Source organism: Coregonus clupeaformis, chromosome 8, assembly GCF_020615455.1.
Source record: "Coregonus clupeaformis isolate EN_2021a chromosome 8, ASM2061545v1, whole genome shotgun sequence".
In the NCBI taxonomy this organism is placed as follows: Eukaryota; Metazoa; Chordata; class Actinopteri; order Salmoniformes; family Salmonidae; genus Coregonus; species Coregonus clupeaformis.
The window spans coordinates 58,189,603-58,333,781 of NC_059199.1; the positions used below are offsets into that span (position 1 = coordinate 58,189,603).

Here is a 144,179-nt window from a genome sequence, read left to right on the forward strand (position 1 = left end):
GGGAGGTGTGTGTCAGGGGCGGGGATGGAAGAGCCTGAGGGTGCCTATTCGGGCTGCAGGGGGCATCCTCGCCTCGCCCACCAGAGGAGATCCCCCCCCCTCCTCCTGATACACACACACACACCACCTCCTTCTGCCAGACTGACTCTACCAGGCTCGTCCCTAGTTACCACAGCCACAAAGTCATAAACTCCGCCTATTTCTACAATTTCTCTTAAATGTCTTATTTTATACTTCACCACACTGCTAACCTTATGCCGAACCCTAGCCTTGAATTAAGACCAAAAAGCTAATTTTTGTTTTCATGCAGTTTTACGATATTCACCGTTTTTACTTTGTGGCTGTGGTAACTATAGTGAAAACCCTCTCCCAGGCCGACCCGCGTCGCCATACGGAACATCAGAGAGCTGAGGGCTGGCGTCTCCTGGTAGTAAATCTATCAGGTCTCGTGCACATAAAGTCCAAAAGAGGGGGACAAAGAGAAAAGTGCCTCCCTCGCAGGAAGGAGTCTCCCATCCTTTTAAACCTGGTTCTATTACCGGAGAGAGGACACGCGAGGGTTTAGCGTTTTACGGAGACGGATTAATAAAACGCCAGACGGATGTTCGGGAGGAGGTGTGGTGCGCTCTGAAGTTGGAAACTACTGCCTACCGAATACCGAGAGAGGAGAGAAGCGCTTTTGTTTCCCCGTGAAGGCTCGCGCCCCCCATCCACAGCATGAAGCTGCCGCCTTGTTTGATGGCGCTCATCGCGGCACTGCTCGCTCACTCCGCGCTGGTAAGGGCACGAGACTGCCGGGTCCTTTGTGTATTCTACTGAGGTATTGTTACATTTATACCAATGAATCACCTCGATGGACTGGGAAAACCGGGATCTAGGGTTCCATAGCATAGGATATTGATAGGCTATGGTTTTGAAATGTGTGTGGTGTTAGTGGTTAATGAGGTAGCTTTGTGTGTGTGTCTGCTGCTCCGTGGTCCGGTAGTAAATGTTGGACTCGACCCACATTTGGTCGCGAGCCGCTCGTGACTCTCGTGTCTATCTCGCGGCCCCAGTCTCCGGGGTAGTTGTGTCTCCGAGACGGCGGGGAGGCTGTACTCCGAGCTGTGTGTAATTAGCGGGTCTGTTCTGATTGAGGTTATTATGGGCTGTTTGGTGAACTGCTCTTGTGACGTCTGTTTCGCTAACTCACATCCGTCCCCCAGTAATTCAGCTCGAGCCTTTTTAGGCTACTGCGGTGGGGTTTCGATTGGCTGCCCTGTGTATATATGCGGGTGTTGGTGTCTTTTTCAGATACTGAGGTGAGGGCCGGCCTGGAGTTAACGGGGTCCTGTCCGTTGAGGATGGGTGAGAGACCCTGGGGCTTCTCCGGTAACCGGAGGGTGTGAAGAAGGGGTGGGGTAGGGGAAACGCCATGCGGTGAGCGATGGATGGGGATGATGTCATCGGGAATCGCGAGGATGCGAACTGTTAGGAATGCGTGAGTCTCCTGGAACCATCCGATGCTTCACGCGCATCCAGAACCCCCTCACCAGCTGGTACCAATGTATCCTCCATACCGGGAGAGATATAGCCCAGTCTAAATATAGCCCACAGTCCATCTTGGATGCAAAAGTGCTATTGTCTTAAAATGGTAAAACACATAATGCCTAAAAATACCCTTGAATAAAATGAGACGTTCGGTAGCTTGACCTATTCACTATGTGGACAGATTTTCTGGAGTATAGAGCTCAAACACAATGTTTAACTTCACTGTTTTGAGAAGGAGAGGGGATGCAGGGAGGATGCAATTGAGATTCTCCCACAGACTGGGTCAGTCGGTGCTGTTGGCCGCCAAAGATCTACCAACCTCTAATCTGACCCTGATGACACACCCACAGAGAAACAGTCATAGTAAAACACACAGATGGAGGCAGGTGTGTGTCCCATGTTGTCACAGGTAACATCATATCATCTCAACAATGCTCAGTAACCCCAGACAGCCCTGCCCTCGGGACAGTGACACACATACACACTTCAAAGGCACTCGCACACAGATGGGCATATTGCTCAGATCTTTTGCTGCCTCCAGTGACTGACTGGTGGTGTGTGTGTCCTGGTTCAGTCCTGGTCTGCGCATGGTCTGCGTTGGTATTTACTTCCTGTGATATGAGGCTGTGATTTAATTTCCTGCCGTGTAAGTTTAGATGAAGCCTGATTTTTCCCACAGACATCTACTGCATCCCACAGACTGTGTGTGTCAGTGTGTGTGTGTGTGTGTGTGTGTGTGTGTCTGCCTGCCTATCTTTTCGTACCAGGGTTGGTGTGCTTTTTTGTGGTGTGTATGAAACGAGAGAGCTTTTATGTAGTGTGTGTGTGAGAGAGAGTAAGAAGTCGGGTGTTTTTGAGGATCATGTTTGGTTCAAGGAATGAATCAGTTTATTTAGCCTGAAATGGTAGACAAAGCCCCCCCATGGAGAGCAAACGAGGGAGGGAGGAGAAAATAGTGAGAGAGGGAGAGCGAGAGAGAGAGGGGGATAGAGAGTGTGGAATGTCAGAGGCAATTTGACACATGAAGTGGGTCCTTCTCACTTCTTTAGAAGTCTCTCTCATTCTATCTGTCTGTCTCTGTGTCTCTCTCTCCTCTCAATTAAATTACATTCAAAGGGCTTTATTGGCATGGGAAACATATTTACATTGTCAAAGGAAGTGAAATAGATAAACAAAAGTGAAATGAATAGGAAACATTACACTCAAAAGTTCCAAAGGAATAGAGACATTTCAAATGCCATATTAAATCAAATTTTATTTGTCACATACACGTGTTTCGAAGATTTTATTTAGGGTGTAGCGAAATGCTTGTGCTTCTAGCTCCGACAGTGCAGTAATATCTAACAAGTAATATCTAACAATTTCACAACATACAGTGGGGGAAAAAAGTATTTAGTCAGCCACCAATTGTGCAAGTTCTCCCACTTAAAAAGATGAGAGAGGCCTGTAATTTTCATCATAGGTACACGTCAACTATGACAGACAAAATGAGAAAAAAATATCCAGAAAATCACATTGTAGGATTTTTAATGAATTTATTTGCAAATTATGGTGGAAAATAAATTTTGGCCCATTCCTCCATGCAGATCTCCTCTAGAGCAGTGATGTTTTGGGGCTGTCGCTGGGCAACACAGACTTTCAACTCCCTCCAAAGATTTTCTATGGGGTTGAGATCTTGAGACTGGCTAGGCCACTCCAGGACCTTGAAATGCTTCTTACGAAGCCACTCCTTCGTTGCCCGGGCGGTGTGTTTGGGATCATTGTCATGCTGAAAGACCCAGCCACGTTTCATCTTCAATGCCCTTGCTGATGGAAGGAGGTTTTCACTCAAAATCTCACGATACATGGCCCCATTCATTCTTTCCTTTACACGGATCAGTCGGCCTGGTCCCTTTGCAGAAAAACAGCCCCAAAGCATGATGTTTCCACCCCCATGCTTCACAGTAGGTATGGTGTTCTTTGGATGCAACTCAGCATTCTTTGTCCTCCAAACACGACGAGTTGAGTTTTTACCAAAAAGTTCTATTTTGGTTTCATCTGACCATATGACATTCTCCCAATCCTCTTCTGGATCATCCAAATGCACTCTAGCAAACTTCAGACGGGCCTGGACATGTACTGGCTTAAGCAGGGGGACACATCTTGCACTGCAGGATTTGAGTCCCTGGCGGCGTAGTGTGTTACTGATGGTAAGCTTTGTTACTTTGGTCCCAGCTCTCTGCAGGTCATTCACTAGGTCCCCCCGTGTGGTTCTGGGATTTTTGCTCACCGTTCTTGTGATCATTTTGACCCCACGGGGTGAGATCTTGCGTGGAGCCCCAGATCGAGGGAGATTATCAGTGGTCTTGTATGTCTTCCATTTCCTAATAATTGCTCCCACAGTTGATTTCTTCAAACCAAGCTGCTTACCTATTGCAGATTCAGTCTTCCCAGCCTGGTGCAAGTCTACAATTTTGTTTCTGGTGTCCTTTGACAGCTCTTTGGTCTTGGCCATAGTGGAGTTTGGAGTGTGACTGTTTGAGGTTGTGGACAGGTGTCTTTTATACTGATAACAAGTTCAAACAGGTGCCATTAATACAGGTAACGAGTGGAGGACAGAGGAGCCTCTTAAAGAAAAAGTTACAGGTCTGTGAGAGCCAGAAATCTTGCTTGTTTGTAGGTGACCAAATACTTATTTTCCACCATAATTTGCAAATAAATTCATTAAAAATCCTACAATGTGATTTTCTGGATTTTTTTTCCCTCAATTTGTCTGTCATAGTTGACGTGTACCTATGATGAAAATTACAGGCCTCTCTCATCTTTTTAAGTGGGAGAACTTGCACAATTGGTGGCTGACTAAATACTTTTTCCCCCCACTGTATACCCAATACACACAAATCTAAGTAAGGAATGGAATTTAAGAATATATACATATATGGACAAGTAATGACAGAGCAATGACATATTATATAATAGAATACAGTATATACATATGAGATGAGTAGTGCAAGATATGTAAACATTATTAAAGTGACTAGTGTTCCATTTCTTAAAGTGGCCAGTGATTTCAATAGGCAGCAGCAGCCTCTAATGTGCTAGTGATGGCTATTTAACAGTCTGATGGCCTTGAGATAGAAGCTGTTTTTCATTCTCTCTGTCCCAGCTTTGATGCACCTGTACTGAGCTCGCCTTCTGGATGATAGCGGGGTGAACAGGCAGTGGCTCGGGTGGTTGATGTCCTTGATGATCTTTTTGGCCTTCTTGTGACATCGGGTGCTGTAGGTGTCCTGGAGGGCGGGTCGTTTGCCCCCGGTAATGCGTTTGGCAGACCACACCACCCTCTAGAGAGCCCTGCGGTTGCGGGCGGTGCAGTTGCCGTACCAGGCGGTGATACAGCCCGACAGGATGCTCTCAATTGTGCATCTGTAAAAGTTTGTGAGAGTTTTAGGTGCCAAGCCAAATTTCTTCAGCCTCCTGAGGTTGAAGAGGCTCTGTTGCGCCTTCTTCACCACACTGTCTGCGTGGGTGGACCATTTCAGTTTGTCAGTGATGTGTACGCCAAGGAACTTGAAGCTTTCCACCTTCTCCACTGCGGTCCCGTCGATGTGGATAGGGGGGTGCACCCTCTGCTGTTTCCTGAGGTCAACGATCATCTCCTTTGTTTTGTTGATGTTGAGTGAGAGGTTATTTTCCTGGCAGCACACTCTCAGAGCCCTCACCTCCTCCCTGTAGGCTGTCTCGTCATTGTTGGTAATCAAGCCTACTACTGTTGTGTCGTCTGCAAACTTGATGAATGAGTTGGAGGCGTGCTTGGCCACGAAGTCATGGGTGAACAGGGAGTACAGGAGGGGGCTGAGCACGAACCCTTGTGGGGCCCCAGTGTTGAGGATCAGCGAAGTGGAGATGTTGTTTCCTACCTTCACCACCTGGGGGCGGCCCGTCAGGAAGTCCAGGACCCAGATGCACGGGGCGGGGTTCAGACCCAGGGCCTCAAGCTTAATGATGAGCTTGGAGGGTACTATGGTGTTGAATGTTGAGCTATAGTCAATGAACAGCATTCTTACATAGGTATTCCTCTTGTCCAGATGGCTATATACAGTGTTTGCACGACACACTCACACACACAGATAGGTGTGGACAGAGATCAGAACTCTCATATATAGGTGTATAATAATAATAATAATAACAATAATAATAATAATAATAACACCTATACTGCTAGGGCAGGGATTTTTTCCCCATCACTATACTACACTATGTAGCCTAGGATACATTGTTCAGGGTTGGGGTCAGGTCCACTGCAGTAGTAGGAAATGAAGCAGCTCTCAGTTCATATCCAGAGCTCTGTTACTGTTATACCCTACAGTAGGTCTGAATGTATGTAGGTCTGTATGTATGGAGGTCTGTATGTACAGTGGGGAGAACAAGTATTTGATACACTGCTGATTTTGCAGGTTTTCCTACTTACAAAGCATGTAGAGGTCTGTAATTTTTATCATAGGTACACTTCAACTGTGAGAGACGGAATCTAAAACAAAAATCCAAAAAATCACATTGTATGATTTTTAAGTAATTAATTAGCATTTTATTGCATGACATAAGTATTTGATCACCTACCAACCAGTAAGAATTCCGGCTCTCACAGACCTGTTAGTTTTTCTTTAAGAAGCCCTCCTGTTCTCCACTCATTACCTGTATTAATTGCACCTGTTTGAACTTGTTACCTGTATAAAAGACACCTGTCCACACACTCAATCAAACAGACTCCAACCTCTCCACAATGGCCAAGACCAGAGAGCCGTGTAAGGACATCAGGGATAAAATTGTAGACCTGCACAAGGCTGGGATGGGCTACAGGACAATAGGCAAGCAGCTTGGTGAGATGGAAACAACTGTTGGCGCAATTATTAGAAAATGGAAGAAGTTCAAGATGACGGTCAATCACCCTCGGTCTGGGGCTCCATGCAAGATCTCACCTCGTGGGGCGTCAATGATCATGAGGAAGGTGAGGGATCAGCCCAGAACTACACGGCAGGACCTGGTCAATGACCTGAAGAGAGCTGGGACCACAGTCTCAAAGAAAACCATTAGTAACACACTACGCCGTCATGGATTAAAATCCTGCAGCGCACGCAAGGTCCCCCTGCTCAAGCCAGCGCATGTCCAGGCCCGTCTGAAGTTTCCCAATGACCATCTGGATGATCCAGAGGAGGAATGGGAGAAGGTCATGTGGTCTGATGAGACAAAAATAGAGCTTTTTGGTCTAAACTCCACTCGCCGTGTTTGGAGGAAGAAGAAGTATGAGTACAACCCCAAGAACACCATCCCAACCGTGAAGCATGGAGGTGGAAACATCATTCTTTGGGGATGCTTTTCTGCAAAGGGGACAGGACGACTGCACCGTATTGAGGGGAGGATGGATGGGGCCATGTATCGCGAGATCTTGGCCAACAACCTCCTTCCCTCAGTAAGAGCATTGAAGATGTGTCGTGGCTGGGTCTTCCAGCATGACAACGACCCGAAACACACAGCCAGGGCCACTAAGGAGTGGCTCCGTAAGAAGCATCTCAAGGTCCTGGAGTGGCCTAGCCAGTCTCCAGACCTGAACCCAATAGAAAATCTTTGGAGGGAGCTGAAAGTCCGTATTGCCCAGCGACAGCCCCGAAACCTGAAGGATCTGGAGAAGGTCTGTATGGAGGAGTGGGCCAAAATCCCTGCTGCAGTGTCTGCAAACCTGGTCAAGACCTACAGGAAACGTTTGATCTCTGTAATTGCAAACAAAGGTTTCTGTACCAAATATTAAGTTCTGCTTTTCTGATGTATCAAATACTTATGTCATGCAATAAAATGCAAATTAATTACTTAAAAATCATACAATGTGATTTTCTGGATTTTTGTTTTAGATTCCGTCTCTCACAGTTGAAGTGTACCTATGATAAAAATGACAGACCTCTACATGCTTTGTAAGTAGGAAAACCTGCAAAATCGGCAGTGTATCAAATACGTGTTCTCCCCACTGTATGTAGGTCTGCAGTAGGTCTGTGTGTATGTAGGCCTAAGTCTATTGAGCCTGGCCTGAGAACAAGTAGTGATGATGGCTCCACCCTTCTCTCTAACTGAAAACAACCTCTAGTCTAGCTCCTCCCCCTTGGCTTCCCTTACCTCTGTTGAAGTAGTGTTCAGTGATCGGACATATAACAGCCCTGAATAGGTGGAACCAGTGTTTCCAAACCCCTCCTAAGGGACCACCAGACAGACAGTCCACATCTTTGTTCCATGCCTGCACTGACCTGATTCAACTAACCAAAGGTTTGGTGTTAAAGTGTTTCGTTGAATCAGGTGTGTTAGTGCAGGGCTAGAAAAAAAGGGTGGACTGTCTGGTCTGGTGGTCATCACCTGTAGCTCAATTGGTAGAGCATGGCGCTTGTAACGCCAGGGTAGTGGGTTCGATCCCCGGGACCACCCATACGTAAAAATGTATGCACACATGACTGTAAGTGGCTTTGGATAAAAGCGTCTGCTAAATGGCATATTATTATTATTATATTATCTACACCTTGCCAGTTCTTTCAGACCTAATTAATACTGAAATAGAACGAGCTAGGGGGAGGGGATAGGGTGTGAGGCTAGGGGAAGGGGATAGGGTGTGAGGCTAGGGGGAGGGGATAGGGTGTGAGGCTAGGGGAAGGGGATAGGGTGTGAGACTACGGAGGAGGGGATAGGGTGTGAGACTACGGGGGAGGGGATAGGGTGTGAGACTACGGAGGAGGGATAGGGGTGAGGCTAGGGGGAGGGATAGGGTGTGAGACTACGGGGGAGGGGATAGGGTGTGAGACGAGGGGGAGGGATAGGGTGTGAGGCGAGGGGGAGGGGATAGGGTGTGAGACTACGGAGGAGGGGATAGGGTGTGAGGCTAGGGGGAGGGGATAGGGTGTGAGACTACGGAGGAGGGGATAGGGTGTGAGACTACGGGGGAGGGGATAGGGTGTGAGACTACGGAGGAGGGGATAGGGTGTGAGGCTAGGGGAGGGGAAAGGGTGTGAGACTACGGAGGAGGGATAGGGTGTGAGGCTAGGGGGAGGGGATAGGGTGTGAGACTACGGAGGAGGGGATAGGGTGTGAGACTACGGGGGAGGGATAGGGTGTGAGACTACGGAGGAGGGGATAGGGTGTGAGGCTAGGGGGAGGGGATAGGGTGTGAGACTACGGGGAGGGGATAGGGTGTGAGACGAGGGGGAGGGATAGGGTGTGAGGCGAGGGGGAGGGGATAGGGTGTGAGACGGGAGGGGATAGGGTGTGAGACGAGGGGGAGGGGATAGGGTGTGAGACGAGGGGGAGGGGATAGGGTGTGAGGCTAGGGGAAGGGGATAGGGTGTGAGACTACGGAGGAGGGGATAGGGTGTGAGGTTAGGGGAAGGGGATAGGGTGTGAGACGATGGGGAGGGATAGGGTGTGAGATGAGGGGAGGGGATAGGGTGTGAGACGGGGAGGGGATAGGGTGTGAGACGAGGGGGAGGGGATAGGGTGTGAGACGAGGGGGAGGGGATAGGGTGTGAGACTAGGGGGAGGGGATAGGGTGTGAGACGAGGGAGGGGGATAGGTGAGACGAGGGGGAGGGGATAGGGTGTGAGGCTAGGGGGAGGGGATAGGGTGTGAGGCTAGGGGAGGGGTTAGGGTGTGAGGCTAGGGGGAGGGATAGGGTGTGAGACTACGGAGGAGGGGATAGGGTGTGAGGCTAGGGGGAGGGGATAGGGTGTGAGACTACGGAGGAGGGGATAGGGTGTGAGGCTAGGGGAGGGGATAGGGTGTGAGACTACGGGGGAGGGGATAGGGTGTGAGACGAGGGGGAGGGATAGGGTGTGAGGCGAGGGGGAGGGGATAGGGTGTGAGACGAGGGGGAGGGGATAGGGTGTGAGACGAGGGGAGGGGATAGGGTGTGAGACGAGGGGGAGGGATAGGGTGTGAGGCTAGGGGAAGGGGATAGGGTGTGAGACTACGGAGGAGGGATAGGGTGTGAGGCTAGGGGAAGGGGATAGGGTGTGAGACGATGGGGGAGGGGATAGGGTGTGAGACGATGGGGAGGGGATAGGGTGTGAGACGAGGGGGAGGGATAGGGTGTGAGACGAGGGGGAGGGGATAGGGTGTGAGACGAGGGGGGAGGGATAGGGTGTGAGACTAGGGGGAGGGGATAGGGTGTGAGACGAGGGGAGGGATAGGGTGTGAGACTAGGGGGAGGGGGATAGGGTGTGAGGCTAGGGGGAGGGGATAGGGTGTGAGACGAGGGAGGGGATAGGGTGTGAGACGAGGGGGAGGGATAGGGTGTGAGGCTAGGGGGAGGGGTTAGGGTGTGAGACGAGGGGGAGGGATAGGGTGTGAGACGAGGGGAGGGGGTTAGGGTGTGAGGCTAGGGGAGGGGTTAGGGTGTGAGGCTAGGGGGAGGGGTTAGGGTGTGAGACTAGGGGGAGGGTATAGGGTGTGAGGCTAGGGGGAGGGGATAGGGTGTGAGGCTAGGGGAAAGGGATAGGGTGTGAGACTAGGGGAGGGGTTAGGGTGTGAGACTAGGGGGAGGGGATAGGGTGTGAGACTAGGGGGAGGGGATAGGGTGTGAGGCTAGGGGGAGGGGATAGGGTGTGAGACTAGGGGGAGGGGATAGGGGGAGGGGATAGGGTGTGAGGCTAGGGGAAGGGGTTAGGGTGTGAAGGGAAGGGGATAGGGTGTGAGACTGAGGCTTCTTATCGAACCACACTAACTTTTGTTTTGGAGATGTTCAGAACAAGGTTAAGGGCAGAGAAAGCTTGTTGGAAACTAAGAAAGCTTTGTTGTAGAGCATTTAACACAAAATCCAGGGAGGGGCCAGCTGTGTAGAAGACTGTATCATCTGCATTTAAATGGATGAGAGAGCTTCCTACTGCCTGAGCTATGTTGTTGATGTAAATTGAGAAGAGCGTGGGGCCTAGGATAGAGCCTTGGGGTACTCCCTTGGTGACAGGCAGTGGCTGAGACAGCAGATGTTCTGACTTTATACACTGCAATCTTTGAGAGAGGTAGTTAGCAAACCAGGCCAAAGACCCCTCAGAGACACCAATACTCCTTAGCCAGCCCACAATAATGGATATGGTGTGAGACTAGGGGACGGGGATAGGGTGTGAGACTAGGGGACGGGGATAGGGTGTGAGACTAGGGGGAGGGGATAGGGTGTGAGACTAGGGGAAGGGATAGGGTATGAGACTAGGGGAAGGGATAGGGTATGAGACTAGGGGGAGGGGATAGGGTGTGAGACTAGGGGGAGGGGATAGGGTGTGAGACTAGGGGAAGGGATAGGGTATGAGACTAGGGGAGGGGATAGGGTGTGAGGCTAGGGGGAGGGGATAGGGTGTGAGACTAGGGGAAGGGATAGGGTATGAGACTAGGGGGAGGGATAGGGTGTGAGACTAGGGGGAGGGATAGGGTGTGAGACTAGGGGGAGGGGATAGGGTGTGAGACTAGGGGGAGGGATAGGGTATGAGACTAGGGGGAGGGATAGGAGTATGAGACTAGGGGAGGGGATAGGGTGTGAGACTAGGGGAAGGGATAGGGTGTGAGACTAGGGGAGGGGATAGGGTGTGAGGCTATGGGGAGGGGATAGGGTGTGAGGCTAGGGGGAGGGATAGGGTGTGAGGCTAGGGGAGGGGATAGGGTGTGAGACTAGGGACGGGGATAGGGTGTGAGACTAGGGGGAGGGATAGGGTGTGAGACTAGGGGAAGGGATAGGGTATGAGACTAGGGGGAGGGATAGGGTGTGAGGCTAGGGGGGGAGGGATAGGGTGTGAGACTAGGGGAAGGGATAGGGTATGAGACTAGGGGGAGGGGATAGGGTGTGAGGCTAGGGGACGGGGATAGGGTGTGAGGCTAGGGGAGGGGATAGGGTGTGAGGCTAGGGGGAGGGGATAGGGTATGAGACTAGGGGGAGGGGATAGGGTGTGAGGCTATGGGGAGGGGATAGGGTGTGAGGCTAGGGGGAGGGGATAGGGGGAGGGGATAGGGTGTGAGGCTAGGGGGAGGGATAGGGTGTGAGACGTGGGGGGAGGGGATAGGGTGTGAGACGAGGGGGGGGATAGGGTGTGAAGAGAAGGGGATAGGGTGTGAGGCTAGGGGGAGGGGTTAGGGTGTGAGACTAGGGGGAGGGGATAGGGTGTGAGGCTATGGGGAGGGGATAGGGTGTGAGGCTAGGGGGAGGGGATAGGGGGAGGGGATAGGGGAGGGGATAGGGTGTGAGGCTAGGGGGAGGGGATAGGGTGTGAGACGTGGGGAGGGGATAGGGTGTGAGACGAGGGGGGATAGGGTGTGAGACTAGGGGGAGGGGATAGGGTATGAGACGAGGGAGGGGATAGGGTGTGAGACGAGGGAGGGGATAGGGTGTGAGACGAGGGGGAGGGGATAGGGTGTGAGACGAGGGGGAGGGGATAGGGTGTGAGACGAGGGGATAGGGTGTGAAGCTAGGGGGATGGGGATAGGGTGTGAGGCTAGGGGGAGGGGTTAGGGTGTGAGACTAGGGGGAGGGGATAGGGGGATGGGATAGGGGGAAGGGATAGGGTGTGAGACTAGGGGGAGGGGATAGGATGTGAGGCTAGGGGAAGGGGTTAGGGTGTGAAGGGAAGGGAAGGGGATAGGGTGTGAGACTGAGGCTTCTTATCGAACCACACTAACTTTTGTTTTGGAGATGTTCAGAACAAGGTTAAGGGCAGAGAAAGCTTGTTGGAAACGAAGAAAGCTTTGTTGTAGAGCATTTAACACAAAATCCAGGGAGGGGCCAGCTGTGTAGAAGACTGTATCATCTGCATTTAAATGGATGAGAGAGCTTCCTACTGCCTGAGCTATGTTGTTGATGTAAATTGAGAAGAGCGTGGGGCCTAGGATAGAGCCTTGGGGTACTCCCTTGGTGACAGGCAGTGGCTGAGACAGCAGATGTTCTGACTTTATACACTGCACTCTTTGAGAGAGGTAGTTAGCAAACCAGGCCAAAGACCCCTCAGAGACACCAATACTCCTTAGCTAGCCAACAATAATGGATATGGTGTGAGACTAGGGGAAGGGGATAGGGTGTGAGACTAGGGGGAGGGGATAGGGTGTGAGACTAGGGGAAGGGGATAGGGTGTGAGACTAGGGGACGGGGATAGGGTGTGAGACTAGGGGGAGGGGATAGGGTATGAGACTAGGGGGAGGGGATAGGGTGTGAGACTAGGGGAAGGGATAGGGTATGAGACTAGGGGGAGGGGATAGGGTGTGAGGCTAGGGGGAGGGGAAAGGGTGTGAGACTAGGGGAAGGGGATAGGGTGTGAGACTAGGGGGAGGGGATAGGGTGTGAGGCTAGGGGAAGGGGATAGGGTGTGAGGCTAGGGGAAGGGGATAGGGTGTGAGGCTACTGAGGAGGGGATAGGGTGTGAGACGAGGGGGAGGGGAAAGGGTGTGAGACTAGGGGAAGGGATAGGGTATGAGACTAGGGGGAGGGGATAGGGTGTGAGACTAGGGGGAGGGGATAGGGTGTGAGACTAGGGGAAGGGATAGGGTATGAGACTAGGGGGAGGGGATAGGGTGTGAGGCTAGGGGGAGGGGAAAGGGTGTGAGACTAGGGGAAGGGGGTAGGGTGTGAGGCTAGGGGAAGGGGATAGGGTGTGAGACGAGGGGGAGGATAGGGTGTGAGACGAGGGAGGGGATAGGGGGAGGGGATAGGGTGTGAGGCTAGGGGGAGGGGTTAGGGTGTGAGGCTAGGGGGAGGGGATAGGGTGTGAGACTAGGGGAAGGGATAGGGTATGAGACTAGGGGGAGGGGATAGGGTGTGAGGCTAGGGGGAGGGGATAGGGTGTGAGGCTAGGGGGAGGGGATAGGGTGTGAGGCTAGGGGGAGGGGATAGGGTGTGAGGCTAGGGGAGGGGTTAGGGTGTGAGACTAGGGGGAGGGGATAGGGTGTGAGGCTAGGGGAAGGGGATAGGGTGTGAGGCTAGGGGGAGGGGATAGGGTGTGAGACTAGGGGGGGGGATAGGGTGTGAGGCTAGGGGGAGGGGTTAGGGGTGTGAGACTAGGGAGGGGATAGGGTGTGAGGCTAGGGGGAGGGGATAGGGTGTGAGACTAGGGGGAGGGGATAGGGTGTGAGGCTAGGGGGAGGGGATAGGGTGTGAGACGAGGGGGAGGGGATAGGGTGTGAGACGAGGGGGAGGGGATAGGGTGTGAGGCTAGGGGGATAGGGATAGGGGTGAGGCTAGGGGGAGGGGTTAGGGTGTGAGACGAGGAGGGATAGGGTGTGAGATGAGGGGGAGGGGATAGGGTGTGAGACGAGGGGAGGGGATAGGGTGTGAGACGAGGGGATAGGGTGTGAAGCTATGGGGATGGGGATAGGGTGTGAGGCTAGGGGGAGGGGTTAGGGTGTGAGACGAGGGAGGGGATAGGGTGTGAGATGAGGGGAGGGGATAGGGTGTGAGACGAGGGGGAGGGGATAGGGTGTGAGGCTAGGGGGAGGGGTTAGGGTGTGAGGCTAGGGGGAGGGGATAGGGTGTGAGGCTAGGGGGAGGGGTTAGGGTGTGAGACTAGGGGGAGGGGAAAGGGTGTGAGACTAGGGGAAGGGATAGGGTGTGAGGGTAGGGGGGAGGGGCTAGGGGGAGGGGATAGGGTGTGAGACTAGGGGAAGGGATAGGGTGTGAGGGTAGGGGGAGGGGCTAGGGGGAGGGGATAGGGTGTGAGACTAGGGGAAGGGATAGGGTATGAGACTAGGGGGAGGGGATAGGGTGTGAGGCTAGGGGGAGGGGTTAGGGTGTGAGGCTAGGGGGAGGGGTTAGGGTGTGAGACGGGTTAGGGTGTGAGACTGAGGCTTCTTATCGAACCACACTAACTTTTGTTTTGGAGATGTTCAGAACAACTAGGGGGAGGGGATAGGGTGTGAGGCTAGGGGGAGGGGATAGGGTGTGAGACTAGGGGGAGGGGATAGGGTGTGAGACTAGGGGGAGGGGATAGGGTGTGAGACCAGGGGGAGGGGATAGGGTGTGAGACCAGGGGGAGGGGATAGGGTGGGAGACCAGGGGGAGGGGATAGGGTGGGAGACCAGGGGGAGGGGATAGGGTGGGAGACCAGGGGGAGGGGATAGGGTGTGAGGCTAGGGGGAGGAGATAGGGTGTGAGACCAGGGGGAGGGGATAGGGTGTGAGGCTAGGAGAAGGGGATAGAGATAAATAATAACTGGCATGCAGAACGGTAGAAATTGTCGGACGCTATTGCATTTAGAATTGTTGCGCAATGAATGGTCTTATAAAAGCATATGTTTTCCTCCAGCAGCAACCAGCTGATGAGCAGCAGGAGAAACCCCGCTCAGAATAGGCTCTGGATGCTGTGAGTGTGTGATTAGTTGTGTTGGATATATAAGATACACGATGACTAACGAAAATACACACAGGCCAATTTAATTGCACAAAATTATACAAATGAACCTATAGACCAATAAGCATGACGGTCAAATGTATTGCCATTAGGGCTGTCCCCGACTAAAAAAAAAACTTGGTCGACCAAGAGTTGTCTGTTCTTTCGACCAATCGATTAATTGAAATGTTAAAACGTGTATTTTTCCACATATATACACATCCTATGCCGGCTAAAGGAAACCCTGGTACAGAACACCCCTCAGTAATTCGGCTGCAGACATCCTCACACACTCACATATTTTCAGGAGAAGGGAGTGAGGGATGCAGGGGAAGAAGGGAGTGAGGGATGCAGGGAAAGAAGGGAGTGAGGGATGCAGGGGAAGAAGGGAGTGAGGGATGCAGGGGAAGAAGGGAGTGAGGGATGCAGGGAAAGAAGGGAGTGAGGGATGCAGGGGAAGAAGGGAGTGAGGGATGCAGGGGAAGAAGGGAGTGAGGGATGCAGGGAAAGAAGGGAGTGAGGGATGCAGGGGAAGAAGGGAGTGAGGGATGCAGGGGAAGAAGGGAGTGAGGGATGCAGGGGAAGAAGGGGAGTGAGGGATGCAGGGGAAGAAGGGAGTGAGGGATGCAGGGGAAGAAGGGAGTGAGGGATGCGGGGAAGAAGGAGTGAGGGATGCAGGGGAAGAAGGGAGTGAGGGATGCAGGGGAAGAAGGGAGTGAGGGATGCAGGGGAAGAAGGGAGTGAGGGATGCAGGGGAAGAAGGGAGTGAGGGATGCAGGGGAAGAAGGGAGTGAGGGATGCAGGGGAAGAAGGGAGTGAGGGATGCAGGGGAAGAAGGGAGTGAGGGATGATGGGGAAGAAGGGAAAAATATGAGGGAGACATGAATGGAAGGATAGATTGACTATGTGCATGAATAGAAGTTTAGATTGACTATGTGCATCAATAGAAGGATAGAGTGACGATGTGCATGAATAGAAGGAAAGCGAAGGGAATTTGAGAGAAGGGAGATGGGGAGAGAGGGATGGGGGGAGGGAGGCATGTGTAGCTCATTTCCCAGGAGACACTGCTCTACCTGCTCTTCACGGCCGTCGCTATGACAACCACACTGCTGCAGTCACAGCTTTATCTCTCATCCCTATTTCCCCTTGCGCTCTCTCTCCCTCACTCCTATTTCCCCTCAGTCTCTCTCTCGCTTCTCTTTTCTCTTTTCTCTCTCTCTCGCTTCTCTTTTTTTTCTCTCTCCCCCACTCCTCTTTCCCCTCTCTCTTTTTCGCTCTCTCGCTCCTCTTTCCCCTCTCTCTCTCTCTCTCTCCCCCGCTCCTCTTTCCCCCCTCTCTCCCCCGCTCCTCTTTCCCCCCTCTCTCTCGCTTGCTCATCTTTCCCCTCTCTCTCGCTCCTCTTCCCCCCCCTCTCCCCGCTCCTCTTTCCTCTCTCTCTCTCTCTCGCCCCTTTCTCTCCCCCGCTCCTCTTTCCTCTCTCTCTCTCTCTCTCTCTCTCTCGCCTCTTGCCCCTTTCTCTCCCCCGCTCCTCTTTCCTCTCTCTCACCTCTTGCCCCTTTCTCTCCCCCGCTCCTCTTTCCCCCGCTCCTCTTTCCCCTCTCTCTCTCTCTCCCCACTCCTCTTTCCCCTCTCTCTCCCCGCTCCTCTTTCCTCTCTCTCTCCCCGCTCCTCTTTCCCCTCTCTCTCCGCTCCTCTTTCCCCTCTCTCTCCCCGCTCCTCTTTCCCCTCTCTCTCCCCGCTCCTCTTTCTCCTCTCTCTCCCGCTCCTCTCTCTCCCCGCTCCTCTTTCTCCTCGCTCCTCTTTCTCCTCTCTCTCCCCGCTCCTCTTTCTCCTCGCTCCTCTTTCCCCTTTCTCTCCCCTGCTCCTCTTTCCTCTCTCTCTCGCCTCTTGCCCCTTTCTCTCCCCCGCTCCTCTTTCCCCCGCCTCTCTTTCCCCTCTCTCTCTCTCCCGCTCCTCTTTCTCCTCTCTCTCCCCGCTCCTCTTTCCCCTCTCTCTCCCCGCTCCTCTTTCCCCTCTCTCTCTCGCTCCTCTTTCCCCTCTCTCTCCCCGCTCCTCTTTCCCCTCTCTCTCCCGCTCCTCTTTCCCCTCTCTCCCCGCTCCTCTTTCCCCCCTCTCTCCCCGCTCCTCTTTCCCCTCTCTCTCTCTCGCTCCTCTTTCCCCCCTCTCTCTCTCGCTCCTCTTTCCCCCCTCTCTCTCTCGCTCCTCTTTCCCCCCTCTCTCTCTCGCTCCTCTTTCCCCCTCTCTCTCGCTCCTCTTTCCCCCCTCTCTCTCGCTCCTCTTTCCCCCCTCTCTCTCGCTCCTCTTTCCCCCCCTCTCTCTCGCTCCTCTTTCCCCCCTCTCTCTCTCCTCTTTCCCCCCTCTCTCTCTCTCGCTCCTCTTTCCCCCCTCTCTCTCTCGCTCCTCTTTCCCCCCTCTCTCGCTCCTCTTTCCCCCCGCTCTCGCTCCTCTTTCCCCTCTCTCTCTCCCTCGCTCCTCTTTCCCCTCTCACTCTCCCTCGCTCCTCTTTCCCCTCTCTCTCTCTCTCTCTCCCCCACTCCTCTTTCCCCTCTCTCTTTCTCTCTCCCCCCACTCCTCTTTCCCCACTCTCTCTCTCACCCCCGCTCCTCTTTCCCCCCTCTCTCTCTCGCTTGCTCATCTTTCCCCTCTCTCTCGCTCCTCTTCCCCCCCGCTCCTCTTTCCCCTCTCTCTCTCTCTCCCACTCCTCTTTCCCCTCTCTCTCCGCTCCTCTTTCCCCTCTCTCCCCGCTCCTCTTTCCCCTCTCTCTCCCCACTCCTCTTTCCCCCTCTCTCTCTCGCTTGCTCATCTTTCCCCTCTCTCTCGCTCCTCTTCCCCCCGCTCCTCTTTCCCCTCTCTCTCTCTCTCCCTCCTCTTTCCCCTCTCTCCCCACTCCTCTTTCCCCTCTCTCTCCGCTCCTCTTTCCCCTCTCTCTCTCTCTTCCCCCACTCCTCTTTCCCCTCTCTCTCTCTTCCCCCCACTCCTCTTTCCCCTCTCTCTCTCTCTCTCTTTCCCCCCCTCTCTCTCTCTCTCTTTCCCCCCCCTCTCTCTCTCTCTCTCTCTCTCTCTCTCTCTCTCTCTCTCTCTCTCCTCTTTCCCCTCTCTCTCTTTCTCTCGCTCCTCTTTCCCCCCTCTCTCTCTCTCCTTTCACTCCTCTTGATTATGTGGGGGAGGGGCTCTAGTTTATTGCTGTTTCAACTCTACTACAGAGAGAAACTGTGTGTGTGAGTGTGCGTGCGCACATTCTATTACCAAAATCACAAAGCATTCTGAGTTCTCTGTGTTAGGGCTTCGCTATGAATATAAACCAGAAAGCGGGTGCTCCCTCCAACTAACAAGCCTGTGTGTACATCTTTCCCCTCCATCTTGGTCTTTTGTCTGATTCTCTTCCTTGCATGTGTGTTTGTCATTTGTTTATCCTCTCTCTCGCTCTGTCTGTCTGTCGTTTCCGTAGCAGCCATGGTGATTGGATTAATTAGGAGACTGGATGGGCGTGGTCATGCTACCAAAAATCCGATCCGCCCTGTTGGGAATTCTGGAATTCAGCTACCCAGCAGGGCAGGCCAGAGAGATAACGGCAGACTAACGTTAACAGATAATGGAGTTCAAATGTTTGAAGTGTTTTGGATTTTTTAGTTTGTGACTCTTGGAGACAACTAACAGTCCTCTGACCTCCGTAATCAAATATGGATGTGGATGGATCCGGTGTGTGTGTGTGTGTGTGTGTGTGTGTGTGTGTGTGTTGATATGTCGTGAGGTTATGTGCTGGACACAGGAAGTGTGTATTTATAGATCCGGCCTTGGAGCTTCGTCTGAGGAAGGGGGGACTTCCTGTGCGGAACGCTGTGTGTATGTGTGTGTCGGTATGCGTGTGTGTTTGAATAATTTAGCCAGTGTCCTGACAGAGGAGTGAACGAGGTCAGAAGCACATGCTACAACCGTCTCTTTCATCCACCCCTCTATCTTTCCATCTTTCTATCTCTATTTCCATCTCTCCCTCTCAAATCTAACGCTCCCTCAGTACATATATCTCCCCTCTCACTCCTTCCTTACATCTCTCATCCTGCTTTCCTCCTCCATTACTAGAGAAGGATCAGGTCTCGACGGTCACATCCAGTTTGAACACAGATGACTGTGTGCTTGTAGATGCAGATATTGCCCATTGTGTTGTCGATATGTTACTATATGTAATGTGTGTGTACTGTTATATAGCGTGTTATATACAGTATGCTGTGGGTCACCAGAACCTTCCACTAAAGAGGCGTAATTAGGTGGAACCACTGTCTTATCCTCGTTAAGAACCATCAAATGTCTGATCAGGTGGACCCACTGTCATCCTCATTATGAACCATCAGGTGGACCCACTGTCATCCTCATTATGAACCATCAGGTGGAACCACTGTCTTATCCTCATGAAGAACCATCAGATGGAACCACTGTCTTATCCTCATTAAGAACCATCAGGTGGAACCACTGTCTTATCCTCATAATGAACCATCAGGTGGAACCACTGTCTTATCCTCATTAAGAACCATCAGGTGGAACCACTGTCTTATCCTCATTAAGAACCATCAGGTGGAACCACTGTCTTATCCTCATAATGAACCATCAGGTGGAACCACTGTCTTATCCTCATTAAGAACCATCAGGTGGAACCACTGTCTTATCCTCATTAAGAACCATCAGGTGGAACCACTGTCTTATCCTCATTAAGAACCATCAGGTGGAACCACTGTCTTATCCTCATGAAGAACCATCAGGTGGAACCACTGTCTTATCCTCATAATGAACCATCAGGTGGAACCACTGTCTTATCATCATTAAGAACCATCAGGTGGAACCACTGTCTTATCCTCATTAAGAACCATCAGGTGGAACCACTGTCTTATCCTCATTAAGAACCATCAGGTGGAACCACTGTCTTATCCTCATTAAGAACCATCAGGTGGAACCACTGTCTTATCCTCATGAAGAACCATCAGGTGGGACCACTGTCTTATCCTCATAATGAACCATCAGGTGGAACCACTGTCTTATCCTCATAATGAACCATCAGGTGGAACCACTGTCTTATCCTCATAATGAACCATCAGGTGGAACCACTGTCTTATCCTCATTAAGAACCATCAGGTGGAACCACTGTCTTATCCTCATAATGAACCATCAGGTGGAACCACTGTCTTATCCTCATTAAGAACCATCAGGTGGAACCACTGTCTTATCCTCATTAAGAACCATCAGGTGGAACCACTGTCTTATCCTCATTAAGAACCATCAGGTGGAACCACTGTCTTATCCTCATGAAGAACCATCAGGTGGAACCACTGTCTTATCCTCATTAAGAACCATCAGGTGGAACCACTGTCTTATCCTCATTAAGAACCATCAGGTGGAACCACTGTCTTATCCTCATTAAGAACCATCAGGTGGAACCACTGTCTTATCCTCATTAAGAAACATCAGGTGGAACCACTGTCTTATCCTCATTAAGAACCATCAGGTGGAACCACTGTCTTATCCTCATTAAGAACCATCAGGTGGAACCACTGTCTTATCCTCATAATGAACCATCAGGTGGAACCACTGTCTTATCCTCATTAAGAACCATCAGGTGGAACCACTGTCTTATCCTCATTAAGAAACATCAGGTGGAACCACTGTCTTATCCTCATTAAGAACCATCAGGTGGAACCACTGTCTTATCCTCATTAAGAACCATCAGGTGGAACCACTGTCTTATCCTCATAATGAACCATCAGGTGGAACCACTGTCTTATCCTCATTAAGAACCATCAGGTGGAACCACTGTCTTATCCTCATTAAGAACCATCAGGTGGAACCACTGTCTTATCCTCATTAAGAACCATCATTAAGAACCATGTTCATCCACTATACTTTTGTCACCATGGAAACCTTAACCTTTAAACAAACAAGAGAAATGTCTAATATTGATTTTAAAACCTAAGTGTACAATATTCAAATTTATACCATAGCATTGTTGAATCCTAGTTTCTGATTGGCTTGAAGAGCATTCTAGAGCGTGCGTTATTTCCCAGTCCGTATTAGATAGACCGTCGCGGCCCTGCCCGCCTGTGGGGAAAACAACCTGTGGTTACCTTTTTTCAAATGCAATTTTCTTGTTGTCTGCTTGTTTTAGTCAATTACAAAACTACATTTAAGAAAAGTACAACATGTCTAAAGATGACTTTTCAACATTGCCTGCTCCCTAGTGTTCTCACTACTTTATATTGTAGGGCTTTCCTCATGCCCCTTTTCATGACGGTGCTAGCAGCCACTTGAGTGAGTGAGTGAGTGAGTGAGTGAGTGAGTGAGTGAGTGAGTGAGTGAGTGAGTGAGTGAGTGCTAGCTAGCTACTGACCAGAACATTAAGCTAACCAAGACCAACAACACAGACAGACTTTTTTTTATTTCTTTTTTTATTTCACCTTTATTTAACCAGGTAAACCAGTTGAGAACAAGTTCTCATTTACAACTGCGACCTGGCCAAGATAAAGCAAAGCAGTGCGATAAAAACAACAACACAGAGTTACATATGGGGTAAAACAAAACAAAGTCAAAAATACAACAGAAATACATATATATACAGTGTGTGCAAATGTAGCAAGTTATGGAGGTAAGGCAATAAAATAGGCTATAGTGCAAAATAATTACAATTTAGTATTAACACTGGAATGATGTGCAAGAGATGATGTGCAAATAGAGATACTGGGGTACAAATGAGCAAAATAAATAACAATATAGGGATGAGGTAGTTGGGCGGGCTAATTTCAGATGGGCTGTGTACAGGTGCAGTGATCGGTAAGGTGCTCTGACAACTGATGCTTAAAGTTAGTGAGGGAGATAAGTGTCTCCAGCTTCAGAGATTTTTGCAATTTGTTCCAGTCATTGGCAGCAGAGAACTGGAAGGAATTGCGGCCAAAGGAGGTGTTGGCTTTGGGGATGACCAGTGAGATATACCCGCTGGAGCGCAGACTACGGGTGGGTGTTGCTATGGTGACCAATGAGCTAAGATAAGGCGGGGATTTGCCTAGCAGTGATTTATAGATGGCCTGGAGCCAGTGGGTTTGGCGACGAATATGTAGTGAGGACCAGCCAACAAGAGCATACAGGTCACAGTGGTGGGTATTATATGGGGACAAAACGGATGGCACTGTGATAGACAACATCCAATTTGCTGAGTAGAGTGTTGGAGGCTATTTTGTAAATGACATCGCCGAAGTCAAGGATCGGTAGGATAGTCAGTTTTACGAGGGCATGTTTGGCAGCATGAGTGAAGGAGGCTTTGTTGCGAAATAGGAAACCGATTCTAGATTTAACTTTGGATTGGAGATTCTTAATGTGAGTCTGGAAGGAGAGTTTACAGTCTAACCAGACACCTAGATATTTGTAGTTGTCCACATACTCTAGGTCAGACCCGTCTAGAGTAGTGATTCTAGTCGGGTGGGCGGGTGCAAGCAGCGTTCGGTTGAAGAGCATGCATTTAGTTTTACTAGTGTTTAAGAGCAGTTGGAGGCTACTGAAGGAGTGTTGTATGGCATTGAAGCTCGTTTGGAGGTTTGTTAACACAGTGTCCAATGAAGGGCCAGATGTATACAAAATGGTGTCGCGTCTGCGTAGAGGTGGATCTGAGAGTCACCAGCAGCAAGAGCGACGTCATTGATATACACAGAGAAAAGAGTTGGCCCAAGAATTGAACCCTGTGGCACCCCCCATAGAGACTGCCATAGGTCCAGACAACAGGCCCTCCGATTTGACACATTGAACTCTATCTGAGAAGTAGTTGGTGAACCAGGCGAGGCAGTCATTTGAGAAACCAAGGCTATTTAGTCTGCCAATAAGAATGCGGTGGTTGACAGAGTCGAAAGCCTTGGCCAGGTCAATGAAAACGGCTGCACAGTACTGTCTATTATCGATCGCGGTTATAATATCGTTTAGGACCTTGAGCGTGGCTGAAGTGCACCCATGACCAGCTCGGAAACCGGATTGCATAGCGGAGAAGGTACGGTGGGATTCGAAATGGTCGGTGATCTGTTTGTTGACTTTCAAAAACTTTTTGAAAGGCAGGGCAGGATGGATATGGGTCTGTAACAGTTTGGATCTAGAGTGTCACCCCCTTTGAAGAGGGGGATGACCGCGGCAGCTTTCCAATCTCTGGGGATCTCAGACGTTACGAAAGAGAGGTTGAACAGGCTAGTAATAGGGGTTGCGACAATTTCGGCGGCTAGTTTTAGAAAAGAAAGGGTCCAGATTGTCTAGCCCAGATGATTTGTAGGGGTCCAGATTTTGCAGCTCTTTTAGAACATCAGCTGTCTGGATTTGTGTGAAGGAGAAGCGGGGGGCATGGGCAAGTTGCAGCGGAGGGTGCAGAGCTGGTGGCCGGGGTAGTGGTAGCCAGGTGGAAAGCATGGCCAGCCGTAGCAAAATGCTTGTTGAAATTCTCGATTATTGTAGATTTATCGGTGGTGATAGTGTTTCCTAGCCTCAGTGCAGTGGGCAGCTGGGAGGAAGTGCTCTTATTTTCCATGGACTTTACAGTGTCCCAAAACTTTTTGGAGTTAGTGCTACAGGATGCAAATTTCTGTTTGAAAAAGTTAGCCTTTGCTTTCCTAACTGCTTGTGTATATTGGTTCCTAACTTCCCTGAAAAGTTGCATATCGCGGGGGCTATTTGATGCTAATGCAGTACGCCACAGGATGTTTTTGTGCTGGTCAAGGGCAGTCAAGTCTGAGGAGAACCAGGGGCTATATCTGTTCTTAGTTCTGTATTTTTTGAATGGGGCATGTCTATTTAAGATTGAGAGGAAATTACTTTTAAAGAACAACCAGGCATCCTCTACTGACGGAATGAGACTATACAGCTACAAGTAGTGAGTGGAGTTACAAGGGAACTGTACTAAACAAGTTTAAATGTCTTACCTGTGATGAAATGTTTTCCACACACATAGCTACATGTAGCCTACTTGGACACTGGGTAGACAATGGGGGTCATTTGGAAAGAATGTTTGTTTTCCCCAATTTGTGGGCGTGGTCGAGGGAAATTCCTTATTATTATGTGAATATCACCTTGGTGTATAACGCACGGTAGAAATCAATGGCTTTAGTTCATTCTTACATGTTTTATGTTTTGAGCTGCTTTTGAAAGCAAAAGTCGAATTGAAAACATTACTGGCATTGTTGAATTCGATTGTCATAATAGCAAGCTAGGACTGGTTTGGTTAGCTAAACTAGCAAGTCTGTTTGTTTCGTTACCAAGGCAACTACTGTAGCTATCTAGTAAACTTGCTAGCTACTTCAGTGGATGTTGAAAACATTTCTACCTGCAAATGAACACATTTCTAGAGGTAAATGTTTTAAATTATAGCCATGGCATAGACAATTGAGACATGGATTGTGTATGTGTGCCATTCAGAGGGGGAATGGGCAAGACAAAAGATTTAAGTGCCTTTGAACAGGGTATGGTGTTAGGTGCCAGGCGCATCGGTTTGTGTCAAGAACTGCAACGTTGCTGTTTTCTTTTTCACGCTCAACAGTTTTCCATGTGTATCAAGAACGGTCCACCACCCAAAGGACATCCAGACAGCTTGACACAACTGTGGGAAGCATTGGAGTCAGCATGGGCCAGCATCCCAGTCCATGCCCCTACGAATTGAGGCTCTTCTGGAGGGGACGGGACAGGACGGGACGGGGGGTGAAGGTGGAACTCAATATTATAAAGATGTCACATTTACATTTATGTCATTTAGCAGACGATCATATCCAGAGCGACTTACAAATTGGTGCATTCACCTTATGATAGCCAGTGGGACAACCTTTTTACAAATTTTTATTTTTTAAAAATATTTTTCTAATTCTTAATTTTTTGAGTATATTTTTAATTTTCATTTGTTTTTCATTTTTATTATTATTAATTTTTTTATTATTATAAAAAATGTTTTTTGTGGGGTGGGGGGTAGAAGGATTACTTTTATAATGTTTGGTATGCTCAGTGTAGATTATGTGCTTTAAAGCAAAGCAAAATGGCATCCGCAGAAGCTTTAATGGTGTGTCTGTTTGGTGAACCCCCTCATGTTAACCGTTGAACCAAAGCTCTTTAAATGGTTCTGTCAAAGGCGTATGCAGGCTGAATGAGCTACTGAAGCTAATGATCGGTGTGTGTGTATTTGTCATCGATGTCTATGTGTTTGAGGAGCCTGAAACTATAGACAAAATGCATGAACACGCACATACTGCGTGCAGTTTGTCAATACTTTCAGGCTCCTCATACACACACAGACATGAATGACACACACACCCTCAATCTAACTCTCTGTCTCAGCAGCAGCAGGTAATTCATTCATAATCTTTCATCCCAACTGTTCTGGATTACCCTAATCTCAACCAGCAAGGGGCCAAGCCACAGAGACGTGTGTATGTGTGATATGGTCTGAGCTGCACTTCCTAACCTCCTGCCAAATGTATGACCATATTAGAGAGACCTATTTCCCTCAGATTACACAGACCCACAAAGAATTCGAAAACCAATCCAAATTGGTTCCAAAAACTACCGTATAGACTCGGAGAGAGGGGAGACGTATAGACTCAGAGAGAGAGGGGGAGAGAGGTATAGACTCGGCGAGAGAGGGGGAGAGAGGGGAGACGTATAGACTCGGAGAGAGGGGAGACGTATAGACTCAGAGAGAGGTATAGACTCGGAGAGAGAGGGGGAGAGGGGGGAGAGGTATAGACTCGGAGAGAGAGGGGGAGAGGGGGGAGAGGTATAGACTCAGAGAGAGAGAGAGAGGGGGGAGAGGTATAGACTCAGAGAGGGGGGAGAGAGGTGAGAGGTATAGACTCAGAGAGGGGAGAGGTATAGACTCAGAGAGAGAGAGGGGGAGAGAGGTATAGACTCGGAGAGAGGGATAGAGGTATAGACGCAGAGGGAGGGGCACATATAGACTCGGAGAGAGAGGGGGCGAGAGGGGAGAGGTATAGACTCAGAGAGAGGGGGAGACGTATAGACTCAGAGGGGGAGACGTATAGACTCGGAGAGAGGGGAGACGTATAGACTCGGAGAGAGGGGGATAGAGGTATAGACTCGGAGAGAGAGGGGAGAGGTATAGACTCGGAGAGAGGGGAGACGTATAGACTCAGAGGGGGAGACGTATAGACTCGGAGAGAGGGGAGACGTATAGACTCGGAGAGAGGGGGATAGAGGTATAGACTCGGAGAGAGAGGGGAGACGTATAGAATCAGAGAGAGAGGGGATAGAGGTATAGACTCGGAGAGAGGGGGAGACGTATAGACTCAGAGGGGGAGATGTGTGTGTATATACTCAGGGGGAGACTTATAGACTCGGAGAGGGGGAAGATGTATAGACTCGGGGAGAGGGGGAGACGTATAGACTCGGGGAGAGGGGGAGATGTATAGACTCGGGGGGGGGAAGAGACTTTAGTTCCATCTTTTATTTTTTACATGCACCAGTACAGTGAAATGCTTAACTTGCATGCCCTACCCAACAGTGCAGAATTTATTTAATATCAAAATAGCCTAAATAAGTTCAGGAGTGAAAATTTGCTAAACAAGTCACATAATAAGTTGCATGGATTCACTCTGTGTGCAATAACAGCATTTCAAACACAGATTCAACCACAAAGACCAGGGAGGTTTTCCAATGCCTCGCAAAGGGCACCTATTGACGGGCTGACCCCAGGTGGTAAGGGTAGGTAACAACACATCCGCCACGTTGATCCTCAACACAGGGGCCCCTTAGGGGTGCGTGCTCAGTCCCCTCCTGTACTCCCTGTTCACTCATGACTGCATGGCCAGGCACGACTCCAACACCATCATTAAGTTTGCAGATGACACAACAGTGGTAGGCCTGATCACAGACAACGATGAGACAGCCTATAGGGAGGAGGTCAGAGACCTGGCCGTGTGGTGCCAGGACAACAACCTCTCCCTCAACGTGATCAAGACAAAGGAGATGATTGTGGACTACAGGAAAAGGAAGAGGACCGAGCATGCCCCCATTCTCATCGACAGAGCAGGTTGAGAGCTTCAAGTTCCTTGGTGTCCACATCACCAACAAACTAACATGGTCCAAGCATAACAAGACAGTCGTTAAGAGGGCACGACAAAACCTAAACCTATTCCCCCTCAGGAGACTGAAAAGATTTGGCATGGGTCCTCAGATCCTCAAAAGGTTCTACAGCTGCACCATCGAGAGCATCCTGACTGGTTGCATCACTGCCTGGTATGGCAGCTGCTCGGCCTCCGACCGCAAGGCACTACAGAGGGTAGTGCGTACGGCCCAGTACATCACTGGGGCCAAGCTTCCTGCCATCCAGGACCTCTATACCAGGCGGTGTCAGAGGAAGGCCCTAAAAATAGTCAAAGACTCCAGCCACCCTCGTCACAGACTGTTCTCTCTGCTACCGCACGGCAAGCGGTACCGGGGCGCCAAGTCTAGGTCCAAGAGGCTTCTTAACAGCTTCTACCCCCAAGCCATAAGACTCCTGAACATCTAATTAAATGGCTACCCAGACTATTTGCATTGCCCCCCCCCTCCCCTTTACGCTGCTGCTACTCTGTTTATTATCTACGCATAGTCACTTTAATAACTCTACCTACATTTTAAATGTTTTAATGTTTAGTCATTTAGCAGACGCTCTTATCCAGAGCGACTTAGTTAGTGAGTGCATAAATTTTTCATACCAACAGTTGAAGTCGGAAGTTTACATACACCTTAGCCAAATACATTTAAACTCAGTTTTTCACAATTCCTGACCTTTAATCCTAGTAAAAATTCCCTGTCTTAGGTCAGTTAGGATCACCACTTTATTTTAAGAATGTGAAATGTCAGAATAATAGTAGAGAGTGATTTATTTCAGCTTTTATTTATTTCATCACATTCCCAGTGGGTCAGAAGTTTACATACACTCAATTAGTATTTGGTAGAATTGCCTTTAAATTGTTTAACTTGGGTCAAACGTTTCGAGGAGCCTTCCACAAGCTTCCCACAATAAGTTGGGTGAATTCTGGCCCATTCCTCCTGACAGAGCTGTTGTAACCTGAGTCAGGTTTGTAAGCCTCCTTGCTCGCACACGCTTTTTCAGTTCTGCCCACACATTTTCTATAGGCTTGAGGTCAGGGCTTTTGATGGCCACTCCAATACCTTGACTTTGTTGTCCTTAAGCCATTTTGCCACAACTTTGGAAGTATGCTTGGGGTCATTGTCCATTTGGAAGACCCATTTGCGACCAAGCTTTAACATCCTGACTGATGTCTTGAGATGCTGCTTCAATATATCCACATAATTTTCCTTCCTCATGATGCCATCTATTTTGTGAAGTGCACCAGGCCCTCCTGCAGCAAAGCACCCCCACAGCATGATAATGCCACCCCCGTGCTTCACGGTTGGGATGGTGTTGTTCGGCTTGCGAGCAACCCCCTTTTTCCTCCAAACATAACGATGGTCATTATGGCCAAACAGTTCTATTTTTGTTTAATCAGCCCAGAGGACATTTCTCCAAAAAGTACGATCTTTGACCCCATGTGCAGTTACAAACCGTAGTCTGGCTTTTTTAAGGCGGTTTTGGAGCAGTGGCTTCTTCCTTGCTGAGCGGCCTTTCAGGTTATGTCGATATAGACTCGTTTACTGTGGATATAGATACTCTTGCACCTGTTTAATCCAGCATCTTCACAAGGTCCTTTGCTGTTGTTCTGGGATTGATTTGCACTTTTCGCACCAAAATACGTTCATCTCTAGGAGACAGAACGCGTCTCCTTCCTGAGCGGTATGACGGCTGCGTAGTCCCATGGTGTTTATACTTGCGTACTATTGTTTGTACAGATTAACGCGGTACCTTCAGGCATTTGGAAATTGCTCTCAAGGATGAACCAAACTTGTGGAGGTCTACAATGTTTTTTCTGAGGTCTTGGCTGATTTCTTTTCATTTTCCCATGATGTCAAGCAAAGAGGCACTGAGTTTGAAGGTAGACACCTCCAATTGTCTCAAATGATGTCAATTAGCCTATCAGAAGCTTCTAAAGCCATGACATCATTTTCTGGAATTTTCCAAGCTGTGTAAAGGCACGGTCAACTTAGTGTATGTAAACTTCTGACCCACTGGAATTGTGGAATAATCTGTCTGTAAACAATTGTTGATAAAATTACATGCACAAAGTAGATGTCCTAACCGACTTGCCAAAACTATAGTTTGTTAACAAGAAATGTGTGGAGTGGTTGAAAAACAAGTTTTAATGACTCCAACCTAAGTGTATGTAAACTTCCGACTTCAACTGTACATGTACATATTACCTCAATTACCTCAACTAACCGGTGCCCCTGCACATTGACTCGGTACCGGACCCCCTGTATATAGCCTCGCTATTGTTATTTTTACTGCTGCTCTTTAATTATTTGTATATTTTATTTTGTATTATTTTATATTGTATTTTTGTGATTTTGTTTGTGTTTGTTATTCTTTCTTGGACTGTAAGGTCACCTGTTGTATTCGGCGCATGTGACAAATACATTTGATTTGATATTGGTAGATGGGTATAAAAACAACAACATTTGAGCATTTTGAAGTTATTAATTACACTTCGGATTCACAGACTTTAATGGCTGTGAAAGGAGAACTGAGGATGGATCAACAATATTGTAGTTACTCCACAATACTAACCTAAATGACAGAGTGAAAAGAAGGAAGCCTGTACAGAATAAAACTATTCAAAAACATGCATCCTGATTGCAATAAAACTGCAAAAAATGTGTCCTGAACACAACACGTAATGTTTGGGGCAAATCCAACACAACACATTACTGAGTACCACTCTTCATATTTTCAAGCACGGTGGTGGCTGCATCATGTATGGGTATTTTTAGGATTAAAAAAAAAAAAATATATATATATATATATATATATATATATTTATATATATATATATATATACACACACACACACACACACAGTGCCTTCGGAAAGTATTCAGACACCTTGACCTTTTCCAAACCAGATGGGGTGGTGTATCGCTGCAGAATGCTATGGTAGCCATGCTGGTTAAGTATGCCTTGATTTCTAAATAAATCACAGACAGTCTCACCAGCAAAGCACCCCCACACCATCACACCTCCTCCTCCATGATTTACGGTGGGAAATACACATGCGGAGATCATCCGTTCACCCTCACCGCGTCTCACAAAGACACGGCGGTTGGAACCAAAAATCACCCATTTGGACAAATTTCCACCAGTCCATTGCGCATGTTTCTTGGCCCGAGCAAGTCTCTTCTTCTTATTGATGTCCTTTAGTAGTGGTTTCTTTGCAGCAATTCGACCATGAAGGCCTGATTCACACAGTCTCCTCTGAACAGTTGATGTTGAGATGTGTCTGTTACTTTATTTGGGCTGCAATTTCTGAGGCTGGTAACTCTAATGAACGTATCCTCTACAGCAGAGGTAACTCTGGGTCTTCCATTCCTGTGGCGGTCCTCATGAGAGCCAGTTTCATCATAGCGCTTGATGGTTTTTGCAACTGCACTTGAAGAAACTTTCAAAGTTATTGAAATGTTCCATATTGACTGACCTTCATGTCTTAAAGTAATGATGGACTGTAGTTTCTCTTTGCTTATTTGAGCTGTTCTTGCCATAATATGGACTTGGTCTTTTACCAAATAGGGCTATCTTCTGTATTTTATTTTTTTATTTTATCTTTATTTAACTAGGCAAGTCAGTTAAGAACAAATTCTTATTTACAATGACGGCCTACACCGGCCAAACCCGGACGACGCTGGGCCAATTGTGCGCCGCCCTATGGGACTCCCAATCACGGCCGGTTGTGATACAGCCTGGAATCGAACCAGGGGGTCTGTAGTGACGCCTCAAGCACTGAGATGCAGTGCCTTAGACCACTGCACCACTCGGGAGCCTGTATACCACCCCTACCTTGTCACAACACAACTGATTGGCTCAAACGCATTAAGAAGGAAAGAAATTCCACAAATTAACTTTTAAGAAGGCACACCTCTTAATTGAAATGCATTCCAGGTGACTACCTCATGAGGCTGGTTGAGAGAATGCCAAGAGTGTGCGAAGCTGTCATCAAGGCAAAGGGTGGCTATTTGAGGAATCGCAAATATAAAATGGATTATGATTTGTTTAACACTTTTTTTGGTTACTACATGATTCCACGTGTTATTTCATAGTTTTGATGTCTTCACTAATATTCTTAAATGTAAAAAATAGTAAAAATAAAGAAAAACCATTGAATGAGTAGGTGTGTCCAAACTTTTGACTGGTAGTGGAGTAATAGTGACCAGTAGCAGGATAAATAGATAGATGGATACTAGTGGTATAGGCAATCAATAATGAACAGCAGTGTAGTGGTAGTAATACATTTAATCAATAATGATTTTAGCAGCAGCGTAGGTGTGTGGGAAAGCAGTAGTTGTGAGCCATTTAACAGTCTTATGGCCAGGGGATAGAAGCTGTTTAGGAGTCTGTTAGTCTGAGCCTTGATGCACCGGTACCGCCTGCCGAATGGGAGCATGGAGAACAGTCCATGTCTCGGATAGCTGGAGTCTAAGGCCATTCTCAAACACCGCCTGGCATGCGTGTACTGAATGGTTGGGAGCTCACCCCCAATGATACGCTGGACACCCTCTCTCTCTCTCCCTCCCTCTCTTTTACCCCTCTACCTCTTTCTTTATCTCACTCTCTCCTCCCTCTCTTTCTCTCTCTCCTCCCTCTCACCCTCCCTCTCTCTCGCTCTACCTCTCTCTCTTTCCCTCCCTCTCTACCTCTCCTCTCTCTCTCTCCCTCTGTACCTCCCTCTTCCTGTCCCTCGTTTGAATCACTTCTGTGATGAATAGATCATGTGATATGTCTCACTTGTGATTCTGATTACTGCGTGTCGGACAAATGTGATTCCCGTCAACATGTGTGATGCCTTCTGGCCGGCCAATCTATTCAAAATTCTGTGTCCTTCACTCTCCCTCCCTACAGTCTCTCTCTCTGTCTCTCTCTCTCTCTCTGTCTCTATCTCTCTCTCTGTCTCTCACTGTCTCTGTCTCTCTCTCTCTCTGTCTCTCTCTCTCTGTCTGTCTATGTCTCTCTCTCTCTGTCTCTCTCTCTGTCTCTCTCTTTGTCTGTCTGTCTCTCACACACACTCAGTATTTTTCTCGTTCACACACACAAAGGCAGCTTGGTCCGTGGGATTCTCTCTCACTCACAGGCCTGGTGAAACAAGCCATTCAGTTAGGCTATAATCACACGCCCCGTATATATCAGGACTGCCCAACCCTGAGAGCAGCTCTGTGTGTGTGTGTGTGTGTGTGTGTGTGTGTGTGTGTGTGTGTGTGTGTGAGAGAGAGACGCGGCCTATAATCCTGTTGGATTGATGGTTTAGTTTAGTGTAACAGCTTGCTCCTACATTAAGATACACTGTACATCTGACTGCTGCTCTCTCCTCTCACCTCCCTCTCACCATCCCTCTCTCCTCTCTCCTCCCTCTCTCCTCTCTCATCTCACCATCCCTCTCTCCTCTCCTCTCACCTCCCTCTCTCCTCTCACCATCCCTCTCTCATCTCACCTCCCTCTCTCCCCTCTCCTCCCTCTCTCCTCTCACCATCCCTCTCTCATCTCACCTCCCTCTCTCCTCTCTCCTCCCTCTCTCCTCTCTCCTCCCTCTCTCCTCTCTCCTCCCTCTCTCCCCTCTCCTCCCTCTCTCCTCTCACCATCCCTCTCTCCTCTCTCCTCCCTCTCTCCTCTCACCATCCCTTTCACCATCCCTCTCTCCTCTCTCCTCCCTCTCTCCTCCCTCTCTCCTCTCACCATCCCTCTCTCCTCTCACCTCCCTCTCTCCCCTCTCCTCCCTCTCTCCTCTCACCATCCCTCTCTCCTCTCACCATCCCTCTCTCCTCTCACCATCCCTCTCTCCTCTCACCATCCCTCTCTCCTCTCACCATCCCTCTCTCCTCTCACCTCCCTCTCTCCTCTCACCATCCCTCTCTCCTCTCACCATCCCTCTCTCCTCTCACCTCCCTCTCTCCTCTCACCATCCCTCTCTCCTCTCACCTCCCTCTCTCCTCTCACCATCCCTCTCTCCTCTCACCTCCCTCTCTCCTCTCTCCTCCCTCTCTCCTCCATCTCTCCTCTCACCATCCCTCTCTCCTCTCACCTCCCTCTCTCCTCTCTCCTCCCTCTCTCCTCTCACCATCCCTCTCTCCTCTCACCATCCCTCTCTCCTCCCTCTCTCCTCTCACCATCTCTCCTCCCTCTCTCCTCCATCTCTCCTCTCACCATCCCTCTCTCCTCCCTCTCTCCAACCATCTCTCCTCTCACCATCCCTCTCTCCTCCCTCTCTCCTCTCACCATCTCTCCTCCCTCTCTCCTCCATCTCTCCTCTCACCATCCCTCTCTCCTCCCTCTCTCCAACCATCTCTCCTCTCACCATCCCTCTCTCCTCCCTCTCTCCTCTCACCATCTCTCCTCCCTCTCTCCTCCATCTCTCCTCTCACCATCCATCTCTCCTCCCTCTCTCCAACCATCTCTCCTCTCACCATCCCTCTCTCCTCCCTCTCTCCTCTCACCATCTCTCCTCCCTCTCTCCTCCATCTCTCCTCTCACCATCCCTCTCTCCTCCCTCTCTCCTCTCAACATCTCTCCTCCCTCTCTCCTCTCACCATCTCTCCTCCCTCTCTCCTCTCACCATCCCTCTCACCATCCTTCTCCTCTTACCATCCTCCCTCCATCTTCCTCCCTCTTTCTCTCCAACCATCTCTCCTCTCACCATATCTCCTCTCACCATCCCTCTCTCCTCTCACCATCCCTCTCACCATCCTTCTCCTCTTACCATCCTCCCTCCATCTTCCTCCCTCTTTCTCTCCAACCATCTCTCCTCTCACCATATCTCCCCTCTCCTCCCTCTCTCCTCTCACCATCCTTCTCCTCTTACCATCCCTCTCTCCTCCCTCTCTCCTCTCACCATATCTCCTCTCACCATATCTCCTCTCACCATCTCTCCTCTCACCATCTCTCCTCTCACCATCCCTCTCTCCTCCCTCTCCCCTCTCACCATCCTTCTCCTCTTACCATCCTCCCTCCATCTTCCTCCCTTTCTCTCCAACCATCTCTCCTCTCACCATATCTCCTCTCACCATCTCTCCTCTCACCATCCTTCTCCTCTTACCATCCTCCCTCCATCTTCCTCCCTCTTTCTCTCCAACCATATCTCCTCTATAGACTAATGTGGTATTCTACACATAAGCAGATATGTTATTGTTTTGTGGCTCAGTTGGTAAGACTGTGGCGCTATCAACGTCAAGGTTGTGGGTTCAATTCCCACAGGGATCACATCCACACACTAAAAATGTATGCACTCACTGTGCTGTAAGTTGCTTTGGTTAAAAGCATCTGCTAAGTGGCATATATAAAAATAAGAGTTCTCTAGCTTCGTGTTTTTAAACCAGACCTTGCCGTTTGGTCTGTTAAATACACTACACGGCCAAAAGTATGTGGACACCTGCTAGTCGAACATCTCGTTCCAAAATCATTAATATGGAGTTGGTCCCCCCTTTGCTGCGATAACAGCCTCCACTCTTCTGGGAAGGCTTTCCACTAGATGATGGAACATTGCTGTGGGGACTTGCTTCCATTCAGCCACAAGAGCATTAGTGAGGTCGGGCACTGATGTTGGGCGAAGTCAGGGCTCTGTGCAGGCCAGTCAAGTTCTTCCACACCGATCTCGACAAACCTTTCTGTATGGACCTCGTTTTGTGCACGGGGGCATTGTCATGCTGAAACAGGGAAGGAAGGGCCTTTCCCAAACTGTTGCCACAAAGTTGGAAGCACAGAATCATCTAGAATGTCATTGTATGCTGTAGCGTTGTGATTTCCCTTCACTGGAACTAAGGGGCCTAGCCCCAACCATGAAAAACAGCCCCAGACCATTATTCCTCCTCCACCAAACTTTACAGTTGGCACTATGTATTGGGGAAGTTAGTGTTCTCCTAGCACCCGCCAAACCCAGATTTGTCCGTCGGACTGCCAGATGGTGAAGCGTGATTCATCACTCTTAGGCTTGTGTGTGGCTGCTCGGCCATGGAAACCCATTTGATGAAGCTGTCCACAGTATGTGGTTGTCCACATACTTTTGTATATATAGTATAGTTTGATGCCTCAGTTTCAGCCAGCATAATTTCTGTTTCAGCCAGCATAATTCCTGTTTCAGCCAGCTCGTTTCTGTTTCAGCCAGCTCGTTTCTGTTTCAGCCAGCTAGTTTCTGTTTCAACCAATTTTTTGTCTTGCCAAACATTTTTGAATGGTTATGACCTAAAGCCTTCCAAAACGTATTGTGACCTTACAAGCCATTGCCAAACCACAATGGCCAGGGGTGCGGCCGACCACTGATTCGTGCTCCTGACCCACCTTTTGTCAGACCGACTAGCGGGCAGCAGTAAGATGTGGCTCATAGCTAACGAGTTAAGCTACCATCACCGTTACAGGATTCTCTCTGTCTCCTAAATCTACTGTTAGTTTACCTTGACAGAGAGAGATACTGGTCCCTCTTAAACTTGGCTTCACTGCGTGCGCGCGTGCATGTGTGTGAAGGGTTTCTGGGTTCATCTCTGCTGAAGGTGGCAGGTGCCTAAACGAGGACATCACCGGGTAGCTGACTCTCTCTGTCAAGGTCCTCACGCACGCACAATACTTCCACCTCTCTTCCTCTCTCTTTCTGCATCGCTCTCTCTCCCCCTCTCCTTCTCTCTCTCTCTCTGCCTTCTCTCTCTCTCTCTCTCTCTCTCTGCCTTCTCTCTCTCTCTGCCTTCTCTCTCTCTCTGCCTTCTCTCTCTCTCTCTCTCTCTCTCTCTCTGCCTTCTCTCTCTCTCTCTCTCTCTCTCTGCCTTCTCTCTCTCTCTCTCTCTCTCTCTCGCTCTCTCTCTCTCTCTCTCCCCCAAGCCTTGCTGCCACTCAAATCAATCAGCTGTCTGAGACAGGAGTGGGGGAGAGATGTGAAGCAGAGAGGGAGGTGGGTCTGGGATGGGCAGAATTACCTTTTTTAGATGTGCTGGTCGCTCTGGGTAGCTCAGTGGGTTAGAGCCTGTAGCTCAGTGGGTTAGAGCCTGTAGCTCAGTGGGTTAGAGCCTGCAGCTCAGTGGGTTAGAGCCTGTAGCTCAGTGGGTTAGAGCCTGTAGCTCAGTGGGTTAGAGCCTGTAGCTCAGTGGGTTAGAGCCTGTAGCTCAGTGGGTTAGAGCCTGTAGCTCAGTGGGTTAGAGCCTGTAGCTCAGTGGGTTAGAGCTTGTAGCTCAGTGGGTTAGAGCCTGTAGCTCAGTGGGTTAGAGCCTGTAGCTCAGTGGGTTAGAGCCTGTAGCTCAGTGGGTTAGAGCCTGTAGCTCAGTGGGTTAGAGCCTGTAGCTCAGTGGGTTAGAGCCTGTAGCTCAGTGGGTTAGAGCCTGTAGCTCAGTGGGTTAGAGCCTGTAGCTCAGTGGGTTAGAGCCAATAATAGTGCTTAACATGATTTTTTAATGACTACCCGATCTCTATACCCTACACATCTGTAAGGTCCCTCAGTCGAGCAGTGAATTTCAAACACAGATTCAACTACAAAGACCAGGGAAGTTTTCCAATGCCTCACAAAGAAGGGCACCTATTGGTAGATGGGTTAAAATAAAAAAAGGCGCTATTGAATATCCCTTTGAGCATGGTGTAGGGCTGGGCGATATGGCCAGAATATCATATCACGGTATTATATAAAAAAATTGGAAGATATGACGGTATTTTATATTTTTGAATAATAAAAGTTCTACATTTGCTCTATGAGTAGTGCGTGACCCTAGGGTGGCAACACATACATTCTAAGTGATTTCAGTGGGTCTTTCTCCATTCTGATTTGTTTTATACTGTTCAATTCAACTAAAAATAATTTTCAGGAGGTTCATACATTTCTGCATTTCCTGCACTCAGTTGAGATCATTTCCACACTGCCACTTAGGGCTCCACGATATGGGCAAACAATTTAGGCCTTATTTTTTACCAAATGTTGCAATGGCGATTTGACTTGCGATTTAGACTGGAAATAGAATGATTATTCTAAATTTTATAGTTAGAATATAATAGTGGCCGCTTTGAATACAGTGTTGTTTGACATGATGATGAATGAAAATGCCAGGGAGGACAGGGTAGGAACCAAAGTGTTGATAAGTATTTCCTAGGGGACCCTATAATCTTTGACTACATTTAATGTTTTCTCTTAGCTACTTCATGTAGCTAACATATTCATGCTTGACGTATTCCTCTTTGATTTAGAAGATACTGTTGCACAAACAACATGCTGATTTAGGGCTACACCATCACTGGTATTACCAGGCTGTATAGCTAGTTACGTTTGCTCTGACTCAGTACATTTATTAGCTAGCTAGCCAGCTAGCGATTAGCATTAGCGGCTAACACGATTTTGGCCCAACTTGCAAAGAAAAGACAAACTAGCTGTTTGCAGATGTAAGAAACACAAACGAATAGTGTAATTACAGAACGCTAGTGGATTTATATTAAGAAGCAAAGTGGAAACAGCATCGTTGTCATCAATATTGTTGCATGTGCTGCATTGACCATGCAGGCTGAACGCAAGTGTCTCGTGATCGAGCAACAACAAATGTGCTCCTTGAGTGCCAGGGGGCGGGGCTAGGTCTGTGTGGAAGGCGGCATGGAGAGAGAGAGCGGAGTAAACTATAAAAATGGACGATACACACGGCGTATCGCATTTAACAAACCAAACATTCAAATACCGTTATAGAAGGTAAAGTAAAAACCCAAACCGGTCCATGCATGAATACCGGTATATCGTAAAATACGGTATACCGCCTAGCCCTAGCATGATGAAGTTATTAATTACACTTTGGATGGTGTATCAATACACCCAGTCACTACAAAGATAGAGAAGAAGGAAGCTGCTCAGGGATTTCACCATGAGGCCAATGGTGACTTTAAAACAGTTAGAGTTTAACGTCTGTGATAGGAGAAAACTGAGGATGGATCAACAACATTCTAGTTACTCCACAATACTAACCTAATTGACAGAGTGAAAAGAAGGAAGCCTGTACAGAATAAATATTCCAAAACATGCATCCTGTTTGTCACAAGGCACTAAAGTAATAATGCAAAACGTGGCAAAGCAATGAACTTTTTGTCCTGAATACAAAGTGTTATGTTTGGGGCAAATCCAATACAACACATTACTGAGTACCACTCTCCATCATTTCAAGCATAGTGGCTAATAATAATAATAAATTAAAATAAATAATAATAAATAAACAATAATAGCTGCATCACACATTTACATTTACATTTTAGTCATTTAGCAGACGCTCTTATCCAGAGTGACTTACAGTTAGTGAGTTCATACATCATTTTTCATACTGTCCCCCCGTGGGAATCGAACCCACAACCCTGCCGTTGCAAACGCCATGCTCTACCAACTGAGCTACATCCCTGCCGGCCATTCCCTCCCCTACCCTGGACGACGCTGGGCCAATTGTGCGCCGCCCCATGGGTCTCCCGGTCGCGGCCGGCAACGACAGTGCCTGGATTCAAACCAGGATCTCTAGTGGCACAGCTAGCACTGCGCCACTCGGGAGGCATCATGTTATGGGTATGGGTATTGTAAAGGACACAGGCAAAATCCTAGAGGATTACCTGTTTGTCTGCTTTCCACCAGACACTGGGAGATGAATTCACCTTTCAGCAGGGCAATAACCTAAAATACAAGGCCAAATCTACACTGGGATTGCTTACCAAGATGAAATGGAATGTTTCTGAGTGGCACGGTTACAGTTTTGACTTAAATTGGCTTGGAAATCTATGGCAAGCAATGATCAACAACCAACTTGACTGAGCTTGAATAATTTTTACAATAATAATGTTCAAATATTGTACAATCCAGGTGTGGAAAGCTCTTAGAGACTTACCCAGAAAGACTCACAGCTGTAATCGCTGCCAAAGGTGATTCTAACATGTATTGACTCAGGGGTGTGAATGCTTATGTAAATTAGATATTTCTGTATCTCATTTTCAATAGATTTGTAAACATTTCTAAAAACATGTTTTCACTTTGTCATTATGGGGTATTGTGATTAGATGGGTGATTAAACAATGTATTTAATCCATTTTGAATTCAGGCTGGAACAACAACATGTGGAATAAGTCAAGGGATATGAATACTTTCTGAAGGCACTGTACACACCATACTACTACACATATAGAGTCCTGAAAAATGCAATGGCTTGAGGAAATCATAACAGCACTAAACCAGAGCATGCAGTTATCAGGAGCACATATCCAAAGTATTGACATAGAAGCAGGCTCTAGTCCAGTGTAGTAGACTGTGTTAGGGACAGGCTCTAGTCCAGTGTAGTGGACTGTGTTAGGGACAGGCTCTAGTCCAGTGTTGTAGACTGTGTTAGGGACAGGCTCTAGTCCAGTGTAGTGGACTGTGTTAGGGACAGGCTATAGTCCAGTGGAGTGGACTGTGTTAGGGACAGGCTCTAGTCCAGTGTAGTGGACTGTGTTAGGGACAGGCTATAGTCCAGTGGAGTGGACTGTGTTAGGGACAGGCTATAGTCCAGTGTAGTGGACTGTGTTAGGGACAGGCTCTAGTCCAGTGTAGTGGACTGTGTTAGGGACAGGCTCTAGTTCAGTGATGTGGACTGTGTTAGGGACAGGCTCTAGTCCAGTGGAGTAGACTGTGTTAGGGACAGGCTCTAGTCCAGTGGAGTGGACTGTGTTAGGGACAGGCTCTAGTCCAGTGGAGTGGACTGTGTTAGGGACAGGCTCTAGTCCAGTGGAGTGGACTGTGTTAGGGACAGGCTCTAGTCCAGTGGAGTGGACTGTGTTAGGGACAGGCTCTAGTCCAGTGGAGTGGACTGTGTTAGGGACAGGCTCTAGTCCAGTGTAGTAGACTGTGTTAGTAGGGACAGGCTCTAGTCCAGTGTTGTGGACTGTGTTAGGGACAGGCTCTAGTCCAGTGTAGTGGACTGTGTTAGGGACAGGCTCTAGTCCAGTGGAGTGGACTGTGTTAGGGACAGGCTCTAGTCCAGTGTAGTGGACTGTGTTAGGGACAGGCTCTAGTCCAGTGTTGTGGACTGTGTTAGGGACAGGCTCTAGTCCAGTGGAGTGGACTGTGTTAGGGACAGGCTCTAGTCCAGTGTAGTGGACTGTGTTAGGGACAGGCTCTAGTCCAGTGTAGTGGACTGTGTTAGGGACAGGCTCTAGTCCAGTGGAGTGGACTGTGTTAGGGACAGGCTCTAGTCCAGTGTAGTAGACTGTGTTAGGGACAGGCTCTAGTCCAGTGTAGTGGACTGTGTTAGGGACAGGCTCTAGTCCAGTGGAGTGGACTGTGTTAGGGACAGGCTCTAGTCCAGTGTAGTGGACTGTGTTAGGGACAGGCTCTAGTCCAGTATAGTAGACTGTGTTAGGGACAGGCTCTAGTCCAGTGTAGTGGACTGTGTTAGGGACAGGCTCTAGTCCAGTGTAGTGGACTGTGTTAGGGACAGGCTCTAGTCCAGTGTAGTGGACTGTGTTAGGGACAGGCTCTAGTCCAGTGATGTAGACTGTGTTAGGGACAGGCTCTAGTCCAGTGGAGTGGACTGTGTTAGGGACAGGCTCTAGTCCAGTGTAGTGGACTGTGTTAGGGACAGGCTCTAGTCCAGTGTAGTGGACTGTGTTAGGGGACAGGCTCTAGTCCAGTGTAGTGGACTGTGTTAGGGGACAGGCTCTAGTCCAGTGTAGTGGACTGTGTTAGGGACAGGCTCTAGTCCAGTGGAGTGGACTGTGTTAGGGACAGGCTCTAGTCCAGTGGAGTGGACTGTGTTAGGGACAGGCTCTAGTCCAGTGGAGTGGACTGTGTTAGGGACAGGCTCTAGTCCAGTGGAGTGGACTGTGTTAGGGACAGGCTCTAGTCCAGTGGAGTGGACTGTGTTAGGGGACAGGCTCTAGTCCAGTGGAGTGGACTGTGTTAGGGACAGGCTCTAGTCCAGTGGAGTGGACTGTGTTAGGGACAGGCTCTAGTTCAGTGATGTGGACTGTGTTAGGGACAGGCTCTAGTCCAGTGGAGTAGACTGTTAGGGACAGGCTCTAGTCCAGTGTAGTGGACTGTGTTAGGGGACAGGCTCTAGTCCAGTGTAGTGGACTGTGTTAGGGACAGGCTCTAGTCCAGTGGAGTAGACTGTGTTAGGGGACAGGCTCTAGTCCAGTGTAGTGGACTGTGTTAGGGACAGGCTCTAGTCCAGTGATGTAGACTGTGTTAGGGACAGGCTCTAGTCCAGTGGAGTGGACTGTGTTAGGGACAGGCTCTAGTCCAGTGTAGTGGACTGTGTTAGGGACAGGCTCTAGTCCAGTGTAGTGGACTGTGTTAGGGACAGGCTCTAGTCCAGTGTAGTGGACTGTGTTAGGGACAGGCTCTAGTCCAGTGTAGTGGACTGTGTTAGGGACAGGCTCTAGTCCAGTGTAGTGGACTGTGTTAGGGACAGGCTCTAGTCCAGTGGAGTGGACTGTGTTAGGGACAGGCTCTAGTCCAGTGGAGTGGACTGTGTTAGGGGACAGGCTCTAGTCCAGTGGAGTGGACTGTGTTAGGGACAGGCTCTAGTCCAGTGGAGTGGACTGTGTTAGGGACAGGCTCTAGTCCAGTGGAGTGGACTGTGTTAGGGACAGGCTCTAGTCCAGTGGAGTGGACTGTGTTAGGGACAGGCTCTAGTCCAGTGGAGTGGACTGTGTTAGGGACAGGCTCTAGTTCAGTGGAGTGGACTGTGTTAGGGACAGGCTCTAGTCCAGTGGAGTAGACTGTTAGGGACAGGCTCTAGTCCAGTGTAGTGGACTGTGTTAGGGACAGGCTCTAGTCCAGTGTAGTGGACTGTGTTAGGGACAGGCTCTAGTCCAGTGGAGTGGACTGTGTTAGGGACAGGCTCTAGTCCAGTGGAGTGGACTGTGTTAGGGACAGGCTCTAGTCCAGTGGAGTGGACTGTGTTAGGGACAGGCTCTAGTCCAGTGGAGTGGACTGTGTTAGGGACAGGCTCTAGTCCAGTGGAGTGGACTGTGTTAGGGACAGGCTCTAGTCCAGTGGAGTGGACTGTGTTAGGGACAGGCTCTAGTCCAGTGGAGTGGACTGTGTTAGGGACAGGCTCTAGTCCAGTGGAGTGGACTGTGTTAGGGACAGGCTCTAGTCCAGTGGAGTGGACTGTGTTAGGGACAGGCTCTAGTTCAGTGATGTGGACTGTGTTAGGGACAGGCTCTAGTCCAGTGGAGTAGACTGTTAGGGACAGGCTCTAGTCCAGTGTAGTGGACTGTGTTAGGGACAGGCTCTAGTCCAGTGTAGTGGACTGTGTTAGGGACAGGCTCTAGTCCAGTGGAGTAGACTGTGTTAGGGACAGGCTCTAGTCCAGTGTAGTGGACTGTGTTAGGGACAGGCTCTAGTCCAGTGATGTAGACTGTGTTAGGGACAGGCTCTAGTCCAGTGGAGTGGACTGTGTTAGGGACAGGCTCTAGTCCAGTGTAGTGGACTGTGTTAGGGACAGGCTCTAGTCCAGTGTAGTGGACTGTGTTAGGGGACAGGCTCTAGTCCAGTGTAGTGGACTGTGTTAGGGACAGGCTCTAGTCCAGTGTAGTGGACTGTGTTAGGGACAGGCTCTAGTCCAGTGTAGTGGACTGTGTTAGGGACAGGCTCTAGTCCAGTGGAGTGGACTGTGTTAGGGACAGACTCTAGTCCAGTGGAGTGGACTGTGTTAGGGACAGGCTCTAGTCCAGTGGAGTGGACTGTGTTAGGGACAGGCTCTAGTCCAGTGGAGTGGACTGTGTTAGGGACAGGCTCTAGTCCAGTGGAGTGGACTGTGTTAGGGACAGGCTCTAGTCCAGTGGAGTGGACTGTGTTAGGGACAGGCTCTAGTCCAGTGGAGTGGACTGTGTTAGGGACAGGCTCTAGTTCAGTGATGTGGACTGTGTTAGGGACAGGCTCTAGTCCAGTGGAGTAGACTGTTAGGGACAGGCTCTAGTCCAGTGTAGTGGACTGTGTTAGGGACAGGCTCTAGTCCAGTGTAGTGGACTGTGTTAGGGACAGGCTCTAGTCCAGTGGAGTGGACTGTGTTAGGGACAGGCTCTAGTCCAGTGGAGTGGACTGTGTTAGGGACAGGCTCTAGTCCAGTGGAGTGGACTGTGTTAGGGACAGGCTCTAGTCCAGTGGAGTAGACTGTGTTAGGGACAGGCTCTAGTCCAGTGTAGTGGACTGTGTTAGGGACAGGCTCTAGTCCAGTGGAGTGGACTGTGTTAGGGACAGGCTCTAGTCCAGTGTAGTGGACTGTGTTAGTAGGGACAGGCTCTAGTCCAGTGTTGTGGACTGTGTTAGGGACAGGCTCTAGTCCAGTGTAGTGGACTGTGTTAGGGACAGGCTCTAGTCCAGTGTAGTGGACTGTGTTAGGGACAGGCTCTAGTCCAGTGTAGTAGACTGTGTTAGGGACAGGCTCTAGTCCAGTGTAGTGGACTGTGTTAGGGACAGGCTCTAGTCCAGTGTAGTGGACTGTGTTAGGGACAGGCTCTAGTCCAGTGTAGTGGACTGTGTTAGGGACAGGCTCTAGTCCAGTGTAGTGGACTGTGTTAGGGACAGGCTCTAGTCCAGTGGAGTGGACTGTGTTAGGGACAGGCTCTAGTCCAGTGGAGTGGACTGTGTTAGGGACAGGCTCTAGTCCAGTGGAGTGGACTGTGTTAGGGGACAGGCTCTAGTCCAGTGGAGTGGACTGTGTTAGGGACAGGCTCTAGTCCAGTGGAGTGGACTGTGTTAGGGACAGGCTCTAGTCCAGTGGAGTGGACTGTGTTAGGGACAGGCTCTAGTCCAGTGGAGTGGACTGTGTTAGGGACAGGCTCTAGTTCAGTGATGTGGACTGTGTTAGGGACAGGCTCTAGTCCAGTGGAGTAGACTGTTAGGGACAGGCTCTAGTCCAGTGTAGTGGACTGTGTTAGGGACAGGCTCTAGTCCAGTGTAGTGGACTGTGTTAGGGACAGGCTCTAGTCCAGTGGAGTGGACTGTGTTAGGGACAGGCTCTAGTCCAGTGGAGTGGACTGTGTTAGGGACAGGCTCTAGTCCAGTGGAGTGGACTGTGTTAGGGACAGGCTCTAGTCCAGTGTAGTAGACTGTGTTAGGGACAGGCTCTAGTCCAGTGTAGTAGACTGTGTTAGGGACAGGCTCTAGTCCAGTGTAGTGGACTGTGTTAGGGACAGGCTCTAGTCCAGTGTTGTAGACTGTGTTAGTAGGGACAGGCTCTAGTCCAGTGTTGTAGACTGTGTTAGGGACAGGCTCTAGTCCAGTGTAGTGGACTGTGTTAGGGACAGGCTCTAGTCCAGTGTAGTGGACTGTGTTAGGGACAGGCTCTAGTCCAGTGTAGTAGACTGTGTTAGGGACAGGCTCTAGTCCAGTGTAGTGGACTGTGTTAGGGACAGGCTCTAGTCCAGTGTAGTGGACTGTGTTAGGGACAGGCTCTAGTCCAGTGTAGTGGACTGTGTTAGGGACAGGCTCTAGTCCAGTGTAGTGGACTGTGTTAGGGACAGGCTCTAGTCCAGTGTAGTGGACTGTGTTAGGGACAGGCTCTAGTCCAGTGTAGTGGACTGTGTTAGGGACAGGCTCTAGTCCAGTGGAGTGGACTGTGTTAGGGACAGGCTCTAGTCCAGTGGAGTGGACTGTGTTAGGGGACAGGCTCTAGTCCAGTGGAGTGGACTGTGTTAGGGACAGGCTCTAGTCCAGTGGAGTGGACTGTGTTAGGGACAGGCTCTAGTCCAGTGGAGTGGACTGTGTTAGGGACAGGCTCTAGTCCAGTGGAGTGGACTGTGTTAGGGGACAGGCTCTAGTCCAGTGGAGTGGACTGTGTTAGGGACAGGCTCTAGTTCAGTGATGTGGACTGTGTTAGGGACAGGCTCTAGTCCAGTGGAGTAGACTGTTAGGGACAGGCTCTAGTCCAGTGTAGTGGACTGTGTTAGGGACAGGCTCTAGTCCAGTGTAGTGGACTGTGTTAGGGGACAGGCTCTAGTCCAGTGGAGTGGACTGTGTTAGGGACAGGCTCTAGTCCAGTGGAGTGGACTGTGTTAGGGACAGGCTCTAGTCCAGTGGAGTGGACTGTGTTAGGGACAGGCTCTAGTCCAGTGTAGTAGACTGTGTTAGGGACAGGCTCTAGTCCAGTGTAGTAGACTGTGTTAGGGACAGGCTCTAGTCCAGTGTAGTAGACTGTGTTAGGGACAGGCTCTAGTCCAGTGTAGTAGACTGTGTTAGTAGGGACAGGCTCTAGTCCAGTGTAGTAGACTGTGTTAGGGACAGGCTCTAGTCCAGTGTAGTGGACTGTGTTAGGGACAGGCTCTAGTCCAGTGTAGTGGACTGTGTTAGGGACAGGCTCTAGTCCAGTGTTGTGGACTGTGTTAGGGACAGGCTCTAAACTCATCTGAGTTGTAAAGCCTGAGTAGTTACGTCTGAGTCGTAAAGCCTGAGTAGTTACGTCTGAGTTGTAAAGCCTGAGTAGTTACGTCTGAGTTGTAAAGCCTGAGTAGTTACGTCTGAGTTGTAAAGCCTGAGTAGTTACGTCTGAGTTGTAAAGCCTGAGTAGTTACGTCTGAGTTGTAAAGCCTGAGTAGTTACGTCTGAGTCGTAAAGCCTGAGTAGTTACGTCTGAGTCGTAAAGCCTGAGTAGTTACGTCTGAGTTGTAAAGCCTGAGTAGTTACGTCTGAGTTGTAAAGCCTGAGTAGTTACGTCTGAGTTGTAAAGCCTGAGTAGTTACGTCTGAGTCGTAAAGCCTGAGTAGTTACGTCTGAGTCGTAAAGCCTGAGTAGTTACGTCTGAGTTGTAAAGCCTGAGTAGTTACGTCTGAGTTGTAAAGCCTGAGTAGTTACGTCTGAGTTGTAAAGCCTGAGTAGTTACGTCTGAGTCGTAAAGCCTGAGTAGTTACGTCTGAGTCGTAAAGCCTGAGTAGTTACGTCTGAGTTGTAAAGCCTGAGTAGTTACGTCTGAGTTGTAAAGCCTGAGTAGTTACGTCTGAGTTGTAAAGCCTGAGTAGTTACGTCTGAGTCGTAAAGCCTGAGTAGTTACGTCTGAGTCGTAAAGCCTGAGTAGTTATGTTGTGTCAAAGTTAGCTGGCTATCTTGGGGAAATATTGTCTGGAAAACAATCAAAGCTAAGACAGGATAAGCCTGGATATACATCATTCATACAGCAACTTACAACAACAGTTAACTACAAAAACAACAGAGGCTTATTCTAGAGGGTGCAACATCATGGAACCAAATGTCCAGATAGAAATGTGGCATGTAGAATAGGGTTGACTGGCATGTAGAATAGGGTTGGCTGGCGTTTAGAATAGGGTTGACTGGCGTGTAGAATAGGGTTGACTGGCGTGTAGAATAGGGTTGACTGGCGTGTAGAATAGGGTTGACTGGCGTGTAGAATAGGGTTGACTGGCATGTAGAATAGGGTTGACTGGCATGTAGAATAGGGTTGGGCGGTATCCAGATTTTCATATCGTCATACCGTCCTTCTCTCACCCCGGGATTTACGGTATTACTGTCTTAGTACTGAAGGGGCCGCCAACAAAATTCAAGAAAGCCCATTTGGCGCCTATTACCAGAATGCTAACAACATTTACACAAGTAATAGAGAATTTCCATGGAGGCTGCTAGCTGAATATGCTAACGAGCGCAAACGAAAATAAACAAATTGCAAAGACCGGCAGTCCAGCTCATAAAGTTATACATATAAAGGTAGGAGCTACCGAAATGTCATTTCTGGTGAGTTTAGACATTTACAAGTGAATGTGAACGAGAGACATTGTGCAAATGAACTAAGTTTTGAGGCATGCTTATCTGCACTAAAGCAGCATGTGTACACAGTCTGTCTGGAGTCGCTAGGGCAACGGGCCCTGCATGCTCTGCTTGGAGAAGATTGGGGAGGAGCAGACAGGCCGAGAACAGAGAGGATGGGGGGGGGGAAGGCAAGGAAGTTAAAAAATGGCAGTGGCAGCTGTACAGATAACTCATGGCTTTGACTTCTCAAACACTGCAGAAAGCCAACACAATATGATGCCACGTCACCTTATTCACAATCAGTAACATAGATAACGCGACCCCGAAGTTTAACTTGCTAGTTAACGCAGAATTCTTCATTTTTCACACAGGGGAAAACAAAGATACAACGCGTAAGAAATCTCTTCCTGTGTTCTGTAAACGCAGATCTAAAACACTTCTTATTGTGCTTTCTGCTCCCCTTAAGGAATCCTGCACAAAATATTTTGTTGATGTCCTGCAGGATATTCCACAGGATTTTCAGGGCCACTTTCCTGTAGGACAATTCCTGCAGGAATACTGCCGGATCCTGTAGGGAATCATTTACATTTGACATTTTAGTAATTTAGCAGATGCTCTTATCCAGAGCGATTTACAGTAAGTGCATTCATCTTAAGCTCGCTAGGTGGGACAACCACATATCGCACTGTTAGGTTCTGAACAAACCAGAGTAAAAACTCAAATGGACGACTATAAAAAGCACAAACCAAGTTTATTCACCCATTGGGTCATACAGCTACAACGGTGAGGGATGATTACACAAGCACATTTAAAACCCTCCTACTAGGAGGAGTCAACTCCTTACACATTTAGACAGCCAATACATCTCTGTTGCTAGGCAGGAACTTAATTGTTTCCTCTCACTGGTGTGGTCATGGCCCTGCCTGATGCTAGAACCTTCGTGGGCGTGTATGCGTGTGAGATAGGACTGTAGTAGGAGGGTCGTTGTGCTGGGCCCCTCTGGCCCCCCTCCCAGAGGTTTCTTCTCACTTTATCTGTTGACATGACCTCGAGACGAATTCCTCGCTCCTCCCTAGTTCCGCAGCTGGCCTGCCTTATCAGGAACTGAAACTAGACTGTTGGACTTTGCCTCCCTCTTTAGGAACATTAATATTCAACAGTAACATGTTTGAACAGAATATGAACTTTCTGCACTTTCCCTTGTCACGGTGACTTTCCATACACCCAAGTTCCTATCCACCCTTCATTGACCCCAACATATACATTCCTTATACATGTAAAGTAATCAATAAGTTGGTATAGTATGGTAACATGAATAAGTATATTTCAAGCTAGAATCCAACAACAGGCATAGAAAGTAAAATGTTCCTCAAAGTAGCTATCAGTAGAGTCTGAGCTAGAAAGTGCAGGTTATGTTGTTGTTGTTTTTTTGGGGGGGAACAAAGTGAGTATTTAAAGTGTGAGTATTTAAGATACTGTTTGAAGAGGTAGGGTTTCAGATGTTTTCGGAAGATGGGCAGAGACTCTGCTGTCCTAGCTTCAGGGGGAAGCTGCTTCCATTGGGGTGCCAGGACAGAGAAGAGCTTTGACTGGGCTGAGCAGGGGCTTCCCTCCTGTAGGGGTGGGAGGGCCAAGAGACCAGAGGTGGCAGAACGGAGTGCTCGGGTTGGGGTGTAGGGTTTGAGCATAGCCTGAAGGTAGGGAGGGGCAGTTCCTCTTGCTGTTCCCTAGGTAAGCACCATGGTATTGTAGTGGATGCGAGCTTCAACTGGAAGCCAGTGGACTGGGCAGAGGAGCGGGGTGACATGGGATAACTTGGAAAGGTTGAAAACCAGGTGGGCTGCAGCGTTCTGGATAAGTTGCAGGGGTTTGATGGCACAAGCGGGGAGCCCAGCCAACAGCGAGTTGCAGTAGTCCAGACGGGAGAGGACAAGTGCCTGGATTAGGACCTGCGCCGCTTCCTGTGTGCGGTAGGGTCATACTCTACGGATGTTGTAGAGCATGAACCTGCAGGAGCGAGTCACTGCTTTGATGTTTGCACAATCCTGCAGGAATCCTGCAGATAGTCCTCAAATAAATCCTGCAGGAATTTTCTTACACCAAAATGGCCCCAGAATCCTGTGGGATATCCTGTAGGTAAGATTCCTGCAGGGAATTCCACAAGATTTCCAGGGCCATTTTGCTGTCGGACAACCTGCTGGATTCCTTCCTCATCCTTCAGAGAATTTCACGTACGACAATCCACATTCTTTCCAAATAATGGACAGAAAGCACAATCTATCAGATTGCATGGCGATGTTATTATACAATGTTTGATTGTCCATTTCACTAGCACTGCATAAAAGATGATTCATAGGAAAAAATAAAATGAGATTTTGAATAAATATGGTAAAAGTATATTTTGTAACAAGAGTGAGCGTAATGGTGACATTACATGAACAGCTTATGTGTATCGGCGTGAAGGGGAACAAATGTCTGCAATGGTGAACTTGGTGATTAGTTGGTTTTAATACGGCTGGTACACCAACAACATCTGTGAGTAGGCTCTGTTTTAAAGGGAGAAATGAGAGGCTTAAACTGTGTGGTGTTACCTTCGCCAGCATGGCTATCCAGTGCTGTCTCTGTGGAGGAGAGGAGAGACATGAGAGGGGCAGAGTTCAGAATATAACTGCAGAACGTGTGTGTGTGTGTGTTACATTAAAAAACAGTGACAAAATAGTGCAAATGATATAGTGTCGTTGTATAAGACAACATAATCACCTTTAACCAGTTCACTACTGGTTAATTACTAATGGAGCTGCAAATGAGACAAAGAATCAGAAACGGATGAATTAGTAAATGTATTGTTTTCTCATGAGCTTTACCAACTCAGTGGTGTGGTAAAGAATTCCAGAAATACTAGGTGTATTCTCTGTGCTCCCTGTAGTCTAAGAAGAGAACTCACATGGTTGAGGTGGGGAAACTGGCCAAACAAGCTAACAGTAAAACAGAGAGAAAGTAATTTCTATTTAAATCAAACTATTTGTATATTCAATTGAGACCTAACATATTTAAGTGAAAATAATGATGTTTCATAGATAAACAATATTTTTAAACCCCTCTTTTACTATTTAAATGGCGTCACTTCCTTATTTACATGACAGGTCATGTGACTTGTTTACCGTTACCAAGTGCTAGCCATTAGCCTAGTCATTCAAAAAAATGGAATCTATCACCATCTGTTTCAAAACACTTAGAAATTATAGCCTACCTTGTGACAACAGAACTAAAGAGATAAAAATATATATATATATACAGTGAGGGAAAAAAGTATTTGATCCCCTGCTGATTTTGTACGTTTGCCCACTGACAAAGACATGATCAGTCTATAATTTTAATGGTAGGTTTATTTGAACAGTGAGAGACAGAATAACAACAAAAAAATCCAGAAAAACGCATGTCAAAAATGTTATAAATTGATTTGCATTTTAATGAGGGAAATAAGTATTTGACCCCTCTGCAAAACATGACTTAGTACTTGGTGGCAAAACCCTTGTTGGCAATCACAGAGGTCAGACGTTTCTTGTAGTTGGCCACCAGGTTTGCACACATCTCAGGAGGGATTTTTGTCCCACTCCTCTTTGCAGATCTTCTCCAAGTCATTAAGGTTTTGAGGCTGACGTTTGGCAACTCGAACCTTCAGCTCCCTCCACAGATTTTCTATAGGATTAAGGTCTGGATACTGGCTAGGCCACTCCAGGACCTTAATGTGCTTCTTCTTGAGCCACTCCTTTGTTGCCTTGGCCGTGTGTTTTGGGTCATTGTCATGCTGGAATACCCATCCACAACCCATTTTCAATGCCCTGGCTGAGGGAAGGAGGTTCACACCCAAGATTTGACGGTACATGGCCCCGTCCATCGTCCCTTTGATGCGGTGAAGTTGTCCTGTCCCCTTAGCAGAAAAACACACCCAAAGCATAATGTTTCCACCTCCATGTTTGACGGTGGGGATGGTGTTCTTGGGGTCATAGGCAGCATTCCTCGTCCTCCAAACATGGCGAGTTGAGTTGATGCCAAAGAGCTCGATTTTGGTCTCATCTGACCACAACACTTTCACCCAGTTCTCCTCTGAATCATTTCAGATGTTCATTGGCAAACTTCAGACAGGCCTGTATATGTGCTTTCTTGAGCAGGGGGACCTTGCGGGCGCTGCAGGATTTCAGTCCTTCACAGCGTAGTGTGTTACCAATTGTTTTCTTGGTGACTATGGTCCCAGCTGCCTTGAGATCATTGACAAGATCCTCCCGTGTAGTTCTGGGCTGATTCCTCACCGTTCTCATGATCATTGCAACTCCACGAGGTGAGATCTTGCATGGCGCCCCAGGCCGAGGGAGATTGACAGTTCTTTTGTGTTTCTTCCATTTGCGAATAATCGCACCAACTGTTGTCACCTTCTCACCAAGCTGCTTGGCGATGGTCTTGTAGCCCATTCCAGCCTTGTGTAGGTCTAAAATCTTGTCCCTGACATCCTTGCAGAGCTCTTTGGTCTTGGCCATGGTGGAGAGTTTGGAATCTGATTGATTGATTGCTTCTGTGGACAGGTGTCTTTTATACAGGTAACAAGCTGAGATTAGGAGCACTCCCTTTAAGAGTATGCTCCTAATCTCAGCTCGTTACCTGTATAAAAGACACTTGGGAGCCAGAAATCTTTGATTGAGAGGGGGTCAAATACTTATTTCCCTCATTAAAATGCAAATCAATTTATAACATTTTTGACATGCGTTTTTCTGGATTTTGTTGTTGTTATTCTGTCTTTCACTGTTCAAATAAACCTACCATTAAAATTATAGACTGATCATTTCTTTGTCAGTGGACAAACGTACAAAATCAGCAGGGGATCAAATACTTTTTTCCCTCACTGTGTATGTATATATATATATATATTAGCAGTAGTTGAACTAGCTAAACTGCCTGGCAGCCATTTCCTCAACTGTCAACCATTGCTATGGTGACCAAGATGTTTGTCTTCTTGTTGTAAATTGTAAAGGACAGTGAAAAACACGTGTTTTTGGGATAAAAAACTAGCTAGCTATATACAAAAGGATGTGCACTCATCTCCACACACACACTAAGGTAACCTGCCTAAATGACACCGACCCGTAGCACTCACATCTGTAGCCATGAAGTGCTTTGAAAGGCTAGTCATGGCTCACATCAACACCATTATCCCAGAAACCCTGGACCCACTCCAATTTGCATACCGCCCCAACAGATCCACAGATGATGCAATCTCTATTGCACTCCACACTGCCCTTTCCCACCTGGACAAGAGGAACACCTATGTGAGAATGCTATTCATTGACTACAGCTCAGCGTTCAACACCATAGTGCCCTCAAAGCTTATCACTATCATTTACATTTTAGTCATTTAGCAGACGCTCGTATCCAGAGCGACTTACAGTTAGTGAGTGCATACATTATTTTAAAAAAATTTCATACTGGCCCCCCCGTGGGAATTGAACCCACGACCCTGGCGTTGCAAACGCCATGCTCTACCAACTGAGCTACATCCCTGCCAGCCATTCCCTCCCCTACCCTGGGCGACACTGGGCCAATTGTGCGCCGCCCCACTAAGCTAAGGATCCTGGGACTAAACACCTCCCACTGCAACTGGATCCTGGACTTCCTGACAGGCCACCCCCAGGTGGTAAGGGTAGGTAACAACACATCTGCCACGCTGATCCTCAACACAAGGGCCCCTCAGGGGTGCGTGCTCAGTCCCCTCCAGTACTCCCTGTTCACCCATGACTGCATGGCCAGGCACGACTCCAACACCATCATTAAGTTTGCCGACGACACAACAGTGGTAGGCCTGATCACCGACAACGATGAGACAGCCTATAGGGAGGAGGTTAGAGACCTGGCCGTGTGGTGCCAGGACAACAACCTCTCCCTCAACGTGACCAAGACAAAGGAGATGATTGTGGACTATAGGAAAAAAAAGAGGACTGAGCACCCCCCCATTCTCATCGACGGGGCTGTAGTGGAACAGGTTGAGAGCTTCAAGTTCCTTGGTGTCCATATCACCAACAAACTTTCATGGTCCAAACACACCAAGACAGTCGTGAAGAGGGCACGACAAAGCCTATTCCCCCTCAAGAGACTGAAAATATTTGGCATGGGTCCTCAGATCCTCAAAAAGTTATACAGATGCACCATCGAGAGCATCCTGACTGGTTGCATCACCGCCTGGTATGGCAAATGCTCAGCCTCCAACTGCAAGGCACTACAGAGGGTAGTGCATACGGCCCAGTACATCATTGGGGCCAAGCTTCCTGCCATCCAGGACCTCTATACCAGGCGGTGTCAGAGGAAGGCCCTCAAAATTGTCAAAGACTTCAGCCACCCTAGTCATAGACTGTTCTCTCTGCTACCGCACGGCAAGCGGTACCGGAGTGCCAAGTCTAGGTCCAAAAGGCTTCTCAACAGCTTCTACCCCCAAGCCATAAGACTCCTGAACAGCTAATCATGGCTACCCAGACTATTTGCACTGCCCCCCCACCCCCACCCCATCTTTTTACGCTGCTGCTAATCTGTTAATTATTTATGCATAGTCACTTTAACTCTACCCACATGTACATATTACTTCAACTATCTCAAGTAGCCGATGCCCCCGCACACTGACTCTGTACCGGTACCCCCCTGTATATATAGCCTCCCTACTGTTATTTTATTTTACTTCTGCTTTTCTTCTCAACACTTTTTTGTTGTTGTTGTTTTATTTGACTTTTTTAAATAAAAAAATTAATGCATTGTTGGTTAAGGGCTGTAAATAAGCATTTCACTGTAATGTCTACACCTGTTGTATTCGGCGCATGTGGCAAATAAAATGTGATTTGATTTGACTTTATCTCCTCCTTCAGCAGTTTGACTGTCCGATAAAATATAAAAATCCTACAGGATTTGTGCTGAAATTGGTCCTGCAGGAATTGTCATATCCTGCAGGAATATCAAAATCCTACAGGTTTTGGTCCTGCAGCATACCTGCAGGAATTGTCACGGTCCTACAGGAATTGCCATGTCCGTGCAGGATTTTCAACATTTCTGCAGGACAAGTCATACTCCTGCAGGAGTCATGCAGGAGCATCAGGGACTTTTCCTCTAGGATTTTGTCAAGCCTACAGGGTTCCTGCAGGACACCTGCACAATTCCTTCACAAAGGGTCGAATTCCTGCAGGATTTCCTGTAGTATTGACAAAATCCTAGCGGAAAAGTCCCTGATGCTCCTGCATGACTTTTTCGTAAGGGTCGGCATCAGACTAATTTTGTGCTTCAGTTGTTCTTCTCAGTTGCACTTCTCCACTCGGATGAGAATAAATGAAAGGGCGTTTTATCAGCAGACAGCGCTCAGACTAATGTGGAGCTTTTTTTTTCTCCAGTATTTTTTTCTTGGTGTAGCTAGCCTACCTTTCTCCAGTAAAATTCAAGATTAATTTTAAGCAAACTATTAGGACATGTAGCTGGCTACATTATTTCTATGATAATCATTAGAAATATGATGGCCATGCATCGTTTTTGCAAAAAATACCTTGCTTTTTCATTGTAAGCTGATTTACTTGTGTGGCTGCCAGCCAAATATCGTTACACTTCAGTTGTCATCGGATGAAAATGAAGCTATTTTCTGCTGAATGTGTTGCACTAATGTGTTTTCTGTGAAGGAAAACTATAGTTGCACATCCCTGATCACTCTTGAAGCAAAATAACACAGTCGACTTTCGGAGAGCATACCATACATTTACACTTAATATGTGCTCATATATTTACCCTCCGGATGGAGATGAGACATTACTGTAGAAGGACATACATAGAATAAACAATATTCATTGAGTACAAAACATTAGCAACATTAGGGGCTCTTTCCATGACATAGACTGACCAGGTGAATCCAGGTGAAAGCTATGATCCCTTATTGATGTCACTTGTTAAATCCACTTTAATCAAATCAAATGTATTTATAAAGCCCTTTTTCACATCAGCAGTTGTCACAAAGTGCTTATACAGAAACCCAGACTAAAACCCCAAATCGCAAGCAATGCAGATGTAGAAGCACGGTGGCTAGGAAAAACTCCCTAGAAAGGCAGAAACCTAGGAAGAAACCTAGAGAGGAACCAGGCTCTGAGGGGTGGCCAGTCCCCTTCTGGCTGTGCTGGGAGGAGATTATAAGAGTACATGGCCGTTAAGGCCAGATTGTTCTTCAAGATGTTAAAGTGTTCATAGATGACCAGCAGGGTCAAATAATAATCACAGTGGTTGTAGAGGGTGCAACAGGTCTGTGTCAAGAACTGCAACGCTGCTGGATTTTCAACGCTGCTGGTCCACCACCCAAAGGACATCCAACCAACTTGACACAACTGTGGGAAGCATTTGAGTCAACATGGGCCAACATCCCTGTGGAACGCTTTCGACACATTGTAGAGTCCATGCCCCGACGAATTAAGGCTGTTCTGAGGGCAAAAGGGGGTGCAACTCAATATTAGGAAGGTGTTCCTAATGTTTTGTACACTCAGTGTATAGACTTCCATCTATCTCTCTCTCTCTCTCTCTCTCTCTCTCTCTCTCTCTCTCTCTCTCTCTCTCTCTCTCTCTCTCTCTCTCTCTCTCTCTCTCTCTCTCTCTCTCTCTCTCTCTCTCTCTCTCTCTCTCTCTCTCTCTCTCTCTCTCTCTCTCTCTCTCTCTCAATTCAATTCAATTCAATTCAATTCAATTAAAGGGCTTTATTGGCATGGGAAACATATGTTTACATTGCCAAAGCAAGTCAAATAGTTAATAAACTGGTGAGAAGAAACAAAGAACTAAAAATGTCCAGTAAACATTACACTCATAAGGGTTCAAAAGGATAAAGACGTTTCAAATGTTATTATCAGCTATGTACAGTGTTTTTATCAATGTGCAAATAGTTGTAGTATGAATAGTAGGGGAAGATAAGTAAACAGATAAATATTGGTAGTATTTACAATGTTGTTTGTGCTCCACTGATTGCCCTGTTTTCATGGCAATGGGCCACAAATCCTGCTGCTGTGATTGCACACTGCGGTATTTTCCCTAACAGAGTTTATCAATGTTGGATTTATTTTCAAAGTCTTTGTGGGTCTGTGTAATCTGAGGGAAATATGTGTCTCTAATATGGTCATACATTTGGCAGGATGTTAGGAAGTGCAGCTCAGTTTCCACCTCATTTTGTGGGCGGTGTGCACATAGCCTATCTTCTCTTGAGAGCCAGGTCTGCCTACGGCGGCCTTTCTCAATAGTAAGGCTATGCTCACTGAGTCTGTACATAGTCAAAGCTTTCCTTAATTTTGAGTCAGTCACAGTGGTCAGGTATTCTGCTACTGTGTACTCTCTGTTTAGTGCCAAATATCATTACAGTTTGCTCAGTTTTTTTGGTTGGTTCTTTCCAGTGTGTCAAATAGTTTTTGTTTTCTCATGATTTGGTTGGTTCTAATTGTGTTGCTGTCCTGGGGAATCTGTGGGGTCTGTTTGTGTTTGTGAACAGAGACTCAGAACTAGCTGGCTCGTCTCTAGGTTCATCTCTCTGTAGGTCAGGGCTTTGTAGTGGAATGTGTGGGCATCACTTCCTTTTAGGTGGTTGTAGAATTAAAAAATATCATTCATGTTCAACCATAGGGTTTTGCGTTGAACATCTTTGCAGAATTCTGCATGCCGTCTCAATTGGGTGTTTGTCTTATTTTGTGAATTCTTGGTTGGTGAGTGGACCCCAGGCCTCACAACCATAAAGGGCAATGGGTTCTATAACTGCTAAAAGTATTTTTAGCCAGATCCTATTTGGGATGTCATGTTTTATGTTCCTTTTGATGGCGCAGAAGGCCCTTCTTGCCTTGTCTCTTAGATATTTATCTCCCCTCTCTCTCTCTCTATCTCCTCTTTCCCTCCTCTCTCGGTCTTTCTCTGTCTCTATCATACACACAGACATGCAATAATCCACATCCATCCACATCATAAACATCCATCCACATCATAAACACACACGGACAACCTACTTACATGCTTAATCAGAATAACCAGACAAACAACAAAGCAGCTGTGAGACACAGTGGGTGGGTAAACTCAGGGTGTAATGTGAGAGGCTGGTTCAGGGGGCAGTCTCCCGGCTAACCTGAGGAGGAGGGGAACGTTGGGGGGATGGAAGGAGAAGGAGAGGAGGGTTGTTGACACAGCTTTAACAACAATCAGAAAAAGATTGGGAGAGAAGGATAAAGGGAGAAAAACTGATGAAAAGAAAGAGAGGAGAGGGAGAGAGAGAGAGATAATGAAATGGAGAGGAGAGGGAGAGAGACTGTTGATCTTGTTTTTGGGTTGTTTATTTGGTCTTACATAACTCCTGCCTATTTGGTTACAGTCGTGTGTGTTCGTATTAATTGTATGGATACAGTGTGTGTGTGTGTGTGTGTGTGTGTGCGTGTGTGTGTGTGTGCACGCGCGTCTGTGTACGTATACCGTTGTGTTAGTGTGTGTGTGTGTGTGTGGTTGCCTCACTGTGGGAGATGGACATTTCTGTAAAAGGCAGAGGTTGCCCCTAGCAACAGGCCTCATTGTAAACAGATCCTTGCTATAGACACACACACACACACACACACACACACACACACACACACACACACACACACACACAGAGTCACCATGCACTATTTGACATTTATTTTTATATTTTCAGTGTTGGCTGATTGTTGTGTTTCTAGTCAAATAAGCTGTGACCGGTTCAGCCTACCCATAGGGCTCAAACAACATTTGTAGTATTTGTTAAATTTCCAAAGAACATTGCAAAAACAACAACAACCTTTTCTCTTTGTCTTTTTAGTTCTCTGAGTAAATATATTCCTAATAGTGCACTAGTAATACAAGTAAACAGTACTGCTCCAAAAGTAGTGCACTACAGAGGGAATAGCACTACTACTGACAAAGTAGTACACTATACAAGGAATAGGGTGCCAGACGTAGTGTACTATAGAGTGAATAGGGTGCCATTTGAGTCTTGGTTCTAGTACAATCCATAGTGAAGCAAGTTAAGGTCAGATTCTGGTCATTCTGGTTTTATTGGATTCCGGTGGCATCAAGTTTCCTTTGTGTTTCCTGACAGAGAGCAGTGGGATTACAGTAGCTACCTGACACTGTGTGTGTGTGTGTGTGTCTTCCTGCCTGCCTGAGAAGCCTCAGGTTGACTTTAAGATTAGATCAAATAAGAGACTGTTTACACAACAGTTTATGCTAAACAGATATTACTATAGCATTTATCCTAAGCCTGCAGTATATACCCTAAACCTGCAGTATATACCCTGCAGTATATACCCTAAACCTGCAGTATATACCCTAAACCTGCAGTATATACCCTGCAGTATATACCCTAAACCTGCAGTATGTACCCTAAACCTGCAGTATATACCCTGCAGTATATACCCTAAACCTGCAGTATGTACCCTAAACCTGCAGTATATACCCTGCAGTATATACCCTAAACCTGCAGTATATACCCTAAACCTGCAGTATATACCCTGCAGTATATACCTTAACCCTACAGTATATACCCTAACCATACAGTATATACCCTAAACCTGCAGTATATACCCTGCAGTATGTACCCTAAACCTGCAGTATATACCCTAAACCTGCAGTATATACCCTACAGTATGTACCCTAACCATACAGTATATACCCTAAACCTGCAGTATATACCATAAACCTGCAGTATATACCCTACAGTATGTACCCTAACCATACAGTATATACCCTAAACCTGCAGTATATACCATAAACCTGCAGTATATACCCTACAGTATGTACCATAAACCTGCAGTATATACCCTGCAGTATATACCCTAAACCAACCCACACCTCTCCAAGTAACCCCATGTGGAACGTCCCTATTCTCAAGCCTTCTTAAGTGTGTGATGTCCTCAGCCGTAAGGGAACCGTCTTGGGGAAAGTCAGAGAGGGTTAAGGTGAGGACATTCAGGCAGGCGGCAGCTCACCCTGATCTTGTCACCTGAGCCTGGGGTCGCCAGGTCGTCACAGCTCCACCACAGGACCAAACAGTAGAGTAAACCACATTTCAAAGTCAATCACAGTGCACAACTCCTTCGTCTGTGGTTGTGTTTCTGATGTCACCTCTGCTGTTATGGTGGCATTTCTATATATGGTTTAAGGCTGGTCTGAAACAGCTCTCTCTTGTTCGCTCTCTGCTACAACTCTCAGGTGAAATACTGGGCTTTCTGGGCTTTACAGGACCATGATCCACATGGTTAGACATCCCACATACGTTTACTGTGATTACCAACAAATGGATCCTCTCATCTCTAAGCCATTTTCGCCTGCCAAACTTTCAGCTTTGGTTTAGACACTACAATATTACCTATACTCACCTCAATAATACTCAGTTATAAAATAGTAGTCTGACTGTCTCTCTGTCTCTCTGTCTCTCTCTCTCTCTCTCTCTCTCTCTCTCTCTCTCTCTCTCTCTCTCTGTCTCTGTCTCTCTCTCTCTCTCTCTCTCTCTGTCTCTCTCTTTCTCTCTCTCTCTCTCTCTGTCTCTCTCTTTCTCTCTCACTCTCTCTCTCTCTCTCTCTCTCTCTCTCTCTCTCTCTCTCTCTCTCTCTCTCTCTCTCTGTCTCTGTCTCTGTCTCTGTCTCTGTCTCTGTCTCTGTCTCTGTCTCTGTCTCTCTCTGTCTCTCTCTGTCTCTCTCTCTGTCTCTCTCTCTGTCTCTCTCTCTGTCTCTCTCTTTCTCTCACTCTCACTCTCACTCTCTCTCTCTCTCTCTCTCTCTCTCTCTCTCTGTCTCTGTCTCTGTCTCTCTCTCTCTCTCTCTCTCTCTCTCTCTCTCTCTCTGTCTCTCTGTCTCTCTCTCTCTCTCTCTGTCTCGCTCTCTCTCTCTCTCTCTCTCTCTCTCTCTCTCTCTCTCTCTCTCTCTCTCTCTCTCTCTCTCTCTCTCTCTCTCTCTCTCTCTCTGTCTCTGTCTCTCTCGCTCTCCTTTTCTCTTATCTAATGGATAGTCCCCCTCTCCTCTCCTTCTCTCTGGCTTTATAATTCTGAAAGTAGAGTCTGTAATCTAACTAAGTGTTCTCTGATAAATTAAATTGACAAATAAATAAGCTATCTTTCTCTCTCTTCCCCCTCTCTCTCTTCCCCCCCCTCTCTCTCTCTATTCCCCCTCTCTCTCTCTCTCTCTTCCCCCTCTCTCTCTTCCCCCTCTCTCTCTCTCTCTCTATTCCCCCTCTCTCTCTAGGGTCAGACCTGGGTTCCGTTAATAGATGAAGAAAGTTCTTCCACAGATGAGTTCTATGATGATGAAGACCTCTTCTCAGGCTCCGGATCTGGCTGTGAGTGTCCAGTGTGTGTGTATAGGCATGTTTCAACAGGTCTATGTTAGAATCTGTGTGTGAGTTCTTCAATCTGCAGCTCCGACTCCAATCTGTGGTCAAACTAAACACAGGGACTACACACACAGGCATGCATACGCACTCACACATGAACCAAAAATGAGAACTCGACACAGAAACTAAAGCAAACACACACACACACACACACACACACACACACACACACACAGATTGAACGCGCACACACCCCCTCCCAGTATCCAGACCTCCACCCAGATTAAGTGATTTTATTTACTGTAATCTGATTACAGACAGCAGACCAGGTGATCACAAGCAGACAAGCCATTGTGAGTTTGTTTGTGTGTGTAGAATTACCTCCATAAGTTTAATCACATACAGTGGGGAGAACAAGTATTTGATACACTGCCGATATTGCAGGTTTTCCTACTTACAAAGCATGTAGAGGTCTGTAATTTTTATCATAGGTACACTTCAACTGTGAGACGGAATCTAAAACAAAAATCCAGAAAATCACATTGTATGATTTTTAAGTAATTAATTTGCATTTTATTGCATGACATAAGTATTTGATCACCTACCAACCAGTAAGAATTCCGGCTCTCACAGACCTGCTAGTTTTTCTTTAAGAAGCCCTCCTGTTCTCCACTCATTACCTGTATTAACTGCACCTGTTTGAACTCGTCACCTGTATAAAAGACACCTGTCCACACACTCAATCAAACAGACTCCAACCTCTCCACAATGGCCAAGACCAGAGAGCTGTGTAAGGACATCAGGGATAATATTGTAGACCTGCACAAGGCTGGGATGGGCTACAGGACAATAGGCAAGCAGCTTGGTGAGAAGGCAACAACTGTTGGCGCAATTATTAGAAAATGGAAGAAGTTCAAGATGACGGTCAATCACCCTCGGTCTGGGGCTCCATGCAAGATCTCACCTCGTGGGGCATCAATGATCATGAGGAAGGTGAGGGATCAGCCCAGAACTACACGGCAGGACCTGGTCAATGACCTGAAGAGAGCTGGGACCACAGTCTCAAAGAAAACCATTAGTAACACACTACGCCGTCATGGATTAAATTCCTGCAGCGCACGCAAGGTCCCCCTGCTCAAGCCAGCGCATGTCCAGGCCCGTCTGACGTTTGCCAATGTCCATCTGGATGATCCAGAGGAGGAATGGGAGAAGGTCATGTGGTCTGATGAGACAAAAATAGAGCTTTTTGGTCTAAACTCCACTCGCCGTGTTTGGAGGAAGAAGAAGGATGAGTACAACCCCAAGAACACCATCCCAACCGTGAAGCATGGAGGTGGAAACATCATTCTTTGGGGATGCTTTTCTGCAAAGGGGACAGGACGACTGCACCGGATTGAGGGGAGGATGGATGGGGCCATGTATCGCGAGATCTTGGCCAACAACCTCCTTCCCTCAGTAAGAGCATTGAAGATGGGTCGTGGCTGGGTCTTCCAGCATGACAACGACCTGAAACACACAGCCAGGGCAACTAAGGAGTGGCTCCGTAAGAAGCATCTCAAGGTCCTGGAGTGGCCTAGCCAGTCTCCAGACCTGAACCCAATAGAAAATCTTTGGAGGGGAGCTGAAAGTCCGTATTGCCCAGCGACAGCCCCAAAACCTGAAGGATCTGGAGAAGGTCTGTATGGAGGAGTGGGCCAAAATCCCTGCTGCAGTGTGTGCAAACCTGGTCAAGACCTACAGGAAACGTATGATCTCTGTAATTGCAAACAAAGGTTTATGTACCAAATATTAAGTTCTGCTTTTCTGATGTATCAAATACTTATGTCATGCAATAAAATGCAAATTAATTACTTAAAAATCATACAATGTGATTTTCTGGATTTTTGTTTTAGATTCCGTCTCTCACAGTTGAAGTGTACCTATGATAAAAAATTACAGACCTCTACATGCTTTGTAAGTAGGAAAACCTGCAAAATCGGCAGTGTATCAAATACTTGTTCTCCCCACTGTATGTCTTATTCATCTTATTTGTTATATTAGAGGTCTTTGTTTGTTTCAGATTAGCTTCCATAACTGTAATTTTCCATTCGCTCTCTGTTTCAGATTAGCTTCTATAACTGTATTTAGCCATGCTGTCTGTTTCAGATTAGTATTTTTTTCTGTGAGCTCAATGCGCAGTTTTACTAGAGATAAATCTGTAGTCCCGTGTAGCTCAGTTGGTAGAGCATGGCGTTAGCAATGCCAGGGTTGTGGGTTCGATTCCCACGGGGGGCCTGTATGATAATGTAGCACTCACTAACTGTAAGTCGCTCTGGATAAGAGCGTCTGCTAAATGACTAAAATGTAAAAAAAATGTAATAAATCAAATCAAGCCCGAACTGTGAGATGTACTAGAGAGTTGTAGTTTCCAATAGGCCAATAATCTACATAGTTTAGTACACAAAACATGGTAATTAACTACAATGACCATAATCCAATGCGCGCCTACTTGTCCGGTCTGTGTGTTTCCTTTACGCCTACTATGTTAGGTTAAAGTGGGGCAGACACTGAGAGAGAGAGAAGAGACCAAAGAATGAGCGATTGAGAGGGATAGAGAGCAGTTACATCATGAGGCATCTCTACCTGGAAATACATGATCTAAGTGATTGATAGTTGGTATTCAGCAGTCATAAAAGTATGCCTTATTTATTTGAAGAACTACTGAAATAGTGATGTAGTCAGACAGCACAGGCAGCAGCTCTATAGAGGTGAGATGATGACTTGGAATTAAATAATAACGAACCGACATCAAAAATCACTATTAGCTTCTATAACTGTATTTATCCATTCTCTCTCTGTTTCAGATTAGCTTCTATAACTGTATTTATCCATTCTCTCTGTTTCAGATTAGCTTCTATAACTGTATTTATCCATTCTCTCTCTGTTTCAGATTAGTTTCTATAACTGTATTTATCCATTCTCTCTCTGTTTCAGATTAGTTTCTATAACTGTATTTATCCATTCTCTCTCTGTTTCAGATTAGTTTCTATAACTGTATTTATCCATTCGATCTCTGTTTCAGATTAGCTTCTATAACTGTATTTATCCATTCGATCTCTGTTTCAGATTAGCTTCTATAACTGTATTTATCCATTCTCTCTCTGTTTCAGATTAGTTTCTATAACTGTATTTATCCATTCGATCTCTGTTTCAGATTAGTTTCTATAACTGTATTTATCCATTCGATCTCTGTTTCAGATTAGCTTCTATAACTGTATTTATCCATTCTCTCTCTGTTTCAGATTAGTTTCTATAACTGTATTTATCCATTCTCTCTCTGTTTCAGATTAGCTTCTATAACTGTATTTATCCATTCTCTCTCTGTTTCAGATCAGCTTCTATAACTATATTTATCCATTCTCTCTCTGTTTCAGATTAGTTTCTATAACTGTATTTATCCATTCTCTCTGATTCAGATTAGCTTCTATAACTGTATTTATCCATTCTCTCTCTGTTTCAGATTCGCTTCTATAACTGTATTTATCCATTCGATCTCTGTTTCAGATTAGCTTCTATAACTGTATTTATCCATTCTCTCTGTTTCAGATTAGCTTCTATAACTGTATTCAACTGTATTTCTCCCTCTTCCTCTCTTTTCCTTCCTTCCCTCATTCTTTCTCTCCATAGTTCCAGAGATGAAGGTCAACCCTACAGAAATGGGCGTATCTTTCACCACAGAAGCACCCCTCCACCTCTCCACCACCCAGGCCACTGGCCCCGCCCCCTCGGCCCCACCTGTAGCCGAGCCCAGCCCCAACCCTGACGTCCTTCCTTCCCCACTACCCACTGAGGGAGAGGGGGAGAGTGGGGTAGTGTGGGAGACAGAGAGGGAGATTGAGAGGGAGAGAGAGAGGGAGAGGGAGAGGGAGAGGGAAAAAGAGAGAGTAAGGGAGAGGGAACAAGAGAGGGAGAGAGAAAAAGAGAGGCAGAGAGAAAAAGAGAGGCAGAGAGAGAGAGAGAGAGAGAGGATACGGGAAATAGAGAGGGAACAAGAAAGAGAACGTGAAAGAGAGAGGGCGAGAGCCGCCCAGACTACCATCTCCCCCCGCGGCCCTGCAGCTCTTCCCATGGCGACCACCAGCTTGGCGACTCCTCCGGCGGAGAGCGCAGCGCCCTCTAGTGGTGTGGAGGACTTCGGCACCACAGAAGAAGAGGACGAGGATGTTTACCTGTCCCCAGACCCCACCACCAGTTTACTTATGGAGACCACCACAGAAGAAGAAGAAGAAGTGACCACTACTGCCACAGAGACAGAGACCGCACCCATCCCAGAGACAACAGCTCCACCCACTATGACTGGCCCAGCCCCAACTGAGAGGTCTAGCTCCGCCCCCTTCAGGCCCAGGGTTCCTGTGACCATGCTTACTAAAGCTGCACCCACAGAGAAGAGCACACGTCCCCAGCCACCCTCTACGACGGTGTGTGTGTATGTGTGTTGTGTGTGTGGCCTGTGTGTATGTATCATCACATGTGGAGTGAGAGACACAGGTGGGCCTTGTTAAGAGAGCGGATCCTCGTTAGTAGCACCGTTAATGATTCATTACATGATTAGAATCCAGATAAATGGACTGAAACCAGTGGAGGCTGGTTGGTAGCACCTTAATTGGGGAGGACGGGCTCATAATAATGTCTGGAATGGAGAATATGGAATGGTATCAAACACCTGGAAACCTTGTGTTTGATGCATTTGATACCATTCCACTGATTCCGCTCCAGCCATTAGCAGGAGCCTGTCCTCCCCAATTAAGGTGCTACCAACCTCCTGTGACTGAAACGCTCCACAGCTTCTGGACATAATGTGACGTTTATTTGGGTTCACTACCTGATGTGTAGAGTGAACTGACATGGTAATTGTATTTCTCTCTCTCTCACTCAGAATAATGAGTTGGGGGTTAACGGACCCAGTGGAGACTTTGAGATCCGTGAGGAAGACCGTCTGCCGGGCAACGAGGTTGTTGGGCATGGCCGTGGTGTGGAGACGGAGGCGGATCTGATTGGCAACACGATCAACACAGGAAGTTCTGCCGCTCAACTTCCTCAGAAGAACATCCTGGAGAGGAAGGAGGTCCTGATAGGTGAGTCTCTCTCACTCCATCTCTCTCTTTCTCTCTTCTAGTCTCTCTCACTCCATCTCTCTCTTTCTCTCTCCTAGTCTCTCTCACTCCATCTCTCTCTTTCTCTCACTCCATCTCTCTCTTTCTCTCTTCTAGTCTCTCTCACTCCATCTCTCTCTTTCTCTCTTTCTCTCTTCTAGTCTCTCTCACTCCATCTCTCTCTTTCTCTCTTTCTCTCTTCTAGTCTCTCTCACTCCATCTCTCTCTTTCTCTCTTTCTCTCTTCTAGTCTCTCTCACTCCATCTCTCTCTTTCTCTCTTCTAGTCTCTCTCACTCCATCTCTCTCTTTCTCTCTTCTAGTCTCTCTCACTCCATCTCTCTCTTTCTCTCTTCTAGTCTCTCTCACTCCATCTCTCTCTTTCTCTCACTCCATCTCTCTCTTTCTCTCTTCTAGTCTCTCTCACTCCATCTCTCTCTTTCTCTCTTCTAGTCTCTCTCACTCCATCTCTCTCTTTCTCTCTTCTAGTCTCTCTCACTCCATCTCTCTCTTTCTCTCTTTCTCTCTTCTAGTCTCTCTCACTCCATCTCTCTCTTTCTCTCTTTCTCTCTTCTAGTCTCTCTCACTCATCTCTCTTTCTCTCTTCTAGTCTCTCTCACTCCATCTCTCTCTTTCTCTCTTCTAGGCTCTCTCACTCCATCTCTCTCTTTCTCTCTTTCTCTCTTCTAGTCTCTCTCACTCCATCTCTCTCTTTCTCTCTTCTAGTCTCTCTCACTCCATCTCTCTCTTTCTCTCTTCTAGTCTCTCTCACTCCATCTCTCTCTTTCTCTCTTTCTCTCTTCTAGTCTCTCTCACTCCATCTCTCTCTTTCTCTCTTCTAGTCTCTCTCACTCCATCTCTCTCTTTCTCTCTTTCTCCTAGTCTCTCTCACTCCATCTCTCTCTTTCTCTCTTTCTCTCTTCTAGTCTCTCTCACTCATCTCTCTCTTTCTCTCTTCTAGTCGCTCTCACTCCATCTCTCTCTTTCTCTCTTCTATTCTCTCTCACTCATCTCTCTCTTTCTCTCTTTCTCCTAGTCTCTCTCACTCCATCACTCTCTTTCTCTCTTTCTCTCTTCTAGTCTCTCTCACTCCATCACTCTCTTTCTCTCTTTGCCTCGTCTAATCTCTCTCACTCCATCTCTCCCTTTCTCTCTTCTAGTCTCTCTCACTCATCTCTCTTTCTCTCTTCTAGTCTCTCTCACTCCATCTCTCTCTTTCTCTCTCTCTTCTATTCTCTCTCACTCATCTCTCTCTTTCTCTCTTTCTCCTAGTCTCTCTCACTCCATCTCTCTCTTTCTCTCTTCTAGTCTCTCTCACTCATCTCTCTTTCTCTCTTTGCCTCGTCTAATCTCTCTCACTCCATCTCTCTCATATTCTCTCTTCTAGTCTCTCTCACTCATCTCTCTTTCTCTCTTTGCCTCGTCTAATCTCTCTCACTCCATCTCTCTCATATTCTCTCTTCTAGTCTCTCTCACTCCATCTCTCTCATTCTCTCTTCTAGTCTCTCTCACTCATCTCTCTTTCTCTCTTTGCCTCGTCTAATCTCTCACTCCATCTCTCTCTTTCTCGCTTCTAGTCTCTCTCACTCCATCTCTCTTTGCCTCTTCTAATCTCTCTCACTCCATCTCTCTCTTTCTCTCCGTATTCTTCTGACGGGACAGAGCCTTTCTGTCTTTATTCTGATTGGCTGTCTGTCTCTCCCCCAGCCATTCTGATTGCTTGCCTGCTGGCAGGGTTTTTTCGCTGACTTCCTGGTGATCGGTAAAGAGCAGGGGTCATAGCGGGCTTAGCGTGTCCTTAGCGTGTCCTTAGCATGCGCTAGCCACGTGTGCTGCTAGTGTGTTTTGTAGGAACAGTAGCCCACACATGATATGAGTGTGTATGTGCTTGTGTGTCTTATTGACACATGATCTTACTAGCATGTAGGAACGGTCGTACTTGGTTTGATTTGATTTGTACTGTGTAACGACACAGCTCTGAGCACGTTAGATGAAAATGGCAGATTATAGTGAGTTGGTATGTTAACATGTCAGGAGGTATGTTAGCATTGTGTGCAGTGCTTGAAGTGGTACTTGAAGATGCTGGTACTTACAGCTGCAATATGTAACTTTTTGGGGGGCAATCTGACCAAATTCACATAGAAATGTGAGTTATAGATCAATGATTCTCATTGAAAGCAAGTCTAAGAAGCGGTAGATCTGTTCTATGTGCATATTTCTAAGCTTCCCGTTCTTAAGTTTCGTTTTTGCGTCTTTTACTTTTGGTTTTGTACACCAGCTTCAAACAAGCTGAAAATACTATATTTTGGTTATTGACAAGAAAGATATTCTGATTCTCTACACTATACATTGCTTGTTTTGTCACATAAACTGAAATTAGGCCAACTATTAGAATTTTAGCAACCAGGAAATGGTGGAGCGATTTCTGCATATTTCACTCAATTTACCATGCCGGGGTGATTTTATTCAATTTGAATCCATTTAGATTGGCTATTTTCCAGTAAGCCAATAGAAGCCATTGGTCAGCACTAGCCCACTTCAGTAAGCCAATATAATACATTGGTCAGCACTAGCCCACTTCAGTAAGCCAATAGAAGCCATTGGTCAGCACTAGCCCACTTCAGTAAGCCAATAGAAGCCATTGGTCAGCACTAGCCCACTTCAGTAAGCCAATAGAAGCCATTGGTCAGCACTAGCCCACTTCAACCACATGGCATCAGTTTGTTTCTGTTGGTTTCTTTACATCTTCTGAATCTTTTGTCCTATTTAGAATAAGTTCTACAATGTTTGACCATATTTCTCTGTCCCGTTTCTCTCTCCCCCTCCCTCCCTCCCTCTCTCTCTCCCCCTCCCTCTCTCTCTCCCCTCTCCCTCCCTCTCTCTCTCCCCTCTCCCTCCCTCTCTCTATCCCTCTCCCTCTCCCTCCCTCCCTCTCTCCCCCCTCCCTCCCTCTCTCACTCCCTCTCCCTCCCTCTCTCCCTCCCTCTCTCCCTCCCCTCTCCCTCTCTCTCTCCCTCTCCCTCCCTCTCTCTCCCCATCCCTGCCTCTCTCCCCCTCCCTCCCTCTCTCCCCCTCCCTCCCCCCTCCCTCCCTCTCTCTCTCCCCCTCCCTCCTCTCTCTCTCTCCCCCTCCTTCCCTCTCTCTCTCCCCCCTCCCTCCCTCTCGCTCTCCCCCTCCCTCCCTCTCCATCCCTCTTCCCCCTCCCTCCCTCTCTCCCTCCCTCTCTCTCCCCCCTCCCTCCCTCTCTCTCCCCCTCCCTCCTTCCTCTCTCTCCTCCTCCTCCCTCTCTCCCCCTCCCTCCCTCTCTCTCTCCCCTCCCTCCCTTCCTCTCTCTCCTCCTCCCTCCCTCTCTCTCCCCCTCCCTCCCTCTCTCTCTCCCCCTCCCTCCCTCTCGCTCTCCCCTCTCCTCTCCCTCCCTCTCTCCCTCTCCCTCCCTCTTCCCCCTCCCTCTCCCTCCTCCCTCTCTCCCTCCCTCTCTCCCCCCTCTCTCTCCCCCTCCCTCCCTCTCTCTCCCCCCTCCCTCTCTCTCCTCCTCCCTCCCTCTCTCCCCCCCTCCCTCCCTCTCTCTCTCCCTCCCTCCCTCCCTCCCTCCCTCTCGCTCTCCTCTCTCCCTCCCTCTCTTCCCCCCTCTATTCCCCCCCCTCCCTTTCTCCCTCCCTCCCTCTCTCCCCCTCCCTCCCCTCTCTCTCCCCCTCCCTTCCTCTCTCTCCTCCTCCCTCCCTCTCTCTCCCCCTCCCTCCCTCTCTCTCTCCCCCCCCCTCCCTCTCGCTCTCCCCTCTCCCTCTCTCCCTCTCCCTCCCTCTTCCCCCCTCCCTCTCCCTCCCTCTCTCCCCCCTCCCTCCCTCTCTCTCCTCCTCCCTCCCTCTCTCCCCCCCCTCCCTCCCTCTCTCTCCCCCCTCCCTCCCTCCCTCCCTCTCGCTCTCCTCTCTCCCTCCCTCTCGTCCCCCCTCTATTTCCCCCTCCCTCCCTCCCCTCCCTTTCTCCCTCCCTCCCTCTCTCTTCCCCCCTCTATTCCCCCTCAATCCCTCCCCCTCCTTTCTCCCTCCCTCCCTCTCTCCCCCCTCCTCCCTCTCTCCCCTCCCTCCCTCTCTCCCTCCCTCTCTCCCCCCCCTCCCTCCCTCCCTCCCTCCCTCTCCCTCCCTCTCTCTCCCCCCCTCCCTCCCTCTCCCTCCCTCTCTCCGCCCTCTTCTTCCCTCTCTCTCTCCCCCCTCCCTCCCTCTCTTTCCCCCTCCCTCCCTCCCCTCTCTCTCCCCCTCCCCCCTCCCTCATCTCTCTCTCCCCCTCCCTCCCTCTCTCTCCCCCTCCCTCCCTCTCTCCCCCTCCCTCCCTCCTCCCTCTCTCTCTCCCCCCTCCCTCTCTCTCCCTCTTTCCCTCTCTCCCCCTCCCTCCCTCTCTCTCTCCCTCCCTCTCTCTCCCCCTCCCTCCCTCTCTCTCCCTCCCTCCTCTCTCTCCCTTCCCTCCCCTCTCTCTCCCTCTTCTTCCCTCTCTCTCCCTTCCCTCCCTCTCTCCCTCTTCTTCCCTCTCTCTCTCCCCCTCCCTCCCTCCCTCCCTCCCGCCCTCCCCCTCCCTCCCTCCCTCTCTCTCTCCCCTCCTCCCTCTCTCTCCCCCCTCCCTCCCTCCCTCTCTCTCTCCCCCTCCCTCTCTCTCCTCCCTCCCTCTCTCTCCCTCTTTCCCTCACTCTCTCTCTCCCCGTCCCTCCCTCTTGCTCTCTCCCCATCCCTCTCTCTCTCCCTCCTTCCTTCCTTCCTTCTTTTCCTTCTGCTCTCTCTCCCGCCTCTCTCCCTCTCTCTCCCTCCCTCCATCTCTCCCTCCACAGCGGTGATAGTGGGAGGCGTAGTGGGGGCTCTGTTCGCAGCGTTCCTTGTCATGCTGCTGGTGTACAGGATGAAGAAGAAGGATGAAGGCAGCTACACGCTGGAGGAACCCAAGCAGGCCACCGTCACCTACCAGAAATCTGACAAACAGGAGGAGTTCTACGCATAACACAGAGAGAGAGAGAGAGAGAGAGAAATGTGTTAGAGGGAAAGGAGTGAGTGTGTGTGTGTTTGTGTGAGAGAGAGAGCGAGAGAGAAGAGAGAAAGCGAGAAGGAGAGAAGGAGAGGGGGAGAGAGAGAGGGAGAGAGATCACTCCACCTCCTGTCTTGTTGCCTCACCTCTCCTTCCCATCTCTTCCTCCCTCTCCTCCATGTCAGTTGTTGTTAAGAGTGCCTGTCTCCATGGACTCAGAACTTTCTTTAAAAAAAAAAAAAAATACATGAACAAAAATAAAAAATATATATAGGCTGAAAAAAATAACCATAAACACATGATACAAACATTTGTTTTTTAAGTAAATGTTATGAATAGTATACGATTATTGTTCTGATGTAATTCATTCATTATTTTGTAAAAACACAAGCTCTTATCCTGTGTTCCAGCACAATACTCCTCTAATGTCTGTTCCACTGAGCGAGCGAGCCAAGAGAAAGAGGGATGGGGGGGAGAAGGAGGTCGGAGGCAGAGACAGAAAGAGGAGGGAGAGAGGTGTCATCTGATTGGCCACACAGATACTGGGGTCAAAGGTTAGAGGAAAGGTCACTATTGTATTGCCTTCCATCGTCCTGGTGCGCACACACACACACACACACACACACACACACACACACACACACACACACTCCTCGCTGGCTACAGTAGTACACACTGAGATGCCTTGTGGTTCAGAGAGAAAAGTCAGTGATGTGTTTGTCCTCTGTTTCACCCTGGGGGCTGTAGTAAGAACGCTGTCGTGTGTTCTGTAGTAGTTCACAAACACACACAGCTTGGACCCCTCTCTCTGTGTTTGGTCAATCGGAGGAGGGGAACCCTCCCACAACGCTCTGACAACCTCAGGCCAACGTTGTGGCAACATTCACTGTTAGTTAGCCAATGATTCTGACCAGGGATGTAGTGGTAAATAAAATGGTGGATAAACACAGCGAGTAACATAAACATTAGCTAATGCTAAGAACGCCACCTGAGCACAGTAGATGTGTTAACACTGTTCACCAAGTAAAGGGGTGTTTAAACAACAGTTAACACTGTTCACCAAGTAAAGGGGTGTTTAAACAACAGGTAACACTGTTCACCAAGTAAAGGGGTGTTTAAACAACAGTTAACACTGTTCACCAAGTAAAGGGGTGTTTAAACAACAGTTAACACTGTTCACCAAGTAAAGGGGTGTTTAAACAACAGTTAACACTGTTCACCAAGTAAAGGGGTGTTTAAACAACAGTTAACACTGTTCACCAAGTAAAGGGGTGTTTAAACAACAGTTAACACTGTTCACCAAGTAAAGGGGTGTTTAAACAACAGTTAACACTGTTCACCAAGTAAAGGGGTGTTTAAACAACAGTTTACGAGCGTTTACCCTCCTACATCCCTGGGTCGTATTCATTAGGCAGCAAATGAAGAAAACTAACTAAAAACGGGGAGAGGGACTACCTGGCCTTTGTTCTATAAGAAATGTTAATTTCCGTTTTCCATTGCAAACATATTCCAACGTTGTCCGTTGCGTGTCTTAATGAATAGGACCCTGGCGCTGTATGCCAACTAGTGGATAGCTGTCTGGTCTGCTCCTTTATGCTGTACAAAGGTGATTAGTTATATGGATAGTGATAATGATCATCAATAATATATCAATGTTCCAGGCTGGTTGGTAAATAATAATAATGATAATACTCGAACGGGAGGATATGTATTTAGCATTTTCTAAAGTTTATATGTAAATATCATTGTTTTGAAATCCTTTCGCTGTCATCGTCACTCAAACCACGATCACTGTTTCTATATCACGTAAATCTGTGGCGCTGTGCTCTCAACACACGCAAAGCATGCGCTCACACAATTAAGCACATACACACAAGCACGTGTTCACACATTTGAACACGCACACACACATACACACACACAAAACATACATATCACCTATGCTTCATTGACTAAATACACATCAATCATATCACTCAACATATCATTACCCTCATCAGACAAGGGGGGTTTCAGTACGTTATTGATAAGTCATCAATCAGTTGCTGGTTGGTTAGAGTTTGGTCCATTGTGTAAAAGCAAAAGCGTGTATCCATCCAATCTCCTGCATGCTCTTTCTTTTCTCTTATTCCATTGGTTGTCTGTCTGGGGGGCGGTTCTTTGGAACTGTGAGGGTGGGACTCACGATGCTGAAAGTGACTCTTCAAGTAGAAGTTGTCCATCGGTAGGTTTGGGTACAGGAGTTTGGGTGGGGGCTGTGGGTAGGTGTGGGGACAGGAGTTTTCTATCGAAGATTGTAACAATAACCAACACAGCAGTACGATGCTATACTAATAATACTACCAGGACTAGTATCTTCTAATATACTGTAGATCAACTGCATGGAAGTCAAAACTATACGTGTGTGTGTGTGTGTGTGTGTGTGTGTGTGTGTGTGTGTGTGTGTGTGTGTGTGTGTGTGTGTGTGAGGGGTGTTCTCTGAGAGGAATGTACTGTGGGCAGGTGTGTATTTGACCTGTTCCAGCAGTTCTGACGCTCTTCCATAGTCAGGTAGTCACGCCTGTAACCGTGTGTGCGTGTAGGTCTCACCTGTTCACCGCTGAATGTGGGGCTAGTCTGCTTTTTCACAGTCTGTCTCTCTGTTTCTATTAGGACTGACTGACATCACAGACAGAACTGACCTGAACTGTCTTTTCTAAAACTTACCTTCCAACTGTTAATGTGTGTCTGTACCCATATAAGTCTGCATAGCCAAATAAGAGAGAGGTGTGTGTGTGTGTGTGTGTGCGTGCGCCAAGCCTTGAGGAAGGCCAATGTGTTCGCTGTTACCCCATCCAGTCTTTATACATTTACATTTTTTAAGGCTGAGTTTCTGTCATTGACCGCTGGGCGCTGGGAGGCGGACCTCCGCGCCACAGCCCTGCCACTAATCTGCCACTCTGTTCCAAATAAAAGACCTCATTGGTTAACACACTGCCTTCTGTGATTTCATTGGCTGAGGGTATGTGGTGTGTGGGTGGAAAGAACATGAGGAGACCAATGGGGTGAAGAGCTCTGAATATTGAATAGAAATATCACATGGTAAACACTCTTTGGTGATAATTTCACTTCCTTATGTTATAAAATACATTTTACAAGTAGTCCTGTGTAGCTCAGTTGTTAGAGCATGACGCTTGCAACGCCAGGGTTGTGGGTTCGATTCCCACGGGGGACTAGTATGAAAAAAGTATGAAAATGTTGCACTCACTACTGTAAGTCTCTCTGGATAAGAGGGTCTGCTAAATAACTAAAATGTCAAATGTAAACAAGACAAATATTATTACTCATGTTCTGAATCGTTCAGTGGGGTTGTTCTCTAGGATATCATTAACGTTATATCCAAAAAGTCGGATTTCGTAAACTAATACATCCGATAATAAGCACCGAGCTCTGTTGACATAGCGGTGCAGGTTTCTCCTAACAACTTTTAGGGATTTTTACATTTTTGTCCGTCGTCTTCAAAGTTGTTTATGCTGGTCACAAAAAGCTAAATTACAATGACTTGAGCTGAATTAAATGCCTTGAAAATAAAAAGCTTGGTATACTTTCAGTGCTCCATTGACATTTCACAGAGATAGGTAACACTTTTAAGTAACTTTGAACTTTTTAAGGGGTTCTTATTACAGTGTAATTACATATGTAATTACACTAACAAGTATTGTAGTTAACTGTAACAACTCATAGTTACAGTGTAATAACATATAACTAACTGGTAGTAATTGTGGTCTGTAGTTACAGAAGTGTAACAACCAATGCTTGTTACCATGCTTGTTACAAATGGGCAGGTTTCCACTAAATTCACCAACTTCTTCTCAGCTGCATCCGAGTCATTAACAACTGTGACAAAGGTTGGGATCCCTTGTGGGATGCTCTGGGTGTCAGAGATTATAGCCTATGCTCAAAAGTGTACCATCTGGGTTAACTTGGTTGAGTTTATGAAGACAGAGCTAATACGAGTGTCGTCCAAGATGAGGAATAAGACACTATTTCAAAGCATAGTACAATGTCATGTTTGCCTAAGTACAATGTAATTACTAGTTGTTACACAGGATTTAGCGAGTTAAAATGAAGTGTATCTGGCGGGGTACTTACTTGTAATTAATGTGTACTTATACAGTACATTATCCATCCTGACAACCTGGCCCTCATTTTAAAGCTTCTGGAAGCGCCATCCAAGTGAGATACACTTCATTTTAACTAGCTACATCGTGTGTAACAATTAGTTTAAAAAATATATTAATTGGCCTATTTTGCATGTTATTTCGGCATTAATTCGTGTTACATATCAGTTTGCAAACAATGTAAAAAAAAATACTTGAGTTAATAAAGCTACATACAAACATTAGCTGTGTTCGAATACCCATACTAACATACTGTATACTACAGTGAGGGAAAAAAGTATTTGATCCCCTGCTGATTTTGTATTTTTGCCCACTGACAAAGACATGATCAGTCTATAATTGTAATGGTAGGTTTATTTGAACAGTGTAACAGAATAACAACAAAATAATCCAGAAAAACGCATGTAAAAATTTTTATAAATTGATTTGCATTTTAATGAGGGAAATAAGTATTTGACCCCTCTGCAAAACCCTTGTTGGCAATCACAGAGGTCAGACGTTTCTTGTTGTTGGCCACCAGGTTTGCACACATCTCAGGAGGGATTTTGTTCCACTCCTCTTTGCAGATCTTCTCCAAGTCATTAAGGTTTCGAGGTTGACGTTTGGCAACTCGAACCTTCAGCTCCTTCCACAGATTTTCTATGGGATTAAGGTCTAGAGACTGGCTAGGCCACTCCAGGACCTTAATGTGTTTCTTCTTGAGCCACTCCTTTGTTGCCTTGGCCGTGTGTTTTGGGTCATTGTCATGTTGGAATACCCATCCACGACCCATTTTCAATGCCCTGGCTGAGAGAAGGAGGTTCTCACCCAAGATTTGACAGTACATGGCCCCGTCCATCGTCCCTTTGATGCGGTGAAGTTGTCCTGTCCCCTTAGCAGAAAAACACACCCAAAGCATAATGTTTCCACCTCCATGTTTGACGGTGGGGATGGTGTTCTTGGGGTCATAGGCAGCATTCCTCCTCCTCCAAACACGGCAAGTTGAGTTGATGCCAAAGATTTCTGGATTCTACCATTAATATTATAGACTGATCAACTTATTTGAAAAGTCATTACTGTATTACATTGCTCAACATTTTCTTAACATTTGTCATTTGTTAAAGCAATTAATTTATATCCGCTCTTGTCGGACTTCGGCTGGATATTTTCTGCCATTTTCTTAAAATCTGAAAATGTTGTGAAGCCACGCCCATTTTCTAAAGAATTGCATTATGGGCCCTAAAAGCACAGAAATAGTGTCCTCTGCTTGTATACTTTGTATTTTGCAAATGTAGTACCACATCTGGGAACTTTTGGCATACTAACTATATCCATACTATGACCAATACGCATAATACATACTCAATTTACGTCACAAATAATAAGGTTAGCAACGGTCTCTTGAGTAAGGCAGCTCCAAAATGCTGGTGTTTCAGCCTAGCTCAGTGCTTTCTGTGGTGGAGGGGCAGCCAGCGAAAGCACAGAGCGTAGGCGTTGGTAATCTTTTCTAGTTGCGCCATGATTGGTTCAGAGTTCTGTCACTCATGGGGACACTACGTCACCGCAGAATCATCAGGGAGAGCTAGGCAGTTCAAGCCCCCTTGGGTGCTGCCATAGATTTACATTAGGGCTGCAGTCCAAACACGTTAATTTTACCCCCTCAACCCTCGCGCTAGCCACTTTCCCTCAGTGGAATCCCTGTCAAACTGGATCCAGTTTGATTGCCATCTTAAGTGGAGGTCCAATTCACAAATGTGAAGAACTTTGATCACTTGTGAGGTTGATATGACCCACAATTCAATGCAAACTGTAGTCACATGTCAAACTCCGGTGGCCGCGAAGTGTCAAATTTAATCAACATGGCTGCATTTTCGGCATGTGAGTCAAAATTATGACGCTAGCTTGCTAAAATATATATATATATATATATATATATATATATATATATATATATATATATATATATATATATATATATAGATTACATTTATTTTTACTTTGGCAAATGGGAAGGATGCTCAAATTGGCTTAGTCTCGTAGTGAGGAGCCTATAAAACGTAGCTAGCTTCATAAACATATTTGGAATAAATGACCAAACTATAAAACTAGCTAGCCAGCTATGGGTATCTGTAGCTAGCTACCTGACAGGAGTGCTAGCTACGTTAGCTTGGTAGGTACATTAATAGCTTTAGGTTGGTTGTTTTGAAGCTGAACTTCAAGATTTCCACCAAGGACGTTGCCTCTCCAATCATCACTCTCCCTCACTTGGGCAAGGGAGATTTAAGGTACACTCGGATGTGATGATGTAAAACGTAATTCAAAGGCTGAGGGTTTAGGGCCGAGGGCTGTCTACTTTGCGTTTGGACTGCAGGCTAGAAATGCCCGTCCAAGAAGGCTCAAGGTCATTGGCCACAGATAAAATTATGTCAAATCACATTATATCTACTGTAGCTTTGATTGGACTGATCATGTCAACATCATACCAAAGACTTTTATAACTAAACCAAGATAGACCACTGCCTGTCATTTTCATTGGGAACAAATTAGTCATAGTGGGCAGAACAAGAAAAGATGTGGGCAGAGCCAAGCAAGAGCTACTGAGATCCTATTGGCGAGTTCTAGCATGCATCTGCATATTTCCGTTAGGGAATGCCTACTCTGTGAAGTGAGTGTGTGCAATAACACAATTCGCCTTTGCACTCCTTCAAAACAACGCAATATTTTAAAACTTTTACAAAGGGTAAACTCTACAAAACTTTGTCCACTCTGTTCATAACATATTGTAGTTTTGGAACCAGAGAATTGTATTGAGATCAAATATTTGATCGATAAGAAAATGTGCAGAATGTCGGCCCAAAACTATCTCGTTCCATCTTCTCCCACTGCCGGCCAGTGGGCTTTTTCTCACCACCATACTTGGTAGTGAGTGGAAACGCCAAGCGGATGCTTCACACTTATACCTCCGGTGAAATGTAGTGCCTTCGGAAAGTATTCAGACCCCTTGACTTTTTCCACATTTTGTTACGTTACAGCCTTATTCTAATATTGATTACATAACTCAGCACTCTACACACAATACCCCATAATGACTAAGCGAAAACCGTTTTCTATAATTTTTTGCAAATGTATTACAAATAAAAAACAGATACCTTATTTACATAAGAATTCAGACCCTTTGCTATGAGACTCGAACTTGAGCTCAGGTGCATCCTGTTTCCATTGATCATCCTTGAGATGTTTCTACAACTTGATTGGAGTTTTAAATTGATTGGACATGATTTGGAAAGGCACAGACCTTACAGTGAAAAGCTTACTTACAAGCCCTTAACCAACAATGCAGTTAAAAAAAAAAAAGTTAAGAAAAAATATTTACACACAGCCAGGGCCACTAAGGAGTGGCTCCGTAAGAAGCATCTCAAGGTCCTGGAGTGGCCTAGCCAATCTCCAGACCTGAACCCAATAGAAAATCTTTGGAGGGAGCTGAAAGTCCGTATTGCCCAGCGACAGCCCCGAAACCTGAAGAATCTGGAGAAGGTCTGTATGGAGGAGTGGGCCAAAATCCCTGCTGCAGTGTGTGCAAACCTGGTCAAGACCTAGAGGAAACGTATGATCTCTGTAATTGCAAACAAAGGTTTCTGTACCAAATATTAAGTTCTGCTTTTCTGATGTATCAAATACTTATGTCATGCAATAAAATGCAAATTAATTACTTAAAAATCATACAATGTGGTTTTCTGGATTTTTGTTTTAGATTCCGTCTCTCACAGTTGAAGTGTACCTATGATAAAAATTACAGACCTCTACATGCTTTGTAAGTAGGAAAACCTGCAAAATCTGCAGTGTATCAAATACTTGTTCTCCCCACTGTATGTACATGTATGTAGAGCTAAAGTGACTGTGCATAGATAATAGATAATAAACAGAGAGTAGCAGCAGCGTAAAAAAAGGGGGGGGGGGTCAATGCAAATAGTCCAGGTAGCCATTTAATTAATTGTTCAGCAGTCTTATGGCTTGGGGGTAGAAGCTGTTCAGAAGCCTTTTGGACCAAGACATGGCGCTCCGGTAACGCTTGCTGTGCGGTAGCAGAGAGAACAGTCTATGACTAGGGTGGCTGGAGTCTTTGGCAATTTTTAGGGCCTTCCTCTGACACCGCCTGGTATAGAGGTCCTGGATGGCAGGAAGCTTGGCCCCAGTGATGTACTGTGCAGTACGCACTACCCTCTGTAGCGCCTTGCAGCCAAGCAGTTGCTATACCAGGCGGTGATGCAACCAGTCAGGATGCTCTCGATGGTGCAGCTGTATACGTTTTTGAGGATCTGAGGACCCATGCCAAATCTTTTCAGTCTCCTGAGGGGGAATAGGCGTTGTCATGCCCTCTTCAAGACTGTCTTGGTGTGTTTGGACCATGATAGTTTGTTGGTGATGTGGACACCAAGGAACTTGAAGCTCTCAACCTGCTCCACTACAGGCCTTCGATGAGAATGGGGGCATGCTCGGCCCTCCTTTTCCTGTAGTCCACGATCATCACCTTTCATCTACTGGAAAATCATTTTCAATCCATGTCAAATGAAGAGAAATTGTAGATAAAACGTATCGGTGCAAGTCGGAAATCACAAATTCAACAATGAGTGGCTAACTGCGATGCAAACCAATCACTATTTTGCTTCGCCTGCCTGCCATTCGGTGCAAAGGGTGTGTGGACCAAGTCTGGGTTTAAGGATTTAAAACATCTGTCTGAAAGGGTCTCTTTAACAAAGCTTAAAAGGATAAACATTCACACGCAACACCATGGGCAAGAAAAGGTTGAATATATTGGCCATGCTGTCAATCCAGCATGATTTCTGCCGGGTTAAAAACAAATGGTAACTCGGAACCGGGAAATCTCCGACTTCGGTGCATTCAAGACAACTGGGAGCTGGAATAAAAACGAGCTCCGACTGGGAAAATACGTTTTTGAACGGTCTTCCAACTCGGAATAAAAAGTCAAGAACTCGGGTCTCTTTCTAGAGCTCAGACTTTCCGACCTGAAGTTCACTGACGTCATGATTCGACCTCGTTTTTTTCCCCCCGAGTTCCCAGTTGTCTTGAAAGGACCATTAAATCCAAAGAATGCCAGATTTGGATGACAAAGTTTGTCCACAGGAAGGACCGCCGGCGCCACCTTCCTGTTCAAGTGAGCACAACAAAGGTGAGTCCAAAAATTGGCGTCTCCCCCTATAGTGTTCTGACTTGGTGGTGCACATGTAGCCTATAGCAAGTTTGAGAGAAATGTCATCGTCGAATATTGTAAAAGCTTTCATTGTCTGCTTATATGCCCCCGTTATTTATCCTACGTTTCTGACTTGGTATACAGGGAGAAGACTGTAAGAACGGCCCATGTTCTGAATTATGTCACTGTCCATTTAAAAAAGACAGGCATATCGTCCCTCAACCGTTCATCGTTCCCTTATGCCAAAGTTTGTACATCTGTATTGTTATATTGCTTATATAGATCTATCTCATTAGTATCTTATTCATCATTTTAGGTAATGTTAGAATGATACATTTCTTTGTTTTGCATACTTTGTGTATTATAATTAGCTGAAGTGCTTTTCTACAAGACGAGGGGATACTATATAATGTTGTTGGGTCTGTAACCATGAGGAGGGGATACTATATAATGCTGTTGGGTCTGTAACCATGAGGAGGGGATACTATATAATGCTGTTGGGTCTGTAACCATGAGGAGGGGATACTATATAATGTTGTTGGGTCTGTAACCATGAGGAGGGGATACTATATAATGTTGTTAGGTCTGTAACCATGAGGAGGGGATACTATATAATGTTGTTGGGTCTGTAACTATGAGGAGGGGATACTATATAATGTTGTTGGGTCTGTAACCATGAGGAGGGGATACTATATAATGTTGTTGGGTCTGTAACCATGAGGAGGGGATACTATATAATGTTGTTAGGTCTGTAACCATGAGGAGGGGATACTATATAATGTTGTTGGGTCTGTAACCATGAGGAGGGGATACTATATAATGTTGTTGGGTCTGTAACCATGAGGAGGGGATACTATATAATGTTGTTGGGTCTGTAACCACGAGGAGGGGATACTATATAATGTTGTTGGGTCTGTAACCATGAGGAGGGGATACTATATAATGTTGTTGGGTCTGTAACCACGAGGAGGGGATACTATATAATGTTGTTGGGTCTGTAACCATGAGGAGGGGATACTATATAATGTTGTTGGGTCTGTAACCACGAGGAGGGGATACTATATAATGTTGTTGGGTCTGTAACCACGAGGAGGGGATACTATATAATGTTGTTGGGTCTGTAACCACGAGGAGGGGATACTATATAATGTTGTTGGGTCTGTAACCACGAGGAGGGGATATTGCGAGGGTTGTTTTGTTTGCGCAATGCGCTGTCAGTGCGTCTGTATATTGTCTATAAAAGTGGATCCTGGTGATTGTATTTTACTTCCTGTTCAGACCACATAGGTCTAACAAAATACTTCAAATGGTGAAAATTATCCGCTGAGTCTGGGTCTCTCTCTCTCTCTCTCTCTCTCTCTCTCTCTCTCTCTCTCTCTCTCTCTCTCTCTCTCTCTCTTTGTCGTGACTTAAAGAAGAGTAAAGTTAAGGTCTCAACATTTTGCTGAATTTATCTGAACTAACATCTAACTGAATTTCTGTCGGTGTCCATTTTGAAAGTGCTGAACGAAGGCCTACCTCGTCGCTGCTCGTTTGCTTCCACTTGCTTATACTTAGAACTTAGCGCTCTGATATAAGAACAAACATGATGAATTTACTGAACTTAATGTAAGAATGTTTGTGTATGGTTCAAAAGTCAAAACTCATGTCGGCATTCGTTATTATTGAAGGAGAATGCGGTTTTTATCGAGTTACACAAATCCACAAGGAGTCAGTAGAAACTATATTTATTTAAGCAAGTCAGCCATCAAATCAAATCAAATCAAATTGTATTGGCCACATGCACCAAATACAACAGGTGTAGACATTACAGTGAAATGCTTACTTACAGCCCTTAACCAACAGTGCATTTATTTTTAATAAAAAAGTAAAATAAAACAACAAAGAAGTGTTGAGAAAAGATAGAGTAGAAGTAAAATAAAATAACAGTAGGGAGGGTATATATACAGGGGGGTACCGGTGCAGAGTCAATGTGTGGGGGCACCGGCTAGTTGAGGTAGTTGAAGTAATATGTACATGTAGGTAGAGTTAAAGTGACTATGCATAAATAATTAACAGAGTAGCAGCAGCGTAAAAAGATGGGGTGGGGGGGCAGTGCAAATAGTCCGGGTAGCCATGATTAGCTGTTCAGGAGTCTTATGGCTTGGGGGTAGAAGCTGTTGAGAAGTCTTTTGGACCTAGACTTGGCACTCCGGTCCCGCTTGCCGTGCGGTAGCAGAGAGAACAGTCTATGACTAGGGTGGCTGGAGTCTTTGACAATTTTGAGGGCCTTCCTCTGACACCGCCTGGTATAGAGGTCCTGGATGGCAGGAAGCTTGGCCCCAGTGATGTACTGGGCCATACGCACTACCCTCTGTAGTGCCTTGCGGTCGGAGGCCAAGCAGTTGCCATACCAGGCGGTGATGCAACCAGTCAGGATGCTTTCGATGGTGCAGCTGTAGAGTTTTTTGAGGATCTGAGGACCCATGCCAAATCTTTTCAGTCTCCTGAGGGGGAATAAGCTTTGTTGTGCCCTCTTCACGACTGTCTTGGAATGTTTGGACCATGATAGTTCATTGGTGATGTGGACACCAAGGAACTTGAAGCTCTCAACCTGTTCCACTACAGCCCCGTCGATGAGAATGGGGGCGTGCTCAGTCCTCTTTTTTTTTCCTGTAGTCCACAATCTTCTCCTTTGTCTTGGTCACGTTGAGGGAGAGGTTGTTATCCTGGCACCACACGGCCAGGTCTCTGACCTTCTCCCTATAGGCTGTCTCATCGTTGTCGGTGATCAGGCCTACCACTGTTGTGTCGTCGGCAAACTTAATGATGGTGTTGGAGTCGTGCCTGGCCATGCAGTCATGGGTGAACAGGGAGTACAGGAGGGGACTGAGAACGCACCCCTGAGGGGCCCCGGTGTTGAGGATCAGTGTGGCAGATGTGTTGTTACCTACCCTTATCACCTGGGGGCAGCCCGTCAGGAAGTCCAGGATCCAGTTGCAGAGGGAGGTGTTTAGTCCCAAGATCCTTAGCTTAGTGATGAGCTTTGAGGGCACTATGGTGTTGAATGCTGAGCTGTAGTCAATGAATAGCATTCTCACGTAGGTGTTCCTCTTGTCCAGGTGGGAAAGGGCAGTGTGGAGTGCAATATAAATTGCATAATCTGTGGATCTGTTGGGGCGGTATGCAAATTGGAGTGGGTCTAGGGTTTCTGGGATAATGGTGTTGATGTGAGCCATGACCAGCCTTTCAAAGCACTTCATGGCTACAGACGTCAGTGCTACGGGTCGGTAGTCATTTAGCCAGGTTATCTTAGAGTCCTTGGGCACAGGGACTATGGTGGTCTGCTTGAAACATGTTGGTATTACAGACTTAGTCAGGGACATGTTGAAAATGTCAGTGAAGACACTTGCCAGTTGGTCAGCACATGCTCGGAGTACACGTCCTGGTAATCCGTCTGGCCCTGCGGCCTTGTGAATGTTGACCTGCTTAAAAGTCTTACTCACATCGGCTACGGAGAGCGTGATCACATAGTCATCCGGAACAGCTGGTGCTCTCATGCATGCTTCAGTGTTGCTTGCCTCGAAGCAAGCATAGAAGTGGTTTAGCTCATCTGGAAGTCTTGTGTCACTGGGCAGCTCGCGGCTGTTCTTCTCTCTGTAGTCTGTAATAGTTTTCAAGCTGCCACATCCGACGAGCGTCAGAGCCGGTGTAGTACGATTCAGTCTTAGTCCTGTATTGACTCTTTGCCTGTTTGATGGTTCGTCGGAGGGCATAGCGGGATTGCTCCTTGAAAGCGGAAGCTCTACCCTTTAGCTCAGTGCGGATGTTTCCTGTAATCCATGGCTTCTGGTTGGGGTATGTACGTACGGTCACTGTGGGGACGACATCATCGATGCACTTATTGATGAAGCCAGTGACTGATGTGGTGTACTCCTCAATGCTATCTGAAGAATCCCGGAACATGTTCCAGTCTGTGCTAGCAAAACAGTCCTGTAGCTTAGCATCTGCGTCATCTGACCACTTTTTTATTAACCGAGTCACTGGTGCTTCCTGCTTTAGTTTTTGCTTATAAGCAGGAATCCGGAGGATAGAGTTATGGTCAGATTTGCCAAATGGAGGGCGAGGGAGAGCTTTGTACGAGTCTCTGTGTGTGGAGTAAAGGTGGTCTAGAGTTTTTTTTTCCTCTGGTTGCACATTTAACATGCTGGTAGAAATTAGGTATAACGGATTTAAGTTTCCCTGCATTAAAGTCCCCGGCCACTAGGAGCGCTGCCTCTGGATGAGCGTTTTCCTGTTGACTTATGGCCTTATACAGCTCATTCAGTGCAATCTTAATGCCAGCATTGGTTTGTGGTGGTAAATAGACAGCTATGAAAAATATAGATGAAAACTCTCTTGGTAAATAGTGTGGTCTACAGCTTATCATGAGATACTCTACCTCAGGCGAGCAAAACCTCGAGACTTCCTTAGTATTAGATTTTGTGCACCAGCTGTTGTTTATAAATATACACAGACCGCCACCCCTTGTCTTACCGGAGTCAGCCGTTCTATCCTGCCGATGTAGCGTATAGCCCGCTAGCTGTATGTTGTCCATGTCGTCGTTCAGCCACGGCTCGGTGAAACATAAGATATTACCGTTTTTAATGTCCCGTTGGTAGGATAACCGTAATCTTAGGTCATCCAATTTATTATCAAATGATTGAAGATTGGCTAATAGGATTGGCTAATAGGATTGATTGGATCCTTACAAGGCACCCCGACCTACATCCACGATATCTCCGTCTCTTCCTCATGCGAATGACAGGGATTTGGGCCTTGTCGGGTGTCTGTAGGATATCCTTTGCGGACGCCTCGTTGAAGAAAAAATCTTTGTCCAATACGAGGTGAGTAATCGCTGTCCTGATATCCAGAAGCTCTTTTTGGTTATAAGAGACAATGGCAGAAACATTATGTACAAAATAAATTACAAATAGTTAATAGTTTAATACTTTTTTTTATAATAGTACAATTGGTTAGAGGGCTGTAAAACGGCAGCCATCTTCTCCGGCGCCATTATCATATCAGCTATGTTTTTTTTTTAAAGGCAGTAAATGAGGCTGAATGATATTTTTCGCTGCCAGATGAGGCTCTGCTGATAGGCAGGTGTAGCGGTGGGACAGCTTTATGTAGGCCCTAACAGTTTGTGGTCACCGTTATAGTGCCATTAATGTATTGTTTAGTGTTGTGTTGTGTAGTGGCTTTGCTGGCATGCATAAAATAAAATAGTTTGCCCCACCAAGATGTACATGCTAAAGTCACTACTGATAAAATATCATCTCTCAGACACCCAGCGCATCCCACAAGGGATCCCAATCTTTGTCACATCTGTTAATTAATCGGATGCAGCTGAGAAGAAGTTGGTGAATTTGGTGGAAACCTGCCCATTTGTAACAAGCATGGTAACAAGCATTGGTTGTTACGCTTCTGTAACTACGGACCACAATTACTACCAGGTACATGTTGTTATTACATTGTAACTGAGTTGTTACAGTTAACTACAATACTTGTTAGTGTAATTACACTATGTAATAAGGACCACTTAAAAGGAAGTGTTACCCAGAGATACGCTTGTTTTGGCGAGAAATGAACATGAATTTCTAATATGAAAAGCGTATACTAAAATACTACATGTCATGTCTCAAAAGTCATATCCATCTGACCTCTATGTTGTTTTATGTCCTGCGGATTCGAGAAGAATGATGAGTTCCACAGGAAAGGGAGCCTGTCGGGTTGCCAGTACCCTTAATTCTAGCACAGAATCCAGCCTAGCTGACGAGATGCAATTTTCCAGATTTTTGACAACTTTTTTTCTCAGGCCTCCATTGGTTTAGTCACCTTAATTCTGACCATCCTACAAGGGTAAAAACATTTTTTTTAAAAAATCGGATAATGATAAGAGACAGGAGGTTTGCACCATTGCTTTTCTTTGAGGATTATCTACACAATGAACATATTATTTTTACCCATTGGTCAAAAGGTGCGTTTTTATTGGACACCCTAAATATAGGACATGTGGTCCTCTGTAGCGCAGCTGGTAGAGCACGGCGCTTGTAATGCCAGGGTAGTGGGTTCGATCCCCGGGACCACCCATACACAAAAATTTATGCACGCATGACTGTAAGTCGCTTTGGATAAAAGCGTCTGCTAAGTGGCATATTATTTATTTATACATAAAGTCCCGTGTAGCTCAGTTGGTAGAGAATGGTGTTAGCAACGCCAGGGTTGTGGGTTTGATTCCCACGGGGGGGCTAGTATGAAAATGTATGCACTCACTAACTATAAGTCGCTCTGGGTAAGAGCGTCTGCTAAATGACTAAAATGTAAATAAACATATCGGGGACCGCGCACAGTACACTTCAAGGGGAGTTGGGTTTGGCGCGTCATACATGGATGGAATGATGCTGACTGGGTGATGTTGTGACACACTGCGCCCTCTACTGTCTGATTATGGTATTACACCCCCAGTCACCACATACCTGATGCTATAAACTACTATTTGAGAAGGTCCAGTGACACACATTTCCTAGGTGGCAAAGGTCCGGAGGGATATCGGTCTTTATCGGCGCTGTGGTACAGCGTAGTAACAAACATAGTCGTCTACGACTTAGGAAACATGTTGTTATATAAAATGTACATTAAATACATTAAATGAGACTAAGAACTTGAATTAATTATAACTTCTATCGAATGTAAACGTGCAACATTGCATCAACATTGCTGAAGAACAAAAGTGGTTGCATAATTGTCTATGCAAAAAGTGCACTCTGAACCATTTGACATGGGCCTTGAATTAACTTTTTTTCTTATTATTATGACATCAAGTGCATGTTTTCTGGAGAACAAAGGAGAGTTGAACTAAAATAATAGTCTTATTGCACAGAACGTCATGCAATATTCATGTATAAGTCACTCTGGGCCGTGTCATTGCATCAATGAGAGAAATTACACTTTCTGTCTCCTGCCAATTCTTTGAACTTTGGCACAAATGGTGTGAGAGCCACTCTGAGACACTGGTGCAGGTGTTCATTGGTGAGCCTGGTGCGGTATTTGTTTTTAATAAAGATAATTGTGGAGAAGGCTGATTCCACAGCTGAATGTGGAGACAAACATGATCTGTTTTGCTTCTTCTCAAAACCTTGTCACATTTGTGACCAAGAAGGTGTTCTGGATGAGCAGCAGCAGTTCTCTTCAAACACTGAAGTCATCAAAGCGTGCCTTGAAGTTCTCCATCAGCTTCTGAAAGAAAAATCTACATGGTTGGGAACATCTTTGTCTCCCTGCGTTTGCACCAGAAGATCAGGGAAGTGGACAAGTTCTCCCTGGAGATCATTCTTGAAAAGTTCCACTTTCTTCTGGAAAGCCTGGACTGCTGTTATCATATCACACACTGTGTTGTCCCGTCCCTGCAGCTTAACATTCACTTGATTAAGGTGTGATGTAATATCTGTCAAAAATGCAAGTGTTTCCATCTTCTCCTCATCTTCCAAAAACTCAGAAAACTGAGTTGCCTTGTCACTCTTTTGCTCTGATAAGAAAGCTTTGATTTCCTCATGAATGGCCAAAAAGCGTTCCAAAGCCATGCCTTTGCTGAGCCATCTGACATTGTTGTGCAGTAGTAAGTCATCAAAACTGGCATTGGCCTCTGTCAGAATGCCTCGTAGCAGGCAGTGTTGTGGCAATGATGTTGCTCTCAAAAAGTTGATCAGTTTCATCATCGTTGTCATGACCTCAGAATACTATTTTCCCAGACTGGCACACAGGACAGATTGATGCGGTGGTATGATGTCAGGTCAGGGTGGTCCTCTTTCAAACGTGCAACCAGTCCCCTCCCTCTTCCTGTCATGGCTGGAGCTCCATCTGTGAGGATGGAGACCACTGACTTCAGATCGATCCCCCTTTTTGTCAGCATTCCTTTGATGGCCTCATGGATATCCTCTCCCCGTGTGTGTGCTTCTAGATTTGTTAAGCCCAACAGCTCCTCACAGAATTCCTTCTTTGTTTCATTATGAAATCTGACAAACACCAGAAGCTGGGCATTATCAGTGTTTATCTGTTGATTCATTCACAGCTAATGAAATGTATGGTGCATTCTGAATGGCCTCATCAAGTTGTGAAGTTAAATCTTCAGCTAATATTTCAGTTCTCCTCATTGCTGTGGACTCATGCATCCTTTTACCGTCTCAGTGTCTGAAAATGTTTTTTTTTTTGGTTTTCAGAATCAACTTTCCTTCTTTTTTGAACAAGCTATATTAACAAAGATACCGGTAACTACGCTCCTTCTATGTGTGATATTAACAGTTGAACCGCGGTCAGATCTTTCTGTTTCTTTCTGCCTGCTTGTCCCAAGGTTCCGCAGAGGATATTTGGATTGATGTGATTGGGTAAGACGCGGTCTCTTGTATTTGCATATAACCACGCGATTGGATTAGACAGGGCACAATTAGAGAGGTGGGCGTTGCTTAGAGAGAGAGAGAGAGTGAGAAAGAGAGGTTGTTGAGTTAAAGAGACCGCTGCGCCCGGTAGATTTTTTTTTTAAGCTGTCTAAAAAATAAATGGACTTTTATATAACAAAATGCGATGTTGTCCGGTCCGGATTGACCCTTCTCTGTGTCCGGACCCGGACCGCGGTCCGGCAGTTGAGGTTGGTTGCTATAAAATCTGTACTCATCCACTGGGGAAGGAGAGAGAAAGGTAGAGTTATGGGGATTGCTGCTAGTACTTGCTGTACTTGTTTCCTTGTGAATGTAACTCTATAGTGTATAGTATAGAGCTGCTGTGAAGTGAATGAAGTGAGTTGGGTAGCCAGGTTACAGTCGATGGAGCTCTCGGCTCCCTCTCGTGGGTGATATGTTACTTACTGCACTAAAGATCCTATTAAATTAAAATATTCTAATAACCAGGGGCGCAACTTTCACTGGGAACAGGGGGACATATTTTAGTATTTTATTTTTGTATTATTTTTTTTTAACCTTTATTTAACTAGGCAAGTCAGTTAAGAACAAATTCTTATTTACAATGACGGCCTAAGACTAAGTCCATATTATGGCAAAAACAGCTCAAATAAGCAAAGAGAAACTACAGTCCATCATTACTTTAAGACATGAAGGTCAGTCAATCCGGAAAATGTCAAGAACTTTGAAAGTTTCTTCAAGTGCAGTCGCAAAAACCATCAAGCGCTATGATGAAACTGGCTCTCATGAGGGCCGCCACAGGAAAGGAAGACCCAGAGTTACCTCTGCTGTAGAGGATACGTTCATTAGAGTTACCAGCCTCAGAAATTGCAGCCCAAATAAATGCTTCACGGAGTTCAAGTAACAGCACATCTCAACATCAACTGTTCAGAGGAGACTGTGTGAATCAAGCCTTCATGGTCAAATTGCTGCAAAGAAACCACTACTAAAGGACACTAATAAGAAGAAGATACTTGCTTGGGCCAAGAAACATGAGCAATGGACATTAGACCGGTGGAAATCTGTCCTTTGGTCTGATGAGTCCAAATTTGAGATTTTTGGTTCCAACCGCCATGTCTTTGTGAGACGCAGAGTAGGTGAACGGATGATCTCCGCATGTGTGGTTCCTACCGTGAAGCATGGGTTAGGGTTAGTGGGACTATCATTTGTTTTCAACAGGACAATGACCCAAAACACACCTCCAGGCTGTGTAAGGGCTATTTGACCAAGAAGGAGAGTGATGGAGTGCTGCATCAGATGACCTGGCCTCCACAATCACCCGACCTCAACCCAGTTGAGATGGTTTGGGATGAGTTGGACCGCAGAGTGAAGGAACAGCAGCCAACAAGTGCTCAGCATATGTGGGAACTCCTTCAAGACTGTTGGAAAAGCATTCCAGGTGAAGCTGGTTGAGAGAATGCCAAGAGTGTGCAAAGTTGTTATCAAGGCAAAGAGTGGCTACTTAGAAGAATCTAAAATCTAAAATATATATTTTGATTTGTTTAACACTTTTTTGGTTACTACATGATTCCATATGTGTTATTTCATAGTTTTGATGTCTTCACTATTATTCTGCAATGTAGAAAATAGTAAAAATAAAGAAAAACCCTTGAATGAGTAGGTGTGTCCAATCTTTTGACTGGTACTGTATGTTTGCTGACCCATCAAATCTCTAAACTGATAGTGGAACTGTCTGGGCAACTGTCTGATTTTAATTTGGTTTCCATACTATGGAGCTAGTTCATACATAGCAACAAGGTGGGTGCTAAAATTAACAGCACACCTGTGTATTGTAATGGTTGTCCTGTGTATTGTCAACTAGCTAATTTGTCAATCAACTTCTTCACTTGTCTCGAAACGGACGGTGCACACTCGCACATCAATTTCCTAATAGCGTATTAGACCTTTAATATCGGTAAACAAATTGTTAGTTTAGAGTTTGACGCTCGTGAAAGCAAGTTCGTAATGGATGAAGAGCGCGAGTCAGCGGATGATTACGTTAAGGAAGAAATTATCTTATTACTTTGTGGTTGTTTAATTAATTGATTGATTGATTGTTTCATTACTCAAACAGTAATTAACTCGGTCTTAGCTAATTGGTTAACTCCCGTCGTTCCAGCAAAGAACAGTAGCCTAGTAAGTAATGAGACTTTTTGCTCAAGTGAATTTGGCTCAATAATAGCCTAGCTTGGTTTCGTTGGTCAGTTTTACTACCAGGCAGGCTGTGACTGTTTTAAAGGACCCATACTTTAGAAAGCTAGCTATTAACTAACCCAGTCGTAATTAATGGGAAGGTAATTGGGGTCGCCTGCCCTCGCCAGTAGCAGTGGTGTAAAGTACTAAAGTAAAAATACTTTAAAGTACTATTAAGTAGCTTTTTGGGGTATCAGTACTTTACTATTAATATTTTTGACAACTTTTACTTTTACTTCACTACATTCTTAAAGAAAATAATGTACTTTTTACCCAAAAGTACATGTTACATTTTGAATGCTTAGCAGGACAGGAAAATTGTCAAATTCACGCATTTATCAAGAGAAAATCCCTTGTCATCCCTACTGCCTCTGATCTGGCGGACCCACTAAACCCACATGCTGTGTTTGTAAATGACGTCTGAATGTTGGAGTGTGCCCCTGGCTATCAGTACATTCAAAAAATAAGAAAATGGTTGCGTCTGGTTTGCTTAATATACAGAATTTTAAATGATTTATCATTTTACTTTTGGTACTTAAGTATATTTTAGCAATTACATTTACTTTTGAAAACCAAATACTTTTAGACCTTTACTCAAGTAGTATTTTACTGGGTGACTTTCACTTTTTCTTGAGTAATTTTCTATTCATGTATCTTTACTTTTACTAAAGTATGACAATTTGGTACTTTATCCACCACTGGGCAGTAGGCACACCTGACCTCCCCCTTCTTCTTTGGGTTTGGGTTGGAGGATCGCATCCAAGTTTTAAGGTGCATACACCGCCAGTCACGACCTAATTACATTAAATTCTCTTCATTAGTCCTGTTCCTCTAAGAAAGTGAAATAGAGCCCTAGACACCACATCCCTCCCCTTTCCTCCCCCCACTACACCACCTAAACCCCAACCCCGTCCAGCCTCTCTAACCCTCCCCCACTACACCACCCAAACCCCAACCCCGTCCAGCCTCTCTAACCCTCCCCCACTACACCACCCAAACCCCAACCCCGTCCAGCCTCTCTAACCTTCCCCCACTACACCACCCCAACCCCATCCAGCCTCTCTAACCCTCCCCCCACTACACCACCCAAACCCCAACCCCGTCCAGCCTCTCTAACTCTCCCCCACTACACCACCCAAACCCCAACCCCGTCCAGCCTCTCTAACCCTCCCCCCACTACACCACCTAAACCCCAACCCCGTCCAGCCTCTCTAACCCTCCCCCACTACACCACCTAAACCCCAACCCCGTCCAGCCTCTCTAACTCTCCCCCACTACACCACCTAAACCCCAACCCTGTCCAGCCTCTCTAACCCTCCCCCACTACACCACCCCAACCCTGTCCAGCCTCTCTAACCCTCCCCCACTACACCACCCCAACCCCAACCCCGTCCAGCCTCTCTAACCCTCCCCCCACTACACCACCTAAACCCCAACCCCGTCCAGCCTCTCTAACCCTCCCCCACTACACCACCCAAACCCCAACCCCGTCCAGCCTCTCTAACCCTCCCCCACTACACCACCTAAACCCCAACCCCGTCCAGCCTCTCTAACCCTCCCCCACTACACCACCTAAACCCCAACCCCCTTCCAGCCTCTCTAACCCTCCCCCACTACACCACCTAAACCCCAACCCCGTCCAGCCTCTCTAACCCTCCCCCCACTACACCACCTAAACCCCAACCCTGTCCAGCCTCTCTAACCCTCCCCCACTACACCACCCCAACCCCGTCCAGCCTCTCTAACCCTCCCCCACTACACCACCTAAACCCCAACCCCGTCCAGCCTCTCTAACCCTCCCCCACTACACCACCCAAACCCCAACCCCGTCCAGCCTCTCTAACCCTCCCCCCACTACACCACCCCAACCCCGTCCAGCCTCTCTAACCCTCCCCCCACTACACCACCCAAACCCCAACCCCGTCCAGCCTCTCTAACCCTCCCCCACTACACCACCCAAACCCCAACCCCGTCCAGCCTCTCTAACCCTCCCCCACTACACCACCCAAACCCCAACCCCGTCCAGCCTCTCTAACCCTCCCCCACTACACCACCCAAACCCCAACCCCGTCCAGCCTCTCTAACCCTCCCCCACTACACCACCTAAACCCCAACCCTGTCCAGCCTCTCTAACCATCCCCCACTACACCACCCAAACCCCAACCCCGTCCAGCCTCTCTAACCCTCCCCCACTACACCACCTAAACCCCAACCCCGTCCAGCCTCTCTAACCCTCCCCCACTACACCACCCCAACCCCAACCCCGTCCAGCCTCTCTAACCCTCCCCCACTACACCACCCAAACCCCAACCCCGTCCAGCCTCTCTAACCCTCCCCCCACTACACCACCCAAACCCCAACCCCGTCCAGCCTCTCTAACCCTCCCCCCACTACACCACCCCAACCCTGTCCAGCCTCTCTAACCCTCCCCCACTACACCACCCAAACCCCAACCCTGTCCAGCCTCTCTAACCCTCCCCCCACTACACCACCTAAACCCCAACCCCGTCCAGCCTCTCTAACCCTCCCCCACTACACCACCCCAACCCCAACCCCGTCCAGCCTCTCTAACCCTCCCCCCACTACACCACCCAAACCCCAACCCCGTCCAGCCTCTCTAACCCTCCCCCACTACACCACCCCAACCCCGTCCAGCCTCTCTAACCCTCCCCCACTACACCACCCAAACCCCAACCCCGTCCAGCCTCTCTAACCCTCCCCCACTACACCACCCAAACCCCAACCCCGTCCAGCCTCTCTAACCCTCCCCCACTACACCACCCAAACCCCAACCCCGTCCAGCCTCTCTAACCCTTTCACACAGTCTCTCCCTATCTACGTCATACAGTTCACAAAATATCAATACATGCTCCACCGTTTCCTCCACTAAACACTCGTCACACAGACCTGTTTCATGTGTCCCTATCAACAACCTATCACAGCATGGCATTTAAACCTGTGTGCCCAAACCGTAGTCTACTGAATACAACTTCCTCTCTCCTCCATCCCATAGTCCCCACCTCTTCCTTTACAGACCTCCCCTTACTACTACCATCCCACTCCCTTTGCCAAAAGGTCGAGCCCTTTTGCCCGGATCAAGGACTTGACTTCCCTGCGGCCCAGCGGGATCTGAATATCTCCCACCTCTCTCCCCCCCAGCACTCTTAGCCACCACATCAGCCTTCTCATTATCCTCCACACCCACATGGGTGGGAACCCAGCAAAAGCTTACCACCACTCCCATCCTCTCCAACCACATTAACAGCACCATCATCACAAATAAGCCTCCCCTATCCGACCTTCCCGACTTCACACTACTCAACACTGCAGCCCAATCAGAACAGGTCACCACTCTGAGTGGTTTCCCCTCCTCCTCCACCCATCTCAAACCTAGAATCATGGCCATCAACTCGGCCACATACACTGACACGTAATCAGTTAACCGCTTACACACTCTAACATTGAAATCTGGGATGTACACCCCATCTCCCACCCTTCCACTGACTGGATCCTTTGAACCATCTGTATGTATCCTTAAAAACGAATAAAAAAGGAATATTCAGAACCCTTCACTTTTTCCACATTTTGTTACGTTACAGCCTTATTAGAAAATGGATTAAATGCATTTTTTTCCTCATCAATCTACACACAATACCCCATAATGACAATGTGAAAACAGGTTTTTAGACATTTGGTACCCTGAGTAAGGTTAACCAAAAACTTTCTGCAGCATTGAAGGTCCCCAAGAACAAAGTGGCCTCCATCATTCTTAAATGGAAGCAGGTAGCTTAGTGGTTAACAGTGTTGTGCCAGTAACCGAAAGGTCGCTGGTTCTAATCCCTGAGCCGATTAGGTGAAAAATCTGTCTGTGCCCTTGAGCAAGGCACTTAACCCTAATTGCTCCTGTAAGTCGCTCTGGATAAGAGCGTCTGCTAAATGACTAAAATGTAAATGTAAGTTTGGAACCACCAAGACTCTTCCTAGAGCTGCTCGCCTGGGTAAACCTGAGCAATCGGGGGAGAAGGGCCTGGGTCAGGGAGGTGACCAAGAACCCGATGGTCACTCTGACAGAGCTCCAGAGTTCCTCTGCAGCACTCAACCAATCAGGCCTTCATGGTAGAGTGGCCAGATGGAAGCCGCTCCTCAGTAAAAGACACATGACAGCCCGCTTGGAGTTTGCCAAAAGGCACCTAAAGGACTCTCAGACCATGAGAAACAAGATTCTCTGGTCTGATGAAACCAAGATTGAACTCTTTGGCCTGAATGCCAAGCGTCACATCTGGAGGAAACCAGGCACCGCTCATCACCTGACCAATACCATCCCTACGGTGAAGCATGGTGGTGGCAGCATCATGCTGTGGGGATGTTTTTCAGCAGCAGGGACTGGGAGACTAGTCAGGATCATGGGGTATTGGGTGTAGATTGATGAGGGGGAAAAACAATTTAATAAATTTTAGAATAAGGCTGTAACCTAACAAAATGTGGAAAAAGTCAAGGGATCTGAATACTTTCCGAAGGCATTGTATCTCTCCACACACCGTGTCAAATCCTCAACCCATTCCCTCCTGCCCTCAATCATGTCCACGTCTACAGTCGTGGTCAAACGTTTTGAGAATGACACAAGTATTGGTCTTCACAAAGTTTGCTGCTTCAGTGTTTTTAGATATTTTTGTCAGATGTTACTATGGTATACTGAAGTATAATTACAAGCATTCCATAAGTGTCAAAGGCTTTTATTGACAATTACATTAAGTTTATGCAAAGAGTCAATATTTGACCCTTCTTTTTCAAGATGTCACGCTCTGGCTCTGGGGACACTGTTATGTTGAGCCAGGGTGTGTAGATTCTATGTGTTTTGTTTCTATGGGTGCTATTTCTATGTTGGCCAGAGTGGCTCCCAATCAGAGGCAACGAGGGTCAGGTGTTTCTGGTTGTCTCTGATTGGGAGCCATATTTAAACAGTCTGTTTTTCATTCGTGTTTGTGGGATTTTGTTTCTAGTCGGTTGTGTTAGACCGTGAACTGTCACGTTATCGTTTTTTTTTTTTTTTGATCGTGTCTCTAATAAAGAGTATGTTTGCCTGCAACGCTGCGCCTTGGTCCTCATCTCTGTTCGACGATCGTGACAGAAAATCCCACCACAACTGGACCAAGCAGCGAGTCGAGGAGCCATCGCCAGGGAAATCCCTAGCAGATCTCCGTGGCAGCCTCGACTGGGTCAAGCCGAGTGAAGAGCAGAGAGAGTGGACTTGGGAACAATGGAGGAAGAGCTTCGACTGGGTCAAGCCAATTGAGGAGCTGAATAGCGGGAGTTGGAGGCAGAAGAGCGAGAGTTGGACGAGAACTATAGAGGCCTGGCCCACGGGGAGGAGAGACCCCCAGAAATTTTTTAGGGGGGGGCTCACGATGTCGGGGCAGCAGGAGGCCGCGATAGAGCGGTCCAGCGGGTTGGCAGAGGAGGCCGCCAGGTTACGGGGGCCACTGGTCGAAGAGGGGATGGAAGGTGTAGAGGCACGGCGAGAGGTACTGGGGTGTGTTACCAGTCCGGTCCGGCCTGTTCCAGATCCCGGTGTAGGGCCAGTGGTGTGTGTCCCCAGTACGGTCCGGTCTGTTCCTGCTCCTCGCACAAAGTCAGTGGTGCGCTTCGTCAGCCCGGCTCGGCCCGTTCCTGCTCCCCGCACCAAGTCAGTGGTGCGCTTCGTCAGCCCGGCTCGGCCCGTTCCTGCTCCCCGCACCAAGTCAGTGGTGCGCTTCGTCAGCCCGGCTCGGCCCGTTCCTGCTCCCCGCACCAAGTCAGTGGTGCGCTCGTCAGCCCGGCTCGGCCCGTTCTTGCTCCCCGCACCAAGTCAGTGGTGCGCTCGTCAGCCCGGCTCGGCCCGTTCCTGCTCCCCGCACCAAGTCAGTGGTGCGCCCGTCAGCCCGGCTCGGCCCGTTCCTGCTCCCCGCACCAAGTCAGTGGTGCGCTTCGTCAGCCCGGCTCGGCCCGTTCCTGCTCCCCGCACCAAGTCAGTGGTGCGCTTCGTCAGCCCGGCTCGGCCCGTTCCTGCTCCCCGCACCAAGCCAGTGGTGCGTTTCGTCAGCCCGGTTCGGCTCACTCCTGCTCCTCACACCAAGCCAGTGGTGTGCGTTGTCAGTCCAGCACGGCCCGTGCCTGTTCTCCACACCAAGCCAGTGGTGGGCGTCGTCAGTCCGGCACGGCCCGTGCCTGTTCCACTGGTGCCTGGTTCGGCACTGGTCAGATGTTTTACGCCGGAGCTAGAGCAATCCGCTCCATCAGTGTGCAGTCCAGCTCCGGCCAGCGGGGCCAGACCGGACCAGGGGTACTTTGGGGGGTTGGAGAGGGAGCGGGGATCAGGCCCGGAGCAGTGCCCACCCGGTCCCTCCCCTGTGGTATTTGGGTGACGCGGTCGGAGTCCACGCCTTTAGGGGGGGGGGGTACTGTCACGCCCTGGCTCTGGGGACACTGTTATGTTGAGCCAGGGTGTGTAGATTCTATGTGTTTTGTTTCTATGGGTGCTATTTCTATGTTGGCCAGAGTGGCTCCCAATCAGAGGCAACGAGGGTCAGGTGTTTCTGGTTGTCTCTGATTGGGAGCCATATTTAAACAGTCTGTTTTTCATTCGTGTTTGTGGGATTTTGTTTCTAGTCGGTTGTGTTAGACCGTGAACTGTCACGTTATCGTTTTGTTGTTTTTTTGATCGTGTCTCTAATAAAGAGTATGTTTGCCTGCAACGCTGCGCCTTGGTCCTCATCTGTGTTCGACGATCGTGACACAAGACCTCTGCAATCTGACCTGGCATGCTGTCAATTAACTTCTGGGCCACATCCTGACTGATGGCAGCCCATTCTTGCATAATCAATGCTAGGAGTTTGTCAGAATTTGTGGGTTTTTGTTTGTCCACCCGCCTCTTGAGGATTTACCACAAGTTCTCAATGGGATTAGGATCTGGGGAGTTTCCTGGCCATGGACCCAAAATGTCAATGTTTTGTTCCCCGAGCCACTTAGTTATCACTTTTGCCTTATGGCAAGGTGCTCCATCATGCTGGAAAAGGCATTGTTCGTCACCAAACTGTTCTTGGATGGTTGGGAGAAGTTGCTCTCGGAGGATGTGTTAGTACCATTCTTTATTCATGGCTGTGTGTCACGCCCTGACTCTGGGGACTCTTATTTGTTGAGTCAGGGTGTGATTTTCTATGTTGTCTAGATCTATGTTGGCCGGTGTGGTTCCCAATCAGAGGCAGCTGTCGCTCGTTGTCTCTGATTGGCGACCATACTTAGGCAGCCTATTGGCACTAGTGGGTTGTGGGATCTTGTTAAGGTGTGTTGTGTTGCGCTGCCTTGGACTTCATGTTTCGTTGGTTTGGCGGTTGTTTATTCATTTAAATAAACATGTACGTAAATCACGCTGCGCCTTGGTCCGACCCGTCATTCAACGAATGTGACACTGTGTTCTTAGGCAAAATTGTGAGTGAGCCCACTCCCTTGGCTGAGAAGCAACCCCACACATGAATGGTCTCAGGATGCTTTACTGTTGGCATGACACAGGACTGATGGTAGCGCTCACCTTGTCTTCTCCGGACAAGCTTTTTTCCGGATGCCCCAAACAATCGGAAAGGGGATTCATCAGAGAAAATGACTCCTCAGCAGTCCAATCCCTGTATTTTTTTCAGAATATCAGTATGTCCCTGATGTTTTTCCTGGAGAGAAGTGGCTTCCTCGCTGCCCTTCTTGACACCAGGCCATCCTCCAAAAGTCTTCGCCTCACTGTGCGTGCATATGCACTCACACCTGCCTGCTGCCATTCCTGAGCAAGCTCTGCACTGGTGGTGCCCAGATCCCACAGCTGAATCAACTTTAGGAGACAGTCCTGGCGCTTGTTGGACTTTCTTGGGCGCCCTGAAGCCTTCTTACATTTACATTTTTAAATTTTAGTCATTTAGCAGACGCTCTTATCCAGAGTGACTTACAGTTAGTGAGTGCATACATTATATATATATATATATTTTTTCATACTGGCCCCCCGTGGGAATCGAACCCACAACCCTGGCGTTGCAAACGCCATGCTCTACCAACTGAGCTACATCCCTGCCGGCCATTCCCTCCCCTACCCTGGAAGACGCTGTGCGCCGCCCCATGGGTCTCCTGGTCGCGGCCGGCTACGACAGAGACTGGATTCGAACCAGGATCTCTAGTGGCACAGCTAGCACTGCGATTCAGTGCCTTGGACCACTGCGCCACTCGGGAGACTTCTTCACAACAATTGAACCTCTCTCCTTGAAGTTCTTGATGATCTGATAAATGGTTGATTTAGGTGCAATCTTACTAGCAGCAATATCCTTGCCTGTGAAGCCCTTTTTGTGCAAAGCAATGATGACGGCACGTGTTTCCTTGCAGGTAACCATGGTTAACAGAGGAAGAACAATGATTTCAAGCACCACCCTCCTTTTAAAGCTTCCAGTCTGTTATTCTAACTCAATCAGCATGACAGAGTGCTCTCCAGCCCTGTCCTCGTCAACACTCTCACCTGTGTTAACGGGAGAATCACTGACATGATGTCAGCTGGTCCTTTTGTGGCAGGGCTGAAATGCAGTGGAAATATTTTGGGGGGATTAAGTTCATTTTCATGGCAAAGAGGGACTTTGCAATTAATTGCAATTCATCTGATCACTCTTCATAACATTCTGGAGTATATGCAAATTGCCATCATAAAAACTGAGGCAGCAGACTTTGTGAAAATTTATATTTGTGTCATTCTCAAAACTTTTGACCACGACCGTACACTTGGTTTCAGAAACAGCCACAGAGGAACGGTCCCCAATGCAATTGCTGCCCTATCTCTCTCTCCCCCAGTCCATATTCTTCCACCTTCTGCCCATATGCCCTCTGCTTACCCCCTCCTCGCTCCCAGCATTCCCCAGTTGCTGTGACCACAGGATGTCCTTTTGAACTCCCTGTCAACCTCACCCAGTACGATATTGCCAGTTTGTCCCGCCTTTATCCTCAGTGGCAGTGCCCCACTATCCACCTGCAATGCCTCAACAGGTGTCGTCCTGAAGGATCCCACACACCATCTCAGGGCCCTTGACTGTATCCTATCCAGGCGCTGTAGTACAGTTTTGGCTGCTGATCCATATACAAAGCACCCATAATCCAAAGGTGACCTGATCAATGCCTGATACATACACAACAGTGTTTGTCTATCTGACTTCAATCATATTTACGTTTTAGTCATTTAGCAGACGCTCTTATCCAGAGCGACTTACAGTTAGTGAGTGCATACATTTTTTCATACTGGCCCCCCGTGGGAATCAAACCCACAAACCTGGCGTTGCTAGCGCCATGCTCTACCAACTGAGCTACAGGAGGCCTGTAGCTCAGTATCCTGCCCTCATGAGGTTCAGCACCTTGCTACACTTAATTTCAATATACTCAACGTGTCTCTTCCACATAAGCCTCTCATCACCAAATACCTAACTCTACCTATATCTACCTACACCCTACCTATATCCATATTTGCAGCCTAACATCTTTAACCTTCCTCTTAGAAAACACCATAAAGCAGGACTTGGCCACAGACATCTTAAATCCCCATGTTAGAGACCAATCTTCCACAACTCCCACAGCTTCTTGCATCTTCCTCATCACGCATTTCACATTCCCACCTCTCAGCCCCATCATAAACACACCTGGCGTGTGTACACACGAGCTAGGCCTAGATCCACAAGAATCTAGATATTCATTTTTTTATTTTTTATTTTTTATTTTTTTTATTTCACCTTTATTTAACCAGGTAAGCCAGTTGAGAACAAGTTCTCATTTACAACTGCGACCTGGCCAAGATAAAGCAAAGCAGTTCGATAAAAACAACAACACAGAGTTACATATGGGGTAAAAAAACATAAAGTCAAAAAAAATACAACAGAAAATATATATACAGTGTGTGCAAATGTAGCAAGTTACAGTGGGGAAAAAAAGTATTTAGTCAGCCACCAATTGTGCAAGTTCTCCCACTTAAAAAGATGAGAGAGGCCTATAATTTTCATCATAGGTACACGTCAACTATGACAGACAAATTGAGGAAAAAAAATCCAGAAAATCACATTGTAGGATTTTTAATGAATTTATTTGCAAATTATGGTGGAAAATAAGTATTTGGTCACCTAGAAACAAGCAAGATTTCTGGCTCTCACAGACCTGTAACTTCTTCTTTAAGAGGCTCCTCTGTCCTCCACACGTTACCTGTATTAATGGCACCTGTTTGAACTTGTTATCAGTATAAAAGACACCTGTCCACAACCTCAAACTGTCACACTCCAAACTCCACTATGGCCAAGACCAAAGAGCTGTCAAAGGACACCAGAAACAAAATTGTAGACCTGCACCAGGCTGGGAAGACTGAATCTGCAATAGGTAAGCAGCTTGGTTTGAAGAAATCAACTGTGGGAGCAATTATTAGGAAATGGAAGACATACAAGACCACTGATAATCTCCCTCGATCTGGGGCTCCACGCAAGATCTCACCCCGTGGTGTCAAAATGATCACAAGAACGGTGAGCAAAAATCCCAGAACCACACGGGGGGACCTAGTGAATGACCTGTAGAGAGCTGGGACCAAAGTAACAAAGCCTACCATCAGTAACACACTACGCCGCCAGGGACTCAAGTCCTGCAGTGCAAGACGTGTCCCCCTGCTTAAGCCAGTACATGTCCAGGCCCGTCTGAAGTTTGCTAGAGTGCATTTGGATGATCCAGAAGAGGATTGGGAGAATGTCATATGGTCAGATGAAACCAAAATAGAACTTTTTGGTAAAAACTCAACTCGTCGTGTTTGGAGGACAAAGAATGCTGAGTTGCATCCAAAGAACACCATACCTACTGTGAAGCATGGGGGGTGGAAACATCATGCTTTGGGGCTGTTTTTCTGCAAAGGGACCAGGACGACTGATCCGTGTAAAGGAAAGAATGAATGGGGCCATGTATCGTGAGATTTTGAGTGAAAACCTCCTTCCATCAGCAAGGGCATTGAAGATGAAACGTGGCTGGGTCTTTCAGCATGACAATGATCCCAAACACACCGCCCGGGCAACGAAGGAGTGGCTTCGTAAGAAGCATTTCAAGGTCCTGGAGTGGCCTAGCCAGTCTCCAGATCTCAACCCCATAGAAAATCTTTGGAGGGAGTTGAAAGTCCGTGTTGCCCAGCGACAGCCCCAAAACATCACTGCTCTAGAGGAGATCTGCATGGAGGAATGGGCCAAAATACCAGCAACAGTGTGTGAAAACCTTGTGAAGACTTACAGAAAACGTTTGACCTGTGTCATTGCCAACAAAGGGTATATAACAAAGTATTGACAAAACTTTTGTTATTGACCAAATACTTATTTTCCACCATAATTTGCAAATAAATTCATTTAAAATCCTACAATGTGATTTTCTGGAATTTTTTTTCTCATTTTGTCTGTCATAGTTGATGTGTACCTATGATGAAAATTACAGGCCTCTCTCATCGTTTTAAGTGGGAGAACTTGCACAATTGGTGGCTGACTAAATACTTTTTTTCCCCACTGTATGGAGGTAAGGCAATAAATAGGCTATAGTGCAAAATAATTACAATTAGTATTAACACTGGAATGCTAGATGTGCAAGAGATTATGTGCAAATAGAGATACTGGGGTGCAAAAGAGCAAAATAAATAACAATATAGGGATGAGGTAGTTTGGTGGGCTAATTTCAGATGGGCTGTGTACAGGTGCAGTGATCGGTAAGGTGCTCTGACAACTGATGCTTAAAGTTAGTGAGGGAGATAAGAGTCTCCAGCTTCAGAGATTTTTGCAATTCGTTCCAGTCATTGGCAGCAGAGAACTGGAAGGAATGGCGGCCAAAGGAGGTGTTGGCTTTGGGAATGACCAGTGAGATATACCTGCTGGAGCGCAGACTACGGGTGGGTGCTGCTATGGTGACCAATGAGCTAAGATAAGGCGGGGATTTGCCTAGCAGTGATTTATAGATGGCCTGGAGCCAGTGGGTTTGACGACGAACATGTAGTGAGGACCAGCCAACAAGAGCGTACAGGTCACAGTGGTGGGTAGTGTATGGGGCTTTGGAGACAAAACGGATGGCACTGTGATAGACTACATCCAATTTGCTGAGTAGAGTGTACTAGCCCAGCTGATTTGTAGGGGTCCAGATTTTGCAGCTCTTTCAGAACATCAGCTGTCTGAATTTGTGTGAAGTAGAAGCGGGGGGGGGGGGCATGGGCAAGTTGCAGCGGAGGGTGCAGAGCTGGTGGCCGGGGTAGTGGTAGCTAGGTGGAAAGCATGGCCAGCCGTAGCAAAATGCATGTTGAAATTCTCGATTATTGTAGATTTATCGGTGGTGATAGTGTTTCCAAGCCTCAGTGCAGTGGGCAGCTGGGAGGAAGTGCTCTTATTCTCCATGGACTTTACAGTGTCCCAAAACTTTTTGGAGTTAGTGCTACAGGATGCAAATTTCTGTTTGAAAAAGTTAGCCTTTGCTTTCCTGACTGCTTGTGTATATTGGTTCCTAACTTCCCTGAAAAGTTGCATATCGCGGGGGCTATTTGATGCTAATGCGGTACGCCACAGGATGTTTTTGTGCTGGTCAAGGGCAGTCAAGTCTGAGGAGAACCAGGGGCTATATCTGTTCTTAGTTCTGTATTTTTTGAATGGGGCATGTTTATTTAAGATTGAGAGGGAATTACTTTTAAAGAACAACCAGGCATCCTCTACTGACGGAATGAGATCTATATCCATCCAGGATACCTGGGCCAGGTCAATTAGGAAGGCCTGCTCGCTAAAGTGTTTTAGGGAGCATTTGACAGTGATGAGGGGTGGTCGTTTGACCGCGGACCCGTTACGGACGCAGGCAATAAGGCAGTGATCGCTGAGATCCTGGTTGAAGACAGCGGAGGTGTATTTAGAGGGTAAGTTAGTCAGGATGATATCTATGAGGGTACCCATGGTTACGGATTTAGGGTTGTACCTGGTAGGTTCGTTGATAATTTGCGTGAGATTGAGGGCATCTAGTTTGGATTGTAGGATGGCCGGGGTATTAAGCATATCCCAATTTAGGTCACCAAGCAGTACGAACTCTGAGGATAAATGGGGGGCAATCAATTCACATATGGTGTCCAGGGCACAGCTGGGGGCTGAGGGGGGTATGTAGCAAGCAGCAACAGTGAGAGACTTATTTCTGGAAAGGTGGATTTTTAGAAGTAGAAGCTCAAACTGTTTGGGCACAGACCTGGATAGTATGATAGAGCTCTGCAGGCTATCTCTACAGTAGATTGCAACTCCACCCCCTTTGGCAGTTCTATCTAGACGGAAAATGTTATAGTTGGGGATGGAAATTTCAGAATTTTTGGTGGCCTTCCTAAGCCAGGATTCAGACACTGCTAGAACATCAGGGTTGGCGGAGTGTGCTAACGCAGTGAATAACTCAAACTTAGGAAGTAGACTTCTGATATTTACATGCAGGAAACCAAGGCTTTTGCGATTACAGAAGTCAGCAAATGATAGCGCCTGGGGAGTAGGAGTGATACTGAGGGCTGCAGGGCCTGGGTTAGCCTCTACATCACCGGAGGAACAGAGGAGGACTAGAATAAGGATACGGCTAAAGGCTTTAGGAACTGGTCTTCTAGTGCTTTGGGTACATAGAATAAAGGGGGCAGATTTCCGGGCATTGTAGAAAAGATTCAGGGCATTATGTACAGACAACGATATGGAAGGATATGAGTAAAGTGGAGGTAAACCTAAGCGTTGGGTAACAATGAAAGAGATAGCATCACTGGAGGCACCAATTGAGTCGGTCTCCGCGTGTATGGGGGGTGGGACAAAGGAGCTATCTAAGGCAGGTTTAGCTGGGCTGGGGGATCTACAATGAAATAGTACAATTAGAAATAACCGAAACAACAATAAGCTAACCATATTGAGATGGGAGAGAGGCATAAAGCAATCACGGTGTAATTTGAGAGAGCTAAGACAACAGCTGGTAATGACGACACAGTTTGGGCTGAGGCTAAACATAAACAGGATGCAGTACCGTAAAAAGGAACAGTCCAGGAGGCATCAGCTGTATAGCTGAGTTATCATAAGGTCCGGTGAACAGCAATAGGATAGTTCGGGGGCTGCTAAAGCACTAGCGAGCAAGAGGCCACGGCTAGCGTGTGCTAGCGGGCCAGGGCTAGCAGATGGAATCTTCGTGGTCGACGTGGTAACGGGAAGCCTGTTGTAATCACATCACACGATTTCGTCGGCAGACCAGTCGTGTAGGATCGGCAGGGCTCCGTGTCAACACTAGGTGGTACCGTCTGGGAGATGGGCCTAGCTCAGGATGATTAGCCAGACCACAACGTCCATTTTGTTGCAGCTAGCTGGTAGCGATGAATCCGGAGTTAAAGGTCCAGTGATTCAGTGATTCCGGCAGAAAAACTGATGTGTTCTGGGTCGATAACGCGCTGTGCAGACAGTGCAGACTGGCCGAATAATAGTCCAGACTAGAGCTGGCTGGTGGGTGGTGCAGGCCACGGACAATGGTGAAAAACCGCTAACGGTAGCTGATAGCAAGTAGCTAGTTAGCTGGCTACTCCCGTCCGGTAGACCTAGAGGTAGATATGAGCCTGGCTCGAGGCTAGCTCGAGGCTAACTGGTGCTTGCATCGGGGGCAGTGGTGATTAGCCAGACAGCAACATCCATTCGGTTGCGGCTAGCTAGTTGCGATCCGGTGATTAATTTCCAGTGATTAAATTATTCCCGCAGAAAATCCAATGTTCTGGGTGAAATACCGCTAACTGTGGCTAATAGCAAGTAGCTAGTTAGCTGGCTAGCTAGTTTCAACTGGAGATTCTAGATAAAAGGTAAGTCAATAATAGAATCCGTTCCACATTGAGTGAGGCGGGTTGCAGGAAAGTATATTTTGTAGAAGGATGAAAAGTCTGATTGTCACGATCGTCTAGAACAGATGAGGACCAAGGCGCAGCGTTGCAGGCAAACATACTCTTTATTACGAGACACGATCAAAACAACAAACGATACGTGACAGTTCACGGTCTACCATAAACAGACTAGAAACAAGATCCCACAAACACAAATGGGAAACAGACAGTTTAAATATGGCTCCCAATCAGAGACAACCAACGACAGCTGACACTCGTTGCCTCTGATTGGGAGCCACTCAGGCCAACATAGAAATACCCATACTCGATAAACAAATGAAATGCACACCCTGGCTCAACATACAAGTGTCCCCAGAGCCAGGGCGTGACACTGATAGGGAAATATGTACGAAAAATACAAAAAAAACAGGGTATTTACAGGCTATTTACAGACACATGACAAAAACATGACTGCACATTATCTCATGATCTTGATTATTCTTTCTCATTCTAACCCAAACCAGTATCTTTTACCTTACTTATCATCACCTAAGATACTCAGTGTCACTATTTTGAACTTTGTGGCATTCCATCATGCTATGTCAAGTTACGTAAGTGTTGTGTCAAGTTATGTCAGTGTTATATCATGTTATACATTTTACATTTTAGTCATTTAGCAGACGCCCTTATCCAGAGCGACTTACAGTTAGTGAATACATTTTTTATTTATTTTTATACTGGCCCCCCGTGGGAATTGAACCCACAACCCTGGCGTTGCAAACGCCATGCTCTATCAACTGAGCTACATCCCTGCCGGCCATTCCCTCTCCTACCCTGGACGACGCTGGGCCAATTGTGCGCCGCCCATGAGTCTCCCGGTCGCGGCCGGCTGCGACAGAGCCTGGATTCGAACCAGGATCTCTAGTGGCACAGTTAGCACGCCTTAGACCACTGCGCCACTCAGGAGACAGTTATGTCAGTGTTATGTCAGTGTTATGTCAAGTTATGTCAAGTTATGTCAGTGTTATGTCATGTTATGTTATGTCAGTGTTATGTCATGTTATGTCAGTGTTATGTCAGTGTTATGTCAGTGTTATGTCAGTGTTATGTCAGTGTTACGTCATGTTCTGTCAGTGTTATGTCAAGTTATGTCAGTGTTATGTCAAGTTATGTCAGTGTTATGTCAAGTTATGTCAGTGTTATGTCAAGTTATGTCAGTGTTATGTCAGTGTTATGTCAGTGTTGTTATGTCAGTGTTATGTCATGTTATGTCATGTTATGTTGTGTTATGTCATGTTATGTCATGTTATGTCAGTGTTATGTCATGTTATGTCATGTTATGTCAGTGTTATGTCATGTTATGTCAGTGTTATGTCAAGTTATGTCAGTGTTATGTCATGTTATGTCAGTGTTATGTCATGTTATGTCATACTCATGCAGACTGAACCTGCTGTGTGAGGAACAGGAGGATGAAGTGGAGGAGCGTTACCATGGAGATGAGACTGGAGGAGGAGAGGGAGAGAAAATAATGGGATGAAGGACAGAGAAGGAGAGAGAGGAGAGAGAGAGAGAGAAGGAAGAAGAGATAGGAGGAGAGAGAGAGAGGTGGTTGGAGAGAGAGGTGGAGGTGGTTGGAGAGAGAGAAGGAGAGTGAGGAGAGAGAGAAGGAAGAAGAGATAGGAGGAGAGAGAGAGAGGTGGTTGGAGAGAGAAGGAGAGAGAGGTGGAGGTGGTTGGAGAGAGAGAAGGAGAGTGAGGTGGAGGTGGTTGGAGAGAGAGAAGGAGAGTGAGGTGGAGGTGGTTGGAGAGAGAGAAGGAGAGAGAGGTGGAGGTGGTTGGAGAGAAGGTGAGAGACTTCGAAGAGGAGGGAGGAGTGAGGAGAGATGGAGAAGAGACAGTTGAGAAAGAGGAAAGGGAGGACAGAAAAGAGAAGGAAGTAGAGGAGGAGGGTGTGGTGGAGGTCGAGGACATGAGAGAGAGAGATGGGGAGGAGGAGGTAGAGAAGGACATGAGAGAGAGAGAGATGGGGAGGAGGAGGCAGAGAAGGACATGAGAGATGGGGAGGAGGAGGTAGAGAAGGACATGAGAGAGAGAGAGAGAGAGATGGGGAGGAGGAGGTAGAGAAGGACATGAGATGGGGAGGAGGAGGTAGAGAAGGATATGAGAGAGAGAGAGATGGGGAGGAGGAGGTAGAGAAGGACACGAGAGAGAGAGAGATGGGGAGGAGGAAGTTATAACCTACATTTGTGTTTTGTTTTTACATACTGGTAGCCAGAGTCGTTCAAGGGAATTTGGGACATGGGTGACTAGTTAACGTTAGCTTGGCTCTCTCTGTGTGTTCGTGCCGTGGGAGGAGGGGTTTATTCGTTGGCAGATAGCAATGGCTAGCTAGTATGCTAACTATTCTAGCTAACTAACTGGCTGAATAAGTTGACGACGGACTCGCTCAAGCTGTCGGGACTAACCCACAACGTTAGACATGGACACGAATGATCTGCTTGGCGTGTTGACACACTGGTGGTTTGTTGTGACCGAGTATTGGTGCTAAACCGTGTTGTTGGAGGCTGGCATGCTAGTTGGCTGTGGCGTCATAGGACTAGGTGCCCTGGATGGTTTTCACGGAAGAATACTGTACCAAGTTAGCTAGCTGAATAAACTAAGTTAGTCTATTCCTAGAAAACATTGAACCGCTATAGTTTACAACAATTATAGTTTCTGAGGTGGAAGTTGGGAGAGTTATATTTGGGTGTTTCAGTGAAACGTAAGTGAGGGAGGCCCCGCTCTCTCGTTTTCCCAGATGTTTAGTTCATTTCATTCCAATCTCCTTTGCATTATTGTAGCCATTTTCTGTAGCCTGTCAACTATGCCTCTGTCTATCCCTGTTCTCTCCTCTCTGCACAGACTATACAAACGCCTCACACCGCGTGGCTGCTGCCTCTCTAACCTGGTGGTCCCTGCACGCACGACCCACGTGGAGTTCCAGGTCTCAGGCAGCCTCTGGAACTGCCGTTCTGCTGCCAACAAGGCAGAGTTCATCTCAGCCTATGCTACCCTCCAGTCCCTCGACTTCTTGGCGCTGACGGAGACATGGATTACCACTGAAAACACTGCTACTCCTACTGCTCTCTCCTCGTCTGACCATGTGTTCTCGCATACCCCGAGAGCATCTGGTCAGCGGGGTGGTGGCACAGGAATCCTCATCTCTCCCAAGTGGACATTCTCTTTTTCCCCCTGACCCATCTGTCTATCTCCTCATTTGAATTCCATGCTGTCACAGTCACTAGCCCATTCAAGCTTAACATCCTTGTCATTTATCGCCCTCCAGGTTCCCTTGGAGAGCTCATCAATGAGCTTGATGCCTTGATAAGCTCCTTTCCTGAGGATGGCTCACCCCTCACAGTTCTGGGTGACTTTAACCTCCCTACGTCTACCTTTGACTCATTTCTCTCTGCCTCCTTCTTTCCACTCCTCTCCTCTTTTGACCTCACCCTCTCACCGTCCCCCCCTACTCACAAGGCAGGCAATATGCTTGACCTCATCTTTACTAGATGCTGTTCTTCTACTAATCTCACTGCAACTCCCCTCCATGTCTCCGACCACTACTTTGTATCCTTTTCTCTCTCGCTCTCCTCCAACACTACTCACTCTGCCCCTACTCAGATGGTAATGCGCCGTCGCAACCTTCGCTCTCTCTCTCCCGCTACTCTCTCCTCTTCCATCCTATCATCTCTTCCCTCTGCTCAATCCTTCTCCCTCCAATCTCCAGATTCTGCCTCCTCAACCCTCCTCTCCTCCCTTTCTGCATCCTTTGACTCCGCCCCAACAGATCCACAGATGATGCAATCTCTATTGCACTCCACACTGCCCTTTCCCACCTGGACAAGAGGAACACCTACGTGAGAATGCTATTCATTGACTACAGCTCAGCATTCAACACCATAGTGCCCTCAAAGCTCATCACTAAGCTAAGGATCCTGGGACTAAACACCTCCCTCTGCAACTGGATCCTGGACTTCCTGACGGGCCGCCCCCAGGTGGTAAGGGTAGGTAACAACACATCTGCCACACTGATCCTCAACACGGGGGCCCCTCAGGGGTGCGTGCTCAATCCCCTCCTGTACTCCCTGTTCACCCATGACTGCATGGCCAGGCACGACTCCAACACCATCATTAAGTTTGCCGACGACACAACAGTGGTAGGCCTGATCACCGACAACGATGAGACAGCCTATAGGGAGGAGGTCAGAGACCTGGCCGTGTGGTGCCAGGATAACAACCTCTCCCTCAACGTGACCAAGACAAAGGAGATGATTGTGGACTACAGGAAAAAAAAGAGGACTGAGCACGCCCCCATTCTCATCGACGGGGCTGTAGTGGAACAGGTTGAGAGCTTCAAGTTCCTTGGTGTCCACATCACCAACAAACTATCATGGTCCAAACACACCAAGACAGTCGTGAAGAGGGCACGACAAAGCCTATTCCCCCTCAGGAGACTGAAAAGATTTGGCATGGGTCCTCAGATCCTCAAAAAATTATACAGCTGCACCATCGAGAGCATCCTGACTGGTTGCATCACCGCCTGGTATGGCAACTGCTTGGCCTCCGACCGCAAGGCACTACAGAGGATAGTGCGTACAGCCCATACATCACTGGGGCCAAGCTTCCTGCCATCCAGGACCTCTATACCAGGCGGTGTCAGAGGAAGGCCCTCAAAATTGTCAAAGACTCCAGCCACCCTAGTCATAGACTGTTCTCTCTGCTACCGCACGGCAAGCGGTACCGGAGTGCCAAGTCTAGGTCCAAAAGACTTCTCAACAGCTTCTACCCCCAAGCCATAAGACTCCTGAACAGCAAATCATGGCTACCCGGACTATTTGCACTGCCCCCCCACCCCATCCTTTTACGCTGCTGCTACTCTGTTAATTATTTATGCATAGTCACTTTAACTCTACCCACATGTACATATTACTTCAACTACCTCAACTAGCCGGTGCCCCCACACATTGACTCTGCACCGGTACCCCCCTGTATATATAGCCTCCCTACTGTTATTTTATTTTACTTCTGCTCTTTTTTTCTCAACACTTTTTTTGTTGTTGTTTTATTTTGCACTATAAAATGCACTGTTGGTTAAGGGCTGTAAGTAAGCATTTCACTGTAATGTCTGCACCTGTTGTATTCGGCGCATGTGGCCAATAAAATGTGATTTGATTTGATTTGATTTATGTCCCCTATCCTCCCGGCTGGCTCGGTCCTCCCCTCCTGCTCCGTGGCTTGACGACTCATTTCGAGCTCACAGAACAGGGCTCCGGGCAGCCGAGCGGAAATGGAGGAAAACTAGACTCCCTGCGGACCTGGCATCTTTTCACTCCCTCCTCTCTACATTTTCTTCCTCTGTTTCTGCTGCTAAAGCCACTTTCTACCACTCTAAATTCCAAGCATCTGCCTCTAACCTTAGGAAGCTCTTTGCCACCTTCTCCTCCCTGCTGAATCCTCCTCCCCCTCCCCCCTCCTCCCTCTCTGTGGATGACTTCGTCAACCATTTTGAAAAGAAGGTTTACGACATCCGATCCTCGTTTGTTAAGTCAAATGACACTGCTGGTCCTGCTCACACTGCCCTACCCTATGCTTTGACTTCTTTCTCCCCTCTCTCTCCAGATAAAATCTTGCGACTTGTGACTCCAGGCCGCCCAACAACCTGCCCGCTTGACCCTATCCCCTCCTCTCTTCTCCAGACCATCTCCGGTGACCTTCTCCCTTACCTCACCTCGCTCATCAACTCATCCTTGACCGCTGGCTATGTCCCTTCCGTCTTCAAGAGAGCGAGAGTTGCACCCCTTCTCAAAAAACCTACACTCGATCCCTCCGATGTCAACAACTACAGACCAGTATCCCTTCTTTCTTTTCTCTCCAAAACTCTTGAGCGTGCCGTCTTTAGCCAACTCTCTTGCTATCTCTCTCAGAATGACCTTCTTGATCCAAACCAGTCAGGTTTCAAGACTGGTCATTCAACTGAGACTGCTCTTCTCTGTGTCACGGAGGCTCTCTGCACTGCTAAAGCTAACTCTCTCTCCTCTGCTCTTGTCCTTCTAGACCTGTCTGCTGCCTTTGAAACTGTGAACCATCAGATCCTCCTCTCCACCCTCTCCGAGTTGGGCATCTCCGGCGCGGCTCACTCCTGGATTGCGTCCTACCTGACCGGTCGCTCCTACCAAGTGGCGTGGCGAGAATCTGGCTCCGCACCACGTGCTCTCACCACTGGTGTCCCCCAGGGCTCAGTTCTAGGCCCTCTCCTAATCTCGCTATACACCAAGTCACTTGGCTCTGTCATATCCTCACATGGCCTCTCCTATCATTGCTACGCAGACGACACACAACTAATCTTCTCCTTTCCCCCTTCTGATAACCAGGTGGCGAATCGCATCTCTGCATGTCTGGCAGACATATCAGTGTGGATGACGGATCACCACCTCAAGCTGAACCTCGGCAAGACGGAGCTGCTCTTCCTCCCGGGGAAGGACTGCCCGTTCCATGATCTCGCCATCACGGTTGACAACTCCGTTGTGTCCTCCTCCCAGAGTGCAAAGAGCCTTGACGTGACCCTGGACAACACCCTGTCATTCTCCGCTAACATCAAGGCGGTGACCCGATCCTGAAGGTTCATGCTCTACAACATTCGGAGAGTACGACCCTGCCTTACACAGGAAGCGGCACAGGTCCTAATCCAGGCACTTGTCATCTCCCATCTGGATTACTGCAACTCGCTGTTGGCTGGGCTCCCTGCCTGTGCCATTAAACCCCTACAACTCATCCAGAATGCCGCAGCCCGTCTGGTGTTCAACCTTCCCAAGTTCTCTCACGTCACCCCGCTCCTCCGCACACTCCACTGGCTTCCAGTTGAAGCTCGCATCTGCTACAAAACCATGGTGCTTGCCTACGGAGCTGTGAGGGGACAGCACCTCCGTACCTTCAGGCTCTCATCAGTCCCTACACCCAAACGAGGGCATTGCGTTCATACACCTCTGGCCTGCTGGCCCCCCTACCTCTGCGGAAGCACAGTTCCCGCTCAGCCCAGTCAAAACTGTTCTGGCTCTGGCACCCCAATGGTGGAACAAGCTCCCTCACGACGCCAGGACAGCAGTCACTCACCACCTTCCGGAGACACTTGAAACCCCACCTCTTTAAGGAATACCTGGGATAGGATAAAGTAATCCTTCTACCCCCCCTTACCCCACCCCAAAGAAAGAAAAAAATATATATATATTGTAAAGTGGTTATCCCACTGGTTATAAGGTGAATGCACCAATTTGTAAGTTGCTCTGGATAAGAGCATCTGCTAAATGACATACATGTAAATGTAAATGAGGTGGTAGAGAAGGACATGAGAGAGAGAGATGGGGAGGAGGAGGTAGAGAAGGACATGAGAGAGAGAGAGATGGGGAAGAGGAGGTAGAGAAGGAGGAAGGAGTGATGGGGCCATCGTCGATGACTTCAGAGGAGGCTCTGCCTCTCGACCTCATCGGCGTGGCGACTGACCCTATCGGCATGATGCCCACCACTCATGATGACTCCGGGTACCTGAGCTCTGGCGTGGGGTTCTACTGTCCCTTCCAGACTCTTCTATTCCCCACCCAGCCTGAATCCCTCCTGCCCAGGGGGCTGAAGCCCCCCCACAGTGTCAGCCCCCCTCCTACCCTCCTGCCCAGCGGGCTGAAGCCCCCCCATAGTGTCAGCCCCCCTCCTACCCTCCTGCCCAGCGGGCTGAAGCCCCCCCATAGTGTCAGCCCCCACCTACCCTCCTGCCCAGCGGGCTGAAGCCCCCCCACAGTGTCAGCCCCCCTCCTACCCTCCCATCCAGCGGGGTGAAGCCCCCCCACAGTGTCAGCCCTCCTCCCCGTCCCACTCAGGGGGGTGAAGCCCCCCCACAGTGTCAGCCCTCCTCCCCGTCCCACTCAGGGGGGTGAAGCCCCCCCACAGTGTCAGCCCCCCTCCCCCTCCCACCCAGGGGGGTGAAGCCCCCCCACAGTATCAGCCCTCCTCCCCGTCCCACTCAGGGGGGTGAAGCCCCCCCACAGTGTCAGTCCTCCTCCCCGTCCCAAACAAAGGAGATTACATCATATTTTCAGGAGTGATGTCATTATGATAGTATTCTGCACAGTATTCTAAACAGTTGACACAACCCCTAACCCCTAGGTACTTGGGGATGTGAAAGGACAGGATAGATTCTATATAGAACGAATACACACACACACACTCTGCTCCTCCACAGGTGAAGGTGACTCGAGTGTACTCTACTCGCCGTTCGATTCGCTACAGCGCCTGGGGGCGTGGCCAGGTGCTTCCCATCCCCCTCTTGCCAGTGGTAACCATGGGATACCTCTCCCTGTTGCCCCCCTGGACCAAGAAGAAGACACACTCTACAGCACTGTTGGGGAGAGTGTGTGTGTGTGTGTGTGTCTGTGTGTAACCTGATTGTGTCTGTGTGTGTGTCTGTGTAACCTGATTGTGTGTCTGCGTGTGTGTCTGTGTAACCTGATTGTGTGTCTGTGTAACCTGATTGTGTGTCTGTGTGTAACCTGATTGTGTGTCTGTGTGTAACCTGATTGTGTCTGTGTGTGTGTCTGTGTAACCTGATTGTGTCTGTGTGTGTGTCTGTGTAACCTGATTGTGTGTCTGTGTGTAACCTGATGTGTGTGTGTGTGTGTGTGTGTGTGTGTGTGTGTGTGTGTGTGTGTGTGTCTATGTGTGTCTGAGTGTAACCTGATTGTGTGTGTAGACTGTTCCAGGAGGACCACTACCCAGACGGAGAGAAGAGGATGGAGATCGCGCCACGGTGGGCGTCACGCCCCAGAGGATCATGGTTAGTACTCTCCGGGATGAGGCCTAAGGGGAATAGGATCTGAGGTGTATATTTTTCCTCTCATCCGTCTCTCCCCCTGTGTTACAGTGAAGCCAGAACACAAACAGAACTGCAGCAGCCCTCCTACCCCCAACTCCACATCCCTCCTACCCCCAACCCTACACCCCTCCTACCCCCAACCCTACACCCCTCCTACCCCCAACTCCACACCCCTCCTACCCCCAACTCCACACCCCTCCTACCCCCAACTCCACACCCCTCCTACCCCCAACTCCACATCCCTCCTACCCCCAACTCCACATCCCTCCTACCCCCAACTCCACATCCCTCCTACCCCCAACCCTACACCCCTCCATCCCTCCTACCCCCAACCCTACACCCCTCCATCCCTCCTACCCCCAACCCTACATCCCTCCTACCCCCAACCCTACACCCCTCCTACCCCCAACTCCACATCCCTCCTACCCCCAACTCCACATCCCTCCTACCCCCAACCCTACATCCCTCCTACCCCCAACCCTACAGCCCTCCTACCACCAACCCTACATCCCTCCTACCCCCAACCCTACACCCCTCCTACCACCAACCCTACACCCTTCCTACCCCCAACCCTACACCCCTCCTACCCCCAACCCTACACCCCTCCTACCCCCAACCCTTCACCCCTCCTACCCCCAACTCCACACCCCTCCTCGCACCACACCCCAGGAGGCTCGGACAGCAATATGACCGCTTACAGACATCAACAATAAAAAACATATTTTATATCTGCCAAAAGTAATGATTAACTCTTCCAGATAATGTGCAACTTCCCTTGAAGCATGGCCACATTGGGAGGGCTGACAGGGTCTTGAAGCATGGCCACATTGGGAGGGCTGACAGGGTCTTGAAGCATGGCCACATTGGGAGGACTGACAGGGTCTTGAAGCATGGCCACATTGGGAGGGCTGACAGGGTCTTGAAGCATGGCCACATTGGGAGGGCTGACAGGGTCTTGAAGCATGGCCACATTGGGAGGGCTGACAGGGTCTTGAAGCATGGCCACATTGGGAGGGCTGACAGGGTCTTGAAGCATGGCCACGTTGGGAGGACTGACAGGGTCTTGAAGCATGGCCACATTGGGAGGGCTGACAGGGTCTTGAAGCATGGCCACATTGGGAGGGCTGACAGGGTCTTGAAGCATGGCCACATTGGAAGGACTGACAGGGTCTTGAAGCATGGCCACGTTGGGAGGACTGACAGGGTCTTGAAGCATGGCCACATTGGGAGGACTGACAGGGTCTTGAAGCATGGCCACGTTGGGAGGACTGACAGGGTCTTGAAGCATGGCCACATTGGGAGGGCTGACAGGGACTCCATCTTCAGCTGTGTGGTAATGGCCAAACTAAACTGCAAGCTGAGAGTTGATGGGTGGACGCAGGGCACATCGTCCCCTTCCTCCCTCCATCTGGTGTCTCCCTACCTCCACCTCCTACCACCCAGGCCCTCCCCGCTTACAGCATCCTGCTAGCAGGCCTCTCCTCCAGCCCTTCAGGTAGGCAGTCAATTCCTCCATCCATTAATCCATCCATCCATTAATCACACTACACAAACCAATTGTTCATGTTTGTTCATGTTTGACTGTGAATCTCTGTGGCTCCCAGGCAGGTCAGGAAGAGGAGGGAGTGCTGTCGTCAGTGAAGCAGCTACACCTTGTCATGTATAGCCCACCTTCTTTACGACCTGCCAGCCTCCCCCTCCTAGCTACCTTCCTGAATTACCCCCCAATCTTACCCCCAATCCCCCTCCACCCACACCCAAACCCACCCCCACCCCAACATCGCCTCTCTTCATGGATGTGTTGGAGCCCCCCCCTCACCCCCCCCAACAGACACACACAGGGTCGCACACTGCAGAATGACACTTGGTGAGTAAGACTGACATAACATGAAATAGGCTGATTGGGGCTCATAAGACTGACATACGTAGTGTAGACTTAGGGGGAGTAAGACTCATAAGACTGACATATGTAGTGTAGACTTAGGGGGAGTAGGACTCATGAGACTGACATACATAGTGGAGACTTAGGGGGAGTAGGACTCATAAGACTGACATACATAGTGTAGACTTAGGGGGAGTAGGACTCATGAGACTGACATACGTAGTGTAGACATAGGGGGAGTAGGACTCATGAGACTGACATACATAGTGTAGACTTAGGGGGAGTAGGACTCATGAGACTGACATACATAGTGTAGACTTAGGGGGAGTAGGACTCATGAGACTGACATACATAGTGTAGACTTAGGGGGAGTAGGACTCATGAGACTGACATACATAGTGTAGACTTAGGGGGAGTAGGACTCATGAGACTGACATACATAGTGTAGACTTAGGGGGAGTAGGACTCATGAGACTGACATACATAGTGTAGACTTAGGGGGAGTAGGACTCATGAGACTGACATACGTAGTGTAGACATAGGTGGATGATACATGACATGACTACACGCTACATGACATGACTACACGCTAAATGATATGACTACATGCTACATGACATGACTACACGCTACATGACATGACTATACGCTACATGACATGACTACACGCTACATGACATGACTACACGCTACATGACATGACTACACGCTAAATGACATGACTATACGCTACATGACATGACTACGCGCTACATGACATGACTACACGCTACATGACATGACTACACGCTACATGACATGACTACACGCTAAATGACATGACTACATGCTACATGACATGACTACATGCTACATGACATGACTACACGCTACATGACATGACTACACGCTACATGACATGACTACACGCTAAATGACATGACTACACGCTACATGACATGACTACATGCTACATGACATGACTACACGTTACATGACATGACTACACGCTACATGACATGACTACACGCTACATGACATGACTACACGCTACATGACATGACTATACGCTACATGACATGACTACACGCTACATGACATGACTACATGCTACATGACATGACTACACGCTACATGACATGACTACACACTACATGACATGACTACACGCTACATGACATGACTACACGCTACATGACATGACTACATGCTACATGACATGACTACACACTACATGACATGACTATACGCTACATGACATGACTATACGCTACATGACATGACTACATGCTACATGACATGACTACACGCTAAATGACATGACTACACACTACATGACATGACTACATGCTACATGACATGACTACACGCTACATGACATGACTACATGCTACATGACTACACGCTACATGACATGACTACATGCTACATGACATGACTACACGCTACATGACATGACTACACGCTACATGACATGACTACACACTACATGACTACATGCTACATGACATGACTACATGCTACATGACATGACTACATGCCTAATAATGACATGACTACACGCTACATGACATGACTACACGCTACATGACATTACATGACTATACGCTACATGACATGACTACACGCTACATGACATGACTACAGGCTACATGACATGACTACACGATACATGACATGACTACAGGCTACATGACATGACTACACGCTACATGACATGACTACATGCCTAATAATGACATGACTACACGCTACATGACATGACTACACGCTACATGACATTACATGACTACACGCTACATGACATGACTACACGATACATGACATGACTACAGGCTACATGACATGACTACACTCTACATGACATGACATGACTATACGCTACATGACATGACTACACGCTACATGACATGACTACACGCTACATGACATGACTACATGCTACATGACTACACGCTACATGACTACACGCTACATGACATGACTACACGCTACATGACATGACTACACGCTACGTGATATGACTACACGCTACATGACATGACTACACGCTACATGACATGACTACACGCTACATGACATGACTACACGCTAAATGACATGACTATACGCTACATGACATTACTACACGCTACATGACATGACTACATGCTACATGACATGACTACACGCTAAATGACATGACTATACGCTACATGACATTACTACACGCTACATGACATGACTACATGCTACATGACATGACTACACGCTACATGACCTGACTACACGCTACATGACATGACTACATGCTACATGACTACACGCTACATGACATGACTACATGCTACATGACATGACTACACGCTACATGACATGACTACACGCTACATGACATGACTACACACTACATGACTACATGCTACATGACATGACTACATGCTACATGACATGATTACATGCCTAATAATGACATGACTACACGCTACATGACATGACTACACGCTACATGACATTACATGACTATACGCTACATGACATGACTACACGCTACATGACATGACTACAGGCTACATGACTATATGCTACATGACATGACTACACGATACATGACATGACTACAGGCTACATGACATGACTACACGCTACATGACATGACATGACTATACGCTACATGACATGACTACACGCTACATGACATGACTACACGCTACGTGATATGACTACACGCTACATGACATGACATGACTATACGCTACATGACATGACTACACGCTACATGACTACACGCTACATGACATGACTACACGCTACATGACATGACTACATGCTACATGACTACACGCTACATAACTACACGCTACATGACATGACTACACGCTACATGACATGACTACACGCTACGTGATATGACTACACGCTACATGACATGACATGACTATACGCTACATGACATGACTACACGCTACATGACTACACGCTACATGACATGACTACACGCTACATGACATGACTACATGCTACATGACTACACGCTACATGACTACACGCTACGTGATATGACTACACGCTACATGACATGACTACACGCTACATGACATGACTACACGCTTCTAGACCTTATCTGCTGCCTTTGATCCTCCTCTCCACCCTCTCCGAGTTGGGCATCTCCAGCGCTGCTCACTCTTGGATTGCGTCCTACCTGACAGGTCGCTCCTACCAGGTGGTGTGGCGAGAATCTGTCTCTGCACCACGTGCTCTCACCACTGGTGTCCCCCAGGGCTCAGTTCTAGGCCCTCTCCTATTCTCTCTATACACCAAGTCACTTGGTTCTGTCATATCCTCACATGGTCTCTCCTATCATTGCTACGCAGACGACACACAATTCATTTTCTCCTTTCCCCCTTCTGATAACCAGGTGGCGAATCGCATCTCTACATGTCTGGCAGACATATCAGTGTGGATGACGGATCACCACCTCAAGCTGAAACTCGGCAAGACGGAGCTGCTCTTCCTCCCGGGGAAGGACTGCCCGCTCCATGATCTCGCCATCACGGTTGACAACTCCATTGTGTCCTCCTCCCAGAGTGCAAATAACCTTGGCGTGACCCTGGACAACACCCTGTCGTTCTCCGCTAACATCAAAGCGGTGACCCGATCCTGCAGGTTCATGCTCTACAACATTCGCAGAGTACAACCCTACCTTACACAGAAAGCGGCACAGGTCCTAATCCAGGCACTTGTCATCTCCCGTCTGGATTACTGCAACTCGCTGTTGGCTGGGCTCCCTGCCTGTGCCATTAAACCCCTACAACTTATCCAGAACGCTGCAGCCCGTCTGGTGTTCGACCTTCCCAAGTTCTCTCATGTCACCCCGCTCCTCCGCACACTCCACTGGCTTCCGGTTGAGGCTTGCATCTACTACAAGACCATGGTGCTTGCCTACGGAGCTGTGATGGGAACGGCACCTCCTTATCTTCAGGCTCTGATCAGACCCTACACCCAAACGAGGGCACTACATTCATCCACCTCTGGCCTGCTGGCCCCACTACCTCTACGGAGGCACAGTTCCCGCTCAGCCCAGTCAGAGCTGTTCGTTGCTCTGGCACCCCAATGGTGGAACAGGCTCCCCCACGACGCCAGGACAGCGCAGTCACTGACCACCTTCCGGAGACACTTCAAACCCTACCTCTTTAAGGAATACCTGGAATAGTATAACAGTAATCCTTCTACCCCACCCAATTAAAAAAAAAACTGTGTTCACACTGGCTGTTACGATTGATGGTTCAGATCAGACATAAGACAATTTAATGAATGGTTCATGTATTTCTATGTACAATAATATGTATTTTGTTTTCAAAATCAACACATGGTGTGGAGTTCCAGACACTTTGCAGGCATACAGTATTTTTACATGTACATTTTAGTCATTTAGCAGACGCTCTTATCCAGAGCGACTTACAGTTAGTGAGTGCATATATTTATTTATTTTTCCTTTATTTGTTCATACTGAAGGCATCTGCAGTTCCAGAGACTGGCCACCGCGTGGAGACAAAGGACAGCTCGTCCCTTCTCTTACTGGCTCCTCCCTCAATTTCTGAGTTTCATAGAACTCATAGATAATTATGAGGGCTCCCGAGTGGTGCAGCAGTCTAAGGCAGTGCATCTCAGTGCTTGAGGCGTCACTACAAACCCCCAGGTTCGATTCCAGGCTGTATCACAACCGGCCGTGATTGGGAGTGCCATAGGACAGCGCACAATTGGCCCAGCGTTGTCTGGGTTTGGCCGGTGTAGGCCGTCATTGTAAATAAGAATTTGTTCTTAACTGACTTGCCTAGTTAAATAAAGGTTAAATAAATAAAAATAATCTCTAGTTCCCAACAGAGACTAGTTTGTAGTCATAAAACCCGGATATAAATTACCTCTGGTTCGTTCAGCCATCCCTATGGGAAAAATGAATGTGGAATGAATAGGGTTTTGAAATATATGCCGAAAATAAGGTCTGAGGTTAACACAGATTTAGGAGATCTCATACGTTTTGTTCTATGAGATAATAGCAGTCAATTAACATTACCTTAATGGATTATTAAGCCTTTATGTGCTTAGTTTTTTTAATCATTACATAGATTTTTCACAAACAAAAAAAAGTGAAGTTAGCTGATGAAGATTATCTTCATAGAACAAAACGTATTTGTTAACCACAGACCATATTTTCGCCTTTTATCCAAAAAACCCACAAACACGCCATTCATTTTCCAGGTAGGCTTTGTCCAAGGAACCATGGCGGAGTTAGTGCCTACAAAAAGACGCCATTACTATTTCTCTCTATGGCAGGGGTGTCAAACGTCCGGCCCGCGGGCCGGATCAGGCCCGCAAACGGGTTTAATCTGGCCCGCGAGATGATTTTGTAAAGTATAAAAATGCGCTGCAATTTTTCAATAAAATAAACTGCTGTTCCAATTGCGTCCACTGGATGGCGCAATAGCAATTGTGTTAAGCAAGCAAACTGTTTATACCGGGGCAGAGCAAGTAGGTCAAGTCTGTGTTTACTCACAGCCGAGACATCAGTGACGCTGCAGTGAAAGCTAGCTACCTCATTGCTAATGAAATCGCAGTGGCTTCAAAACCATTTAGTGAGGGTGAATTTGTAAAAACATGCATGATGAAGGCAGCTGAGATTGTGTGCCCTGAAAAGCATCAGGCTTTTGTAAATATCAGCCTGACAAGAAACACAGTTGCAGACAGGATTTCCGATCTTTCAGTGGATTTGGACAGCCAGTTGAAGCAAAAAGTAAAGTCATTTATTGCGTTTTCGGTTGCAATTGATGAAAGCACGGACATTACAGATGTTGCACAACTGGCCATTTTCATCCGTGGAGTTGATGACACATTGACCGTCACCAAGGAGTTCGTGGAGTTGGTGCCGATGGCAGATACAACGACAGCAGCTGATATTTTTACCGCACTCGTCGGCGCGCTGGACAGGGTCGGAGTGGACTGGTCCCGCGCTGTCAGCCTGGCTACAGATGGTGCGCCCTCAATGATCGGGAAAAAAGCAGGCGTTGTGACAAAGTTCAGAGAGAAAGTGCAATCTGCAAATGGAGGACGTGATTTTTGACTTTTCACTGTATTTTGCACCAGGAGGCTTTGTGTTGCAAGTCATTAAAGATGGATAACGTCATGAAGGTGGTCATCCAAACTGTTAATTTCATCCGATCCAGAAGCCTGAATCACCGTCAGTTTGACAGCCTTCTCAGAGAGAAAGACCACATCTATGGCCTGCCATACCACACTGAGGTAAGATGGTTAAGCCGAGGTGCTGAGGCGTTTCTTTGATTTACGAGAAGAAATTGAACAGTGTTAGAATTCCATTCCGCAGAATGGATGCAGGACCTTGCATTTATGGTGGATGTTACAGAGCACCTGAATAACTTGAACAAACAGCTGCAAGGGCGCAACAAAGTTGTCACGCAGTATTATGACAGCATACGTTCTTTCAAGTTGAAGCTGTCATTGTGGGAGACGCAACTTGCCGGTGGTGATGCAGCTCACTTCCCCTGTCTGAAAAATGTGTGCGCGACCCAACATGTGGCAGACATGAAGCGGTTCAAAGATAAAATAACGGGACTGTTACGGGAGTTTGAGCAACGCTTTCAGATTTTTGGTGAACTGGAGAAAGACTTCAAAGTTTTTTGCTCGCCATTCACCGTGAATCCCTCTGATCTGCTTGTCAGCATCCAACTTGAAATAATAGACTTTTTGCCGCAGCTGGCTTGGACATATTTAATCAGAATCTCTTGCCAGGTTACCCCAACTTGACAGCCCTCGCTGCAAAACTGTTGTGCATGTTTGGAACCACATATCTTTGTGAGCAAGTTTTCTCTGTAATGAGCATAAATAAAACAAAGCTGCGCTCAAGGCTCACGCACAAGCACTTGAATCACATCCTGAAGTTGGCTGCCACTCAGGATGTGACGCCTGATATTGATGCGCTGGTGAAAGCTAAAAGATGCCAGGTATCAGGAGTCAAATAAACTATGCAACCCCACTTAAAGTGCTACATGAGACACCCTGATATAGTTCTGTGATCTGTGATATACTTCTGTGAATCACTGAGGCATTGTGTGTTTGTGTGTTCTTTGTCCTCAGAACTTTCAAATAACTTGAGGTGTTTTATGATTAATAGTGATGTTGTGCTTTTGGACACACTGTCCTCAGGCTCCAGCTTTATGTTTATATGTTTTTATGTTGATGTGCTATTGTTTTTAATTGATTTTATTTTATTTGTATATTTAACCTATTCTTGACTCTGTGGTTCTTGCACTTGTTTGGGGAACAGGATTTCATTCTTTTTATCTACATTTCTGCCTGAGAAATGACCCCCTGATATAGTTCTGTGATCTGTGAAACAGTTCTGTTAATCACTGAGGCATTGTGTGTTTGTGTTCTTTTTCTTTAGAATTTTCAAATAAACTTGACGTGTTTTATGATTAATAGTGATGTTGTGCTTGTACTATTTTGGACACACTGTCCTCAGGCTCCAGCTTTATGTTGTATGTTGATCGTATTAAAACAAAGAAAACAATCTGAAGTTGTTGTTTTTAAGTTATATATACCATGATTTTTCCGGTCCGGCCCACTTGGGAATAGATTTTCCTCCATGTGGCCCCTGAGCTAAAATGAGTTTGACACCCCTGCTCTATGGTGTCTCCAGTTTTGAACAAACTGATGTTATACTGAAAACCCGTTCGTTAGTTATAGACTGTAGGCGAGGTCACACTGCAATATCTTCCAGTAGCACACTCACACCTCTCTAGATGCAGACAGAGAGAGAGAGAGAGAGAGTGTCTCTTTGTCTGTCTTGGTGTCTCTATATCTCTCTCTGTGTCTCTCTAATAGGAAGGGACTACCTGACTGGAACAGGCCCAGCGATTCTATTCCCGGGCTCAGCGGTTGTGTCAAATCACCGGACTTTGCGTTTGAACAATTTCTACATGAATCACGTTATTCAAAGTCAAAACCAGATTCCTATTTTTTCCTGTTTAAATTCCGTGAGTGACACAAGCAAAGCCAGGTTGCGCGCTTCGGAGTGGACGTCAGTCAGTGCGCGTGTCAGTCAATCCAACCCTTCCGGACAGAGAGCGAGAGAGCGCCGCAGGTTCACATCCCCTCTAGAGAGAAGCGCTCAGCTATCGCCCAGCGCTCCGCGAGCCACGGTCTCATCCCGTTCTGTCCCGTGTGCCTGGAGCTTTAACTCCGTGGTGTTGTTCACACCTCTCTCCGCCAGCCCACGCGAATAACGGGTGACCCTTCCTGCTCTCCGGTGAGTCAGTCGGTGTGTGTTTGCCACTCTTTATAGCTGTGTGAGACTGAGTGTCAACCTCTGTAGCCTAAACTAAGATACTCAGTGTGTGTGTATGTGTTTCTATGGCAAAGTAAAAATGTCTGTGTGTAGCAATGTAAATGGTATATTGTTTTGGCTGTTTCCCCCGATTTCTGAGGGCACAGGCCCAGGTATGAAACTCTCCTCTCTCTCTCTCTCTCTCTCTCTCTCTCTCTCTCTCTATCTATCTATCTATCTATCTATCTATCTATCTATCTATCTATCTATCTATCTATCTATCTATCTATCTATCTATCTATCTATCTATCTATCTATCTATCTATCTATCTCTATCTCTATCTCTCTCTCTCTCTCTCTCTCTCTCTCTCTCTCTCTCTCTCTCTCTCTCTCTCTCTCTCTCTCTCTCTCTCTCTCTCTCTCTCTCTCTCTCTCTCTCTCTCTCTCTCTCTCTCTCTCTCTCTCTCTCTCTCTCTCTCTCTCTCTCTCTCTCTCTCTCTCTCTCTCTCTCTCTCTCTCTCTCTCTGTGTCAATTTAATTTCAATTTCAATTCAATTTAAGGGCTTTATTGGCATGGGAAACGTATGTTAACATTGCCAAAGCAAGTGAAGTAGATAGTAAACAAAAGTGAAATAAACAATAAATATTAACAGTAAACATTACACTCAGAAGTTTCAAAAGAATAAAGACATTTCAAATGTCATATTATGTATATATACAGTGTTGTAACAATGTGCAAATAGTTAAAGTACAAATGGGAAAATAAATAAACATAAATATGGGTTGTATTTACAATGGTGTTTGTTCTTCACTGGTTGCCCTTTTCTTGTGGCAACAGGTCACAAATATTGCAGCTGTGATGGCACACTGTGGTTTTTCACCCAGTAGATAAGGGGAGTTTATCAAAATTGGGTTTGTTTTCGAATTCTTTGTGGATCGCTGTAATCTGAGGGAAATATGTGTCTCTAATATGGTCATACATTTGGCAGGAGGTTAGGAAGTGCAGCTCAGTTTCCACCTCATTTTGTGGGCAGTGTGCACATAGCCTGTCTTCTCTTGAGAGCCAGGTCTGCCTACGGCGGCCTTTCTCAATAGCAAGGCTATGCTCACTGAGTCTGTACATAGTCAAAGCTTTCCTTAAGTTTGGGTCAGTCACAGTGGTCAGGTATTCTGCCACTGTGTACTCTCTGTTTAGGGCCAAATAGCATTCTAGTTTGCTCTGTTTTTTTGTTTGTTCTTTCCAATGTGTCAAGTAATTCTCTTTTTGTTTTCTCATGATTTGGTTGGGTCTAATTGTGTTGTTGTTGTTGTTGTCCTGGGGCTGTGTGGGGTCTGTTTGTGTTTGTGAACAGAGGCCCAGGACAAGCTTACTTAGGGGACTCTTCTCCAAGTTCATCTCTCTGTAGGTGATGGCTTTGTTATGGAAGGTTTGGGAATCGCTTCCTTTTAAGTGGTTATAGAATTTAACGGCTCTTTTCTGGATTTTGATAATTAGCGGGTATTGGCCTAATTCTGCTCTGTCTCTGTCTCTCTCTCTCTCTCTGTCTCTCTCCTGGTTAACAGGAAACACCACAGGATGCAGGGTGTGAGTGGAGCAGTAGTGATAGGACACTGAGCCCTACATTTTTCTCAAAGCGTAACCTTCAATGTAGAGAAAGAGAGGATGGTGGAGATATACAGAGAATAGGAGGGGAGAGAGAGAGAGGGATAGTGAGAGCAGTGGCGGTCGGTGCAGTTTAAGATGAGGGAGCACGATTTTTATTTCTTCATGAGCATGGCCTTATTTCTATTACAGCATATTGGATGACTGTCATTCATACTCCATTCACCCAGTTCAATTTAACAGCAATAGGTTTAGGCTACTACATGATACTCACATTTTCCCTATACCCATCATGAGGTTGCTACAACCTAGCCTATGAATGAAAGTTTACAACGTAGGTGCACACAGGTCGAGAGAAAAAACACAGTTAACTTTCATAGCAGCCACGTTGTATGCCTAATCGCATCTACACGCTCTCCTCCTCTAACCTTTTCCCTTCACTTGTGGACTTCAATGTACAACACATCAGCTGTATGTGACTAGGCGAAAACAACTTTCCAAGCCAAACCATATCATAACCACTACACACAGCCTACATTGTTGTCACCATATTAGCTAAAGTAACGTCATAGTCAACATAGCTAATAGAACTAACGCGTTAGTAAACCCGCTACAATCATGCAGTAACATTACAGTGGATAGTCAGTAAGCAGTTTAGCACTTACACTGGCGGACCCCAGTGGCAATAAATTAGTAAAACCAAAAGCTTACCTTGACTTGGAAGAGTTCCAGTGTTGTGTTTGAGTAAGCTAAACTAGCTAGCTGCGTTTGCTAGCTAAGTAAGTGAAACTGAAAGTGAACAAAAATGAATATCTCTCTCTTGCTTCTCCTTCATTTTGGAAGAAATTAATTTGTTCAAAACGTTTCAACTATTGTCTTTCTCTCTATTTGAGTCAACTACTCATCACAGTGCTAGCTAGCTGTAGCTTATGCTTTCAGTACTGGATTCATTCTCTGATCCTTTGATTGGGTGGACAACATGTCAGTTCATGCTACAAGAGCTCTGATAGGTTGGAGGACGTCCTCCGGAAGTTTTCATAATTACTGTGTAAGTCTATGGAAGGGGGTGAGAACCATGAGCCTCCTATGTTTTGTATTGAAGTTAATGTACCCAGAGGAGGATGCAAGTTAGCTGTCCTCCGGCTACACCATGGTGCTACCCTACAGAGTGCTGTTGAGGCTACAGTAGACCTTCATTGCAAAACAGTGTGTTTTAATCAATTATTTGGTGACATGAATATATTTAGCACAGTTTTATCAAAAAATGATATATATTTTTAATGTTTTACCATTTAAATTTTTATGAAATTCACTGAGGAGGAATGTCCTCCCCATCCTCCTCTGAGGAGCCTCCACTGAGTGAGAGGTACAGGGGGAGGTTGGGGGGTAGAAAAACAGAGAGAAGGATGAAGGGGGAGGGAGAGATGGAAAAGTTCTGGGAAGTCAGCTGTCTCAGGCACAGGGTCTTCCTGTTTCCACGTGATGTCATCACATCCTCCTCCATAGAGAAAAGTAGAGAAAGGGAGCGATAGAGTGAAAGAAGGCTTCAGTGGGCGTCAAAGAGAGACTGACGGATATAGAGTGAAAGAAGGCTTTAGTGGGCGCCTGCCTCTAGCATACTATAGCCTCTACCAAGAGGTCTGAACCTTTATGGCATAGGAGTACACTCATCCTGTAATCGACAGAGCCGAAGATTCTCCTTATATCGTTAATGACCACGTCCAAAAAGCCATTTGTCAAGCTAACAGAAAAGTGTCAGGCTATATCTTATTTTCCATATAATGCACTAGGCTACTTTTGACCAGAGCCATATTCCTCTACTGTAGTACTTTTTGCCCTCCCTATGTAGCATCCCTCCCTATGTACTATGTAGCATCTCTCCCTATGTAGCATCCCTCCCTATGTACTCTGTAGCATCTCTCCCTATGTAGCATCTCTCCCTATGTAGCATCTCTCCCTATGTAGCATCCCTCCCTATGTAGCATCCCTCCCTATGTAACATCCCTCCCTATGTAGCATCCCTCCCTATGTAGCATCCCTCCCTATGTAGCATCCCTCCCTATGTAGCATCCCTCCCTATGTAGCATCCCTCCCTATGTAGCATCCCTCCCTATGTAGCATCCCTCCCTATGTAGCATCCCTCCCTATGTAACATCCCTCCCTATGTAGCATCCCTCCCTATGTAGCATCCCTCCCTATGTAGCATCCCTCCCTATGTAGCATCCCTCCCTATGTAGCATCCCTCCCTATGTAGCATCCCTCCCTATGTAGCATCCCTCCCTATGTAGCATCCCTCCCTATGTAACATCCCTCCCTATGTAGCATCCCTCCCTATGTAGCATCCCTCCCTATGTAGCATCCCTCCCTATGTAGCATCCCTCCCTATGTAGCATCCCTCCCTATATGGCTCTAGACAAAACTAGCCTAGTGGGCCTACAGTACACTAGGCATATATATAGGGAATAGGCTACACTGTCATGTTGTCAGATGCAGCCTTTGATTCACCACCGTTATTTTCTCCTAATCTAGTGTTCCATTTATTGCTCTGTAATTTGATTTCAAAATAACTGACTTAACAGGCTCAGTGTGAACTGTACGCACAGCCCTTCACGCTTCACTGGCCATCGTCCCTTATAAAAACTCATCTGAAGTTACTCAGCAATAACAAAACTTACTCCACATAGCTGTGCATGCGTGTTGTTCCTGCCGTGAATTCCCTGCTGGGAGCAGTTTATCTGTAGGAGATTGGGCAGGAAAGGGTGTGTTTGGATGTCTGTGAGTGTGATGAATGAGGTTGGTGTGTGTCTGCTATGTGTTTTCAGTCCCGAGAAAATGGTTTATGTTTGAAAAATACCTCGATGTTCATTAGCTAGGCAATTTAGGTGGGAATAGCCTGAGTTGGATTTGAACCAGTGAACTTCTTGTAACCTGTTGAGTGCATGGAGAGTCACTGCCTGTAGATCAGGGGTGGCCAACCCTCCTTCTTGAGAGATTCTGGGTGTGCTGGGTTTTGTTCCACCACTGCTTTAACATGATTCTAGTAATCAGATGCTCATCAGGACCTTGATTAGCTGAATCAGGTGTGTTACAGTCAGTGGTGGAAAAAGTACCCAATTGTCATACTTGAGTAAAAGTATAGATACCTTAATAGAAAGTTACTCAAGTAAAAGTGAAAGTCACCCAGTAAAATACTACTTGAGTAAAAGTCAAAGTATTTGGTTTTAAATATACAGTACCAGTCAAAAGTTTGACACACCTACTCATTCAAGGGTTTTTCTTTATTTTTACTATTTTCTACATTGTAGAATAATAGTGAAGACATAAAAACGATGAAATAACACAGATGGAGTCATGTAGTAACCCAAAAAGTGTTAAACAAATCAAAATATATTTTATATTTGAGATTCTTCAAATAGCCACCCTTTGCCTTTATGACAGCTTTGCACACTCTTGGCATTCTCTCAACCAGCTTCACCTGGAATGCTTTTCCAACAGTCTTGAAGGAGTTCCCACATATGCTGAGCACTTGTTGGCTGCTTTTCCTTCACTCTGCGGTCCCACTCATCCCAAACCATCTCAATTGTGTAGGCCAGGTCATCTGATGCAGCACTCCATCACACTCCTTGGTCAAAGAGCCCTTACACAGCCTGGAGGTGTGTTTTGGGTCATTGTCCTGTTGAATAACAAATGATAGTCCCACTAAGCCCAAACCAGATGGGATGGCATATCGCTGCAGAATGCGGTGGTAGCCATGCTGGTTAAGTGTGCCTTGAATTCTAAATAAGTCACAGACAGTGTCACCAGCAAAGCACCCCCACACCATCACACCTCCTCCTCCGTGCTTCATGTTGGGAACTACACATGCAGAGATAATCTGTTCACCCACACCGCCTCTCACAAAGACACTGCGGTTGGAACCAAAAATCTCACATTTGGACTCCAGACCAAAGTCCACCGGTCTAATGTCCATTGCTCGTGTTTCTTGGCCCAAGCAGGTCTCTTCATCTTATTGGTGTCCATTAGTAGTGGTTTCTTTGCAGCAATTCAACCATGAAGGCCTGATTCACACAGTCCCCTCTGAACAGTTGATGTTGAGATGTGTCTGTGAATTCTGTGAAGCATTTATTTGGGCTGCAATTTCTGAGGCTGGTAACTCTAATGAACTTATCCTCTGCAGCAGAGGTAATTCTGGGTCTTCCATTCCTGTGGCAGTTCTCATGAGAGCCAGTTTCATCATAGCGCTTGAAGGTTTTTGCGACTGCACTTGAAGAAACGTTGACATTTTCCGCATTGACTGACCTTCATGTCTTAAAGTAGTGATGGACTGTCGTTTCTCTTTGCTTATTTGAGCTGTTCTTGCCATAATATGGACTTGGTCATTTACCAAATAGGGCTATCTTCTGTATACCCCCCCTCTACCTTGTCACAACACAACTGATTGGCTCAAACGCATTAAGAAGGAAATAAATTCCATAGTTTTGATGTCTTCACTATTATTCTACAATGTAAAAAATAGCAAAAATTAAGAGTAGGTGTGTCCAAACTTTTGACTGGTGGTGTACTTAAGTATCAAAAGTAAATGTAATTCCAAACTATACTTAAGTATCAAAAGTAAAAGTATAAATCATTTCAAATTCATTTTATTAAGCAAAGCAGACGGTACCATTTTCTTGTTTTTATAATGTTCAGATAGCCAGGGGCACACTCAGACATTATTTACAAAAGATGCATTTGTGTTTAGTGAGTCCGCCAGGCCAGAGGCAGTAGGGATGACCATGTGTTCTCTTGTGCGTGATTTCACAATTTTCCTGTTCTGCTAAGTATTCAAAATGTAACGAGTACTTTGGGTTGTCAGCGAAAATGTATGGAGTAAAAAGTACATAATTTTCTTTAGGAACGTAGTAAAGTAAAAGTTGTAAAGTACAGATACCCCCCAAAAAAGTACTTAAGTGGTACTTTAAAGTATTTGTATTAGTGTATAGGCATGGCATTATCTCCAAAACACTCTGATATAGTGTTGCTTCTTTTTTTCATCTACGCAAATGTCAGTTTAGGAGAGAGGGGGAGAGGGAGAGAGGGAGAGAGGGAGGGAGAGGGGGAGAGAGGGAGAGAGAGAGAGAGAGAGAGAGAGAGAGAGAGAGAACTGGTTAGGGTAGAGCAGAGGGGAACTACAGTGGTAAATTTACTCTGACATAATCAGACCTTATATAAACTGTAACCGCACTTCTGAGAACTGCAACATTCACACCAGACACACAGTTTCACTCACAGACATATACACTCTCCCTCACATACACTCGCAACCTCAGGTCTGTGGGGAAGTCAGTCTGGTCTGTGTTGCTTACCAGTCCGTCAGACAATCATCTCTCACTTTTTTTTTGTCAGTTCTCAACCTCTAGCTTAAAGGTCATTTTTAAAACAGACAGATTGGGTCCTGACTCCCCCAGGCCCTTGTCTGTCTGAGTGTTCATCAAAGGAGGAAGACAGTGGAGTCTGTTGGTTAGTCTGTTCCTTAGACTGTTGGTTAGTCTGTTGGTTAGTTGAGAAACAGTGTTTCAGCAATGAACATCAGAAGTCAGAGTGCCAAGTGTTGTTGTTGACAAGGGCCACAGGTACAGGGATGGAGCTTACCGTGTGTTTGTGTGTCTCTGTGTGTGTGTGGCTGACCTGCTGAAAAAAACAGCATAGATCAGCATAGGATGGTCATACTGGTCACCATCCTTCACTGTTTTTTTGGACACTGTTCACCAGCCTTCGCTGTGTTTTTGACAATGGTCACCAGCCTTTGCTGTGTTTTGGACACTGGTCACCAGCCTTTGTTGTGTTTTGGACACTGGTCACCATCTACAGTGAGGGAAAAAAGTATTTGATCCCCTGCTGATTTTGTACGTTTGCCCACTGACAAAGAAATGATCAGTCTATAATTTTAATGGTAGGTTTATTTGAACAGTGAGAGACAGATTAACAACAAAAAAATCCAGAAAAACGCATGTCAAAAATGTTATAAATTGATTTGCATTTTAATGAGGGAAATAAGTGTTTGACCCCCTCTCAATCAGAAAGATTTCTGGCTCCCAGTTGTCTTTTATACAGGTAACGAGCTGAGATTAGGAGCACACTATTCAAGGGAGTGCTCCTAATCTCAGTTTGTTACCTGTATAAAAGACACCTGTCCACAGAAGCAATCAATCAATCAGATTCCAAACTCTCCACCATGGCCAAGACCAAAGAGCTCTCCAAGGATGTCAGGGACAAAATTGTAGACCTACATATGGCTGGAATGGGCTACAAGACCATCACCAAGCAGCTTGGTGAGAAGGTGACAACAGGTGGTGCGATTATTCGCAAATGTCAATCTCCCTCGGCCTGGGGCTCCATGCAAGATCTCACCTCGTGGAGTTGCAATGATCATGAGAACGGTGAGGAATCAGCCCAGAACTACACGGAGGATCTTGTCAATGATCTCAAGGCAGCTGGGACCATAGTCACCAAGAAAACAATTGGTAACACACTACGCCGTGAAGGACTGAAATCCTGCAGCGCCCGCAAGGTCCCCCTGCTCAAGAAAGCACATATACAGGCCCGTCTGAAGTTTGCCAATGAACATCTGAATGATTCAGAGGAGAACTGGGTAAAAGTGTTGTGGTCAGATGAGACCAAAATCAAGCTCTTTGGCATCAACTCAACTCGCCGTGTTTGGAGGAGGAGGAATGCTGCCTATGACCCCAAGAACACCATCCCCACCGTCAAACATGGAGGTGGAAACATTATGCTTTGGGGGTGTTTTTCTGCTAAGGGGACAGGACAACTTCACCGCATCAAAGGGACGATGGACAGGGCCATGTACCGTCAAATCTTGGGTGAGAACCTCCTTCCCTCAGCCAGGGCATTGAAAATGGGTCGTGGATGGGTATTCCAGCATGACAATGACCCAAAACACACGGCCAAGGCAACAAAGGAGTGGCTCAAGAAGAAGCACATTAAGGTCCTGGAGTGGCCTAGCCAGTCTCCAGACCTTAATCCCATAGAAAATCTGTGGAGGGAGCTGAAGGTTCGAGTTGCCAAACGTCAGCCTTTGAAACCTTAATGACTTGGAGAAGATCTGCAAAGAGGAGTGGAACAAAATCCCTCCTGAGATGTGTGCAAACCTGGTGGCCAACTACAAGAAACGTCTGACCTCTGTGATTGCCAACAAGGGTTTTGCCACCAAGTACTAAGTCATGCTTTGCAGAGGGGTCAAATACTTATTTCCCTCATTAAAATGCAAATCAATTTATAACATTAACCTACCACTGAAATTATAGACTGATCATGTCTTTGTCAGTGGGCAAACTTACAAAATCAGCAGGGGATCAAATACTTTTTTCCCTCACTGTATATGATATGGTCATTATTTGAACTGGCTAGCCAGCTAACTTAACGTTAGCTAGCTAGCTAACAAGCTAGAAACGAACCAAAACATTGTTTAGAAAGTTGCCATGCAGCCTGTAGTTTTTGTGTTTATACTTTTTCATAACGACAACAACAAGTTTGATGTCAGACGACAATAGAATGTTCATGATGTCACTGTGACAACTGTCTACAGACATGTCGATAGACGTAGTGTAAACCAGCCTTTAGTCTTGAAATCTTTGGTTGTTTAGTGCACTACCATACTCACTCTGTTTAGCACATGGCCTCACATGTGAATCTCTAAATAGATAGGTGGGGCTAAGGCTTAAGAGGGTGTGAACGATGCTGAATGGGTGTAGACAAAGAAGAGCTCTTCAGTAGGTACCAAAACATTCAAAGGCCATTTTCTCAAAAGTGAGATTACAAGTTTATCAACTTTCAAAGCAGAATTACTTTCCCAACATTCTATTGTCGCGCTAGCAGAGCTGGTTAGGCTGTTTTCATGTTATCCAGAGCGTTGGTGACTGTAACTGTGCTGCTGGCAACAATTTAATTCAGCTTTTTTGCCAATGTTTACTGACACTGTCCATATTCAACGGGTGTTGTGCTTTTGTAAATTCATCAGTTATTCTGCACTCTGGCATACTCAGACTGAATTTACGAACGCACCTGAAATGTTTACTTGCGTAGTGGAGTCTTTTGTTAAGACATGTAGCTTAGCTAGCTAGGTAAACAATTAACCATAATCCCAACTCATGACGTTACTACCCTGCATGAATCTGCAGGTAGTTAACCAAACAGGTTAAATGTTAGCTAGCTAACATTAGGCTCTAACAAGCAAAGCAAATGGCTCTGAGATACGAATAATAAGATCATACACGTAATGTTAGCTAGTGAGCCAGCCAGCTAATGTTAGCTAGCCAGTTAAACAATGAACCATAATTCCAACTCATGACTTTACTACCCTGCATGAATCTGCAGGTAGCTAACCAACCAGGTTAAATGTTAGCAAGCAAATGGCTCTGAGATACGAATAATAAGATCATAACGTAACGTTAGCTAGCTAGCTAACAGTACAATTTAACTTGAAATGAAACCACTTTCTGTCAAAATTAGAAACGTGTAATATCTGAAAATGTAGCTCGTTAGACTATCTTACCCGTATACATCATGCATGATGGACGTGTCTCCTTGTCATGGATGCCACGGTTGCCCTTAGTTTGAAGATGTAATGTATTCGTATTTACAGATACCGTACAAGTTTGTTATTAATGCACATGAAAGTTCACATGTTCCAGAAGGCATTTCTGCCAAAAAATGAAAAATGGCTCTCCTGTGAAGTAGTGACCCGCGACATACGCCTAGTTTCCTGAAACGAGTCACATATTACTGGACAATAATCAAGATAAGATAAAACTAGAGCCTGCAGGACTTGCTTTGTGGAGTGTGGTGTCAAAAAAGCAGAGCATCTCTTTATTACGGACAGGCCTCTCCCCATCTTTAAAACCATTTAATCTATATGTGTTGACCATGACAGTTTACAATCTAAGGTAACACAAAGTAATTTAGTGTCCTCAACTTGTTCAACAGCCACACCATTCATTACCAGATTCAGCTCAGGTCTAGAACTTAGGAAATGATTTGTACCAAATATAATGCTTTTAGTTTTAGAGATGTTAAGGATAAGTTTATTTATTGGCCACCCATTCCAAAACAGACAGCAACTCTTTGTTAAGGGTTTCAGTGACTTCATTAGCTGTGGTTGCTGATGTGTATATGGTTGAATCATCAGCATACATGGACATGCTTTGTTTAATGCCAGTGGCAGGTCATTGGTAAAAACAGAAAAGAGTAGACGGCCTAAAGAGCTGCCCTGAGGTACACCACACTTTACATGTTTGACATTAGAGAAGCTTCACTTTGAGAAAACCCCCTGCGTTCTATTAGATAGGTGGCTCTGAATCCACAATATGGCAGAGGTTGAAAAGCCATAACACCATCCTCAGTAGCATTCCATCTACATAAGTTGTCAATGCCAGGAGGTTTGTCATTATTGATCGATAACAATACTTTTTCCACCTCTCCCACACTAACTTTACCAAAATTCAAACTTGCAATGCTTTTCTTTCATTATTTGTTTTTTTTATGCATGAATACGATGGCTCACTGTTCATTGTTGGCATTTCCTGCCTAAGTTTGCCGACTTTGCCAATGAAGTAATCATTAAAATAATTGGCAACATCAAATGGTTTTGTGATGAATAAGCCATCAGATTCGATGAAGGTGGAGTTGAATTTGTCTTTCTGCCCGTAATTTCATTTAAAGTGCTCCAATGTTTTTTTTTCCATCATTCTTTATATCATTGATCTTGGCTTCATAATACAGTTTCTTTTTTTTTTGGTTGAGTTTAGTCACATCATTTCTCAATTTGCAGTATGTCAGCCAGTCAGATGTGCAGCCAGACTTATTAGCCACTCCTTTTTCCCCGTCTCTTTCAACCATACAGTTTTTCAATTCCTCATCAATCCATGGAGCCTTAACAGTTCTAACAGTCCGTTTACTAACAGGTGCATGTCAATAATTGGAAGAAGCAATTTCATAAATTCATCAAGTGCAGCGTCTGGATGCTCCTTATTAATCACATGAGACCAACAAATATTTTTAACATCATCCACATAAATCACAGCAATTTTAGGCCCAGCTGTTGGAACTTTGGCTTTCCTGGAAATAGCCACTATATTGTGATCACTGCATCCAATGGGTACGGATACAGCTTTAGAACAAAGTTCTACAGTATTAGTAAAAATGTGATGGATATGTGTTGATGATCTTGTTCCTGTAGTGTTTGTAAACACCCTGGTAGGTTGATTAATAACCTGAACCAGATTACAGGCACTGGTTACAGTGAGAAGCTTCCTCTTGAGCGGACAGCTTGATGAAAACCAGTCAATATTCAGGTCCCCAAGAAAGTATACCTTTTTGTTTACAGCACATTCACTGTCAAGCATTTCACACATTTAGATACTGACTGTTAACACTTGGCGGCCTATAGCAAAACCGCAAAAGAAAAGGCTTTATATACAGCAACACCTCCCCCATAAGCATTCCTGTCTCTTCTATAGATGTTACATCCTTGAATTGCTATTGCTGTATCATCAAAGGAATTATCTAAGTGAGTCTCAGAAATGGCTAACATATTAATGTTATCTGATGTTAACAAGTTATTGATTTCATGAACCTTATTTCTAAGGCTACATACAGTATATTAATATGGGCTATTTTCAGCCCTTTCCTGGGTAGCTTATCAGATATAGACATAATATGGAAAAGAGCGAACAAAGGAAAAGAAAAAAATACATTCAGCTGTCCATTAATCAGTTGGTGTGTGTGTGTGCTACAGGGTTGAAGCTACGAACCCATAGGCTTGGCTCTCTCATCCCTTCCAGGCTTTTGGGAGGGAGGGTGACCAATGACCCTGTCATAGTGGATGTAAGCAATGTCCCCACCCGCTCTGGCACCTTTCATGGCTGCGATAAGATCTTTCCTCTTCTGGCGCACAGCTTCAGGATTATCCTTGTTGAGGAAGATGTACGTTTCTCTCAAGTTCTTGGCTCTTTCCAGAACAGCTACAGTGCCTTGCAAAAGTATTCATCCCCCTTGGCGTTTTTCCTATTTTGTTGCATTACAACCTGTAATTTAAATGGATTTTTTTTTGGATTTCATGTAATGGACATACACAAAATAGTCCATATTGGTGAAGTGAAATAAAAAAACGAACTTGTTAAATTTTTTTTGACTAAATAAGTAACAGAAAAGTGGTGCGTGCATATGTATTCACCCCCTTTGCTATGAAGCCCCTAAATAAGATCTGGTGCAACCAATTACCTTCAGAAGTCACATAATTAGTTAAATAAAGTCCACCTGTGTGCAATCTAAGTGTCACATCATCTGTCACATGATCTCAGTATACAGTTGAAGTCGGAAGTTTACATACACCTTAGCCAAATACATTTAAACTCAGTTTTTCACAATTCCTGAGGGAATTAGGAAGCTGGCTAGCGGCTAGGCTAGCTGCTATGCCAAGCAGCTCCTCAGACCTGGCCTTGGTCGGCAGGATCACTGGACAAATAGTATTGTCGCCAGCAACCGATGCCAACCAAGTCGCGGGATCCAAACTCAAAAGGTAGCTAGCTAGTAACTTTTTCAATAAACTTTCAGAACTTTAGAAAACAACAAACTTTCGAAAACAACAAACCGAGTTCTCCCTCGTTCTGCGTTCAACAGGAAGTGAAGGAAGTTTAAGAGGGGGTGACCTAAATGTTCTTAATAAGACATGCAGGACCAGCATAGACCAGCTCAGTCACCAGGATACCAGCATCACCAGCTTGACCAGCTAGTCGGTCAACCTAACCAGCTAGACCATGCTGGTCAGACCAGCACTGACCAGCTCGGACCAGCACAGACCAGCATGGACTAGCATGGACCAGCATGGACTAGCATGGACCAGCATGGACTAGCATGGACTAGCATAAACCAGCATAGACCAGTATGGACCAGCATGGACTAGCATGGACCAGCATGGACTAGCATGGACCAGCATAGACCAGCATGGACTAGCATGGACCAGCATGGACTAGCATGGACCAGCATGGACTAGCATGGACTAGCATAAACCAGCATAGACCAGTATGGACCAGCATGGACTAGCATGGACCAGCATGGACTAGCATGGACCAGCATGGACTAGCATGGACCAGCATGGACTAGCATGGACCAGCATGGACTAGCATAAACCAGCATAGACCAGTATCGACCAATTTGAAATTTAGGCTGGTCTATGCTGTTTTTTTCAGCAGGGTGTGTGTGTGTGTGTGTGTGTGTGTGTGTGTGTGTGTGTGTGTGTGTGTGTGTGTGTGTAGCCTCGTCACGAACCAGGCTTCCCTACAGTGGGAGAAATCAGCTGAAGAGGGGTCAGAACCCGGTGTTAGCTAACATATGGCATTGTTTTAAAATGGTCATACCATGGATTATTTAGCTATTTGATTTTAGGGCCACTTTCAAAATAAAATATTGAATTTGGCCTTTACTACTATAGCCCATAGAAATGCATTGAAAACACATTCATAGGTGGCAAACATAAATCATAAGGAATAAGGTTTTAAAGTGCCTGTCCTATATCTAGGAGATATTAGAAAGCTCAATGTTTTTTTCAGACACATATTTAACCCCTTGTTTTTGTTGGCACAAAACTACCTCCATACTTCCATTCATTTGTATGGGTTACCTTCAGACGAGTCCCGTGACACTTGTTGGGGTCATAGAGCAAAACAGAGAACACCATTGGGTTTGTGAGAGTCTCATCTTTCCTCCATCTTTCCTCCATCATATTAATTTATAGGCCAAACCGTTCGGATGCTTCATTTTGTTAGAAGACCGATTTTCGGGATTTCAAATGGTCTGACAAACACTGCTGTAGTTCTGCCACCTTCCACCGCAGAAGGCCGACGTCGGCAGATGCGGTGGTTTGAGACGCAGCCCATATCCAGATATCTTTCTGTGGCATTTGGTGGCAGCGGTTTTGAGGATTCTAGTGCGCTAAAAACAGAAAGTGCACGGACCACGTTTTGTATACGACGATGGAGCGCGAGTTTGGAGCTACCACAAAACTACCAAGGAACCAGGTACGGATGGCAGTAGCACAAGGCGGAATGCAGCAGGATATATTGTGGAGTGGGCTGGGGACGCACAGACAACCACATATCAGCAATCCTGCATTTTCTGTGGGCGAGAGGCAACGTGATCCACAGCTGTGCGCTAATGCTGGAGCTCATGGACTTGCTCAAACGGAGCATTAAAAAGCGCGAGCAACAGACAGGAGGCTCAGCTCCCATTGGTAGAGATGACGCTTATTGAGCTACAAGAAAACAGAGCTGGCATCGGGGCATAAGGCCAGCTGGGCCGATGGTGGTGGTGGAGGCTCACCTGATCGCGCCAATCTGTACCCAGATCCAAAGGGACCGGTAGCAGTGACGTTCCGGCTGGACCCGTCACTGCCCAAGCTCACTGACAAAGATGAAATGTAGTGTACCTTGCAACGCTTGAATGGATGGCGGCTACGTGAGGCTGGCTGAGAGAAGCATGAGTGATTCGGCTCGTAAGTCTGCTAACAGGAAAGGCAACAGAAGCCTATGTGACTATGGACATTAACTTCGTTCATGATTATGACTGTGTTAAGGAAGCGATTCTCAAAACGTATGAAATCAACAAAGACACTTAGAGAGTGGACTTTCGTGAAGCAAAGACAAAGTCGTACTTGGCCCTTAAGCCTTACAAGTTTGCGGGTAGACAGGCCAGGCACTTCCAACATAGTGGCAGACTATTTATCTCGTCACCCAGGCTCTGGGAAATGTGAAGAGAGATCATCACGGGGTGCCTGCCATCTTTGTCTAGATGGGACGGCAGAGTATGAGAGAGTGGAAACACGGATGTGTTTGTGTTAATCCTTTGATATAAAATAATATGCCATTTAGCAGACGCTTTTATCCAAAGCGACTTACAGTCATGTGTGCATACATTTTTACGTATGGGTGGTCCCGGGGATCGAACCCGCTACCCTGGCGTTACAAGCGCCGTGCTCTACCAATTGAGCTACAGAGGACCACTTATACTGGCTAGTATCATAATCCATATTTCATCAACTTACAGTTATATGCATACTTTCATCATTACACCCTGATCCGTTATTCTTAAGGCGTTGTGTGAAAGAGTATGTGATGTCATTTTGATCTCTTCTTTTCCCTCTCTCCTCCCTGTATCTCTGATCACAGGTGACGAGTTGTACCTGTGACAGCGGGGAAGTCTATCTATTTGGGTGCAAATGGGTGGGGCTTTCAAGTCTCCTGGGTTCTGGGCCTGGGAGAACATGTGAGAGGGTGTCTCCGTGAGGAGCCCTTCTGTATTCTGCCACCCATATTATTTTCAGCCTGAGGGCCGTGTAAGAAGCTACATTAAATCTCCCTTTTACTTTTGCCATGATACAATGTGGTCCTGAGGTATATTCAGTACGGTCCAGGCAACGGCCTCTCTAGTTTATACTGACTGGTGGTCCTGAGGTATATTCAGTACGGTCCAGGCAACGGCCTCTCTAGTTTATACTGACTGGTGGTCCTGAGGTATATTCAGTACGGTCCAGGCAACGGCCTCTCTAGTTTATACTGACTGGTGGTCCTGAGGTATATTCAGTACGGTCCAGGCAACGGCCTCTCTAGTTTATACTGACTGGTGGTCCTGAGGTATATTCAGTACGGTCCAGGCAACGGCCTCTCTAGTTTACACTGACTGGTGGTCCTGAGGTATATTCAGTACGGTCCAGGCAACGGCCTCTCTAGTTTATACTGACTGGTGGTCCTGAGGTATATTCAGTACGGTCCAGGCAACGGCCTCTCTAGTTTACACTGACTGGTGGTCCTGAGGTATATTCAGTACGGTCCAGGCAACGGCCTCTCTAGTTTACACTGACTGGTGGTCCTGAGGTATATTCAGTACGGTCCAGGCAACGGCCTCTCTAGTTTATACTGACTGGTGGTCCTGAGGTATATTCAGTACGGTCCAGGCAACGGCCTCTCTAGTTTATACTGACTGGATTTTAATGGGGGTTGTTCTATGTTACTTACATTGACTCACAGGATTAACCCTCTAGGGACTGGAACTGGATCATCTTTTCATAATGTCCTCACACAAAATTACCCGCCCTCCTATCCAGTAGCCTACACTCTCCCTTTACTGACCGCTGGAGCTACAAATGCATTTGGAGACTGTTTTTTAAATTTTTTAAAAATGATTACATCAGGATAGCTAGCTAATCGGAAGTTAGCTAGATGACTGCATTTAATTCAGTTAGCTAGAGAGTGTGTAAAGTTAACTAGCTAGCAAGCAGCTCAGTCGAGTTAGCCTACAAAGTGGCCTAATACATCAGGTTTATTTACATTGTAAAAATGTATATACAGTGCATTCGGAAAGTAACAGTAAGTAACAGTTAGTTACAGCCTTATTCTAAAATGGATTAAATTAATGTTTCCCTCATCAATCTACACACAATACCCCATAATGACAAAGCGAAAACAGGTTTTTAGACATTTCAAAAAAATTAAAAACATTATTTACATAAGTATTCAGACCCTTTGCTATGAGACTCAAAATTGAGCTCAGGTGCATCCTGTTTCCATTGATCATCCTTGAGATGTTTCTACGACTTGATTGGAGTCCACCTGTGGTAATTTGATTGGACATGATTTGAAAAGGCACACACCTGTCTATATAAGGTCCCACAGTTGACCGTGCATGTCAGAGCAAAAACCAAGCCATGAGGTCGAAGGAATTGTCCATAGAGCTCTGAGACAGGATTGTGTCGAGGCACAGATCTGGGGAAGAGTACCGAAAAATGTCTGCAGCATTGAAGGTCCCCAAGAACACAGTGGTTTCCATCATTCTTAAATGGAAGAAGTTTGGAACCACCACGACTCTTCCTAGAGGTGGCGGCCCGGCCAAACTGAGCAATCGGGGGAGAAGAGCGTTGGTCAGGGAGTTGACCAAGAACCCGATGGTCACTCTGACAGAGCTCCAGAGTTCCTCGGTGGAGATGGGACAACCTTCCAGAAGGACAACCATCTCTGCAGCACTCCACAAATCAGGCCTTTATGGTAGAGTGGCCAGACGGAAGCCACTCCTCAGTAAAAGGCACATGACAGCCCGCTTGGAGTTTGCCAAAAGGCACCTAAAGACTCTCAGACCATGAGAAACAAGATTATCTGGTCTGATGAAACCAAGATTGAACAATTTTGGCCAAGCATCACGTCTGAAGGAAACCTGGCACCATAGCTACGGTGAAGCAGGTTGGGGGAAGCATCATGCTGTGGGGATGTTTTTCAGCGGCAGGGACTGGGAGACTAGTCAGGATCGAGGGAAAGATGAACGGAGCAAAGTACAGAGAGATCCTTGATGAAAACCTGCTCCAGAGCGCTCAGGACCTCAGTCTGGTGTGAAGGTTCACCTTCCAACAGGACAATGATCCTAAGCACACAGCCAAGACAAAGCAGGAGTGGCTTCGGGACAAGTCTCTGAATGTCCTTGAGTGGTCCATCCAGAGCCCAGACTTCAACCCGATCGAATATTTCTGGAGAGACATGAAAATAGCTGTACAGCGACCCTCCCCATCCAACATGACCGAGCTTGAGAGGATCTGCATAGAAGAATGGGAGAAAATTCCCAAATACAGGTGTGCCAAGCTTGTAGCGTCATACCCAAGAAGACTCAAGGCTGTAATCTCTGCCAAAGGTGCTTCAACAAAGTACTGAGTAAAGTGTCTGAATACTTATGTAAATGTGATATTTCAGTTTTTTATTTGTAAGACATTTGCAAAAATTTCAAAAACCTGTTTTTGCTTTGTCTTAATGGGTATTGGGTGTAGATTGATGAGGACACATAAAAAAAATAAGGCTGTAACGTAACAAAATGTGGAAAAAGTCAATGGGTCTGAATACATTCCGAATTCACTGTACTTACTTGAATAGATTCTCCAACTGCCTCAATTTTGGGTCCTTACAAAAACAAACTAATGGGCCATCTTCACGATATTTTAGGTGTTAGCAAAGCGCATGTGGACGAATGGAGACTAGGAAAAAATTGGGTTTGTCACCGGAGTGGTTCAGAATGTGTTGAGATGTTTGACTTTACCAGCGTAATCCACTTTCAATTTTAATAAATGTGACCGACCGGCTCGATTCAGTCTTATGTAGCAATGTTTCAAATGGATAAAAGTAGAGACTCAGAGCTAGAAAAGTGTATATCATACACTACAGTTGAGGAACAACGGGAAAGTAATTCTGCTTTGAAAGTTGATAAACTTGTAACCCCACTTTTGAGAAAATTGCCCTTGAATGTTTTGGTACACCTACTGGGAAGCTCTTCTTTGTCTACACCCATTAAGCATAATTCACAACCTCTTAAGCCTTAGCCCCACCCATCTCTTTAAGGATTTACATGTGAGGCCATGTGCTAAACAGACTGAGTACGGTAGTGTACTAAACCACCAAAGATTTCAAGACTAAAGGCTGGTTTATACTACGTCTATCGACATGTCTGTAGACAGTTGTCACAGTGACATCATGAACATTCTATTGTCATCTGACATCAAACTTGTTGTTGTCGTTATGAAAAAGTAGAAACAGAAAAACTGCAGGCTGCATGACATCAGCAGCCGGGTGGTCCAAAATAGTATAACTGGTGTATTTTAACATCAATAAATCCATCCGTTTAAAATTTAATTTAGTGTATGTCAATCTAGCAAACCAGGCAACTAAAAGCAACTTTCTAAACAATGTTTTGGTTAGTTTCTAGCTTGTTAGCTGGCTAGCCAGTTCAAATAATGACCATATCATATAGCTGACACCGTCTTAACTTTATTAAATTTTTTATTCATTAATACAGGAAAATAAATTCCCAACAAGATCATTATTTACAAGTTAATGGCGAGCTAATTACATTTTCATTTTAGTCATTTAGCAGATGCTCTTATCCAGAGCAATTAGGGTTAAGTGCCTTGCTCAAGGGCACATCAACAGATTTTTCACCTAGTTGGCTCGGGGATTAGAACCAGCGACCTTTCAGTTACTGGCACAATGCTCTTAACCACTAAGCTACCTGCCGCCCAAAATAGCTTACCGTTGTGAGTGTGACGAAATAAAAGCAGGGCATTCTACCGGATAATCTTTTAACTTGGACACTGTCTCGTTGGCCTAACGTTATATTCCTAATTTGACTTTGGTGCAGGTCATGTTATTCTTCACATTACCATCTGTGGTAAACACACACTGTATCAAATAAAATCTAAGTTTATTTGTCACACGCACAGGATACAGAAGATGTAAACGGTACAGTGAAATGGTTAATTGCATAGTGGAGTATTTTGTGTAGACATGTAGCTAGCTAGTGTAGTGTCG

General features: G+C 46.8%; 2 protein-coding genes and 2 non-coding genes across 5 annotated transcripts in view; 3 read left to right on the forward strand and 1 right to left on the reverse strand.

The window, feature by feature from the left end:
• Positions 1-224: 224 nt before the first annotated feature.
• Positions 225-73,175, forward strand: LOC121572633 (syndecan-3). The gene is made up of 6 exons (XM_045222291.1): positions 225-777; positions 59,982-60,075; positions 63,736-63,968; positions 64,005-64,526; positions 64,985-65,183; positions 70,016-73,175. The coding sequence occupies exons 1-6, from the start codon at positions 718-720 to the stop codon at positions 70,180-70,182; spliced, it is 1,275 nt and encodes a 424-aa protein (XP_045078226.1). The 5' UTR covers positions 225-717; the 3' UTR covers positions 70,183-73,175.
• trnaa-agc lies at positions 62,270-62,343 on the forward strand. Its single transcript has one exon. It is a non-coding gene; the product is annotated as a tRNA-Ala (tRNA).
• A 26,335-nt stretch (positions 73,176-99,510) lies between the features above and the next one.
• trnaa-agc lies at positions 99,511-99,586 on the reverse strand. Its single transcript has one exon. It is a non-coding gene; the product is annotated as a tRNA-Ala (tRNA).
• A 24,381-nt stretch (positions 99,587-123,967) lies between these two features.
• The window catches only part of LOC121572254 (proto-oncogene tyrosine-protein kinase Yrk-like), a 32,530-nt gene continuing 12,318 nt past the window's right edge, over positions 123,968-144,179 (forward strand). The window contains exon 1 of one of the 2 annotated variants that reach the window (XM_045222402.1): positions 123,968-124,169. The gene's annotated coding sequence lies outside the window, so the exon portion shown is untranslated. The remainder of the gene's footprint in view (positions 124,170-144,179) is intronic. The other variant, XM_045222401.1, reaches the window with a different exon arrangement.

Coding starts and splice junctions, on each gene's coding strand:
- LOC121572633 (XM_045222291.1), top strand. CDS start 718: ATGAAGCTGCCGCCTTGTTTGATGGCGCTCATCGCGGCACTGCTCGCT. Junction 64,527..64,984: donor CCCAGCCACCCTCTACGACG/GTGTGTGTGTAT, acceptor TCTCTCACTCAG/AATAATGAGTTGGGGGTTAA. Junction 65,184..70,015: donor GAGGAAGGAGGTCCTGATAG/GTGAGTCTCTCT, acceptor CTCCCTCCACAG/CGGTGATAGTGGGAGGCGTA.